This window comes from Artibeus jamaicensis, unplaced genomic scaffold (assembly GCF_021234435.1).
Source record: "Artibeus jamaicensis isolate MK-2021 breed Jamaican fruit bat unplaced genomic scaffold, CSHL_Jam_final contig_465, whole genome shotgun sequence".
Lineage (NCBI taxonomy): Eukaryota > Metazoa > Chordata > Mammalia > Chiroptera > Phyllostomidae > Artibeus > Artibeus jamaicensis.
In genome coordinates, this window is record NW_026521843.1 from 14,095,534 (window position 1) to 14,219,479 (window position 123,946).

The following is a 123,946-nucleotide window of genomic DNA, read 5'->3' on the forward strand; positions in this document are numbered from 1 at the left end:
TGGAGCTCAGCTTGGGCAGCAGCTTGAAAGGCACCGACAGCACACAAGGAGGAACTGAGGTGTCCGGCATCCAGGTGAGAGCTGGGGAACAGCTATCTTCCAGACAGGAAGTCTTCTGAACCCTTCCCCCAGAGCCTGCAGGTGGGTGCCATATCTGAGACTCCATCAACCTAGCTAACACTATTTGCCCCGCCCTGGAGATCCCCTGAGGCTCCATCCCACACAATTTATAAGCCCACTCAAAATGTTAACAGTGGCATTTTCATATGAATGGCTGGCCTTGGCTCGTGCTTCATAACTTCCTGAATCTTATCAAACAAGCAGCAGCCTGCCTCTGTGGGCCCCAATCTCCCCTCCACCCCCCAAACTCTTGCTTAAGTGGCCCCAGGCCCTGGCACTAGCAGCAGCCAGCTTTGGATCACAGTTTGGCTTCACCTGGGAATCTCCAAGCCCAGCACAAGTAGCAGCCATCTGCAGACTGCTTTATAGCTCATTCAGGGTGGACCCAGGCAGAACACAGGGACTGACCTTCGCCTGCACCATAAGGAAACTGCAGAACCTGCACACCCAGTGGACAGCTATAGACTAGGTCAGAGCACCTCCACCCTGCCCCCACACAGCTGATCCTCCACAGGGGACAGAGATGGTGGTCAGTGGTCACAGGCAGTCCTTGCAGCTGACTGGCCTGAGTAAATTTTTCTTATTGACCTGCCAACAGCAACTGAGGCTCAACTACAAGAGGAGGGTGTACTCAGCCCACATGTGGGGCGCACCTCGACTACCCAGCTTGGGTGATATGAGAGGCACGCTGCTGGGCTCTACAGGACACCTACTACATTAGGCCACACTACCAAGATGGGGAGTCACAGCAGCTCTACCTGGTACATAGAACAAACACAGGGAGGCTGCCAAAACTAGGAGACAAAGAAACATGGCCCCAATGAAAGAACCGATCAAAACTCCAGAAAAAGGACTAAAAATGGAGATAAGCAATCAGATGCAGAGTTCAAATTACTGGTTATAAAGATGCTCGAGGAACTTAGTGAGGACCTTAACAACATAAACAAGATCCAGTCAGAAACAAAGAATACACTAATTGAAATGAACAATTTACAGAGAAACAATAGTAGAGTGGATGAAGCCAAGAATCAAATCAATGATTTGGAACATAAGGAAAGGAAAAAACAACCAACCAGAACAGCAAAAAGAAAAAAGAATCCAAAAAAAATGAGGGTATTGTAAGCAGCCTCTAGGACAACTTCAAGCATTCCAACATATGCATTGTAGGGGTGCCAGAACGAGAAGAGCAAGAGCAAGAAATTGGAAATCTATGTGAAAAAATAATGAAAGAAAACTTCCCTAATTTGGTGAAGGAAATAGACATGCAAGTCCAGGAAGCACAAGAAGATGGATGCAAAGTGGTCCACTCGAAGACGTCTTAATTAAAATGCCAAAGTTTTCCCTGGCTGGCGTGGCTCAGTGGTTTGAGTGCTGGCCTGTAAACCAAAAGGTCACCAGTTCAATTCCCAGTCAGTGCACATGCCTGAGTTGCAGGCCAGGTCCGCAGCTGGGGGCATGTGAGAGAAAACCAATCTGTATATCTTTCACACATTGATGTTTCTTTCCTTCTCTTTCTCCTTCCCTTTCTCTCTCTCTCAAAATATACTTATTTAGAAATATACTTATTTATATATAAATACAATTTTTTTAATTCCAAAGGTTAAAGATTAAAGAGAATCTTGAAAGCAGCGAGAGAAAAGCAGTTACTTACAGAGGAGTTCCTGTAAGTCTTGTCAGCTGATTTCTCAAAAGAAACTTTGTGGCTAGAAGGGATTGGCAAGAAGTACTCAAAGTCATGAAAAGCAGGGATCTACTTTTTCTGGGCAAAATTGCTGTACCCAGCAAAGGTACCACTTAAAATCAAAGGGTGGATAAAGAGCTTCCCAGAAAGAAAAAAACTAAAGGAGTTCATCATCACCAAACCATGATTATATGAAATGGTAAAGGACTTATTTAAGAAAAAGAAGATGAAAACTATGAACAATAAAATGGCAATAAATGTGTACCTGTCACAATTGAATCTAAGAAGTAAGCTAAGGAAACAAGAAGAACAGAACCAGAATAATGGATATGGAGAGCATTTTGATAGTTGCCAGGTTGGGGGGTGTGTGGGTGATGGGTGAAGAGGCAAGGGGGTAAGAAGTACTAATAGGTAGTCACAGAACGGCCATGGGGATGTAAAGTGCAGTACAGGAAATGGAATAGCCCATAACTTACACACATGACCCGTGGACATGGACAATGGTGGGGGGAATTGCCTGAGGGAGTGGGGGTGCTGGGTAAAGGGCGGCAAAGGGGAAAATTGGGACAACTGTGACAGCGTTATCAATACAATTAAAATATTATGTAAATGATGAATTCCCAACCCCCAATTAAGGTAACGTGTGTAACCTTATGGATGTGGAATTTGGTGAGGGACTCGACTTAGTATGCTAAAATTGAATCAATAGATCATTCTTTTTTTTCTGAGGAAAGACTAAAACACTTAAGGTAGATGGCCAGCCTGTAGCACAGCAGAGAAAGTCCATAGAGCCAGAGGTCTGCCTTTATCACCCCAAACTTACCTAGAGATGCGAGTGTCATGCCCAAGGACTCTCCTGTTTAGTCTTAGTGGCAAGTCACACCCATGCGGCCCCCTGAGTTTCTTACAGCCGATTGTACGTCACCAAGAAACTTCCCAATTACAGCGTGTTCCCCTTTGTAGGTCAGCCACAGGGACGTGCTGGTCAAAGTCACACACACACACACACACACACACACACATGTGCCCTGTGTATCAGTCGTAGTTTCGTGCTCAAACTAGTTTAGTGTGTTCTCTATGTGTTTTCCTTTCGTGGGCTTGTTAGCCTGAGTCACTTCTCAAAGGCAAGGCTTTTGGAATTCTGGCTGCCAATTGAGGACCAGACTCCGGAGGCTAGTGACCCATCAAGGTAGACGCCACCTCCAGCCTCCCTGCGAACCTCTCACCCCCGTGTTCTTGTCTGCTGCCATCTCTCGAGCTCCTGTCACCACTCTTGAAAAAAACCATACATGAATAAACTTTATTTTTTAATACATCCGTAGTGATTTGTGTTCTTTGTTAGAAAAATTTTTTGAGAGACTACCGACTGAAAATCCCCCACAGCCCTAATCCGCAGAGAGCCTAACTGCTCTGTGTTCTTTCCTCATTTCTCCCGTGTACATTCTGCCTATGTTTCGAATAAAACTGGGACCACCCTCCACGCGCTGCGCTGTGCACCCTGCCTCTATGATGTAGCTTGGGTGTCCGTTTCGGTTAGATTCATCCCCAGTGGCTGCATTGTTCTTCATGCTGTGAAGGCTTGATCAGTTCCTCTATTGACGGATTTTGGGTCATACACAGTTTTAATATTACAAATAACCGCAGTGAGCATACAGATACATGTGTGTCTATTCCTTTCATTTGAAAAATACTTATGGAGCACTCACTGCACGGCAGGGGCTGGGCTAGGCGCTGTGTGGACTCTGCTAAATAAAACTGACATGATTCCTACCCCACAGCGCTGTAGCCTAGACGCTGTCTTTCTAGGCTATTTCTTTTCAGTAGAATCACCCAGTCAATACATTATTTAAACTATTCAAGCTATTAACAGGTATTGGCGATTCTAAAATGTGCCTTTCCAGCAGTGAATGAGTTGTCTTTTTTCCCACAGCTATGTGAAAAGGTTTATTACTCATGCCATTGAGCCCATCTGTGACCAAGCAAGGAAGACCCCCTTCCAGTTGGTTGGAAGATGGCTGGAGAGAGCCGGGAAAGGAGACCAGCTTGGGGCTTCCGTGTGGTTGGGGGTGGGGGCTGGGATGAGGGTACCCAGCGCACCCTGGAAGCTGCTGCCAACGCCAAAGGAGAGAACACAGCTTTTTTTTTTTTTTTTTTAATGCAGCTGCCCAGATGTGGAGCAAAGGGGAAGAATGAGGCTTAAAAGCTTCCAGACAGCAAAAAAAGGAATCAGATTCCTTATCCATCTGGAATGATGGTACCTGAGGACAGCTTTAGGGCCAAGCATCTCACTGATCAACCTTCACGGGTGCTTATGGCACCGACCTCTTGTGCAAGAGCTCATTCCCACTGCTCTCCTCATGGCAGCCTGCTCCCAGCTGTAGGCACGCTCACACTTGTTCCTCTTCTCGCAGACAGTTGGGAGCGCGGGCCAGGGTCTGGCAGAATTCTGGGCCGAACGCTATCTCCGATTCCTAGGCTTCTAAGGGAAGTTGAATGCCTGAGGTTATAGCCAAAGGAGAGAGAAATTTGGCAGAGGGCCCTGAAGCCCCAAAGTAAACACTATCCCCAACCCTATTTCATCCCTCACCTCCAGATATGGGACAAGGATCAGGCAGAGCTATCGGCACTCTTGGCTGCTTCCAGATTTTGGCACTCCCAAATATTTCTACAACTTGCTCACTTGGAATAAATGATTTCTTGAAAAACCTCCCGAACTCTATTTGCCTCACAAAAGGCTTGCCTCTGGCCTCGCAATTGCCTGAGTTGAGGAGGCAGACGGTACCACGCACCAGCTGAGAAAGTGGTCCTTGAGCAGCTGACTTATCCAAGGTCGCAGGTCAGGTCTGGGGCGAGACCTGCATTTTCTCACTACCCCACGGCCCCTTCCCGAGTTTCCCACACAGGCCAATGGAGCAAGGCCCTGCCAAATGTTGCGCAGTTTATTTTTTAAAGCATTTTAATTCTTAGTAAGAACTCTATTTTGTTGACATAGAGACACAGAAAACACCCAGGAAATACTGCGTTTTTAAGGGGCAGTGCTTCCTTGAGTTTAATTGTGCTTCTGAACCCTCACATTCCTCCCCGCCCATACCCCTGGAATTCTGTTCCCCTTTCCTCCTTCCGTAAGGTGGTGATGGGGGGATTGCCCTAGGTTGTAGCCTACGAAGATGGCTACAGAAGACGATAATCCCTTGCTGGGTAAAAATGTGTTGAGAGTATGGGGTTTCACGTTCTAAAGGAGGGGAGTTGCCACATGCACGACGTAGGAGCTAAAAGATGAATGGATGTTGAATAATGGATGGATGCAATATGCTTTAGTCCAAACTTCCCAACGAGACGATAAGCTCAGCGGATCTATTCTTCTGTACCCTCCACGAGGGAAGGGCAATGCCTGTACCCTTAGCATGGCGCTGGGCAATGAGGTGCTCAATGATCTTCGAGGGATATGATTTTGAGGCATTCACATTTGATGACGAACGAAGGGTGAATTAGTCCTCAGGGTCAGTAAGCGATGAACCACAACTCGGTCCAGCTCTTCGGTCTTCCTGTCTGAAGTGACTGGGCCTTCCTGGGGCCTGCAGATAGCACTTCTTAACCGCAGGAGAGAGGAATCAAGCCCCAAACCGGGATGCCAAGTTCGCAATGACGGTGGGCGGGGCCTGAGCTGCGCGCAAGCTCCCAGGTGGGTCAGGTGACTGCTTTTCCCTGGCAACGGTTTGTTGTTGGCAACCCAGCCACCTTCCGGCGGTGGTCTGGGCGGAGCAGGCCCGGGGACGCGCCTGCCATGAATCCCCAGTCGGGACCCCTGGGGGTCTTGGGGGAGAATGAGGAGGAACACTTAACCGCTGAGATTCGCGGGCCCTCGATCCATTCCGAGAACCCTCAGGAGCGGATCCAAGCCCGGCGCCTCCGCATCGCCGCGCGCCTGGAGGCCCGGAGACGGTGAGCGGGGCTGCGCAGCGGGACACCAAGCGCCGGGGTGGGGTGGGGGGTGGTGGTCGAAAGGCAGTGCGGTGCCCGAGGGGGCGCCTGCAGGGGCGACAGCCCTTGTAGTGTAGGGCCGAGTGCCCCACGTGCTCTCACACTTCTTTCTTGTTTCTTAATAAGATAGAAAACATTTCTTCCAGAAGCTTCAATGGGATGTTAAAACATTGAACACGCTAGTAAAGTGAGAGACAGAACACGCTAGTAAACAGAAATCATAATCCCTTCGACACTTTCACGGAAAGCCAGGTGCGCCGGGCACTGTGGGCAGGGCCCTGAAACGCAGGCGACCCATGACCTGCGCTCGGAGACCTGTCTCTCCTTCCCGCCCGCCTCGCCTGCCCACCCTCCACAAGGATTTATCCAGTGGGCCTCAGCTGCCACCTCTGCTGGCCTCAGGGGCTCATCTGCTGGTGTGACACGCACCCTCAGTTGCGAAGTGTCTGAAGCTGATAACCGTATCCCTTTCAGGGTTGCGGCTCCTGTCCGTTCACAGACACAATGGACTGTCACAAGGTGGCACCTGAGAGGCACCTGCGTGACTCCCGGGATTCCTGAACACCCTCACTGTGTCCCAACACTGTTCCGTGTCCTGCTGGCCGAGGTCAGCGGCCCACTAAGACGGTGGCTTCCCTTCTTGTCTGCTGGCCCCTGGACACAAGGGCCTAAAGCGACTCGGCTGTGTCCCACCAAAACTTCAGTTATGGCTACTGGAATGTGAATGTCATATGTTTGTGTCACAAAACTTTCTTCATATTTTTATCTTTCCCCTAAATTAATAGACTTCTTTTGGAGCCGTGTTAGGTTGACAGAAAAATCAAGTGGAAAGTACAGAGTTTTCCCATATATTTTGAACCTCCTGCCTCCACACACACAGAACCTCTCCCGCTGTCAACATCCCCACCAGAGTGGTCCGTTTGTGACAACTGATGAGCCTCACTGACACGTCACTGTCGGTCAAAGCCCGGAGTTTACACTGTGATGTAAACGAGTTTACACGTTTACACCACGAACCCTTGGTGTTCGTGGATTTTGACAACTGTATAATGATGTGTATTCACCATTAGAGTGTTGAACAGAATGGTTTCTCTGCCCTAAAAATCCCCTGTCCTCTGTCTGTTCACCCTGCTCTTTCCTTCTGAAACCATTAAAAAATGTCAAAAGTATTCTTCGTCCTGTTTGTCCAGCCGGCCCCGTTTGTGAAGCCTCCTGATGAGGAGGCTCAGTGGGGTGTTCGGTGGGGTAGCCCGATGGTCCTGCTCTGCTCAGACCACACTGACAGCAATCAGGAGAATGAGCATGGCCCTGTGAGTGTGAGTGCGTGTTGCCAACCTTTCCCATCTTTCCTGGTCTGTAGGAGAGGAATGATGCCTCACAGGTTCGCAATTTTATTTCTCTGGTTATGCAAAGTGGAACATATTTTCAAGCATCTATTTGCCATTTGCATTTCTCCCATGAATCACCTGTTCACATGCTTTGCCAATTTTTCTATCTGGTATTTTTTGTCTTTTGGGGGTATTGAGTTGAAGGAGGCTTTTCTATTTAATAGAGAGCAAAATTTTGTCAGATATCTTTTACCAGTTTACCTCTTGACTTTTAAGAATAAAATTTTAAAATTTTAGGAAGTAAAATCTTTCAATCTTTCCCCCCACCCTGACTTTGGTCTTATTCTCGCTCCTCTATTTACTTCTCGGGTTTTATGGTTGTGTTTTTTTAACATCTAGATTTTTAACCTTGTAGAATGTACTTTTGTATATTGTATGAAAGTACTTTTGTACTTTTTAAAGATAGAATTTAAGTACTAGAGATAATGTCAGTTTCTCTGTTCTTTTCCATCACAGGGAAGCGCTTGGAGAATATTTAGATGGGAAGAAGGAGAGTGAGGAAGATCAAAGCAAGAGCTATAAACAGAAGGAAGAAAGCAGACTGGTATGAACTGAGTAGTAGCAAATGGGTCTCAGCAGTCCTGCGAGACTAGAGGGCGGGATGTGGTGTTCTCATTTAGACTAGAAGAAACTCAGTGGAGATGAGAGCGCAGTGCAGACTTTATCGCCTGTCTCCAGGCAGAACTGAATTTGAATCTTGCCGATTGTGGGAGCTCCCTAGGAGTAGGCCTTTGCGTTATTGTCTCTGGAATTGACGCTGCCTTTTCTTTGCTTGCGTACTTTTTATGGCATTCACTACTCATAGGATACAGTCCATATAATTTAGCCTGACATTCAACACCTTTTGTAGTCTGTTCCCATCTTAACTTTCTAATCTTCTCTCCCATTGTTACCTAGTTTGGGCCTTCCACTTTGGGGAAGCTGATGGACTTGCTTACTCCAATGGTTTTGTTCTTTCTGCTCAGTGCCTTTGATCTTCTTGAATGCCCAGCTCCTCCCCTCTCCTCTTCTTCCCTCTTCACCTCTCCTCTCTGTCTTCAGGTTATCTTCCCATACTTGAAGACCTTCTAGGTCCCAAACCCCTCGTGAGGCCGTCCACACCAGGCTGAACTCCTTTACAGATACTGACCACTTCTTGTGAGTCGAATTCATTGCATTTCGGATAGTCTTCTGCTTTGTATGACTTTGCAAATGTGTTGGCGTGCAATGTCCCCAAAGCAACTGTAAGCTCTGTGAGAGGGAGTCTCTTTGATTCCCTGTGGAGGAGCACCTGGCTTATACTCAGTGACCACCAAAAAGAAAATCATCCCTTGCTCTCCCTTGGCAATGACGGGGCTCCTGGAGTATTTAATAAAGGACTGGGAACAAGAGCTGCTGGAGGAATAAAAATGCCAGTTCAAAACAGTGAGCCAGACCTAGCCAAGTGCTACACTTAATAACTTGAAAAATGAACTGCGTAGATGGTGATACTGTAGGAACCGAGACATGGAAACCTGCTCTCTAAGCAGGCCTGGCCGGGGAAGGTCCTGTAGGGGAAGCGTGGTTTGAGCTGGGTCTTAGAAAAATGGGAGGGGTTTATAAAAGTGGAGAAGAGAGAGAGCTCATTTCTGGCAGAAATTAAAGTGTAATTATTGAGAGGAAAAATATTCAAGCTACTGACATATTATTATAGAGAATAAATATATAGGATAATGAATAACCTATACTGTACTATGTCGAGGATAAGATATTTTATGGTAATGGAGAAAATACTGAGTTGCTGTGCTTTCTCGGCCCAGATCTGCTGCTTATTGTGAAGTGCAGGAGTCACGTCACCTCTTTGTACCGAGGTTTGTTTGTTCCTTTCTTTCTTGATATGAGAGAGAGAGGAAGGGGAAAGGAGAGATAGAGGTAGAGACAGAGATAAGACAGAGAGAGAGACACACACACACAGAGCGAGATTTGCTGCTCTGCTTATTCACACATCCATTCGTTGATTCTTATATGTGCCCTGACTGGGGATTGAACCTGCAACCTTGGTGTTTTGAGATGATGCTCTAACTAACTGAGCTACCTAGCCGGGCCCTAGGTTTCTTCATTTAAAGGGTCAGTGATCTCTGAGCAAAATGATATTATATATAATCTTGAAAAGATAGTATTGATATAATCTTGAAAATACTGATACACACTTCATCATGAGCAGTCTTTGAGTGGCATGTAAAGCCAAAAGGGTAATAATGTTTTCATCAGCAGCTTTTCAAGGTTCCTATCACTTAGGACTGAGGTCTGAAATGCCTTGGCACCAAGAAGAAATGTATACCAAGAGTGCCACCTCCCTCAGTGTCGAGGTATTAAATACCAGTTCTGCCCTAAGACCTGGGCAGCAGGGGCCCCTGCCCTTGGCCCTGCACCTTAGCAATCATTTTTAGAGGTAATTCTTTTTGTTCCCTGTTTTTCTTCCTCTCTTCCAAGTCTATAAAGATATTCTTCCATGTTTCCGTACTGGAAGAATAAATGTTCCCCTGTTTACATTGTGGTCTATAATCTATCTGGAATTGATTCGAGTGTGTGGTATAAAAGCAGGGCTCAAGGTGTTTAAAAATCCAGGTGGATTTTTAATCAGCCCGGCAGCACTTATCAAAAAGATCATCCATTCTTCACAACACTGCAGTGCACCTTAGTTGCAAATCAGATCATAAATGTGTGTTTGTTTCTAAATTCTCTGTTTTGTCCCATTGGTCTGCTTGTCTGTCTTTTTGCCAGTCCCACACTGTCTTAATCACTGTAGCTTATCTGGTAGGTAGGTCCTTCGACTTTGTTGTTCTTCAAGATTGTCTGGGCTCTTTTTGACCCTTTGCATTTACACATACCTGTTAGAATCAGCTTGTTGATTTCCACCAGAAAACCTGCTGGAATTTTACTTAACACTGGGTTGAATCTAGAGAGCAATTTGGGAAAGAAATAATATGTTACCAATATAGAGATTTATAGTCCATGAGTACAAAATATTCCTCCATTTATTTAGGTGTTGTTTAGTTTTGTTCAGCAATGTTTTATACTTTTTATTGAGGTGACACTTATTCATTGTTGATGTAAAGAGTACAATTGATTTTTTTATATTGATTTGATATTCAGCAACCTAGTCAAATTCACTTTTTAACTCAATTCTAGTAGTTTACCTGAAGTTCCTTTCTTACTTTAGTGTTTTTTACATATATAATCATATCATCTTAAGTTTTATCTCTTCCTGTTTAATATTTGTGCCTTTTATTTCTTTTTCTTGCCTTATTGCATTAGACAGGCCCTTCAAGCCCATTAAACAGAAGTGGTAATGATGAGGCACCTGTGTGTTGCTCTGGCTTTCTTCTGAATGCACTCCAGCAAGTGAACTTGCCTCAAGTTCATTTAGAGCCCAAGTTCCCCCTTTAGATCACTCTCAGCGTATCACAGAACCACAAATTCCCTGCCCAAAGGGTTCTGAATGCGCTTTCAAGGCCTACATGAGGCTTTTCCCAAGATCTGTCCTGCTCAGGACAGATGAGTGAGGCCACTGTTGTACTACCTCGAGGCTGGTGGATGACCAAGGGCCACAGATGGAGCTTGGGAGTGCGGTCTGGGAAGTCCATATGCCTGCACACAAAGCCCTGAATGGTGTGGGACAGAGGTGTGGTGGGAAGGTTACGGGGCTCTCCCTTAGCCACCACCTGCTGGGCGGAACTGTGCCATGTGGTCTAAATTCAAACTAGGAGTCTAAATTGTTATGAAGCTGTCAAGGTAGGAGCACAGAACATATTTTATTGACAGTTGATAACACTGAATTATAATTTTTAAATACTTAGATGTATGGTATGTGGACCTCCACTTAAATTCTTCCTTTGGGTCTTAAAAACGTCAGGGGTGTGTTTGTTGGTCTGTTGGTGTCTATAACATTTTCAATTTCACTTTGAGTCTTAAATCCTTGATTCAGAAATTTCTGATGTTTGTTTTGTCTGAGTAAAAAATACAAAATTGATCAAAGCTGCAGGAAAGCCATTACTTCCTTATGCAGGTAAGACTATTCGGTACAAGTGGTAAGGCCGCGAGCATTTTAAAGAGTCTGTGTTGCCCAAGTTACCTGGTTTAGGATCTGTTTTATATTCATGAAAACCGCATCTCAAAATGAAATAGACAAAGTCTCTGACTGAGTCAGTGACTCCTTGGGATAAAGATGTTTATAGGTTCTCGGTTCCAAAATGATTGGAGAGTTGGAGAATGTACAGGCTCCAAAACAGACTGGGAAAACCTTAGGCATAACCGAAGGGTACGTGAACTTTTTGGTGAAATGATGACATGACAAAAATGCCAGGAGCGAGGATACGGAGTGTGGCGTTTATGAGGAGGGATTAGAAGGGCAGAATCCCCAAGTCCATGAAGGGGAGGGCAGAGCAGCCAGCTACGGTTCTCTCCCTTGTAACAGAAGATCCCACGTAACATTAGCTTCAGTAAGATAGAGGCTTATTTTCCTGCCCCACTTACTAACCCAGGGCTGACATGGGGTCTCCTCCATGCCGGACCCTCGCCTCCTTCTGCCCTTCATCTGCTTGTAACTGAATGCAGGTCGGGCTGCCCACTGCTTCGCTGCTTTGAAAGCCAATACTTGAGAGGCAGGTGCCGATGTAAAGGAAAGTGGTTTTATTCTGGTATGGGCGACCTGGAAGATGAGGGACTCTCGTCTCAAAGCCCAACTGAGCATCTCAGGCGTCCTGGCTAATTTATGTAGGGGAACCATGTGAAGAGGGGGCCGCAGGCGTTTCCGCAATGTGCACTTTCTCAGCTCAGCTCTTGGGTGGTTTCGGTGCTGTCTCCAGTGTGCATCGTCATGCAGTTTCGTCCCTCGGTCTGCAGTTCCCTGCTGATACCTGGGAGGAGGACGTGCGGCAGTGTTGTTGCTGGTTCTGCACGAGTCGCTGACACTTGCCCACTTTCTTGTGGTCAGGACCATTCCTTGGTTAATTAAGTAGGAGGTTCAAGTGCTGATGTCTATAAAATACTTATATGGAAACTCTTAGTACATGAATCTTCTATGAGTCTGTTAGTACAGCCTATTCTATAATTACCGCCTGATGAGTACGTTACGTTTCCTTTGGCCACAGTTGGGTGCCCCTCATACTGTGCTCTAGCACCACTTCCAGCCTGGGAGAAGGGGGAGGTAGGGGCCACAGAAGGCGCACTCTTTCCCTTCAAGGCACAGTTCAGAAGTGACACATGCCAGCTCTGCCCCTGTGCGGCTGATCAGCCCACTCTGGCTGCAGGGGAGTTTGGGGTGTGTATCTGTTTTGGGAGGTCAAATGCACAGCTAAAATGAGGGTGTTCAGTTACTAGAAGAAGAGGGGAGATAGTTATGAAAAGACAGTGGTTACTGTCTGCCTCACCCCCCCCCCCCGCCCCCCGGCTGAGAGTTTTGGAAAGGACCCCGGCAGTGTCAGCCTCCTGGAGGTCGACGGGGGGAAGTGTCCCTAGAGCACATGCCAGCCCACTGGCTGGCTGGTCCCTGCTCTGAGAAGAAGCTGAAGTCCACCCAGAACTGCAGAGTGCTGTTAGACTGTGCAGTAGCAACACGTCTCAAATGTCCCGGTGGAAATGGGCTGCTACGTAGATCCATTCTTAAAAGTCTTAAGGTAAAAAAAAAAGAGAGAAGGAGAGAAAGAGAGAATTTAAAAAAGAAAAGGAGCCCTGGCTGGTGTGGCTCAGTGGATGGACTGAGTGCTGGTCTGTGAACCAAAAAGTTGCCGGTTCAGTTCCCAGTGGAGGCACATGCCTGGGTTGTGGGCCAGGTCCCTGGTTGGGGGCGTGTGAGAGGCAACCCATCGATATTCCTCTTGCACCCTGATGTTTCTCTCCCTCTCTTTCCTCCTCCCTTCCAGCCTCTCTAAAAGTAAATAAATAAAGTCCTTAAAAAAAGAAAAAGAAAAAGAAAAGAACAAAAACAAAAAGGAAAAGTCTCCAGATAGCTTTTGATTCGTGCTCGGGTGGATAGAAGAGTTACCAACAGTTGTGACAAGTGTTTCTGACTTTATAAATTCCTTTGAAGTGATAAAGTTATAATTCCTTATGAACGGTTTTATACACTTTCTAAATACATACATTCTTTATAAAGTGCTCTAACGTCGTAAGTTCCTTGCTTTCAGAAATTGGCTAAACTGCTGCTCTGTGGCACCGAGTTGGTGACGAACATCCAGGTGGCCACGGACATCAGAGAGACGCACAGGAGGGTGGAGGAAGAGGAGCTAAGGCGTCAGAGGTGAGGGGCCCCTGCTCTGAAGCCAGGTGGCTGTGTATGTGTCTCCTCTGTGCGCCCCTGAGTTCTCCCCAGTCCTTGGAAAGTGACTTGGTCAAACGTAGTGCAGTCCCACCCCCTTATGAATTGTTCCTCCTTCTTTCCTTCCCTCCCCTCCTCCTCCCTTTCTTAAGTATTTCATTCTGGGTGCCAAGCTGTGTGGGTACAACCCAGAGTGAGCAGAGCCTCTGGTCTTGACGTTGGCAGTCTAGTCAAGATAGACAAGGAAACGTGTCACCATGATGCATGTGAAAATGAAGGTTAGGTGTGAAGAGTTGTGGAAACATATACGGGGAGGCCTTTAATTCTCTCTGGAGGGTTTACAGAGGAAACTCTCCAGGCAGAGTGACATTTGCTTGGGCCGTGAAGGATGGGTAGGATTTGAGGAGTGGGCGTTTTAGGCAGAGGGACCAGCTCATGCAAATCCACGGATCACGTGACATGCTTGGAAACAGCACGGTAGGGAAGGGCGCGTGGGCAGCGGGTTGGGGGACGAGAAGAGATGAGAATAAGAAGGTCTGTTGGGTTGTCCTGAGCTCAGTTTAACAAGAGCGACCAGACCCATAAACATGTCAGTGTTCTGTTCAATGTCGCAGGTATTGAAGAATAGGAGAGACTCCATGGTTGAAGTGTAGAGTGTAGAGCATCGGAGGGACCGTGGGAGCCCCTGGCAGACCTCCAGCTCCAGTCCTCAGTGGGAGGGCTGCGGCTCACCCCTCTGCCCAGCTCTCAGGTTGCCCCTCAGTCTACAGTTCAGTCGGAGGAGAGACCCACTTGACCAGCTTTGCATACACACACTGCAAGTTTAATAACGGTATTTTTAGTTGTTAAACGTAAGTAGCTCCTCTATTGGCAGCTGTATCATCTTTATTAGTATATAATTGGTGACTTTATTCTTGAAACTTCCTACTGACTGGCATGGACTATACCAGGAGCTAAACTGGCTGGTCCTCAGCAGGGCAGCTTGCAAAAGGCCCTGAGTGCCGGGCCAAGAAGTGAGGACTCGTCCCCAGACGCTCAGGGCAAATGGAAGGGTTTAAGAGCAGAGTTACAAGACCAATGTGGATTTTGGAGAGATGACCCCATGGCTGTTTCTCATTTTTTGGAGGAAGAAAATCAGTTGAAATATAACAGGGACTATGTAGCCAAGCTTGGAGGGTGGGAAGGAGAAATGGGATCAGAAGATGATTAGGTTGCAATTCCAGTCTTTCCTTAAGGGAGTGTGCACGCTTTTTGGAGACAGTGTCATGGGAGCGCCCTCTGCTGGAGTAGGGACAGAGTCTCAGGCATATGCCCTATGCCCCGTCCTGAGACCTAAGGCCTTCCCTCAACCCAGGCCCAACGTTGGTGGTCTCCGTCACATAGTTTCTTTGGGATTTCCAAAAAGACCACCCCTATTTCCCATTGTTGATGATGGAGTCTCCCTGTTTGTGCATGCCAATGGACATTTATCATTCATTTGGGAGAGGAACGGCCAGACTCTTGAGGTCATGTTGATAATGGCAGTTCATCATATGAGTAGCACTTGCTAAGTGACGGTTGCACTGAGCATCATCTCATTTGGTCCTGACGACAGCCATGTGGTGGCGGAGGTTCTCACCTTCTCCGTGTCACGGGTGAGAAAAGTGGGGCTCACAAGGTTAAGTGTTGGCTTAGCCAAAAAGTCTGGCTGGTTTTTTCTGTAAAATAAAAGATGCAGTTTTCATTTTCACCAGCAACTTTATTGAATTGGATACGTTGAGTATGTCAGCTTATCTCCCATTATTGGCTTCTAGTGGGTAGAGGCCAGGGCTGCTGCTAAACATCTCCCAATGCATAGACAGCCCCACAGCAAAAAATTATTTGACCAAAATGTCTGTAGTAACCAAAAAACTTTGCAAACCACATTTGACATGTTTGATCAGTCACAGCCCCTTCTCCATACATTGCACAAATCTTTTTTTGTGTTCCAGTTGCATTTTTACCTTTCTTGAAATAATAAAAGCATCAGTGTGCCAAAAATGTTTTGTATCTTCTTCCATCTTCAATATTAAAATGGCTGCAAAAAGTTCACCAGTTTGGATAAGTTTTTAAAAAATACACGCTGACATAATAGCTGTCACAATACAATCCAACAAAATTGTTTTGAATGAAGTTAAAGACCACTAAACACTACCAGAGCCATCCTACAGAAAAAAAGTAAATGAACTTTTTGGCCAACCTAGTAACTTGTCTAAAGTTGAGAATCAGTAATAGCAAAGTCAGGACTTGAACACAAGCTATGTAACTCCAGTGACCAGGTGTTAACTACTGTCACCCTCTTACTCAGAAGCGTGCGACCAATGGACTATTGATGTGTGTGTGTGTGTCTTTACTGTTGATCTGTTTGTTGTGTGCTACTTTGTTTATTTGGGCTCGGTTGCTTTATACTCAAGCATTGTGCTGAAAAGCAGATTTCTCGGAGCCCGGTTTGGTTTTGGGTAGGCGTGTGTGGGCGCAGTGCTTGGGACCCGGCCCTGTATCACGGACTCCGGGGCACCTGCCAGCTCTGTTGGGAGGCAGCATGGGAAGCGGAGCCAGCACGGACTGCATGTTCGTATTTGCAGGCTTGAAAAACTGGAGAATGAAGTCAAGACCAGCCATGACAAGTTCGATGAAATTACTGCCAAGTGGAAGGAGGGCAAAGAGAAGAGAATCCCCCAGGAACTGTGGGAAATGCTCAACACCCAGCAGGAGCACTGTGCTGGGCTGATAGAAGATAAGAACAAGCTTATCAATGAATTACAGCAGGCAAGAGGCCCAGGCCGTTCGTCCCAGCCAGGTGGGGTCCGGCTGGCGGTGGGGGGGCTCTCACTGGGCTGTGGGTCTGCCTTTCCTGAACGGAGAAATGCGGAGGCCTCGCTTCAGGCCTCAGAGTGCTGCGCAACTCCTCGCCATCACCTGCACTTTCTCCCTGTACCGTGTAATTCCTGGTGGTCACAGGTGCGGATGGCGGGGGTCCAGGTGGCAGGCGCTTCTGTCGCAGTGTGTGACCCACCTTTGACACGCTCTCTGCTAGGAGTTAAAAATGAAGGATGACCAGTATGTGAAGGACTTGAAGAAACAATCAGACGACATCAGCCTGTTGCTGGAGCGGATGGAGGAACAAGTGAAGAGTGTGATGAAAACCTTTCGTCAGGAGCTCAACCACATCGAGGTAACAGGTGCAAGACCCGCCTGCTGCCCTGGGAGGCAGGCTGGGGCGGCCCTGCCCGTCCAGGGAGGCGCCCGCCTGTGTCTCCACTCTGGGGTTTCATTAGCTTATTTACTCATTCAGAAAGTATTCATCAAGTGCCTACTCTTGCCGGGCACTGCATGGGGGGCTGGGGTTACGGCCAGGAACAAAACAAGGCTCTCGGTGCAGCCTGTATTCTAGTAGGAGGCAGCCAGACAACAGAGATAAATAGCTGAATATATAATTTCACAGGTGCTTAGAAAGGAAGTAAAGCTGGGTGAGGGTAAGAGGAGTGGAGGAGGGAGATTGGTGCTGCGTAACCATCATTTACTCGATTTACTTATGCTAGTCAGGGATGGGGGGGGAAGGGGCATGCCAAGGAGGATTCAGGAAGCAGTACTTTGAATTTGAATGAAATATCAAGTTGAAATGGAGGCTTAGATCTTTCTAAAATGAGAGAGAGCCAAGGGGGGGGGGCACCTCTCTGTCTGGACTATCATGGACTCATTCCTGCACCCCAGGCCTGCCGCTCAGGAGCTCCACGCTGCCTTTGCTTCGTGGGAGCCCCACCCACGGCACCCAGCACACACCCCTTGTCCCGACTGAATGACACACTGGGTTTGCCCAGCAAGGGCACTGGCTTTGCCCCAGCTCCCAGGCTCGGTCCGTCGGCAGGTTCCCTGTCTCAACCTGTGAGAAGGCTGCAGTCTGTAACACTGACTTCCAGGCAGCTCCCTCCAAGGCCATTTGGGTATGTGACCATTTGGTGACATAGCCATTTGTGTGGTGACATGGCACTTGGCTGTTAGCTTTGGGTTCTCCGATGCCGTGGGACCTGCCTAATCAGAACAGACACAAGAGCCCTTTCCCTTCTTGCTCATAGAAAGCCTTTGAGGTGGAGCGGCAGGAGCTCCTGATCAGTAATAAGAAGAAATGGGAGCGGGCGCTGCAGGCTCACAACGCCAAAGAGGTAGGGTGGGGGTGTCGGGGTGATCCGTGGAGGCGGGGGTGATGTCCGCGGCGACTGGCCACGCGGGCCGTCTTGTGTCTTGCGGAGGATCGCCCTGGCAGACATTCAGGGCTGCTCTTCGCAGTTCATCAGGTGCCCTTGCAGATGGCAGTCGCCCTGCTCATGGCGAGGGCCCTCTGTGCAGCTGGCTCTGGTTTCCATGTCACCTTCTCCCTTGATTCCTGGGCATCTGCTGCAGCCACGGATGCTTGTGGCCCAAGAAAGTGCTGTAAGACACATTTTAAAAGGTGTGAGGTTGTCACTCTATTTCAGGGACATATAGAACAAAGACATAAGAACCAAGATGCAATGGATTTTTTTTAGAAATACAAATATCTGACTGCAGGATCTGTGCTTAATTTTTTTTTTCAGTTGCAGTTGACATACAATATTATGTTAGTTTCAGGTGTGCAACATAGTGATTAAAGCTTTCCATGGCTTACAGAGTGATCACCCTCATAAATCTGGTTATCACCATACATAGTTACTCAAGATTGCTGGCTCTCTTCCCTGTGCTAAACCTTACGTCCCCCCCCGTGCTTGATGATGGTGAGCTCCTCTCGGACATTCCGGAGGAAGGACCCTGTTAAACGATACACAGCCTTGGGGCATGAGGGCTTCCCAGGGCGGACAGACTCTCTCCAGAGTCATGGCTCTCTCAGACCGGTCCCCGTGTCACTCTTGTCAGCCACCTGAAGGAGAGAGACGGGGCAGGGAGGGGGCCCAACTTCCCCTGTCCTCTTGTGCCCTCAGCTGGAGTATCTTACGAACCGGCTCAAGAAGGTGGAGGACTACGAGAGGCAGCTGAGAAAGCAGAGGGTCTGGGATTTCGAAGAGTACAACACGATTAAGATCAAGCTGGAGCAGGACGTGCAGGTAGGGCTTGCTCCTCAGCCAGAGCACATGGAGAGCGCCTGTGCGCGTCTCAGCCTCGGCGTCCACTGCCGACGTTCCAGAGCCGGTCCGTTCAACCGACCTTTACTGATGGTGTTCCTTCTTTAAACGGCCACATCTGCAGGGGCTCAGGTACAAGGTGCCCTGGAGGAGCGCTTTCTTCAGTCAACTGGGGGAGAACTACCAAGATGCCTAAAAGGGTCTGGGCCCCAAGGCACCTGAGGAATTGTTGAGAGAGTTGGCGGAACATGTCCTGAGGGCAAGGCAGCTGCGGCAGCAGGCCAGAACTAGGACTGCCGCCCTCCAGAGGCCCTCTGCCATGTTCCGGGTCCTCAATGCCCAGTTTCTCTAATCCTCACCCTAACATGAAAGGGGGAGATCACTGACAGCATTTCCAGGGCCAGCAAATGGAGGCTCAGAGAGAAGGCTACTCGTCCAGTAAATGGTAAACTTTGGACTCAAACCCAGTTCTGTCCAGCTCTGTAGCCTGTATCTTTGCCATTATTCCAAGCAGCCCTCTGACTGACGATCGGACATCGCTGTGGTGCACATTCTGAATCACCATTAGAAAGAACATTCTAACAGTTAGAACTGTCCAAATAGAAAAATCTATCCCTCAAAACACAGAGTCCTTTGTCTCATCGAGTATTTGAAGGCTGAGTGACTCTGCCTGTCTTCGTGCTGCAGAATCCCCGCAGTGGGAAGGAGGCTAGACTTCGCTGGTTTCGGCAGCTCTCTCCAGGGCTGGGACTCTGTGTCTCGACATCCGTTTAAAAAAGTACATCTGTCATTACATTTAGGTGTGATGCCATTGCCTCTTAATGTTCAAGCTTGGTTTGTTCAGTTCAGTACCCATCTAGAAAAGCATGTTAAATTAAAGCTTTTCCACATAGCCTTTGGTAGAATTTTAGTTCTTCCTCCTCTTGTCATTTTATATAAAGAGGTTAAATTAAATACCCCACTAGACCACGTAGATTCTTACCAGTCCCAGGATTTTCCTTGGCCTTTCTCACATCAGTGTCATGGAAATGAGGGTCACGGACAAAGAACAGCAGGGTCTGCGACAGCGCGGCCCCACTCGCGTGGGCTGCACACACCACACTTGCAATGAAAACGCCTATTGTTAAGCTTTCTGAAGCTATCTTGGTTCTCCGATAATTTATGCAACAAAACTACACACTGTCGGCCTCAGGGAAATGATGGAACTTTGTGTTCTTTTTTTTTTTTTTTTTTTTGCTGTTGTTTTGTTTTCCTTTTGTGGTGAGAGCATTTACTAGAAAATCTACCCTCTTAGCAGAATTGTAAGTCTGCATCATGGCGTGGTTAGCCATAGGCCCCCTGGCGCACTGCGACCTTCCGGACTTCCTCGCCCAGCATAACCGAAACTCTGTGCCCTTTGACCGACGCTTCCCCATTTCCTCCACACCCCCAACCCCTGGCAGCCCTGGTAGCAGATTCTTCTCCTGATTCCATGAGTTTGACCATTTTAGATCCCACGTATGAGATCATGCAGCTCTTTCTGCGTCTGGTTTATTTCTCGTAGCATGACATCCTCCAGGTCCACCCCTGTAGCTGCAAATAGCAGCATTTCCCTTTTTTGAAGGCTGAATAATATTCCACTGGGTGTAGTACCACCTTTTTTATCCAGTAGTTCACTGCTGGGCACTTAGCTGGCTGTTGCGAATAAGTCTGCGATGAAGATCCCGGTTTCAATTCCTTTGCATGTATTCCCAGAGTCGGGACTGCTGGGTCAGATGATGACTCTACTTTTAACTTTTCGGAGGAGCCTCCATATCGTTCCCGTAGTGGCTGCACCGTTTACATTCTCCCCAGGAGTAGGCAGGGCTTCTCTTTCCCCCATGGCCTTGCCAGCACCTGTTGTCCTTTGGTTTTTCATAGCAGCCATCCTAACAGTATGAGGTAGTATCTCATCGTCGTCTTCATTTTTATTTCCCTGATGATTAATGCCGTTGAGCACAGTTTCACATAGCTGTTGGCTATTTGTATGTGTTCGTTGAGAAACATCTATTCAGGTGCTTTGTCCATTTTCTATTCAGGAAATTTACCGTTTTGCTGTTGAGTTGTAGGGGTGGAACCGCATGTTCTTAGTCTAACTTTCAAATGCTTGAACAAAACCAAAAAACTCAGAGACACGGGAGATCGTGGGGGTTTGGTGAGATATGACTAAGGAGGGGCAGCCTGGACGCCTGGCTGTCCTGGCCCCTCCGTCGGGAGGGACTAACGGTGGAGGGTGGCAGGGGGACGGACACTCAGAGCGGGAAAACGTGTTCGTGTGCACGTGTGCGTGCATGTGCGTGTGCCGTGGGCGGCAGCTCCGAGGCGCCTGTGCCTGCCTTTGTCCTGTGAGAGGGCGCAGACAGGATTTGGAATCATTGGACAGAAAAATAGGAGCACGGATGGCGCTGTACTTTGGGGGAATTTTTTAAAGGCCAGATTTGTAGAAAGTAGGAATGTGCAACATAGATGAAGTTTTATTTTGTATAGTAAAAGATGATACAAATAAAGAAATGTAGTTATAGTTCGACCTTCGCTATGTAAAGGACACTGGAAGGAGTCATGTCAACAGTTGGCCGAGTCGACTCTGGGGAGAGAATTATGGGTAGTTTTTCCTCCTATGTCTTCTTTTTCTTTACTGAACTTTCTGTGTTTTCTACAATTAGTAGAAACAATCAGAGAAAGTTTTTTTTTAAGGGTTTTATGTATTTATTTTTTAGAGAAGGGAAGGAGGAAGAGGGAGAGAAACATCCATGTGGGTGCCTCTTGCATGCCCCGCTCTGGGGACCTGCCTACACCGCAGGCATGTGCCCTGAATGGGAATCGAACCGGTGACCCTTTGGTTCATAGGCCATTGCCCAACTACTGAGCCACACCAGCCAGGACCAGGAAAATTTTTTACAAAGAAAACCATATAACTGGTAAAAGTAAATGCAATTTTGACTAAGCAAGTAGAGAAATTGAGAGGCACAGGTGTTGATCATCTCAGTGATCAATACGGTTCTTCACTGCCCACCTGTTAAAGAGCTGATGTTAAAGAACTGATGTTGCAGGCTTCTGCTCTGAAGGAGACGTTCAAATTCTTGTCCCGCAAGGCAGCTTTTCAAGTCCCTGGGAGGGTTAAATAGGAACTGTTGGCGAATTCCTTCAGTTGCAGTTGGGGACTCACCGGATTCCATGGGGGCCATGGAAATGACTCACCCCTGATAAGGTGTCAGTGCCTCTATTCTGCTCTGCTTCACCTCCGGCCGGTTACTCACCTTGAGGATGACGCACAGCGGGTGGTGATAGCTGCCTGCAGTCACTTCCTCTGTTGATTCCTTGGCAAAGGTCTGTGGCCTGGTGGAGGGAGATGGGATGGAGGCTTAAAAGAGCTTATCACCTGCGGCTGCTTTATCACGATCTGACTATGCTTAACTGCACCCTTGTTCCTGCATTTCTACCAGGAGAGGCGGGGCAGGCCTGTCTGTGTCTGCTCTGCCCCCAGCTGGCCCTCTCGGACCTCCTTTCCCCAGCCGTCCCAACGGTCCTTCTGCACGGCCTGCACTGACCACTCCACTCCCCTGCTTAACATCTCCAGTGGCCCTCCTTCGCCTGTAGGATAAAGCGCCCAGTTCCTAGCTTGGTCAGGCCCTGCTGCTCTGCCAGCCTCATTTCTGCTGGGGTTTTCCCAAAGCACCTCTTTCTAGAACTTTCTCCTCTCAGGTGTCCACCCGAGTAACTCCTCCCCATTCTCTGGATCTCGGTTAGCCATGCTGATGCCATCTTTTCAGGGAGGCCTGTCCTGGCCTTGGAAGTGCTCCTCTCATCGGCCCCCTACCACCTTGTGCTTATCCCTCCATTACTTCCTGTCACCAGCGCTCGTCACCTGTCCTTCTCCCAGACAGGGCGGGACTGTGCCTTGTTCACCAGTGTTTTCTCATCGGCACCTAGTCAAGTGTCTGACCTACGGGGTGTGGCAAGAGCAGACTTACAGTTGCGAGTTCATAAGACAGAGTTTATTCTTTTATTTTTAAGATTTTATTTATTTTTGTAGACAGGGAAGGGAGGGAGAAAGAGAGGGAGTGAAACATCAGTGTATGGTTGCCTCTTGTGCACCCCCTACTGGGGACCTGGCCTGCAACCCAGGCATGTGCCCTGACTGGGAATCGAACCAGCAACTTTTTGGTTTGCAGGCTCGCGCTCAGTCCCCTGAGCCATACCAGCCAGGGCCAGAGTTTATTCTTGTATTATTATTTATGCATTATTGTATTCGTTGCCATATGAACAGCTGTAAACCTACGTTCCCCTGCCCTTTATATTCGGCACTCGGTAAATATTTGCCGAATGCACGACTACAGAGTGGAAACCCCAAAAGTAAGGGCGGTTAGGTCTGTCCTCCTTCACAATGGACGCAGTTAAGCACTCACACTGCCAACCAGAAGGTCGGAGTGGGAACATCGCGGGTTTTTGTGGCAATATGAACTTTCATGGTATTTCTAGGGGGGCTGCTTTGACCTCTACGGGGTCTGCAGCGGACTACCAGGGGGAATGAAAGCTCCAACTGACCACCCTGAGGCGTTGGGTATGTTCACTGCAGCTCGCAGCTGAATGATTTGTGTTCTTTCTGGTTGGCCTTTAAGTTGCTTCTCATGACACATTTCCTTAGGATTCAGGGGGGACACTTGTCCTTGTCATTCCTCTGATGGGGCTCCAAAATGTACCATCGGGATCCTCAGGCATAACAAAATTCTCCCGGGGCCAATCAGTATTATCTTCTCAAACTTTAGATTCTTGAGCAACAACTTCAACAAATGAAAGCAACTTACCAGCTAAACCAAGAAAAGTTACAGTACAACTTCCAGGTGCTGAAGAAGAGAGACGAAGAAAGCACGGTGATTAAATCCCAGCAGAAGAGGAAGATCAATCGGTAAGCGAACGTTCTCCGCCCCTTGCTCCTGGGCCCTGCCGTGCTGGAGGTGGGGGTGGGCGTGTGTGCTTCCCTTCTGTAGGAGGGTCCACTGTCGAAGTTATTATTAAAAGTTTTTAAGAAAAGATAGTGCTCTCAACTGGCTGTGCTCTCCCCCACCTCCTCCTAGAAGAGAGCGTACAGCAAAAAAAAAAAAAAAAAAAAAAAGGGCTGGGAATGTGGCGATTGGCAGGTCGGAGGGCAAAGAGGGAGGAGTCAGAAAGTTGGGTGTTGGATGAAGAGGAGGCGAGGTGGGAGAAGGGAGCTTGGTTGGGCGGGGCGGGACACCATCCCCTGCATCCTGTCCTCAGTGGCTCTTCCTCTGGCTTCAAACTTCCAGTCTCCCTCATCTTGAAAAACCCTCCAAGGAGTCCTGCCGCTCCTCTCTGCACACACTACCTCTGTCCTCTCTGGTCTCTGTGGCCATTTTCCGTTGCTTATCGCTTGCCCCCTTGCCCCTCCCCCACATTCATAATTTGACCTATGACCCCTTATTCGGACAAAAACTTCCCCGTGTAGGATACCAATGGTGCCATTCTGGCCAAGCGCTGTGGCTTTCCTGTTTTTATTGAATACTGAATCTCAGACTTTTTTTTGTCAATTTATTCTTAATTGGTTTCCTTGGGGTGCGGGGGTTCTGCCTTTTCCTGCCTGATAAGCTATTCTAGAAAGCATTTTACCCCTTTGACTTTTTAAAAGTTTCATTGCCTTGAACTTCAGTCCCGTGGCTTTGAATCCCACCTGTGTGGAGGACTGCCAGCTGCATAGTCCTAATCCCGGCCTCACCACCTCACTCTGTCTGGAGCTGCCAAGAGACATTTCGACTTGGAGAGTCGCTGTCATTTCCCGTGTACAGTTTCTGCAACCAGCCTTGCCGACCCTCCCAGGTCTCCTGCGCCCACCTCACTCCCCTTGTCTCCGACTTCCGGCCGCGGCTTAGCACTTGACTTTTCGTTGAGCTCCCCCTTGTGGCCGTCCTTTCCTGCCCACTCCTTCCTTGCTACCTTGCTCAGACCTCCAGCACGCAGCTGGAGTTTATCTTTGTTTTATGAGCTTCTATAATTAGGCGGCACAAAGAAACTCCCTTCCTAAAGGACATGGAAAGACACTTTGGAATAGCTACTTAAAAATTTTTTTTTGAAACTTATATGCAGAAAGTCTCCTGCATATGGTTAAGAAAATGAATTAGATTTTTTATCAGAGACTGTGTACACTAACCATCCCATATTCCTAAAGATGGAAATATGAATTATCAATGCTTGTGTTTTAGGGGCCTTCTGATTATCTCAGAATAATGCTTCGGAGGGAAAATTGTATTTTTTAGAATTTTTTAAACCTCAAATACCTCGGCCTTCCACCCACCTGTTTCTGTGTGGGTGGGGCGCTGACATGAGACACCCACCTCTTCAGCGGTTTGAAGTCTGAGGTCCGTTCCCGGGTCTCAAAGCTGCGCCTGCATGCGTATTTCATGGGGCAAGTTCGCACGCGCAGAGCTACCGTCAGCCGGGCGGGGGGAGCTGTGGCCTGCCAGCGTTCACCATGCCGTGGGCCAGGCCACACCTGGCTGTGTGCGGAGCCTTGGACCACTCCCCTCCCCGCAAACGGGGATAAGTCAGGGGCCTCACCTCTGGGCTCCCGGGCACACCCCGTAGGACTCTGCTGCGGCATTTTCCACCCGGGGCTGTATGTCGGCCTTTGTCTCTCACTGGACTGACACCTTCTCACTCATCTTTGTGTTGGAACATGTCTTTGGCATGAAAGAGACCTTTCGTGTTTGATAAGTGAATGAATGACTGAATGAGAGAAGGAGTTATCAGACCTATGATCAGTATTGGCTCTTTGAGAATGGGGGGCTTGTATATCTCGGGCTTGTGGTGTGCAGTGTTAACTGTTTATTCTCCGCCCCACTCCAGAAGGCCGGAGGCTGAGACGGGTGGTTTAAATGCCTGGGGTTGGTCCTGGAGAGGGACACAGACACGTGGTGTGTGGAGGAAGAAGCAGTCACACTCTCGAATAGGAGAGGGCCTCTTGGTGGGCTCGGGCTTCTGCGCTGTTTTAAATGCGTTTAGTTCTGGATGATCCCACAACCTTCCGTCACCCTTCCTTTCCTTGATCACCAAGGGAGCTGTGTTTGGGAGTACACGAACCCTCGTGGGGGCATCTTGTGCCCTTCCACGAGTCTGACCCTGGGCTCTGCAGCACCGAGTAGTCGGCGAAAGGAGCATCACCCCTTCCGTTCAGCGGTGGATCAACTTCCTTTTCCCCTTCCCCCCAGCCTGCACGACACACTCAACAATCTGAGATTGAAATATGCCAAGCAGATAAAGCAGTTTCAGGAGGACAACCAGTCGCTAACCTCCGAATACAAACGTCTTGTGATACAGTACAAGGAGCTGCAGAAATCCATGAGGTATTTCAGGGATGGGGTCCCCGAGTCGAGGTTGCAGGGAAAAAGTTGGTGGTGGCCACAACTTCATTAGACTTCAATATGGGCAGCTTTTCCGGAGCTGGATCAGGGCACAAAAGAGTCCTCTGTGCTGTCTTCCTTGTCCCTTTACTTGCATGTCACCTACCTTTCCTTGAGGCTTATTGGGATGGCCTTCAGTCTGTCAGAAGTGGGGGGCGGGGCCCCGGATTTACTGCAGTTCTGTCTCGGTTCTTGCTCTCCTACTCATTGAAGGGACCCTAGCCAGGCTCTGGGGTCAGCTGACCACACTCAGTAACTCTCCTTCACAGGCATTTTACTCTTATTGATGATGAGAAGTTTCGGGAAATTTGGCTGATGAACGAAGAGGAGGCAAAGGATCTGATAAGCAGAGCCTTTAATATAGACAAGATCATCCACACTCATCATCTGGGGCTCCCCTGGACGGCGCCCGATTTCTGGTTCCTGAAGAACGTGGGGCCTATATCTCAGAAGCAGCAGAAGTCCGCCACACAGATACTAGAGGAAGTGCTCATGCAGACAGGTGACTAGAGCGGAGCCAAAGAGTCTTCGGGCTGCGGGGACCCTCCAAGCACATCAGGGCAACCCCCTCATTTTGCAAATAAGGAAACCGCAGTCTGAAGAAGGGGAAGAGGCCTCAGGGCCAGGAGGGCTGTAGACTGAGTGGTTGACATGGCGTTTGAGTCTCTAATCTTACCCTTTCCTCTGTATTACAAACTGAAAGTTAGATCTAGAAGCTTGATATCAGATTGAGGTCCAATTTATTTTTGCAAGGTACACTGTTGTGTACCTCCCTTGGTACCTCCCTTAGGTACCTCCCTAAGGTCAGATTGTCTCTCTTTTTGTGATGTTGCAACCATTGATAATCATTGTGTAAGATCCATTATCTGCATTAGGGATGGCAAAATGGTGATATTCTAAGTTTTATCATAATGCCATCATTTATTAGCTGGAACACTTCTGAAAGGAGAATATTCATCTCATCAGCTGTTTGTTACTCTGAGATGTGGTTTGTTTAGGAAAAGCAGGATAGCTGCCTATTCTTTCTCTATTTACCAGTTTGCAGAATAAATGGGTTGGGTCTCTAGTATTTTCCAAATTTTTAATACACACACACACACACACACACACACACACACATGTACAATGAACACATGGATTTAAGCAAATTTGATATGTTTGCTTTACTGCAATTATTATTCTTACTGATGCTCAAATGGTCCTGTTTCTGGCTAGCGGGAGTCTCTTCATGTTGCCTTCTGGGTCCCGTAGACACAACCCTGGTCATCTTTGACAGTTTCTGGGCTCTCCAGAATGACCAGAGGTTCCAGGCTGACATTGTACTTTTCCTGCTTCAGGTTTGGAAGCAGCCATTTCTCCAGGGAGACCTGGTTCTTCTCAGTAGGGAGTGGTTTTTGAACCGCAGTCTGGGTACTGGAGTGCTCATTGTTTCAGTTTGCTCACAGTCTCTAGACCTTCCCAGTGGGCAAGCCCAGGGTATAGAATTACGTTCCTTAAAAAATATTCTATTCACTTATTTTCAGAGCGAGGGGAAGGGAGGGAGAAAGAGAGGGAGAGAAACATCAACGTGTGGATGCCTCTCACACATCCCACACCGGGGACCTCGCCCACAACCCAGGCATGTTCCCTGACTGGCAGTCAAACCGGCGACCCTTTGGTCTGCAGGCTGCCACTCAGTCCACTGAGCTACACCAGCCAGGGCAGGGTTATGTTTGACAGACAAATCATGTGTCCGTCCTGATACTTCCTCCTCATCAGGATGACCGGCTTTTCCCTTCCTCTTATCAAAGTCTATCTCCTTTCTTCTAACTTGAAAATCTTGGTGCCCAATGACTCCAGAATAATTCACTCACTGCCTTCTATGACAATACCTTGGAATAGTCCCAGAGTAAAACATCGACCCTGCTGCTGCAAATGATTCCTGAAAAAGAGTTCACACGTCTCCACGGTTCTTTCTGCTCCGAGGGACGCACTAGGGACGCAGAGACAGGGTGCTGTCCTCTGGAGTCACTCGGACTAGTTTCTGTGTGGTCATGTCATCGGCTGAATGTGCATTCAGGTCTTTCTGTTTTACTTTACTTCTGATATTTGGGGCTGCCCTGTACAATTGAACTTTGTTTTATAATTGTGGAAAATAGTCACATTTCACACAAAGTCAGAGGAACAAAACAAGCTATACTCAAAGAAATGTAGCTTTTACCCCCCTCCCCATCCCACCTGTCCTCTAGGGAGCTACTTAAAAGTGTGTGCTTCCTCCTTTCATTGCTTTTAAAAATCATAAACGAGTATTTGACTATATTTATACAGACCGTTTTTGAAGATGAACGAGAGCATATGCTTTTCTCCACCTCGCTGTTTTCACTTACAGTATATTCTGGAGATCAGTCTATAGTAGTGAGAAGAAGCACCCTTTATTGCTTTTTTATTTGGGGCCCTGTCCTATGGCTGTGCCTTCGTTTATTCAGATAGTCCTCTGTGGGTTATTTGGGGTATTTCCAGTTTTTTGTTTGTTCACTTCTGCTATTGCAAACATCGCTGCAGTAAATAGCTCCGTGCACATGCATTTTCCTGGTCTTGCTAGTGAGTTGCAGGGGCAGAACCCTGGGAGGAGGAGGGCAGCATCGAAGGGCGAGCGCCTCCGTAATTCTGTTGGCTGTGGCTCCGTGGGGTGGTACCATTTCATATTTCCACTAGCAATTTGAGGTCTCGCACTTTTGCAAATATTATCTCATTTTACCTCTTGAATAGCTAGTACAACCTGGGTCATACTATGAACACACAATCTAAAATACTTAAAACTGATCCATGTTAATTAAGACAATTTCTGGCTCCTGCCGTCAGCTACCAGCGCTCGCTGATCGCTCCTCTGCGAGGCGGCCACTGCGTCCACCTGTGAGCTGGCCGCAGCGGTTAGAAACCACACAGCAGATGTGGCGGCGGGGGGCTCAGGTGAGAGTGAAGGGGCCACGCTCTCCGCAGCTCCCTCTCCCTGGCCCTGGCTGCATTTTCAGTAAGATGTTTCCAGGTGAAATTGGGAAAAGTGAGGCAGTGTAGGCTGTCCAAGGATGGGGGATTCTCCAGATGCGCTCTCCTTACGACCTGTTTCCCCCCGGAATAGGCTTTCTTCAGCTAAAGAGACTTGAGAGGACCTTAAAGGGGCTTTTTGAAGAGGTTTACTTTTCTCAAGGGAAGACATTTGACTGTTTCTCAAAGTCCACCAGCCCGAGGAATGATCTTTCTTTCTGTCTCTCCCTTCCCTCTACGCCGCGTCTGCAGAAGAGGAGGCGGCGGAGGAGGCCGGCGCAGCACCGGAGTCTTACCTGGACCTGCCAAAGCGGGTTTCAGCGAAAACCACCAGAAAGATCCTGATGCTGCTGTGTGACGAGTCGGTGAGGGGCTGCGGCAGAGGGGCTCCCGGCGGGGGCCTTGCCGGCTTTCTGCTGCTGCTCCTTGTTGTGCTGCTTCTGATGGCTCTGGCTGGGCCAGATGTGGCCTGGAGGCAGGGGGGACCGGCCCTCAGGAGTATTGCAGGTCAGCCAGGCATAGTCCAGGCTGGCCAATGGCTCCCGATAATTGAAAACAAAAAAAGCTCATTCTGCAAGAGAAGGGGCACCTGTGTTGCCTCTGTGAATCCACCTGCCAAACAGCATGGCCACAACCGACATGGCCCTTCTCTGGGACCCTGTTTGAGATTCTTCTGGGTGCATTAGGCTTCTGCTATGTGCACTGCATGTTAGCAAACCCACTAGGCTTAGGGCTGCATCGGAGCTGGTTTGGCTGGAAGTTAGGCTGTCACCAGACGTGATGAGTGTTTATTTAGATTTCATGGTTCTGAGATGGGGAAAGGGGTGGAGCAAGGACCAGCGGCCTCCAGTCCCCTTGGGACCATTGTGACAGTGTCCTTGGCACAAAGTGGGGCTTGGGCCACTGAGGGCAGCTGTGCTGAAGGAGGCGGCCAGCAGGTGTGCCCTCTCTGTTTGCAGGCTCACTGCCAGTGGCCACCTGTCCCCTGCCTGCTTCCAGCTTTTCTGTGTACACAGCTGTGTTCTGAGGATACATGGGGACTGGCCTATGAGTGACGTGACATTTAGAGGGTAGGAAGCTGTGACCGGGTCAGGTGTGGACTGCTGTGGGCAACTCAGGTGTTTACCTGGGGGCTTGTGGACGAGGTGAGGCTGCGCCCTCCTGAGGTTGGGGGACTAAACCCACGAGGAGCCGTGGCTTTGCTCCTGCCAGGGGCTCCAAGGCACCTGAAGGCCTCCCTCGGGGGAGCCTGTGGCCCGGAGTCTCGTCCCTGGGGCTCTGCTCCGAGGAGTTGTCCCCGGAGTCGTCTCCTACAGAGGAGGCTGCAGAGCCGGGACATGCTCCTGAAAGCCGCCTCTGACTGGAGATGTCGTCCCCGTCTCCTCAGGGTTTCCTCATAGAGAGCAAGCTGCTGAGCCTCCTCCTTCCCCTGGAGAAGAACGAATGCTACCTGCTGAGGCTGGACGCCATTTTCTCAGTGAGTCCCACGGGGCTGAGTGGACACGGGGTGGGGGCCTGGTTCTAAGGCAGCCCCCTGTGTCTGCCCTGCGTGGCCCCAGCCCTGGGAGTGGCCGGGTCTCGGCAGCCCATCGCCCCCTTTACGTGCTCTCTACAACAAGTGGGCCTCAGAGCGTTCCGATGTCGCCCATGCCTGGCCCGTCCTCTGCTAGCTTCTCTCTCTCGTGGCCAGCTCTCGGACCACAGATTCTCCCCACACTCCTAAACTCGGATGTGTGCTCGGCCCCCTTTAGCATTCTTGTACCCACCAGGCCTGTGTGACTCTGAGCCCTGATTGTCGATTGTTCTGACACGTGTGACCCCCATTCGCTGCACATGCCCGTGTTGAACGGCCTCTCCTCTGGGCCATGGCAGCCACTGGAGGCAATGAGGGGAGCAAGCCGAGCGTCTCGCTCTGGGGAGCTGAGGGTCCGACCATCCCTGTGGTGCAGGGGCTCCTTGCGTGGTGTTTGAGCGACCATTCTGTTTTTTCCCCCAGGCCCTTGGAATTGAAAATGAGGATGACCTGTATACACTGGTGAACTTCTTCCTCAAATACCAAGCTCATCACCTGCCTTCCAGCCAGGTGAGCTGAAGTGCAATTGAAAAGAGCATTTGAAATCCTCCTGGAAGCCCCCAGAAGGCATTGCTACCACTGAATAGTATTTCTAGAGAAACAGTGAGGGTCTTACAACAGGGATAGCTAAGTTAGTGTCTCCTTTATGTTACTGCGTTTGCTATTTGCAAAGGGGAGAATGGCTGGGGATGAGAGGCTGCTCTGACGCTGAGGCCCGAGGGGTCTTCTCTGGGGCCCGCCCTCAAAGCCAGTCCTCCCAGGTGAGACCCGGCTGCCAAGTTGTCCCTATTTAGTGGGTAAGGATACTCTGCAAAGTGGAGCCCATTTGTACTGCCTATCTTGATTGTAATTGATTATTCTGAGGAAGTCATTGTGGTAAAAACTTGAATTTAAAAGATGTTTTGAACAGTATTGCTAACCCCAACATGAGTGCCCTGGTATGATCCCCAAAAGAATTGGTCGTGTGGACAAAAGCCAGAAGCCATAAAGAAGGAAAAAAGGATATTTTAAAGTAGATTTAAAAAAATTCTGTAGGGCAAAAATCACTATAAATAAAGTTAAGATAGACATGACAGCTGGGAAAAAGTATTTTAAACTCATGACAGTTGGGGACTGATTTCCTTAATATATAAAGATCTGCCATAAACCAATAAGAAAACGATAACTCAATAGAGCAGACAAGGGATCCGAACAAATACCCTCCAGAAGAGGTGATACAAAGAACTTTTAAACATGTAAAAAGATAATGAGGCTTTCTCGTAATAAGAGAAATGCAGACTAAAGCTGCTCAGATTCGTTTTCCCCTGTCTGGTTGGCAAACATCTGCAAGCGTGAGAATGCGCAGTGGTGGCCGAGGTGCGGGAAGCAGGCAGGCTCCCATGTTGCTGGCGGGAGTGGACCTGGCTGCAGCCTCCGTGCAGGGCCATTTGGCAGCAGCAGTTATAAAACTGTATACGTCTTACGCTGCGATTTCTCCCCTGGGACATGGATGTACACATTTGAACTGTGTTTGTTGTAGTTTATTCATTGTGGTGTTGTATGAAGCGGCAGAAGATCGGAGACAACCTAAATTTCCATCATTGAGGACTTGATTAAATAATATAGGGGTACAGCTGTGCAGTGGAATAGTATGCAGCTGTGAAAAAGAACAAAACATTCTTGGTGTATTTATTGGAAAAGACCACTAAGATATATTGGTGTGTGAAAAAGCCGAGGGCAGAATGATGTGTGTTGGACAGTGTCATTTATGTGGAAGCGGGCTGGAAAAGTGTGCGCTTGTACAGACAGGTGCGTCTCTGGAAGGCTGCGTAAAAACTGACGTTTGTCTGGGGAGGCAAAGTGCATGGACTGAGCGGTAAGAGTAGGAGGAAGACTTTTTTAAATTTAGAAGCTAAAATGTATTTTGTATTATCATTCGAAAGGAGGTCTGTGTCACACAGGCCTTGTAACTGCCAGCGCCGTGAGCCCCTGTGAACCCCGCTTTGGAAAGGGACCACGTTCTGGAGTCCCCACATGCCCTGCCCTGGTCCCATCCGCCTTCTTTTCCACCCTTTGTCCTCACTACTCCTCTTCCAGGGTAAATGTCTCCCTCTGATCTTTTCTGTAATTTCTTGTACATTTTTCTCTTTTTCCCTCTTCCTATCCGTTTTTATATGCTCACGCCTGTGTATCTCTGACCCATAGTCACCCCTGCCACCTTCTCCAGATCGGCCCCTGGCACCTGTCCCCCCTGCAGGACCGAGCAAGCCTGGCATCCTCAATGGAGCCAGCCGAGCAGCTAGACCTCCAGGGAGAGGAGAAGCAAAGTCTTGAGGAAGAGGAGGCCCCCTCTTCTCCCAGGCTCATCCACCCCAACGACGTCCTCAAGATTCTGGAGGCCTTTGTCATGAGCCTGAGGAAGCCCAGGTGGGCTGTGGGGCAGAGGGCTTGCCTAAGAACAGGGGGAGCTGGGGAGGGGGAGGGGCCAAGCAGAGGCCAGGGAGGCTGCTGAGCAAGAGCATGGGGGAGTGAGTAAAGGGACACCCGGAGGGAGGGGCTGGAGGAATCAGTGGGCATTAAAATGAAAGAAATGGGGCGTAGAAGTGATTTCATCCATTGCTCATTCATTCAAGGAACACCTGCTGGGGTCTGGTACGTGTAGGCCTGTGGGAATGACACCTCATGAGCAGAACGGTGGTCGAAGCATATACAAGGTGTCACGTTGCTCCGGGGAGGCATGTCAGAGAGGACTTGAGGAGGGGGCGGCTCAGAACTGGGTTGTCCTAGGCGGATAGAGTGGAGGGAAGGGCGTTTCAGGGTGTCACAGCGCAGGGGCAGGCCTGGAGCGTTCAAGAATGGCAGAGGTGTGGCTAGAGTGTCAGGGTCTGGGAAGTGGGGCTGGTGGGTGGGAGAGCCAGGTGGGACCTGGGAGAGCCTTTCCGAAGGTGCCAAGGTCTCGGTCCTCACCCTTTAGTGGCCTGGAGCCAGAAAGGGTCTTAAGCAGTCGGGGGTTGTGCTCAGATTTGGATTTTAGAAAGATCACCTTGGCGACAGGTTGGTACAAGGAGAGCCATGGGAAGATTTGTCGGGGGCGGTGATAGCCTGGGTCAGGGCTGTCCTAGAGGGGGCAGAGAGGCGGTGCCAGATTTTGAGAGCGTTTCTGGATGTCTTAGTGAGAGAAGTAGGCATAGTAATGAGCTTTAAAGCCAGTGAGATAAACCGAGTGAGCGAAAAAGGGTGGATAAACTCCAGTGGTGCTCACAAAAGTGACATTGGCACCAAGAATGGGGAACAGTGATGTGTCCTTTCTGAGACCCTCCTGCAATCTGATAAGCTTGCATAACTAACCGGGAAGGCAACCTGTGGGAAAGCAGGAAGTCTGTGAGGGACAGGACAGGCACTGACTGGCGGGTCCAGGTGGTGCCAGGCAGACTTGATGGTACCAGTGCCCTTGACCCTCAGGGACTCTCGGGCACCAGTGAAGCTGCTGAAGGAAGTGCGAGATAACTCCAAGGACTCCGAGTACTGGAAGGCCCTGGCCACAGTTGTCTCCCAGGCCACGGAGAACCTCTGGGATGGTCTGTACCTGGCCTTGGAGAAATACCAGTGAGTGTGCGTGTGTCATGACCCAGGAGGGACGAGCTGGGCGGGCAGTGGGGAGGCATCCCGCTCCAAGCAGCCACACTTGCTACCTCCCTGTCCATGAACTCTTAGAAGCTTCCTCTGGCAACTCCTGGTGGAGCTGTGCAGCATTGGTGACTGGCCCTCTGGCCCTGCCTTTTCGGTTCTGTTTCCGTGAACCTAGCTCATTCTGGAGGCAGGAGGGCTGCTCTGGAGGCCACGGCTTCCGGGACCCTCTCCCACTTCTAGCCAGAGTAAAAACAGAGATCCTTGCTAGAGGGTGGAGGAAGCCTTGGGTGGCGTCTCACTGATTTTTCTGCCCAAAGCTTCGTCCTGACGCAGAGGGCCAAGCTGCTGGCAGAAAACAGTGCCCTGGAGCAGCAGAACACGGAGCTCCAGGCACTTCTGCAGCGATACCTACACTCCAAGGTGGGTGACGGGGACCCTCCGTGGAGGGCGGGCAGGGGGCCGGGGTAGGTGGGGCAGAGGTGGGGGACACAGGAGCTGATATTAGGAAATGAGGAGCCTCCTCCTTGACCCAAGGCGCTTTGAGACGTGGGTTGCCATGTTGTCCGTGATGTCACGGTTCTGGGCACCAGCCGCTCATTGGGCCACTCTTAGGAGCAGGGCCAGAGCAGGTCCAAGTGACCGCTGGCCAAACCCTTCCAGAGTTGTTTTCTCTTTTGGTCCTAACAATCAGTCTGTGAGGAAGCAAGGGCAGAAATCCCCCCCTTGCAGGGGGAGAATCAAAACCTGGAGATTTCTGTGGCTGGCCCAGAGCACGGCTCTCCCTGCTCTGCCCGCCCAGGCTCTGCCCTGCGATGTGACGTGGGCAGAGGGGGCTCCAACAGGGGCAGCTATTCCCTGGCCCTCACTCATGCCCACTTCAATGATACTGGGCAACTTCCCCATGGCCCGGCAAGGGGAGGAATCTCATGTCTCTGCTCCCTTTGGTTGGTAACACAGTTAGTTACAAGCTCCGATTTGCTGGTGGGGTGTCCTTCACATCATGCTGAGCCTGTGGGCCAGGAGGCTCATGCCACTGGGCTGAGCATAGTTCCTCCTCTGCCATCAGCTGTGTGTGTGAGAGGTGACAGAGGCCACGAGCCCAGGCCCTGGGTTGTGTGGCTCGGTGTGGTGTCAGGCCCCAGGCTGCATCTGAACAGGGGCCGTAGTAAAGCTTGGGTGTCATGTTGACCTCTTGGCCTGTGACAGGATTCAGACATTAGGGGACCACGGTCTACCCTTCTTCCATCAGTGCTACTGTGCACGAGAAGACAGGGAGGACGAAGGGAAGTGCAGGGCTAGACCAGGGGCTGGGACAGCAAGTGAAGAGGGGAAGAGAATTGAAGAGAATGGGTCCGAGTGGAAGGTTAAGAACATACCCAGAGGCTAGAGAGCTGGAGCGGAAGCCAAACGAGCGGCCCTGGAGCCTGTGTTCTGTAGGAGGGCAGGCGTGGGCTTTCCCAGACACCTGGACCCAGGGGGTGGAGGTGCACGCAGAGATGTGCAGGCCTGTGGGACAGTCAACAAGTGCACCTGACCCCCGGAGGGCATGAAGGAGGAGGACCCTGGGGAACAGGTAGTGACCCCACTCCCTCTTTTCCAGATAAACGAGGAACTGCAGATTCCTCCTATTCAGGTTTTCCAGATGCCCACACAACCCAAGCGGCCCTGAGGAGGTGCTGTGTCGGAGTGGGCACTGGCGTTGGTGCTGGCGCGGGGGCTGGGGCATGTCGCCCGGGGAGCTGCGCTCTGCATTGCCCAGAGCTGCCATTGTAAAGTGACAAGGGCAGTGACCTGTATCCTGTAGTCATGATTAAAGTCTTTAAACAGTTGTGGCTGTCTTTTTAAAGAGGGTTGGGTCCAGTGAGACACGGGCCCCTACCCCCACCCCTGGATCAGGAGAGGACTGTGTCCCGGCCTCAGACTGGCAGGCGAACGGGCGCGATGCTGTGAGATGAGGCCAGGCCAGTGGTGTGCAGCTCCCTTGTTGCTTTGGGAGGCAGTCAGTGCCTGTGCACGGAAGCTGGAACTTTGGGGCAGGGTCTTTAGCTTTCAGATTGCCCTTGGGCCTGCAGCAGGACCCTTTCGGAGAGCTTCTGAGGCCCTCGGGTGCACCCTGCTGTGCACTCTGAGCTGTGGTGTGAGGTCCCTCCCATGGGCACCCCAGGCAGGTGGCCCTGAGGCAGGTGGGCTATGAGGCCACCCAGAGGAAACGTCACAGGGGCCAGCTGACACTGAGTTTGCCAACCTCGAGTGCCCACCGGCCCTGTGCCCCACGCCATTCCCCCCACTGGAGCAGATTCGTCAGCTCAGTATTTGATTTCTTTTATTAAGAGAAAAATCACCACTCAAGAAAGGAAAAACAGCCAAGAGAATCCCAGCTCATGCAGGCAGGGGCAGCACTTCAAGTACAAACTCCTGGCTGCACCTGGAGGGACTGGAAGGGCCAGCTGTGCAGGGCGGGGAGCACAGGGGCTGCCTGGGGCGGCAGGGAGGGCGAAGGGGCTCATCCTCACGGCCTCTCAGACTTACGGACAGTAGCCAGGGCAGAGGAAGCTCTGAGAATTGACAAAAACCCACAAGTCACCCACGAGTCCCCGTCTGGGGGCTGCCTGGGCAGGAGGAGGAGCCACGCGGAGGAGCCACTGCTCCCCTGGGGCAGCAGCAGCCACCTGCAGGGTCATTAGGAGAGTCTGGCCTGATTCTGCAGAACAAGGACCAGTGGTGTCACTGTCCCCACAGGGTTGTGTCCGGGGAGGGGAGGGTGATGCTCCTTGTTCATTCATTTTTTTAAAGCCCTGGGCACTGGACCATGATTCTGGGTTAATTTCATTCGAGCTTTAGTTTGTGACTGGAAGGCCTCAGCAGTGAGGCGCAGCCCCCAACTCCTGCCCACATCCCCACCCCCACCCCACAGGCAGGGGCCAGAGGGGTAGGACCGGGCCAGCCGCAGGCTCGGGGAGGAGAGGGCAGGTCCATCACTAGCCCAAGAAGCAGGAGACGGGCTTCTGGGACCTGAGGCCTGAGGGTGGACACGGGGTTCCTCAGGCTCCGCCCAGGGAGTCTGGGAAGTCCACACCAGGGGAGGGGCACACACCCAGGCCCAGGAGAGGAGCTGCGGGGAGGCTGCAGGGATTTCACGCCCCTAAGAGCTTCTTGACCATGTAGCCGGGGAGGCTGTAGAGGAAGAGGCCCAGCATGAGCAGCGCCAGCAGCGCCAGCACAATCTTGATGATGAGCCACTTGTAGCGCGTGCAGATGAGGTACTTGATGGACTTGAGGGGGTTGAGGAACCAGACGAAGGCGGTGTCGGGCCGGCTGGGGGAGGGGGAGGTGCGGTCAGGCAGTGGGCACATCCCACGGCACCCCATTCCCTTTGCCCTTCTGACTGCAAGAGACCCTGTCCATCATGGCCTCAGTCCCCAAGTAGTGAGTGCTGGTGACAGGTCTGAGCCCCTTTCTAAGCACCAGGTGTGCCGCTTACACTCCCATTTGCAGGACCCTCTGGAGTCCCAACCTCCTCCCCGGGCCTAGGCGGCACTTCTTGCCGCTGGGCAGCCCTGAGCCTCCACCTGAACACCCACAGCCGCAGCCCCCAACAGTGCCAATCAGCAGGAAGCGCCTCTGTTTAGCAGCTCACTGTACAGGGTTCTGTGAGACCACGCTTCCCAGCCTCCCCCACTGCTTTCTGCTGAACGTAAACTTTGGCCAGGGATCTGAGGGCTCCGTAGGGCACAGGCCACGTGCACAGGCCTGCTGTCAGGGCGTGACCGCTGCTCTGCCTTCTGCACAGCCCCCCAGCCAAGCAGTGCTTGTCAAGCTTTGCACTGTTTGTGTTACAGGACAACAGGTTCTGCACAATGTCAGGACGTAAAATTGAAGATGCTTTTTCAGATGCCTGCCCTGCTGACTCCAGGAGGATGCGGGTGCACCTGCTAGAGCTGGGCTTGACATAGGTGGGGCCACAGCATGGGGCATGGGCACAGGGCCCCGGGTGTCTGACCCCAGCGAGGACATGCAAGTAGCATCTCACTGAGCCTCAATTTCCTCATTTATGCCATGGGTGAGCAGTGGAGCCAGTGGGTGAAAAGGGGGTGAGACCGGAGGGCGAGGCTCCCAGTGCAGTGACTGGCACTGGGCAGGTGCTCAGCAGATGCTGGCCACTGAGATACTGGAACTGGATGGAGCCACCTCACTGTCCTGCCGGGCGGAGGGGGCTGCGGGTCGGCAGGTGGACACTGCAGGAACTACTTGGGACTTGCTGGCTAAGCCCAGCCAAGCCCTTTCCCCTTCCCTGTCTGCATCTCAGCTTCTTTCTGCCAGAGGTTAGTCTGGCAGGTGTGTTGCTGGGAGAGGAAGCGGTGTAGTTTGAAGAATGCTGGACTGGCAACTTGGAAACCTAGGCTGAGTCCTAGCTCCCCCCTAATTTGCTAGAGGGCCTTGAGCAACTTACTTCACCTCTCGGGCCCAATAAGTAATCATGAAAATAGTCCTTTCCCGTTCTGAAAGCCTATGAAACCATTGGAAGTATTGTCAAGCTTTGTGAAACTTCCTGTGTGTGCACAATTACATGTGTGCATGTGTGCATGTTCGTGTTGTGCATGTGTGCATGTGTGTGTCATGCATGCTGCCAAGCTCTAAGTCCAGAGGAAGAAGGGAGGAGTACCAGACCCAGGAGGATGCCGGCTCAGGCCCCCAGGATCTTCTTGACTAGGTAGCCAGGCACAGAGTAGAGGAAAAGAGCGAGGAGGAGCAGCAGCAGCAGGAGCAGCAGCAGTTTGAGGAGCAGCCAGCGATACGTGTGCCACAGGAAGTAGCGGGCAGACTTGAGAGGGTTCAAGAACCAGATGAAGCTCGTGTCTGGCCGGCTGGAGCAGCAAGAGGAGCAGGAGGAGCACGAGAAAGGATGCAGAGGGTGAAGGCTCAGGGAGTGGCCAGGGGGCTTGGCCAGGAGGGGGCTACCCTGGGCCGAGTGAGTAGTTCTCGGGAAGGGAGAAGAGGGCAGGGGTGCCTGCAGAGTCGGGGCAAGAAGACCAGACGGTTCCAGCCCCTCTTTCCTGCTCCATTGACCCCAGGGACTTGGCAGGGCACTCACTTGGGCTTCTCCAGAGGGTCAGGTTCATTGCGGGCCAGGCCCACTGGATTCTTCTCCGCCTCCTCCGCGGTCAGCAGATGCAGCTCCGCCTCCACCTTGCCCTGCAGAGAGGAAGAGGACTGTCCCAATGTCGGTGCCAGGTGCCCGGCCCCCAGCACTGACTCGGCCCTGGCCATCGCCCGAGCAGAGGGCTGCCCACCGTGAGCTCAAACTCGTCATTCTCGTCGCGGGCCAGGAGAGGCCACCAGCCTTTGACGCGCTTCTGCTTGAAGATGGAAACCAGGGGCACGTCCATCTCCCCTGTGGCCATCTCCATGGTGCACTGCTTGGCCGTCTTTGCGCCCCGCGGGAACCGGTTCAGGTCCAGCTCGATGGCCCCTGTGGTGGCCTCAGAGTCAGAGAGACGGGCAGATTGGAATGACCCCGCCCCACACCCAGGGCAGGCTCTCCCTGTCCCCACCTCCCCCTGCCCTTCCCCCCTGCCCTGACCCCTGTGTTCTGGGCCCCGCCCCCAGCCCCGCCCAGCCCTGCACCCAGGAAGTCGTCGGCGGAGAAGTGGTCCGCGTCCCAGATCTGCAGCGTGAGCCGCGCCGGGATCTTGTACTCAGTCTCGTCCCAGGAGAACATGGACTCCTTTTTGGAGATAACGATCTTCTCCTCGGCAGCCAGGTAGTCGAAGGGGAAGATGTAGCGCCAGTTGAAGTTGCCCTCCCCGGTCAGGGAGTGGTAGTGGACGTCCGTGTCCTGCTTGTCCTCTTGCTGGCCCTTCAGCCACCTGCAGAGAGGCGCCGGAGGCAGACCTGCAGCCACACCCGTGGAGCCTCTCCTCGCCCTGCAGCTCCCTCTGTCCTCGCCCTCCTCTCCTGCCCACCAGGGCCGGCTCACCCTGCCCAGCCCCCACCCCGCCAGGGACCTCTCACCTACCCCCGCACAAAGATGTCACTGGACTTCTCCCCGGTGAAGAAGTCATCGTCCTCCAGGACCACCTCGTCCGTGTTCCACACGATGACCCGTAGCTCATACCTGGGCAGGGGGAGAGGCTGGTTAGCGGTCAGGGTGGGGGTTGCAGGCCGGGATGGGCAGGGGGCTGGAGATGAGATGGCCGAGAGAAGTCCTGGGGACTTGGGGTGAGCACGGAGCCTGGGCAGGTGGGAGCTGAGAGAGTAGAGGGGAAGCCCAGCTGTTGGGTCCCTGGGGTGGCCAGTCGGAATGGCTGTCGGGAGGAGCATGGCTGTGGCCCCAGGGGAAGCCTGGCCGGCTGGAATGCCAGGGCCCAGAGCACAGTGCTGGTGGCCAGGGAGCCTGGCTCCTGGACGGTCGGGGCCTAAAGCATCAGGACCTAGGCCCCATTCCCAGAAGGCCAGACCTCCAGTCCAGTTCTAGCAGAAATTACGTTAAAGCCCAGCAGCCAGCAGGGGACACCCACGGAATCTAGTTTCCTAATGTATGTTCCTGTCCCTGAAGAGGATTTTCCCTTTAGAGTGAAATGAGGTAGTTACATTTCAACCTTTAGAAGTTGGCTCTGGACTGCAGGTCCCCGTGACCCATGGGTTGGGGTGTCCCCTAGTGGTAGACACTGGAACAGCACACTCGTGGCCTCGGAGGGGGAGGCTCTTTCAGACAGAATTGGCTGCAGAACTTGTCCGCCCAGGGCAAAATGGAACTATGGGGCTCCTTGTTCAAAAAAGCATTAAGAATTTCAAGATTATCAGGTTGGAGTAAGGGTGGGGTGCCCCTGAGCATGGGCCCCTGTGCCAATCCATCAGCCCACAAAAGGGGCTCTGATTCCGGCCACGAGGGCATCACTGTTGGCAGTGACTTGATTTTGCCACTTTACAGAAGGGAAACCTGAGGACCAGGGAGGCAAAGTGACTTGACCAGGGTCATCTAGGAGAAGCAGCTGGCTCAGATCCTGGTCCGGTGCTCTTTCCACTCTACCCTCCTCCTGCCCCTCTGGGCGCCCCCTCCTGCACATCTCACTGGCAGGCGCCCCAGGTAAAACCTGGCAGAGCCCGACAGCCTGGGGTGAGGCTGTCGAAGGGTGGAGCCGGCTCCCAGGGGTCTGTGCCCTGTGTGCGGGTGCGTGCCCAGTGCGGGAGCCCATGTTTTGGTGGTAGTCTCCTGGAGGGTGATGGCGCACGGGCTCGAGCCCTCACAGACCTCCCAGTGGGGGTTGTGGCCCCTGCTTTGGCAAAGGTGACCCGCCAAGGGCAGGCCCCACAACTCTCTTGATGGGTAGGTTTGTTCCCATCACAAGGCCACGGGGGGGAAAGCTGATCACCAAAATGACTGGGGCTGCGTGGGGAGCAGTGACGGGTGGGGGCAGGGAGGGGTGGTGCTGGGCCCCAGCAGCTCACTTCTTGGGCTTCCGAGGGGAGATGTCCAGAGGCGTCCCGGGGGCCGGCATGTCCATGGGGAACATGTCCACCCACAGCTCCAGGCGGCCCTGAGGAAGGGGGGCGTGGCAGGTCCCCTCATAGCTCCTCCACTGCTCTCCTCACCCTCCCAGCCTTTGTTCCGACAAGACCCATTTCATCAATTTTCAGCCTTGGATGCCAGGAATTCCTATGACATCATCGACAGCCAATCACAGCTTCTGAGGGAAAAACCCCAGGTCTCCACCCAAGCTGGTGTGGCTTTCGCTCAAGGCAAAGACAGGTGCCACCTGCCTTTGTGAAGGGCCATGCTGGGGAGGTGCACCAGGCTTTGGGAAGGCAGCCAATAGCATGAGGCCCCGTTTTACCCTCTGATCCCAAATACCAAAGAACCTCCAGGAAGTCACCTGCTCGATGCCCGGCTTGTCAGGGTTGAGCAGTGGCCGGGTCTCCACGTGCTCCGGCACCAGGCGGCAGCCCACTCGGGGGATGTCCTCCCAGTGCCGCAGGGCGCACAGCGCCACGTGCTCGTCCGTGGGCCGCCTCTGACCTGTGGGTGCCAGCGCGTCAGCTGCTCGCCCATGCTCAGCAGCACCAGACCACCACTGGCCCACCCATCTCCACTTTACTGCTGGGAAGACTGAGGCACAGAGGGAGAAGGCTTGCCCAAGTTTTCAGCTGCCCCGCGGGGCCCAGAGAGCCTCACGTCCCTGCCTCTTCCTGGGGAACTTGACCAGAGAATCCTCAGGGGGTCTGAGGTCGGGGTGGGGGGCAAGAATCCACCTCCCATCCCAGCACCGGGAAGGTGGGCAGCACGCAGTCCCTGCTCAGGTCCCCCCGGTTCTCGGGGAAGGGCCCTGCGGGCAGAGCAGTGCAGAGAGAGCAGGGCTTGGAGCCACGTGACCTTGGACAAGTTGCTAGACTCTTTGGGCCTCAGTTTCCTCAGCTGCGCAGTGGGGAGATTCTCCCTAGCCCAGGGGGGTGCTGAGAGGAGAGAAGAAGCAGCAAGCAGGTGAGTGCTTTGTAGCTCTGGGGGGCTTGGCAGAGGCTGGGCAGGCAGAGTGGGGGGACTCTGGGCTGATGCGTAGGGGGTCACTAGGCCCAGACCAAGGGCACCCCAGACTATGCCCTGAGGTCCCATCAGAGGGAAGCGGGGGCCCCTCCTTGACCTCCGGCCCCACTGTGGCTGCATCCAGCACCCCATTACCGTTCTCGTCCTCCATCTCAGAGGGCCCCGTGAAGACTCGGTTGAACACCTTCACCCTCCCAGGGGGCCCGAAGTGGGGGCCATCCACTTTGCCCTCCTTGCAGAGGCGGGTCAGGATCTGGCTGGGCTTCATGGGGTCCCTCCAGATATTGTAGCCGTGTCTGTGGGAGGGGGCACAGAGGCATGGTGGGGCTTGGGGAGGGGCGGAGCCATTCCCAGGTGGCAGCTGCTTATAGCCAGTTCCCTTAAGTTGTCTGTTGCCCAACGTCAGCCCATGGGTCCCGTCCCAGGCTCCAGGTTCCACTGAGGCGCTAGGGCTGCAGGAGGCTGATCCCCTCTGCCCTGAGCTCTGGCCCCAGATGACCAGTGTCCCCAGGATGAGTATCCAGTTGCCCCTAGGGTGTCCGCTCCTCTCAAACCTCCAAGACTCCCATGAGGAAACTGATGACCTGAGAGGTTAAGGGATGTAACCAGGGTCACGTAGCCAGTCAGTGACAGAGACTGGCCGGAACCCCAGTGGACTCTTCCCCGGGGCACAGTGCCGCCTCTGTTCCCAGCCCACTTTTCACTTTTCTCTTTTGGCCCTGCCTCCTCTGTCCTGGAACCTGCTGGCGGCTCGCTCCTTGTCCTGGTCTCTGAAGGCCGTGCCCAGAGTGGGCAGGGGTGCAGGCCCGGCCTGGAGCAGACCCTGTAAAATGTCTACCTTCCCAAACCATGTGCTCTGAATCTTATTTTTAGAGTCAAGTCCTGACAGGTGGGCCCAGCCCCGCCCCGCCCCACCCACGCACATGGAGTAGGTCTGGGCGATGCCACAGGTGGCGCGGTGCTTGCTGTAGAAGCGGTTCTCCAGGTCAATCTTGGTTTCCCCGATGAGGTCATCGGTGCCCACCAGGTCCCAGTCATACACGGAGACTGTCAGCATGGATTCCATGGGGAAGGACGCCTCGATGTCAAAGGACCTGGCCGGGTGAGGTTGAGAAAAGGATTGAAGGTGAGGTGGGTTGAGAGGAGAGGGGGTCTGGGCTGGAGAAGTTGCGGGGGCAGCTGGGAGGCCACCTGGAGGCCTTACTTCCCAAAGACAGGGTTGAGCTGCTTGGAGATGTAGTTCTCCTTGTCCCGGATGTCAGTCTTGCCCAGGCGGATGGCGATGTAGGGGTCCGCTTTGCCGTTGATGTCCGCGGGGTGCAGGTCTGTGGCCTGAGATGGGGGAGGGGTGCTCCTGAGCAGGCTCCCCACACCCTCCTCATCGCCAGTGCCCCTGCTCTGCTCCCCGACAGTCCCGAGGGCAAAGGGCAGGAGGCTTGCTGTGTGCCCCGTCTGGGCCTTGGTTTCCTCCTCTCTCGAGGGTGGGGACTAGACTGCACGACCCTCAGGAGCTTCCCCATCAGGCGCTGCCAGTTCGCAGCTGCTGCAGCCCCCCGCCCCGGGGTGGGGGGACTGGGCCACGAGGGGGTCTCACCCGGACCACGTAGACGCGGACCAGCACGTTGATGGGCTCGTTGCTGGGGATGCCCTGGAACATGCCGTAGCTGGGGTCGTAGCCAGCTTCCCGGGACACGTCCTCTGGGAGTGGCACTTTGTACATGCAGAGGGAGCCCTGGGCAAGGCAAGGCACGTCAGGGCACAGGCTTCAGTGAGCACAGGCAGGGGCGGCATCAGAACAACCAACAGTCGCACCTGCTGTGGCAGGGCCTGAACCCTCTGGTGGCTGGATCATGGGGAGGCCTAGGGGTTCTGGAAGGAGTGGCTGGGGCAGCAGTGGAGGGGAATGGAGGCAACTTGGGGAGGCCCCCGGGGCGGATGCTCTTTATCGATGAGCATGGAAGTCTTTTCATATTTCACCAACCAGTACAGCTGACAGTTTCATGTGACTGTCAGCCCTGGGCTCTTGCTGGCATGGGGGTGGGGGGCATAAGGGTACCCTGAGGGCTCAGGTTCAGGGCCTGGGGCTTAGGGGCTGGGCCCTGCTCCTTGCCTGACCTTGAACCGGCCCACAATGCGTTCCTCTTCGCTGGAGCCATCTTCGTCATCCCCTGTCTTGCCCCGAAGCAGGTTGAAGGTGTGCAGCCAGTCCTCGAAGTTGTCGAAATCTGACTCGAGCTCCCTGGGGTACACCTGAGCCAGGCCGAGGCGTTAGGGGGACGCGGCCTGTCCACTGGCCTCCCTCTTGTCCCATTTGCCACCTCCTGTCCCAGACCCTTACTTTGAGCTCATCGATCTTAGATTTCTTCTTCTCAGGGGCTTCGGACCCCTGGCCGGGGCCGGGGCTCTGGGTTCTCCTCTTCTTCTCATCCTTTGCAGCCTTCGCCTTCTCCTTGCCCTTCATCAGCCCCCTCCCACCTGGCCAGGAACAGAAAAGGAGGCCTCGTCCGTTTGGGGCAGACACGGGGGAGCAGGATGGCTGGAGATCCAGCGCCGCTGCCAGTGCATGCACTTGGCCAACGTCACTGGGCCGGTCTCTGTGCACTCATCCGTAAACTGCAGACCGTGCTCCCAGGCAGGCCCGCCTCACACGGCGCAGGTGCCCAGCAAGGTCACGCCAGGAATGTGCGCAAAGACTGCTGTCCTGCCCTGAGGCAGAGCAGGGCGGGGAAGCTGCTCTCTCTCTTCCCTGGCCTCAGCCTGCTTGTCTGAGGTGGAGGTGTTCTTGTAAAGCTTTAGAAAAAAGGTGTCACGGTTGACTATGTTGGGGAAATGTTTTATATTAGAGCTTCCTTTTAGAGGTTTAAAATAGCATTTGTGCATTAAAGACACTGAGAATTCCTGAACCAAAAGACCTATTTTTTGCCTCGCACCGTAGAACCCTCTTTTCTCTCCAGGATACCCATTAACATCGTGCCACAGAGAAGGATTGGGAAGTGCTGGGTAGGATGAGCTCCGAGGGCGTTTCCAGCTCTTCTGTGGCTCTGAATGCCTGTCCACCAGCCTAAGCCTGCTCACTAGTGCCCAGGGACACCTGGGGATATCTGACCTTGGCTGCTGCAGCCATGTGGGTGCACGGGAGTGAGAAAGAGAAGCAGCTGGTGCAGCAGCAGGTGGGGAGCTGGCCACCTGGGGGCAGGGGAGGGAGGGACAGAGATCCAGGGTTTTAGGGCTCACCCTCAGGGTTGTCTGTCTCCTCCTTCTCTTCCAAGTCCATTCCTGAGGTATCTTGCTGTCGAAGTTGCTGCCAAAAGATGAGGCGAGAGGAGGAAGGAAGGTGGGCTTCTTGGGCAGGGGTCAGTGGACCCCCTACTTTGGTCTCAGACCAGGCTTAAATGTGCTAGAAACAGAAAGGCTTCCCGGCTGGGTTACAAACCCACTGTGTTTGGGTGTGCTCTCCTGTTCTGGAGGAGTTTTTCTTGGCATGCATGCAACCCTGGTAAAGGTTACACTTCCCAGCCTCCCTTGCAGCTACGTGTGGCCCTAGGACTAGATTCTGGCTAATATGTGCAACTTCTGGGTTGGGCCAGTCAAGGAAAGGAATGTGACCCTCTTCTTCTCTTTACCCCTTCCTGTGCCATCACTCACTACCCAGAGGACGGTAGCAAGGTGGCAGTATCTTGGTCTTTGACACCATCGAGTCACCATAACAGCTTTTCCCTTGTTCACACCGATCTAACTTGCTGTGGAAGCTTAGCCTGTGCTCTAACATGCATAGTAAACATCACACACGGCTTGGGCCACAGAAAGGGCCTGGGGAGAGCATGTGGCTGGGTCAGCTCAGTTGAGGAAATTGAGGCACACATCTCTCCCGGTCAGCCAGTCAGGAGGGAGTGCTTTGAGCTAGGAAAGCAGTGTGGAGAAGAGATTGATGAAGAAGAGGAAAAATGTGCTTCTGGAACTTGTGGTCTGGCTCAGCCGATGGAACCCATGTGCCCACAACAGGGGAAGAACATGTCATAGCTACAGTGACCAAGATGGGTCAAATAAAACAGCGTGAAGATGAGCAAGTCCTACTGCGAAGCTATTGTTTCCTTTTGGCTTCTGAGCATGTTTCTCCTCTTCCTCAAACATCACCTCCTCTGTGAAGCCTTCTCTGGCCCCAGCAGCGGCTGATTGGCTTTCACTATCACGCTGAACTATGTTTGCTTACATGCCCATTTTGCCCAGCAAACAGAAGGGTCCTCGGGGCAGGTGCGGTGCCTTATCTCGCTCCCAGAGCACCTAGGATGGTGTCTGACTTGTGTATATTCAAGAGATGTTTGTGAACGGAGTGAATGAGGACCAGAAGAAAGCAAGCCAGGGATAGAGACAGGTCCGCCATGCTGGGAAAGACATCCTGGACTAGAACATCAAGGCTATGAGACAAGGCTGTTCCAAGCTCGTGTTAATGGGGTGGAGCAGCCAGCCCAGGTGGGGAGCAGGAAGGGAGTTGGACAGGAGGGCCTGATGCGGAGCTGGGGTCGCCTCCCCGGAGCAGTTCCTCCTCAGCCCCCTAGCCCAGCCCTGAGGCCTCACCTCCTTCATGGTGTCGATGGAGGCGAAGTACTTGGACCACCAATCCAGCATGCTCTCATCTGGCTCATCTTCCTCCGGCTCTTCCGAGTTGCCCTTCTTCTTCTTCTTCTTCTTCTCCTTCTCTTCATCAGCCTGGAGGGTTGGCCAGGTCAAGAGTCCTGCAGACATCGCTGCGCCCTGGCCATTTCCAGGGTCCTGGACAACCAGGGGGTTCCCCATCCATTCTGACCATCTGCTCCCGGGAAGCCCTGGGCCCTGTGAGGCTCTGTGGGGCCATGACTGTCAAAGGGCGGGGCTTTGTCTTGTAGAGGAGGATGCCATGGCTGGAGAGGTCATGACCTGCCCACATGAGCCCCCGGCCAAAGAGGGGTTGGCATGCAGGGGCCCCACTGCCTAAGCAGCTGTCTTGGTCTGCCGCTTTGGGAGGTATGCAGGCATGAGCATCCAGGGGCTGGGGTGGCCCTCTGCCTGTTGCTGCACCCTTTGGACTGACACCCATGCCAGTGTAGGGTCCTCTTTCTCCAGAACCCCCAGACAGTCCCCATACTCACCACATCCACCTTGATGACAGCATCAGAAGTCTGCAAAGGAGAACCAAAGAGACAGGGACAGAATTAGCACCCCCGGAGCCTGCAGCAGAGGCAGCAGCCCAGCCAGAGAGCGTGGGGAGACACTTGCTATGCGCTGTGAGTCCCTGCGTACCCAGGGTCAACTCTGCACTAACGAGAGCACGCTGCCGGTGAGCCCGCAAAAGGTCTGCCTTGCAGACGTTCCCTGAAACCTTACAGGGCGGTGGTTCTCAACCCTGAGGCAGCTGTGGACACCCCAGATGATTTCAGTGGGAGGGTCAGGATTGGGGGGGGGCTGGCCACATTCAGGATTTCAGTGAGGTTGGCTAGACAGAGTCAACTTCAACTCCACTTTTCCTCTCTGACCAGGTCAAGCACCTTAAAAATTAAGTGGATACACACACACAACACACACACCACACATAATTGCATAGCCAAAGAGGATCCTGGTGAAAACACCCTGCCAGAGCCCAGGGCCTGTGGGATGATGGGGAAGCTGAGGTCCTGTCCTCTGTCTTGTTTGCTGAGGGCCTGAAACAAGGGAGCTTCCCAGGAAGAGCTGGCTGTGCTGTCAAATGGTTCTGGCTCTTTCCGCCTCTCATCCATGCACACACTGGCACAGTCTGGGATGGAGCTGTTTGCACACACAGTCAGGGTCAGCCCTGGACACGCTGAAGGAGGTGGCCTGGCTCAGAGGGAGCATCACACGCAGCCACACGCTCCCAGCCAGTGTGGTGCTGGCCATGCCCCACGTGCCTTACCGCGTCCAGCTTCACCATGGTCTCCAGCTTCTTGACAGGCACCTCTGGCTCCATGTTCACCACGACCTCCCCTGTGGGGTGAGAGGAGGGGCCCCCATTGCACAGCACACGGCAGCCCCGGAGGAGTCTTACTGGACAGAGAGATGGACAGACAGGCAGACAGACAGGGAAGAGCAGGAGTGACAGTGAAAGTCAGGGGTGACCAGACGGACCAGAGAGAGGCCTAAAGCTGATTCTCCAGCTTTCAGAGGGGAGGGAGAAGGATGCAGCAGTTGAGGGGAAAACTGTGGGCATCAGGAGAGGGAGAAGGCGAGCGGGAGGAAGGAGGAGCTGCAGCCGAGAGAAGGAGTGGAGGCTGGGCCAGGAGGGAGGCCGGGGGCAGGGTGGGGGTGGGTGGAGGCCAGGCCTCCTCCAAGTACCAGCTGAGGAAGCTATCTGCCCTCAGGCTCTCTAAGGGCATCTCCGGCTCTGGCTCTTTCTGGCTCTAGAGTGAGGGGCAGCCCTGTGCAGGCTTGGCTCCTGGGACAGGACCTTCCCGCTGGCCTCCCCTGTACCCACTCGTGGATGCCCTGGGGTGGCAGACAGGTGGCTGTGTGACTGGGCCGTGAGCTGGAGCCCCTTCCAAGGGCCGGAGGACATAGGCCTGGGCCCTGGGGTGCGGCCTACCAGTGGTGTTCCAGTTGGCGCCCGAGTGGTCTGGGGGCCGGTAGATGAAGCGCCGCAGGGAATTAACAGCGTGGGAGCCCACCAGGGTGTAGCGGCCAAAGGCCCGGCAGTCCACCACGCGGATGTTCAAGGGTGGGTGCAGTAGCTCGTTCTCCGGCAGGTCCTGGGTGTTGCCAACGGAGCCTGAGCTCAGAGAAGGGGCAGAGGCGCCTGACCTGCCCCACCGTGCCAGCTGCCTCCCACTCTGCCAGGCTGTGCCCGGGCCAGCACCCACCACTTCAAACCACTTCACGAGGGTGCTGAAGTTGGGGTTCTTCTTGTAGTTGTGGATCATGGATGACTGTACCCCCTTCCCTGCACACTCAATGTCCACCCTCGGCCGATCCACCTGGGCCAGGTTCACGCGTTTCAGGTCCCGCAGGCCCCAGAACAGCACCTGGGAGGGGGCAGGGGGACGGGAGAGTCCCCTCAGTCAAGGGATCCAGCGGTGGACTGGGCCTCCAGAGAAGGAACCGGGCAGTGGGTCGGGAGGGCCAGGGCAGCTGACAGGGGTGGGTGTTGGGGACGGGCGGCAGGGCTGGGACGGGTCCCAGCACGTGGCAGGGAGGCTCAGTGCAGACTGGGCAGACTGGACTGGTGGGGCTGCGTCTGCTGCCACCTCCGGGTGTGACCTCGGACGAGTCACTTCCCCTCCTTGTCCCTCAGTCTCCTTGTCTGAAAAATGAGGTGGCCTGAGGTTGCTGAAGGCCCCTGGAATCTGATGTCAACAGTGTAATTGATGCTGATGGCCCTCGTTGGAGTCACAGAGTGAGGGGCACAGAAGAGCGAGCACAGCAGGGCCCATGCAGGGCCGGGGTGGGAGGGGCGGGAGGGGCGGGAGGGGAGGGTGGAGCCCTCACGCACCTCGATTCGGTATTTGCTGAGCACGGGCCGGATGCCCATGGGCACAGGCATGATGGGGCCTCGATCCACATCCACCGGGCCGTCGATGGGTGGCAGGTCGGCCTTCCCTGCCGGCCCGATCTGGGGAAGAGGGGTCATAAGGTCACACCCTGCGGAGCCTGGACAGTGGGCTCTCCCTTCCCAGGAGTAAGTTGCCATGTGATCTAGAGAGACAGGGAGGACCCAACACCCCAGGCCCCCAAGAACCACACTCCTGGCTCCAGGCAGACAGGCCCCTCAGCAGGATGGGGAGAGGGCCCGCCCACCTGCAGGAGCTCAAAGGCAGCCAGAAGGTCCCCGGCCGTGGAGTTGCCTCGGTAGATCTGGTAGTACTCGAGCTGGGGCGGGAAGCGGGGCGGGCAGTACGCCTCATCGGCCATCTTCACCACGGGCTTGGCGAAGGTCCGGCCCATGAAGTCGAACTTGCCCTGATGGGACAAATGGCCAAGGTGGCTGCTTGGTGCTTGAGTTGACCGAGCACAGTCATGCCTGGGGTCTTACTCTGTCCTTGTTACAACGTAGTGGGTGAGGGGCAGGTGGGGTTACCCCATCCCACCAGTGGGCAAACCAAGTCTCACCACAGATTCGCTCAAGGCCATGCTGGCAGTGGGGGCCGATTTGGGACTCAGGATTAGTCCTCCCATCTCTAGTCAAGGGTCACTCTAGGACCCCAGTAGCTGAGGACGCTTGTCATAAGTGGCTCCCCAGCTCTGGAGGGACCCTCCAATCTTTCAGCCCCCCCACTCCAGAGCGCTCATGGAGAACTGGGAGGCTGTTACTGACTGGTAGGTGCGGGCAGGAGGCTGAGGGCCCCTTGGGACAGGGGAGGGCTGGGGACAGCAGGACTTGCTGATACATGTCCCGGAGACTTGGGGCCTGAGCTCTCTCTGTCTGTGCAGGGAGGTGGGGACACCCTAACGCATCTTCCCCCGAGACCCCAGAGGCCCACAGTGCGGGGAAGGGTCAGGCTGCAGAGACAGGGCAGGAGGCCCGGTCAGCAGCCCAGGCTCCCGCATTTCCCACAGCGCCTTGGCTGAGGGGGTCTGGGCAGGCGGCCACCAATGCACATGGAGGGCAGTGACGAAGCGGTAGGTCCCGGGTCCCAGGGTCCACCCCTACCATGGTGTCCTGGTCGTAGATTTCAATGACAATGATGGGGGGATCGTCCCGCAACTCATGAGCTTCTCCGTATAGCTCCAGGTTGTCGAACACCAGCATTTGGTCCCAGGTGGGGCACAGGGTCTCATTCAGCACCTGCGGTACGGGGCAGGGCAGGGGAGACAGGTAATAAGTGTGGTGGATGGAAAGATCTCCAATCAGAAGCCACCTGCAGCCACCGTGGCTTCCAGGGGACTCGGGGGGCAGGAGTGTCATGTTCCCTGACCCTTCTAGGAATCTAAAAATGAAGGCCAGTGTGAAGTCTGCTCCTGCCCCCTTTGCCTGCGTCTTCCCGAGTTCACCAGAACCACACCAAAGCCTTCAGCGGGGTGGCCTGGGCGCGCAGCTTGTCTGCAGGGCTTCCCTCTGTCTCTCACAGGCTCACGGGTCCGCAGATGCTCTCAAAGCCAGAGCCACTCCCTCCCCTGCTGACCCTCACCTCTGTGCACTGACTCTGGTTGATGAAGAAGACACGAGCAAAAGGGTCGGAGAGGCCGCTGCTGTCCGCAGCGAAGAGGCTGCGTGCCTGGTACATGTGGGCTCGGAGCTGGAACACCTGCTTCTCTGTGGGGAAGGGCAGGCTGAGGCTTGGGGACGCTGCCCCTACCCCACCCCAGCACCCTCCCAGGGTGAGGGCTGGGAGCCAGGGGTCCCCACTCACTGGTGTAGACCAGGCTGATGGGTGGGAAGGAGTGCAGGCCCAGACCCTGGGCGGCCTTGACCTCCTCGAAGCCGCAGGGCAGGCCGCACAGGAAGTCCTTGCGCTGCTTGCTGAGGCCCAGCCACAGGTAGAGCTCCAGCTTGGCCTGCACCGTCCAGCCCATCGAGCCGAGACCCCGCTTCCCAGGCAGCTGGGGGTGGGGGTGGGGTCAGCACGGAGGACGTGGATGGGGCAGGACCATAATGTCCTCCCCGCCTCCCATTCTCTGCCAGCTCCTTCCTCTCTCAGCACCTGCTCCCTGCGGGCACCACTCCACCAGCTCACACTTGCCAGACCTGGGCTGGGGGCGGCTCCCTCCCCGGGGGGGACTGACCCTTAGAAGGAGCCAGGTGCAAACCCAGGACCCCAGCCCCCACCCCGCAGTACCCCCTCGGTCAGGCCCCCTCTTGGCACCTTGAGGAAGAGTGTCTTGACCTTGGCGCAGTCCTTGCCCAGCTCCTCCTCCACAATGGAGAAGAGCAGGTCTTTGGAGGGCACCCGGGCGTAGGCAATGCGTTTGTTGTTGCTCATCATCCAGATGAAGACGTCGGGGATGCTGTGCTGGGGCTGTGGGAGGGGAGCCATGGGGTGAGGGGGCCGCTTCTTGGCGGGGGCTCCGTGGGCCTCGCTGGCCACCAGGGTCTTTCCCTCAGGGACCAGAGGAAAGACCCCGGGTGCTGGTCTTCCTTCGCCCCCCACCGATGGGGCGGGAAGAATGTACAGTAGGATGAAAGGCTCATTCATCCCTGTCCCCCCGACAGCTGTCGGAGCAGCAGTGGCCTCCTAGGAGGTCCGGCCCAACCCCTTCCTGTGTGCCCCCCCCCTCCTGGTCACTGGGGTTTGGCCTGGGCACCCCTCTATGCACACCGGCAGGGGCACACCTCATCTGCCAGGAAACGCAGCTTCTGCAGGAAGTTCTGGCACAGCCTCAGCTTGTCCCGCACGGTGTGTCGCTTCACCTGAGACCGCAAGGTCTTCGCCTGCTGCCCCATGCTCTCCTGTGAGGGTGAGTGGGGTAAGTGGGGCCACCACACCTGATGGAGGGGGCTGGTCCGGGGGGACTGTGGCCTCAGACATACATCCTCCCTCCTCAGTTTCCCCTTTCACCTCCAGACCTTCCCTCCCTCCCCTGTGGTCCAGCACTGAGGACCCTGTGTCCTCACCAGCTCCCGCATGCATGACTTGAGGCGCTCCCGGTCGAGCCTGGTACGGGACAAGTGACCCTGGTCCTTGTCAGCGAGGGAGAGGAACCGGCTGGGGGTGAGGGGAGCAGGTCTTAGCAGAGCCCACCCTCCAGCTGGAGGCCTGCGGACACCTCCTTGTCTTCCCTATCCCGGCCCCCAGCCTCCCCCCACTGCCCCTCTCCCTCACTGGCAGCCACTGCTAAGCTCCTCCAGGACACCCCGCAGCCGACGCTCGGGGTAGGACTTCTCGGTTTTGATCATCTCCTGCACGTCGTTCAGGCCTTCTTCCTGAGGACCAGGAGTGGGGTGCATGCCGAGTCACAGCCCCTCCCCCAGCCTCCCCAAATGCCACTCCATCCACCAGGGGAAATAAGGTGACCTGGGACCTCCCACTAGTGCCACCCTCCAGCGTCCCACTGTCATCAGGAATCCAATTTCCCAGGTTTTGCTTTTGAAACCCAGGGGCCTTCAGTTCCTAAAGGAAAAAGCCACTTTGGGACTCTGAATCTGGGGTCCTGGTGGACTCACAGGGGTGAGCAGAATCAGGACTAGGTGGGGGAGGTACAGGTCAGAGAGAGAAGGGTACCCCACTGCCTTCAGGGAACCCCAGGACTGGCTGGGCCAGGAATGCCAGACTCCACTCCAGGTAGCCCTCAGTCTCTTGGCCCACTTCGGGGCGGGGGGCAGGGGCAGGGGCAGGGACAGAAACAGAGGTCCTGCTGCGGCCGCTCCAACAGTCCCGCCACCCCATCCCCTGGCCCTTCACAGCAAGCTTCTGGGCAAACAGGCCTGTGAGGTGCAGAGGACTCGCCGCCCCACCCCCAAGGCCTGGGGCTGACCAGCTTGTCTGCAATGTGGTCCATAATGTTGGCATTGTAGAGGCGGCGGCGCTGGTCGGGCCACCAGCTCTTGATGTAGATGCAGGGCTTTTGTTCCAGGTAGGGCAGGTGGAAGTAGTTCCTGGGGCGGGGAGGAGGTGGGCGGTTGAGGACTGGGGTCCCGGGAGGTGGGAGGCAGCAGGCAGGGCCTCCCAGGGCCCTCTCTGCCCCTGCTCACCTGTCAGTGACCTGAGGCCGCATGGGTGGGGTGGAGGAGATCGAGGCCAGGTCCCCACCCTCCTCCGTCTCCTCGTCGCTGGAGTTCTGGATCAGATCCACTTCCTCCTCGTCCCCAGGCTCCTTCCGAGGTCGAGGCCGCTGGGGTCGGGACAGGCCATCAATCTCGTTCCCATAGTTTCCTGGAAGCACGAGGGGACACCTGAGGCCTAGAATCCTTTCTCAGAGGGCCTCAGCTGGCCCTCCAGTCTGGGTGTTGCCTTGGGTTTGTGGGAGGGGAGAGGGAAAGTCAGGGAAGGGGAAGTTCTGGGAGTCAGGTCAGCTCAGTTGTGACAGAACACCCACCAGAGAACGGTCCCCATGTCCTCCATGCCTGCAAAGATCTCGCAGAGAGCTCTGATGACCCGAGCCCAAGGCCCAGCCCAGGACACGGCCCATCTTCCCACTCTCTCCTCTCCAGCCCCACAAGGGCCTCTTTCCCTTCAGCAGGGATGGTTTCTTCCTCCCCTGTGTCCCAAACATAGTCTAGCGTGGTGGATGCAGCTCAGGCCCCCCTCCCCCACGGGCATGTGTGTACCATGAGCACGCACTGTGTGCAGTGTGCACGCTTGGGGACACGTGGAGGAAAGCAGTCAAAGTCTCCCTCCTCCCGGGCAGGGCTCAGCAGTGACCACCCAGAAGCCTCAAGGGCCCGAAGGCCGCTCTGTGAGCCCAGCACTCACCTATGGTGACCTCAAAGGTAATTGGCTTGTCTCCATTTTTCCTGTCAATCATTGAGGCTTCCAGGAAGGCTCCAAATAGAAAGAATTCTTCTATTTTCCCTGTGCAACTCTGTGGGGAAGGTGGTTGAAGGCATCCCTAAACTTTCGTGGGGATGCTGGGACCAGGGTCAGGCCTCCTCCTTACTGGCCTTTTGGGCTGATGGTGGGGACAGGTCACCCAGCTATAGAGCTGGGCAGCCAAGACTCTGAAGGCCTGAAGCCCAAGTCCTTTTGTGCAGGCAGAGCCCAGGCCCAGGCCACCCTGCCGGGAAGGCGGCTGAGCCAGGGGCCCCAGGGGACAGCTCACCTCTGAGACGGGTGTGGCCTGCTCCACCTGCACCTCCGTGGAGCTGGTGAGCTCGGGGTTGGAGGTGTCCAGGATCTCCACAGCCAGGCCCAGCATGAGGCGGGCACGGAAGGACACACCCTCACCCAGGCCCTCGTTCAGGTCCTGGTGCTCGTCCAGCAGCGTGTAGTTGCGTGTGGAGCCGTACATGTTCACCCAGGCTGGGCCCAGCGTGGGCAGGAAGCCTGTGAGCCGGCAGGGAGAGAGGAGTGGCCTGTGTCACACCCCAGGGCCCCCTCGGGTTAGAGGGACCTCTTCTGGGGGCTCCCAGCCTACACCTCCCGATTGCTGAGCTGAAGGCCCCATGCCTTGCTCCGTGAAACATTCGAGGCAGACCAAGGCCTGTGGTGCAGCAGCCTGTGGTTTACAAGGGGCTGACCTCGTGTCTGCCATGTGTGGGCGGGTGCGGGGCACGTGTGTGGGTCACGCTCCCCGCTTCCTTGTGTCTGGAGCTGGGGGCTGCCTACAAGCTGTTTGAAAAACAGACGCTGGCCTCTCCCACACACCTCAGCGTGGCTTCGGGGCCCTTGGCCATGACGTGTAGATACACGTGCGGCCCACTCTAATTACACAGACCCCCCTCCTCATCCCTGAATGCCCTCCCTGCTCAGCGCTCTTCCTCCAGGAAGCCCCCTAATTCCTAGTCCTAACTAACCTCCCCCATCATTGGGATTTGCTGGGTCTTGTGTGTAGCACGGATCCAATTCTGCCTGAAGTGGTTTTTTGTTTGTTTGTTTGGTTTTTATTCTACCTGATTTTTTAAAAAGTTACAGCATTAACAAAACCAAGACATACTTCGGATAACATAAAATTAACCACTTGAAGTGTGCGTTTGAGTGGTTTTAGCATATTCACTATGTCCTGCAACCGTCCCCCAGCTCCAGACCATTTCCACCCCCTGAAAAAGAAATGCCCCACCTGTGAGCGGTCTGCCCCGGTTGCCCCTGCCCCCCTTCCCGGCCACCCCTAAGGCGCTGTCTGTCTCTGTGGAGTCACCCACTCTGCACATCTTACAGACGGAATCACAGGTGTGGGGTCTTGCGTGCCTTCTGCCTCAGGCCTGAGCCTCTGGCAGCACGTGCACCCCGCTGATCGCCCGCGAATGCTGCGAGGACGGGAACGCGCTCCGCCCTCTGTGTCCCTGGCACCCAGCACACTGTCTGGGGCCTAGGAGGGGCCCCTTCCCACCAGTCTACAGGTAGGCGCTATGGCAGCGGTGCACACACATATGCAATGTGTGTATGTACACACGTAATTATTGTTTTCATCTTCGCGATGGGAACGTGGGTACAAAGGTCACACTGCTACCCATGGTCAGAGCTGGGGTTCCGGTCCAGCTCTGCGCAGACCTGAGCTGTGACTTGCCACCTCTCCTTTGCGGTGGGAGCTGCCGTCCAAGGCTTCACCACGCCCAGCGCCTCTCATGCTCGGGTGTGGGGCCGTGGTGGTCGTGCGAGGGCAGCTCTCACTCATTTACTCCTTCTTTTTAGGGCTGCCCCCCAACCCCCCACCACGCGGTCTCCTACTGCTGACCTTTGTCTCCGTCGTTGGAAATCTTGCGTAGGTCAATGAAGTGGGTGCCGATGGCCACGTCGTTGACCTTGTCCGAGTCCCGGATCTGCACCTTCATGCGTTTGCAGAGCGGGGGGAACAGGTCCGTGAAGACGACCTGCTCGTTCCACAGCGGCTCGTAGCTGCTTTTCTGCACCGAAGTCTTGCCCTGGTGGGAGGGAGTGTTAGGTTTGTGTGTGTTTACTCATGTGTGCAGTGTGTGTATGTATGTTTGTGTGTGCATGCATGTAGTGTACATACATATGTATACATGTGCTGTGCGTGTGTACTTGTCTCCTGCACTCTTTTCCCCACCCCAGCCTCTCTGCCTCTCCATCCACTCCATGCTCCCCTCAGCTCTTGGTCTCCAGGACCCAGAGGCCGGAGGCTTCCCCAAGGCTGTGTGCGCTGAGGCACTTCCCAGCCTGGCCTCACCGGCCAGCCCCGCTCAGCCAGAGCTCCCTCATCTCTCTCTCTTCCCTTTACAGGTGAATGTGCCACGGCGATGACAGGCCAGTCTCCTGCTTCTGATTTTGCCACTTGTGTGCCCCAGGCCGTCCACCAATTGGATGCCTGTCACCCCAAGTCCCAGCCCCTGCGCCCGCTACCCCAGTACCTTCTGGCCGGCAAAGAAGACTTGCACGTAGGGGTCAACCAGGTCCTTGTTCTCCCCAATGAAGGCCTTCTTCACGTTGGCCATGAGGCTCGTGTTCATCCGGGGCAGCCCCTCCGCTCGGTAGATCTTCACGTAGAACCGGGCCCACTGGCGTTCGGCGGGCACGCCCTCAGGGAGCAGCAAGTTCCTGCCGTCACATACAGCTAGGGCGGCAGGCCGGGCGCCCCAGCTCCTGCCCTGACGTCTTCATGTCCCTGGGCCTGGGACGACCTCCGCAAAACCCTGCTCTGCCTCAGCCCTTTCTGTCCTCTGAGGAGTCTGGATGCTGAGGCCAGCCCAGGCTGCCCCCTAGCCCTGGCTGAAGTCCTTCCAGGAGGAGCTGGGCTGTCTGGGGGTGGGTGAGAACAGGGTAAGGGGGGTGGAAGGTACCATCTCTGGGCTTGGTCCATCCCAGGGGCTCCCTCTGGGGAAGGAAGGGTTGGGTCAGGCCTCGGGCTGGGGGACGATGGGAGTCTCACCCTTCAATGTCTTCCTCTTCCGTCTCGTTGGCCTTGTGGGGCGTCTTGATGTTGTCTCCCTTGCCCACCACGGCGACGTCACACTTCACGTAGCCTTTCAGCCCAGCAGAGATGTCGTCGGGGTCAGACAGGATGGCCCACTTGTGGTGGAACTGGTGCTCTGCAGTGGGGAGGAGTGGGGACTGCACCCACCACCCTGGGCCTGGGGCGCCGCGCCCTCAGGGCAGGCCGCAGAGCTGCAGAGCAGGGGGCTTTCTTGGCCCCTAGAGGTCAGGCCATCAGGTCCCCTGGACCAGGGGCCCCTGCTCTGCCTGCCTTTGGACCAGGGCCAAGGAGTCAGAAGTCCCTGAGCGGGCAAGGTCTTATTCCCAGGTCTGCAGTGTGACTTTGCTGCCTAATTGGTTTTTCTGCCGACAGCCCCCCTACCCCAACCCCTGCACTCACCTGTGCACAGCGGCCAGACAGCCTTCACGGAGGGCCCTTTCTCTGTCTGTGGGCCGCCCCCGTGTTTGGGGTAAAGACCACAGATGTGGTACAGCTCTCCTGCCCACTCGGCTCATCCCGCTCCATCCCTGTGGTCCTGCTGGGAAAAGCTGCTCACCCCTCCCCCCCGGATGATTCACTTGCTATTCCACACCTTCATGGCTCTGTGGCTGCTGGTCTTTGAGCTTGGAATGCCCTCATCCCTACTATCCCTCTGTCCCTACTCTCCTCCTCCAAGTTCAAACTTCTATTCCTTTTGCTTGAATGTCTCCTCTTCCATGCAGCCTTCCCTGACTTGCTCAGAATTGCTGAGCCTGGACCTTCTGGTGTTCTTGGTGTCCCATACACACACCTCCTATCACACTGTCACTGTGATTATTTATTGTCTCTTTCCCATTTCAAACTGAAAGCCTGCTAAAGACAGGGTAGTGTCACTCCAGTGTGGAGGAAAGGACAATGACAGGGAGAGGCCATGCTAGGGTGGGTCTGCACATCAGGTTTGCGTTGAAGCTGTTTGTGAGCAGCGGGAAGCCATGGCCTTGGTTTTGTGTGGCGCTGAAATCTCCAGGGGCTTAGAACTCTCCTCCTTCCCTCCCCTTCCTTCCCCTTCTACTCTAGCTCAGACCCTGATGAGGCTGCGTGAAGTGCGATGGGACTGTACGCAGAAATCAGCCTGTCTGGGGGTCGGCCAGCCCAGCCGTGCCCTGTGAGAGAGGATGCCGTAGCAGAGTCTGAAGAGGGAGTCCAGCATGGCCAGATGGGGAAGCTGTGTGGTGGGGAGTGGCTGGAGGTCGTCAGCCGACCTGGCAGAGCTCAGGAGGAGGGACCATGTCCTAGGCTGCCCAGAGCTTCGGGGTCTTGTCAGAACAGATGTTTGTGGGAGGGACGTGTGAACAGATAGCTAGGTGGAGGGGCGGGGAGATGCACAGAGGAAGGTAGGTGAATAGATGGATAGATAGATGGATGGGGTCCTGTGTGGACAGATGGGTGGATGGACATATGGATGGATGCGTGAGTCTGTGGATGGGTGAGTGGGTGTGTGGATGTAGGTGTGGATGGACAGATGTGTGCATGGCCAGATGAACTGGGAAGATTTGGCAAGAAAAGAATGAGACTCAGGAGGGACATGAAATTTGCCTTCAAATTTAAAGGCCATTTGAAGAGGGACTGGATTAATTCTTTCCGTCCCTCTAAGGCAAACTTGGGAGCATGGGTGGAGGTTGCAGGGTGACAGACTCTGGTTGGCGTAAAGGATGGGAAGATATGGAACAGGGGGTGGTGGGTGCCCCCTTTGGAGGAGGTCTAAGTGGAGACCAAGTGACCAATCGGGGACGCTGTCTGAGGGTCCTATGCTGGTGAACACCGGACTGATGACCTCCAAGGCCGTTCCAGTCTTACCGCTGTGATCTGTGACATTGCATGGCTGCTGTCAACGGGCCAGAGGTGTAGGACAGCATGAGGCCCTGGGCTACACGTCCCAGCCTGAAACCACTTCCCTGCTTTGGGTCTGGCTCTGCCACCTGCCAGGGAAGGCTGCCTGGGCTGGGGAGGTTGCTAGCAGGCTGGTGGGGTTGGGCTGGGTGGAGTCCCGTTCGGTCCCTCCTTGTCGCCAGCAGAGAGCTGCAATGAGTGAGCGGCTTTCTGTGTTGTACCTGATACTGCAAATGAGGTCCTGTCGGGGTTAGAACAGACTCTGGTTCCCCAGCAATCCCTCTGGCTCCGTGAGATACTGACCTCACCAAGGCTCCCAGCGGCACCCAGGAGTCCTTTGTCCCTGACCGTGTGCTGTCTACCAATGTCCTGAGAAGTCAGGAACCAGGACTCATCAAGCAGTTCAGGCCAAACTGGAGATCATTGGCATGAAGACGTCAGTGCCCCAATCGCAGGGGCCATGTGACTTCTGGCTCCCATAGACGCTACCAGGCTCAGGGACAGACTCAGCGGGAGCAGCTAATTTTGGGGTGGGTGGGTTTCCCCCGTGGAGAAACCAGGTTTTGGCCCAAACAGACCTGGGTTCACATGGAATTTCTCCTACTGACTCGCAGTGTGGCCCTGGGCCAGTGATGTGAACTTCCGAGCCTCAGTCTCCTTACCGTGAAGCGGGAGTGACGTCGCCTGCTCGGGTTCTGGGCGTGAGACCTGCCAGGGCTGTATGCTCGGCCTGGGCCTGCCACTCAGTGGGTGTCCCCTGAGTGGCCCTGGCTTCCTCACGGGACTCTTCTGCCTGGAAGCCCAGAGGCTCCTCACTCTCTTTCTGCGACGTCCTCCCCACAGCCATGCGTGCTCCCTGGGGAAGCCCCGGAGCTGTGGACTGGCCCTCCGCCCTCTCCTGGCAGTGCTGATGGCCCCGAGGGCCACCCTCTCCTGAGGATGACAGCATGCTTGGGGTAGGGGGACGGCACCGGCCTGGCAGCCGCGAGTCCCAGCTTCTGTTCCCAGGCTCTGAGCAAGCCCCTGCATTGCCTTGGGCCTCAGTTTCTCCATCGTCACAGGGAGGCTGGACTAGATGGTTTTAAGTTCTCTTGCAGCTTGAGTGTCCTAAGATTTCGTGATTTTATGTGATTTTACGTGGATGGTCTTGGGTTTTGGACTCAGATTCCCCAGTCTGAGCCTCAGCTATAACATGCACCAGCCGAGTGTCTGTTAGGTCGAACCATAAACAATCACCAATTTGTTCAACCTAATAATTTAGTGGCACCTTTAAGCCACTTACCTTCTCTCGGCTTTATTGATCTCATCTGTACAATGGGAAGACTGCTGATGTCTACCTCACTGTTTGGTGAGGGTCAAACGTGACAGTCTGGGTGACATTGCATTGCCACTGTCAGAAGGCCAAGTGGGGACATTACTGCACCTTGAATGGCGGGCTCACTTCAGAGACGAGGTGGAGCCCAAGACCAGGGTGTGTGCCTATGGTTCCCGAGATGGCCAGGAGTGGGTTTTGGGGACAGTGGGGCTCAGGGGCGGCTCTGGAGTCACACAGCCTGATTTCGCCTCAGACCAGCTGGGTGGCAGGGGAAGCCTGGGCATTTTTCAGAGCCCCAGACCCCTCGACTGTAAAAGGGGTGAAGCCGCAGAGCCCCGCAGGGGGTCGGCCTGCGGCTCTGGGTCTTCCACCGACGCCAGCAGACCGGTGCAGGTGGCCGCCGCCTTGGTGTGGGACGCAGCAGCCCATCACTCCCCACACCTGCAGGCTGCCGTACTCTCGGCCCTGCAGGCGGGGCCCAGGGGCCGCTGGGCGGGAAGCACCGCACGCACCACGCTCCGGGCGGGAGCGTGCGCACCGACGCGGACCGGGCGGCACACCACTCACCAGGCTGGGAGTACACGGTTCCCACGTCCATTTTGAAGGAGCCCACCAGGGTGCCGCTGCGCAGCAGGTTCTTGGAGTGGATCACCTTCCGGGCGGAAGCACCAGGCGGCAGTCAGGCCCGGCGGGGCCGAGGCTCCCACGGGGCCGTGGGGCCGACAGATGGCGGCACCACCTCAGCCTTTCTGGGGACCCAAGCCTCTCGGAGAGGCAGGAAGTGTTTGGCAAGGCAAGGCTGGCTCGCCGAGGCTCGATGTCGGCCTCCCCTGCACTTGCCTGCTTCTGCTGGCTGCCAGGTACAGGTGAGTGGGCCGTCTACTGCACCAAGTCACCCGGCTACAGGGGCGGGAGCGGCGCAAAGCCAGCCTGTGCCCCACTTGCCTAGCCGTGTCTGGGCTTTTTTATGCTTGGTTCGCCCAGAGGGGGGCGCCCTTTCCAAGTTTGCATAAAGGTGCCGAGTGAGCCGATGGCCCTGCCTGCCAGGAGCTGCTCCCCACTCACCGAGATCTTGATGATCTTGTCGAACATGACGTCAGGAGAGACGTGGAAGTCGAAGACGAAGTACTGGAGGGGAGAAGGACCCAGGCTGCTGTCACCTGGTGGGCAGCGGCTGACCGCTGGGGCAGTGCTGGGCCCCTCCCTCCTGGCAGTGCTTGTCTGCACCCCGGCCATTTCCCCTGAATCCCGGAGTTCAGAAGAGCAGCAGTGGCAACCGTTGGTCCTCCCTGGCCCCAGGGAAGGTGGGAGGTGCGGCCCCTCAAAGAAGGGCAAGGCCCCAATCCCTAGGCAGGGCCAGTGCCAACTAGCGTGGGGAGGGGAAGAAAGCAGGAGCAGTGGATGGAACAGCCCTGGGCCCGGTGGCCAGGAGACCGGGGTTCTGGTCCCGGCTGTGCCTCTTTCTAGTTCTGTGGCCTTGAGCAGCACGTTTTCTGAACCTGAGCTGTGGAATGAGGGTAATGGCGCTGCCTCAGTGTCTTGTTGCGACGGGAAGGTCCAGGGTGGTTATGTGAGCTACACAGACATTTGCCGTTAAAGCACAGCGCTCCACTCTGGGAGGATGTGGCCTCATTTCAGAGATGTTAGAAGATGGAGCAGGGCAAGCTTTAGAACAGATGGACTCCGGCCTATGAAGGCCCTGGGTGTCCAGGGATGTGGGTGTGAACTGTCCTGAGCTGGGGGCTGCGGCTCCCAGGTGCAGTGCCCACCTGTTTCTCGTGGCCTCGGGGTGCAGGCACTGGGAGGGAGGGTGGGGGGGCAGTGAGCAGAGGCACCCCTACTTTGGAGACTTGTGGGCAGGGAGAAGGAGAAGAAATGCTGCCAATGTATTTAGGGGAAATGTCACGGAAATCTGCTCCCGCTGCTGGGTAAATGTTCTGGCTTTAGAGACAGACAGGCCGAGCTTTTACTATTGAACCAGTCACTTTCTGTTCTGAGCCCCAGTTTACCCCTCTGTGATGTGGGGAGAAGGATCCAGGGCTGCCATGTTGAACCGCTCCAGGGGCCTCATTCACGGGGGCGGGGAGCTGAGTGTGTGGTTGTGAAGTCGCGGTTTGACAGAGGGTGACCTCTGTCAAACAGGTGAACAGGTGTGCACGTGGTCGGGGCACAACAAACACCCACCGCTGTGCACGGCAGCAACTGGGCCAGGTGTTGCTGGCCGTGGGGGACGGGAGCTCTGGAGAGAGGGGGGAGCTCCAGACACTCAGAGGGCAACCGATGCCTTGCAGCTGGGGTAGATGCCCAAGGAGCGTGTTGGGGGGAAGCAGGCCCAGGGTAGGGCTCCAAGAAGCACAGCATTTCAGCAGTGGGCAGAGCGAGAGGCCAAGAAAGACGGGGAGAGAGGAGCTGGTGAGACAGGAAAAGCAGGAGAGGACCCCTGAGGACCCCAGGGGAAGGACCGGCAGGTGGGTGAGACGAGCTGGGCAGTCAAGGTAGAGGGGGAGACAGAGGATGTCGTGCTCAGGGACAGCAAGGTCCGTGGTGCACTTAAGGACGGGCAGCTTTAGTGCAGTCCTGGGACAGAGACGACTGTGGAGACCGAGGTGTGACTGGAAGTGAGGAAGCGGGGACCACTCATGTAGTTGGGCCGCGAATGGGAGGGAAGAGGTGGTCGCTAGGAGGCAGGTGTGTGGGGTTGAGGAAAGGCGTAGCTAGATGGATGAATGGATAGTTGAATAGTTAGACAGAGACAGACAGACAGTTTCTGTCCCTGAGCATACGTGATTTTCCATAGTTGTGAGAGTAGAACACCTTATAGGCAAAGGAGGAGCCAAAGGAGAAGTAAAGGCAGAGTCGGCGGCATTGAGTGGATGTTACAATGCCAGGTTCACTGGGACGCAGAAGGAGACAGGTCCAGGGCAGAGGGGGGAGGTGGTTTAGGCAGAAGGAAGGTGCCAGTGGCCAGGACCAGATGCAGCCACGGGGAAGGGGTCTTGGCCCGGTCAGATGGTTCTTGGGGGGCAATGGTTGTGGGCCTTCCTTCATACGAAGACAGTTCTGGAGCCAGGCAGGAGGGCCCAGGCCGGGCCAAGTGCCTCAGAGCCATGTCGGCCCTCGGAGAGGGGGCTAATTAAGCTACAACCAGCATTTTGCCCTCTCTGGGCCATCTGTGGTCATAGTCCTTGTGTTTCCTGTGCATGTTTCCCTTTCATAATCACTGAGAAATCTGCTAAGTCACACTGCCTGCTCTCACTGCTCCCAGTTGTGATTACTGAGCCAAAGGAAGGTTCCCCTGCTCTCAGAATTAGCCAGAAGCAGGACACCCGTAGGACCAGGAGAGTATTTTTCAGTGAAGAAGAATGTGGTATAGAAAGACGAGAAAAGGGAAAGTAAGTCTTGCTTTGGGGCTGGAAAGAACCATGGGAAGGTAGTTCAGAGTGGTGGTTCTTAACGAGGGGGGCAGAGGCAGAGACGCCCAGGGGACCGTTGGCAGCATCTGGGAACATTTTCAGCTGCTACAACCAGACAGGGGATTGCTATTGGCATCTAGTGGGTAGAAGCCAGGGATGCTGCTGAACATCTTACAATGCGCAAGAGAGTCCCTTACACCACGCATTGTCTGGTCCAAAATAACCACAGTGCTGAGTTTGAGAAACACTGCTTTAGGGGAAATCGAAATTGCACAAACCTGAGCTACTTAGGTTTGTGAAAAAGGACAAAAATGTGACCAAGAACAAATTTAAGTTTTGTTTGAATGAAATGGATAGTCTCAGTGGAGATAACGATGAAGTTTAGAAAATGGCTCCTAGGCTGGACCTGGGAGATGGAAGCTGTTGATTTTGTGGTCCCCGTGTTGGCGGGCACGGGCCTGGGCCACAGTAGATGATCTGCTGATGTTTGTCCTTCCTTTGGCCGAGTAACCATTCGGCAAGGTGTTAGCAAAGCCTCCAGGGGCACGCGGCCTCTGGGCCGGGTCACAGCGATGCAGGAGTCCAGAGCCTCCAGTGCCCCAGGGAGACAGACATGAAGGACCAACTAGAACTCAGGGACATTACTGTCACAAAGAGAGAAGTGCACTGATCTCGGCCCAAAGAGTGTGGGGAAGGCTGCTCAGTGGCAAGGACATTTGAGTTGGGCCCTGCAGGGTGCGCAGGAGTTTGCTGGGAACCACAAGAGCAGCTATTTCCTTGGGAAAGAGGAAGCAATTTGAATGAAACCCGAGGTGCATGGGCCAGGTGCAAGGTGAGCCCTCGGACGGCCAAGCGTGGCTTTGCCCCTATCGAATAACCACGGAAGGCCACCGCACCCGTCTCCGCATCTGCTAGGGGAATGCAAACCCTTATCTAGGCTGGCGGCTCCTCCAGTCAGGGATGTGCCCTGGCATAAGATGTGTCAGAGATGTGGAACCTGAACTTCCTGGCTCCTGGGCTGGTGGCCACAGTGGGCTGGGGGAGGCGTCCTGAGCACTGAGGTGGGAGACCAGCTGGGAGAACAGGGCCCGTCTGTGTCACACACGAGGCCTGGGTCCTTAGGAAGGGCAGAAGTGTGCTCAGTTTTCTAACTGAAGATGCACAGCCCGGGGACTCCCACAGCTTCCCAGGAGATGGCCTCCCCTTAATGACAGACGGCACCCTCAGCCTCACCACTCAGGACAGACGCCGAGACACTGGACACACATGCCTTACTTGGGCCAGTTTCTCACGGCCTGGAGCCACAGGAAAGCAGACTGGGTGCCCCAACCAGGAAAGAGGGGGCTGGGGACCCCAGGCCAGTGGCTCCCAGGTTAGGCCAATATGTGTTCAGGTATCTGAGGGAGACTTGGGCGCCCGTCACCAAAGCCACTTAGGATGGGTTTCCCCCGGGAGCCCAGAGTGAAGAGGATGTGTCCGGGGCAGCTGTCCTAGGTGGCAGACCGAGTGCTGGGCTGAGACTGGGCAGGCCGGGCCCTTCTCCAGCAACGGCACTCTCCGTAACCTTGGCCCCTGCCCTGTTGAGGCCCCAGTCTCCGCTTCTGTAAGATGGGGAGATTGAACCAGGAGGTCTCTGAGGTGTTTTGATCTTGATGTGGCCTCAATGGCTGCAATGAACAGGAGTGGACACCGGGCTTTTCCCCCCTCCCACCCGAGACTGCAGGCCTGTGCTCTGGAAGGAGCCCCGCAGAGGCCAGGCCGCCCTGGAGGCAGGGGGAGGGCGAGCTCGCAGGACCCGCAAGGTCCGCCGGGCAAGCTCCTTCTCCAGGAGCCTCAATGTCCCCTGGTGTGAATAGGGTTAATGGTGACAACCTCTGACAGTTGGGAGAGTCAGAACAGATAGTATAGCTAACACGTGTAGAAGAGTGCTCACTAATGTCCCCAGGCCACCACAGGCAGGGGCTGGAATGAGGGGACCCTGCCCCAGGGCTCTGGCCTGGGAAGCCACTGGGCCCAGGCCTCACGGGGCGTGCGCTTCACCGCGATAGTTCTGAGGGCTGTGCAGGAGCACGGGGTGCTGTTCCTTTGCAACGGTGGCCCCTGGCCAGACCAGTGTCAGGCTGGGGTCTCCACTGGGGGTTCAGGGGATGTGACGCTGCACATCGACGTTCTAGGGGTTGGAACGGGGTGGGTCAAGGTCACCTCTGCTGGTAGCCCTTCGTGCCCCTTGCCTCCCCGATGGGCCCAGGTGGGGGTAGGGCCCAGCCTCCTGCTACATTTTGGAAGGCCCTTCCCCTGCCCGGACCCATGGGCACTGACCTCATTGTAGTAGGGGCAGTTAGTGGACTCCTTCATGGAGGTGTACTTCTTGTCGTCGCCCACCTCCACGCACACCACGGGGTCCATGTTCAGGCCCACCAGCTGCCGAGCCTCGATGACGGTGATGCTGACCTGCAGGCAGGGGAGCAGGGGGGCCGGAGGGAAAGATGTGTGAGCCCTGGAGCCGGTTCCGCCAGAACAAATCTGCCTGCGGCTAAGGGGTCGGTCTCCCCCGGAGACAGCCTCTGCACGGTGCTCCCTATCGCTTCAGTAGACTCTCCTGAACTTGCATTTTAACAAAATAACCTTTGCGGAGCTAGAATTAGCACTGACTTCAGCACATCCTTCTAATGAAACTACACAGGCTGCTCCACATGCCTCTCACCTTGAAGGTTGAGCCTTTTAATCGCTGGGCTTTGATTTCACTCAGGGGAATTGTCTCCCTTTTCATAAAAAAAAGAATAACCACAACACCATCATCCACTGTATCTGTCAGAATCTTATAAACATTCCAAAGTCCAAGAAAATTCCACGCGTCAAAACCAAAGATGTTTCGAAAAATAGCAACACCAATGCCAATGAGAACATTGCTGGGAGAGTGTGCGCAACTGGAACCTGAACATTTTCCAATTGAAGTAGCACTTGAACCGTGAATGGGAACCTTTCTATTTGGAATTTGAAGGGAGCCATGGGGGATGGAGCTTTGAGGAAGTTCAGTAATCACCATTTCTTCAGGGAGCTATCAAGCAAATAGAGCTAATTAACTTAACTCTGAGAGTTTACTGTGAAGAGAGTAAATGGACACTAGAAGTCCTTCCAGAATATTCTTTGCATAGAGGTTTATAGAGTTTTGACCTCGAAGAAATTCCATATACCAAAGACATATTTTAAAGATCTCATCATTTTTTTCTATAACTAACCCATCCCCTTGCTTCCATTAAAAAAAATAAATAAAGGCTTTTCTGGCCCAGACCTTCTGGCCCCGTTGGCTGGACATTGTCCTGCAAAGTTAAAGGTTGCTGGTTCAATTCCTAGTTGGGGCACATACCTGGAGTGGGTACAGGGGGCAGCTGATCTATGTTTCTCTCTCTCATGGATGTTTCTCTCCCTCTTTCTCCCTCCCTTCCTCTCTGTCTAAAAATAAGTAAATAATATATTTAAAAAAAAGACTTTCTGCAAGTCAAGACCAGGAACTAGACCCAGTGTTGGCACGACAAAGCACTAGAGACACGCCGGGGGGAGGTCAGCCTTTCCAATGCAAGCAGCGGGTTGGTCTTTATGGTTTTCAAACAGAGGCCCGGCCATGACGACAGCCCCTTTTCAGGACCCAAAATGTCCACCTTCCTCCAGTGAGTGGAGCCAATAATGGCAGACGGCCCTGGCTGGAAGCTCTGGAGGCAAGGGGTTGGAGGTGGAGTGAGGAGGAGGGCAGAGGCCTGGATGGGCTAAAGTGGGGAGAGAGGCTCCAGAAGGCGCTCTTTGCTGGCTGAGTGGTGGCCCCACGGGGAGCCCTGAGAGCACTCGACTGAGGTCCCTGCCTGGTGTTGGTGGCAGACTCTCGTGGTGCTATTCCTGAAGCAGCATATGTTTAAGTATTTATGCTCTAGGAATGGCCGTCCTGCTGCTCCTTCCCCAGCTGGGACGGCACAGAGGGGCAGGCGTCGCTTGGACTTGAAATGGAAAACAGAACAAAGCTGAGGGAGGAAATCGGCCACCCTCCCCTCCAGTTCTCTGATGGTCAGCAGAGGGCTTGATTTCTCCTGGGTGAAAGATGAAGAGGCAGCTAGAGCTGCAAAGAGACCAACTGACCAGCTGACCGAGGGGATGCTTTTAGTAATTGGCTACTCCACCCTCTCCTTCCAAGATAAGGGACGTAATCTCTAAGTGGCTTCATGAAAGCCATCTCAGGGAACAATGCTGAATGTAAATCTACACCTGTGTCCTAGGAGAACCCAGGGGCACGGTGCTTTGTGACCTGCTTCTCAGTGATCTGACTGCGCTAGAACATTCGCTGGGAGCCGGCCACAAGAGGTGTGGGCCCTTCAGCACAGCTCTTCTAAAATAATCTTCCCTTCCCACAACTCCTGGAGGCAGAGATGTGACATGACCAGATGTACGTTTTGAGAAGATCCCGGAGGATCAAGTGGAGGAGGCAGTCTGAGGGCGGGAGACCAGAGAAGAACTGGGCACAACACTGTAGTTTTGCAGTATTTGCACAAAGCTAGAGGTGTAGGGAAGATGACAGGCAGGTAAAAAGTGGACAGATGTCTGGAGGTGAAGACGTAGTAGGTCTTGGTGCTGGGAAGGGAGAGCAGGGAATAGACTCAAGACCTTGACCCACCAAGAACATCTCTGCCAAGCTCCAAGCTTTGCTCACTCTGATGGGGAATCTGCATATTCATGGGGAGGAGACTGTGGCTTCTCACGTCTGCAATGTCAGTAGTCAGAGAAGGGTTTGCACATTACAGACCATCTACACAGAAGAAACAAGGGGTATGAGGGTGCCATGGTCCTTTCACTGTTTGGAGCCCTTGGGGTCCTGCCTGGATCTGAATTCAGCTAAGTCCCTTTCCTGTCGCCACATGGCTGTACTTTCTGAGTTCTTTCTAGCTCAGCAAAGCCAAGCTCTCCAGGAGAGTAAAGTTCTTTCTGGTAGGTTTTCTTGCTGGAAGCAAGAATAATTCAACATTTGCATCCTCGACGCTCTCTCTCAAAGTATGCTAAGACTTGCAGTTGAGGTGTGAAGGAACCTGTCAAGGAGAGCTCATGTTACCAGGTTAAATACAACTGTTTTGTTCAATTCACATCATTTACAAAGTCTTTGGAGGGAGAATGTCTGGTGTACTCAGTAAAAGTCTCTGGCAGGAAGTGGTTTGAAAGAGCTTTGGAAAATAAGCAGCAGGTAGTAAGCTGAAGATAACCAGGCACCGGAGGGAGCGGCAGTTCAAAAGGCTAAAAAAGAGATCAATCGTTCTGGTTGGCATGGTTGGACACCCTTGGTTTTGAACCCTGGCTCTAGCTTTGTGTAACTGACCTGGTCAGGCTTCTTATCCCCCTTTGGCCTCCCTGTCTCACCTGTGAAATGTAGTAATACCCGTATTTGGAGGGTTATAAGAATGACATTAACTTAAATGGAAAGTGCATACACAGCTCCTGACATAGTGTCTGCCATAGAGTTAACCTTCAGAAAATACCGTCTCATTAACAGCAACAAGGGCGGCTCTGTTTTCTGTGCCCTCACCTGGCAAGTGGGTGACAATGTGGAGGTAACAGTGTCTGACATGGGGTCTTGGTTCTGTGGAATTTTCCTGTTCTCAGCGCCCAGAGGAGTAAAGCCTGAGCCTGGTCCCTTGGAAAAGCCCTCGAAGTCTTGCTATTCCCTCCTCTAACGAAGGCAGAGAGGTGAGGGAGTGACATCCCCAAACCTGTAAGGAGCTCAGTGGCTTGAGGCTGTGGAAAACCACAGGGGCAGGGCCACTCGATCTTGCCTCGGGCTGTTCTGCAGGTACCTGGGAAGATGGTCAGGGACTGGATGAAAACAACCTGGGGTGAGGACTAAGGGAGACAAGGTGTGTCCAGAGGAAACATGAGCAGATGTGCCTGCTACAGAGAAAGGTGCCACCTGGTCATCACCTGAGTGAGGTGAGGTAGGGCTATCTTCAAAGAAGGAGGTGATGCACAAGGGGCCTGGGAACTGGGCATGAAAGACAAGCTCTCCCCTGGGAGAAGGGAGTCACACAGATTCTGGGGTCTGGTGCTGGTGCCTAGGGCAGGAAGTGTAGCGGTAGGTGGGGTCTCCTGAAGGCTCTGTCCCCTCTGACCAGCCAGCACACTCACGCAGTGCCAGGAATGCCCAGCAGTCTTCTGACCCATAGCTGGGTCTCATTAGTCCCCAAGGGAAGGTCTAAAGCAATGGGTGGTCCCTTGGCCCTTCTTGCTTTCAGTTTATAAATAGGTACTGGGTGCTTCTGGCTTGTATAGGAGCCTCTTGTGAGTTGTGTTAATGCAGTTCAGCCTCTCAGGCTCTGGTCAACTCTGGGAGAAGAGATAAAGTTGACGATTGGTCTTGCAAAGCTGAGCATCAGGTCCCCCACTGGTAGGGCTGTCCTGGTGTTCGGTTACCCTGTGTGGCCCTGTCCCAGCACTGACCAGTCATGCTCACAACTTGCCCTGCCTGTCCTGCAGCCCATTAACAATCTTGCAGCTGCAAATCTCTTCCTGCCCCAGCCATTTTGTGTCCAGTTTTAGAAACATTCAAACAAAAAATTCAGAAAATACAGAGAAGCAAAAAGAAGAAAAAACACCCACACTCTATCTATAGATAGCCAGGATTGACATTACTTATGACATTAAAATAATACAAAGCAACAATTAAAAATACACCGAAAAAACCCCAGCTTTCTTCAGAGGCTCTAATTTTGACGGTTGGAATTTGTTTCGGAGGAGGTTGCTCCTTGGTCCCTCTATGGTTTCTCTAGGGCCCTCTTACTTTAGGAAGTCCGGTGCCAGACACAAACCCTGGGCTGGGGCGGGTTGGCTTTGACCAACGCAAGCAGAGCGGTCAAGCTCCTCTTTGGGTTTGCACCTCTCTGCTCACAACACTTCTCTGCTTGCCTCCAGGAACAGGCTTACTCTGGGCATTTAGATTCGGTTGAGGCTGTCCATGACCCCCGGATCCCAGCCTCTGCAGAGTTCCAAATGCACATCAGGCCAGACCCCCTTCCCTAACCCCCCTAGCGAATGCAGGGCCCGAGGCCTCCAGTTGCCTCACCCACCTGGTAATCCATGGGCCGCCCGGCACTGGGCTCCATCTTGATGTCTGGCTTGGATCTGAGGAGGAGAACGCGCTGTTGGGCCTGGCATAAGGGGGTTGCTGGCAGGAGAGGAGAGGGGCCCTGGCAGTGGTTAGACTTTGGGGGGAGGGAATAGGGACAGAACCCTGGTCTTCAAACACTCCAGGGCTGCCAAACAGAATGGGGATTAGCTGTCCTGGAGGCCCCAACAGAGCCGACGAGCCAATGGCAGAATTAATAGGGAGACAGACATGAGAGCAACAGATTCAGATATGGGTTGGGCGGTTCTGTGACGTCCCTGGGCCTGGAGGTGCTCAGTGACTTGGAAACACGCTCTCACCTGCGCCCCTCTGCCTGTGGGGGCAGAGAGGTAACAGAGACATCCAGGAAAAGAAGAAAGGGCAGAGTTAGGATGAACCCAAATCCTGGACATTCCCGCCTGATGGGGTGGTGGTAACTGGGGGTGCAGGGGGCTGCCCACTCACCGCTTGTTGGAGACGTTGGTGGTGAGAGCTGTGACAGAAGCTAGAGACATACAGTCCGGGTCCATCCCCTCTGCCAGGCGTGTGGCCAGGCGGTCAAAGTCGCCCATCTCCAGCACTGCTGGTTCATCTGGGGAAGAGCAAAGGCAGATTAAGTGGGCCAGGCCATGGGATAGTGACTGTCCTTTCCCCTTTTGCTTTGGTATCTGGGAAGCTAACAGTCAAATTCGAGATTTACCTGGTGGCATTTGCTAATAATGTATGGCCTGTATGTCTACAGTGTTTCCTACCTAATCTTGATCTTTGATTTTAATTCTATCTGGTCTTGCTTTTTAAATTTTAATCGAATGTAACTCTTACTGTACATTACTTACTGAAGCACAGACTGTCCCCATAGAAGAAGGAAGGAAATAGAGAATGCACCCCATGTGCCTCTTGTAACAACAGCGGCCATTGAGTGGCTACTATGAGCCGGCACAATGCTGGGCTATTGGTACACATATCTCTAGTCCTCATAGTCATGCCCTTCCACGCACTAGGAGAATAGTGCATGGAAGGGCATGACTATTCTCATGTCACAGATGGGGAAACTGAGGCTTAGGAAGAAACTTATTCATGGAAAATAGCGGGAGGGATTCAGAACCTAACCCTGTACTGATGTGTATTAACCCACTGAGATGAAGAAAGGACGATGCTAAGAAGCCACCCGAGGATGATTGGTTTGGGCCTCAGCCAGCAGCTCTGTCCTCTCCAGTCTAAGAAGGAGAAGGGCGCAGCTGGAACTGGCATGGGGCACAAGGGACAGAGAGGGCTGCTGGGGCCAGTGGGCCACACAGTGGGTACTGGAGATGGCTGCCAGGAGCCCTGAGGGAGGCATGTGATCAGCAGGACCTGGGCCAGAAAGCTACACCCATCTCCTTTAGCCACTCTATTTTTCCCGTTTTATGCCTGCCCCTTTCCTAGCCTGCTGCTGCAGAGGGACCAGTGCCACAGGCCCCTCCAGCATCCAGGGCCCACCCTGCCTGTCTCCCCAGGGCCTTCCCTGCCGTCCGGTGAGAGGGGAAAAGGGAAGACAGCGAGTCCTGCCGCTGAGCAAGCATTCTCGGGGACTTAGGTTTCCCCCTAGAAATAAGAAATGGACACCTTCCCCCCCAATTTTGTGTTTTGTTATTTCCTCCTCTAATGAAAAACCTCCAGGCTTCTCTATGGAGAGCACAGAGTGGGAGCAGAAGGCAGGAGGAGGCTTTCCTAAACAGGCCCGCTGGGTAGGGGTCTCCGTTCTGCTTTAGACCAGCAGTGATGCCCATTACACACCCCAGCCTCTGGAGGACCACTGTTAAGACCTGGCTCCTCCGCCAGCCAATGGGAGGCCAGGCCCCGCCCAAGTGGCTCCACTGGCCAATCGCAGGAGAGCCTGTTGGGGCGCTGCCTTAAGAGAGGGGGGGTTTGGTCACTGTCAGGTGTGCAGAAATGGCAGGATGGTGGGCAGGGGCACGCGTCCGTACCTTGTCTTTGGGTTTCCTCCTTGTGGAGCCGGTTCTTCCCGAGCTTCATGGCGGAGAACACGCTCCTCCCAGCTCTGTGAGAGGAGCCGCCAGAATAAGGAGGTGGAGGGAGTTGAGGCAAGGAGGAAGACACACAAATACAGAAGAAAAAAACCCGAGAGAACACGTAAGGGAAAGGAGATCCAAGCCCCAGCCTCTCACCTACTGGTACCGAAATAGACTGGGGGCCAAGCTTCCCAAACTGGGAGCCAGGAGGGGGCCATGAGGGGCAGAGGAACCCCACCCCCATTTCCTCCTTCACACCAAGGGAACAGGTCGTGGCCCCAGCGACCAGAGAAGGTGGCCTTCAGCTGGAAAGCACCGTTCAGTTGGAGCCCCTCAGGATCCTGGGCTGATCTGAGCCCCTTCAGTCCAGCCTTAGAGCTCCAAGCTCCACCAGTGCCCCCAACCCCCTCCTCCCTGTCCCTGCACCCCACCACAACTGGGTGGAAAGAAAGCCAGGAGACCCCAGACAAAGCTTCAGAACAGAGGTCAGGAACAGGATTCAGAGGGGCGGAGGCCAAGGAGCTGGGAGATATGGTTGAAACTAGCTGCTGGCTTCTCAGATGGCCCAGCACTCAAAGCCTGCCCTGCCTCTCCCAACCTTTCTGTGCCCTGAGATTCTCCTTGGTCCCCAGTGAAAAGGAAGAGATAGGCTGTTTCCCATCTATCTTTGGCCCCAGTTTTAAAAAGGCCCCTTCCGCCTGTCCTCTCTCACTGGAGAGTCCCCCTTCCACCAGCTCCCAGGAACCTATGGCAGACTCCATAGTTCCTACCTCTTCCTCTGGCTTGGTGTGGCCTTGTGCCCTCAGGAGAAGGCCCTGCAGTCAGGGGGGCTGAGGGAAGGGGTCAGGGGTCCTCACTGTTCCTTCAGTAAGGTCCCTGCAGCCGAGCCTGTAATCCTTGGTGCCAGGAGGGACCAGGAGTAGGATCAGCAGGGGGTAAAGTGCAGTATTCCATTACCCCATTAATGTTGCATTAGCTGGATACCTGACCCTCCACTTCCCATTGTCCCTCCTCCTGGGTGTGGCTCTGTCATCCTGTAGGCCCAAGTTGGGTGAGGTGCGGGTTCCAACCCTGAGCTCATCTGGAGCAGGGCCCACCCATCTTTGGGCCATGCATCCCTCTGCGGAGGCATGACTATGGTTCCCAAGACCCCTGCTCTTTATGCTGGTCCATGTGAGGTTGAGGGAAGCCATTCTGTCCTTGGAGAGATGGCCTAGAAACCTCAGGCCTCTCTCCTCAGGGCTGGAGAGCCACCCTAACCCCCCAAACGTGGCCCTATCCTAGCCCTAGGCCTTTTCTTTACTCTTCATCTTCCAGGCAAGACATGGAGAGGCGTGTGTCTTGTCTCCCAATGAGAGAACAACCAAGAGCCACCCTTTCCAGGTGGGACCAGCTCACAGTTTAGGAAGCACTGGCATGTTCCGATTCCCTAAAAAGGCGTCAGGCGGGTGAGAGAAGGCTGGGGCAACACCGCCCTGTCTGCATTCTCTAGCATCTCGCTTTCTGGAAAGTGATTAAGGGAGGAGTGGGAGGAAAGGTGCTCTCAAACAGGAAAATGGGTGCCTTGGAATTATTTGTAAAAGTTTCTCCCTTCTAAAAAGGGGATATGTCAGATATATAAAATAGCCAACAAAAATTACATAAACTTTCTTGAGCAACTGCTGCAGGCCAATGGCTTTCCAGATGTTTGCTCATTTCCTATTCACAGCAGTCCTGGGAGGGACTAACAATTCTCACTCAACCCATGGAAAACCTGCAGCTCAGAGAGTTGGGGTTGAAGCACAAAGCCTCTGTCTCAGAGGCTCAGCCACATTTCCACCGCATCCTTGATGCTGTGGCACTGCAGGCTCGGTGAGTACCCGCCCCTTCATCCCGATCACTCTGAACTCCGGCGGCAAGCCCCCAGGGCCTGCACCAGTAGGTAGAGGTGTGGGCCATGTGCCAGCACAATGTTCAGATGCAGACGTCATCTTCGAAGAGTGCCATAGGCCGTGCCTGTGTTTACAGAGAAGGGGCTCATTCAAACATAATCTGGGCATGAACACGTTTTGGAAGAACCCACTCTCAATGTTAAATTACTGGTGACATAACACTGAGCAGATCAGTTAACCCGTGAGGAAGAACTGTGTGATGGCGAGAAGGGGACTGTCCTGCTTGGCTTACCCTGAACCATGCAGTGTGATTCCTCCTTGCCTGGCAGCCGTAAAGCGGGGCTGCACTCTGACCCCCAAGACAGGGCCCAGTGCAGGCCCTCACTCTGCCTCCTGTCTCCGTGTTTGGGATTCCTTTCCTCCCAGACGGCCTTGCTCTTTCCTTGATTACCCAGGAGTCTGCTGGAGGACTCCGGGTTTGACTTGGTACACTCACTCCTTGGCCATCCCCTAGCTGTGCCATCCTTAGAGCCCCCAGCCCCACTCCGTGTGTGACCTACACGACGCCATTGCATGCAGCCTGCTCCAGTCGGACCGCTCCCCATCCCATCCCCTCACTGTAATGCACGCCCCACCCCCGCCCTGGAAAGTGCCCTCAGATGGCAGGTCAAAGCCTTGGGTTAGGCAGGAAGCGGGCTCTGCCTGGCGAAGCTGGCTTCTGGGCATCCTGGGATGGGATGTGGCCCTGCAGCCTGAAGCCCAGAACAGGTGCAGGTAGCAGAGAACTGTAGCTTCTTGATGATGGTCCCAAGGACCCACCAAAGCGGAAAAGGGTCTGGGCTTCCCTTGGGCAGCTATGGCCCTTGAAGCCAACACTCACTTTATTCCTTAAAACAAATGTATTTGGAAGCGAAGACTGAGACCTTCAAGCCCACTATACTTACCCAACCAGTCTCTACCAGGCCTGGGATTGATTCAAAGGAGAAGCCCCTCTCCCCGGATCCTGCAGAGTTTGAACCATCTCAGGTGTGTGCCTGAGCACATCCAAAATGATGATCCACCCTTCATGGCAGGTGCAGGGCGTATCGGGTAAATTCACATCGGGGTTCTCACCTGGCGCCCTGTGCCTCCCTGTGTCTCACCTAGGTCCACTCTTCGTCTGGACTGTGGGCACTAGAGCACGGTGTCACGGCTGGCACAGCCCTCTGTCATTTTCGGATCGATGACACTTCTGAAGTTCACTACAGAAGAGCTTTTTATGCCGTCGCAGTGCCAGTTCCTGGAAAGCAGCGTGCTTGCTTCTCTTGGCAAAGGGCAGGGTTATTTTCGAAGTAAATGTTAACTTAATCAGAGAAAATTGAAGATTATCCATTTGTGTTAAAGACAGTTTTTTCTTTTCAGATCTGATTTGTTGATTAGATTACTGGTGGCTGAGGGTTTTGTTTTGGTTTTTTTTTTTTTTAAATAAAATCCTGCATTTGGTCTAGTTGGGTTCTTCAGTTACTAAGATATAATGTGGCGAGAAAGCCAACAACCAACTCAGTGAGAAACTGCTTTGCAACCAGTGGCCCCTTTACTCATGGCTGCACAAAGCAGGAGAAGCAGGGCCGGGCGCCTGGCCTCTGGGACTCTCCAAGGATTCACGATCATATATGGGCTTCCCATTCCTGGATTCTTCCAAGTTGGAATGCTACGCACTTACAGCTTAGACCACAATTTTTCTTCCAGAGAAGAGATTTTAAAGTTAGTTCACTCGTTGTAAACTTTTTTTTTGCATTTTTAGATCCAGCGCTCAGGTCTAGAAGGGTGTCGTGGTGGGTGATGCACCGGGGGTCCTCAGGGAAAGCTTGGTATTCATAACAACTGGGAATTGGCCAAACTAAATGTCCTGAGCTGGGTCCCCCTAGTGCGGTCTGTTATTCTGGAGGTCGTGACTTAGAGGGGCGTGACTGAGAAGGGACAGCTGCCATGGCCGCCCAGGGCTTCTGCCTTTCACTCGCCTTCAGTCAGAACCAGCTCAGTGTCATTAGCTCAGGCCGCAGGGGAAGCGAAATCCTTCAGAACAGAAGCAGAGTCCAGGGGTCTTCTCTGGATCGTCTCAAATTTTCAAACCTTGGGGAAATGTTCTCCAAGTGCTCCTTTGTGGGTTTATTTCTCTTATTGTCCATGCTCCAGTACAGCTAATTTCATAATTGCAGCTTTTACAGTCATCTTTCAAAGTGTGTTGAATTTCACTTAGTTTTGAATGCCTTCCCTCGTCTGGGCGGGACAGCTGACCTTTTGCACAAGACGCTGTCTCCAAGCCGGCCTCTCGGTGTGCGTGCCCTTGCCATACTTATCCCGTTTGCCAGGGGACTCCGCTCCTCAGCTCTCCCTGGAGACCCAGCCCCTTGCAGGGCCCAGGCAAACAGCATCATGGGAACAGGTTTCCCATCTCCCCAAACCAGCCTTCCCCGGGATCTCGAGTCCTCATAAGGAGAAAGAGATTCTTCTCAATGGAAATGGCTCCATTGTCAAGTTCTGTCTACCACAACTTGCACCCGTGTTCACTGGTTCCTCCTCAGGGGAGACAGGAACTGAGAGCTTTACCACACGACGACCCTCCAGGGAGTTAGACCAGCCCCCACACTTTTTCCCCTTCCGGCCAGGTCCTGGGCCTCACTTGGTACACGCACTCCTTGGCCATCCCCGAGCTGCGCCACCCCCAGAGCCCCCAGCCCTACTCCGAGTGTGGCCTGCACTCGCCACTGCGTGCAGCCTGTTCCAGTCGACAGCTCCCCTTGCAACCCTGCCCTGAGGTTCCCCGAAAGTGCGCTCAGGGGGCAGGTCAAAGCCATGTGTTAGGTTAGAAACAAGTTTCGACTTGTTTAATCTCCTCTTAGAAATCCCAGTTTCCTACCCTTTTAATCGTCCTAAAACTCTACACATTAAAATTAGAATAGTAAATGCCAGTTTACTTAATCTCGTGACAAGAGATTAGGATGATGTTCCCACTCACGGTGGGCCTACTGTGTTCCCGGACTGTGAGACAACCCTTAGTCCATCTGCAGTTGGACCAGGGAACAGGCCAGTCTGAATCCTGGAGGACAAGCTGGCCCAGGACAGTCTGGGAGCTGCAAATCAAGAAGGGCCTTAGAGGGCATGGCTGCCCTCAGCCTGGGAGTCCAGGGGACAGAGAGGTCATTCCTGTCTCATAGAGGCCTTTCATGGCTAAGTGTCCATGAGGAACTTAAGTGCCCAACTCTTTGAACTCTTTCCCTAAGAAGGGGAGCTCAGTGTCTGCTATCATCTCCCCATACCCCCCAGGATTCGGCCCCCTAGTGCCCTCTCCAGGCCTGGCACATGCTGGGCCTGAGTCTTCCTCCCTTGCTTGAACCCTGGCATACTCCCCCACCCTTCAGGTCTCTGGGCCTGAGTTCTCCCCACGAGGTGCCATTGCCTTGGCATCAGGCGTTTGCTTGTGCATAACACTCGGGTGGGGACTCGATACGCTTTTGTGGAAACAACGAATAAGGTTGAGTTGCCCAGGATCTTGACACAAGCAGATGCTCCAAGCCCGTGCAGCGTAGGTCCCTTTAGACCCCTATACACACAATCCTTCTGTCCCCGTGACATCCTATGCCAACTCATTTTTGACTTAGGATCACTGTTTTGAGCAAATCTCTCGACATCTCACAGGTTCAGTTTCCTATCTGGAAAATAAAGACCACATTCCTGGCTTTTCAGCTCTCACTGGTACGTCTGGAGAACTGAATTAAATTCAGTGTTCGAAACTCTTTGGGCCTATGGTAGACTCCGGACACAGGTGAAATCCCTGGGTTTGAGGGCCAGCTCTGCCCCTGTTCTGGGGCAAGTCGCTTCCCCTCCCCGGAACTCCGATTTGTCAGCTGTAAGAAAGGGTGTTGGGCCAGAGGCCCCTCCAGCATGCTTAGCCCGAACTGCCACTGACCTTGTGGATTCCCTGGGATGATAGAAAGGTTTTGAGTTGACGTGCATTTCTGGGGATGCCTGTGAGACCCACATCAACCCGCCGTGGCTCCCCCTCTCATCTGGGGTCCCTTCCTCCTCTCGCCTCTCAGACAGCACCTGATCCCTCCCTCCCCCAGGAAGCCTTTCGGGGAATAGGGATGGTGAGGACTACTAGGGGCTGGTCGTTTCTCCTGAGCTTTCTGGGGCTTCCTGATCCGGCTACCACCCTGCAGCCACTCGGTGCCCGGAGTTTGTCCCCCTTGGGCCTCCGGGGCTGTGTGTCCATCTGCCCAGCCCTGCCTCGATTCCTGGGCCTCCACGGATCCCTTGACTTTGGTCACGCCCTCCCACACAGGGACACCTGACTCTCAGTGACGGGAGTCGACAGGGAAGTGGGAGAGGAAGAGAGGCGCTGAAAGGAGGGAGGAGGGATGGAAACCAGAAGGCCCGGCCACCTGCCCGCCCCACCCCGATTCCTCCCTGTCCCTCACCCCCTGGCCCTGCCGTCCCCTGGTGCTGACTCCACCAGGACAGCCCGTGACTCAGCCCTCTGACACGGGCCGCCCCAACATCCGCACCCTGTGGTGGGGATGCTTTGAGCCCCGTGGGCTCCATCCTGGCCTGGGACACCTACTTGTGCTCGCCATCTCTGCCTCCCTTGGTCTTCTCTTTGCCTTTGCTGAGTAGGGAGAAGAAATGAGGAGACAAGGGGACTCGTATGAGAGGGTGTGGACCAGAGACACTGGCAGACTTAGCCCCTGGCCTGCTGACCCCCAGCTCCCAGGGGGCCTCCTTGTCCCAGAGTCCCCTCACTCCCAGCCTCTCAGTTTAGGGCACCTGGGCCTGCAGGGCAGGGTTCTATCAGGTCTGGGAGAGAGGGACCTGGAACCCCGGTGAGGGCAGGGGCCTCCGGTGACAGCTGATTTCCTCCACCCCCAGGGCCTAGAGACCTCTGAACGTGGGTCACAGCTGCCTCAGGGAATTCAGTTAGAGGAGCCTGGCCGCCCTCCAGGTCTGAGCCACCCTACTCCTCCCGGGCCCCTTCCCATGGGCAGGTTCTTGCATGAAGGGTGCCCTGAGGGGCCCTGAGAAGAAAGCCGGGCCAGGCAGGTTCTGGATGTGCAAAAGCCAGTGAGCTATTGCTCCCGGACTCAGAACGGGGAAAGAATGGCACTCCTCTCCCACTTTATGGAGGCTTCCAGAAACCCTTCTGGAATGTTCTCTCAATGCTTCCCTGATGCTGTGGCAATGAGGATAAAGAAAAGAAAGCGAGGAACAGTAAGCAAGTCCTTTCTCTCCTCACACTCTGTCCTGGCACAGCGTTGCCCAGGTGAACCGAACTTCACATTCCAACAGCTCAGGACCCAAAGGCCTGGACAGACGGCGGCTGAAATCCAGCTTTTGTCAGTCACCCTCTCCAGTAGGCTGGCCAGTGGGTCTGTAGCCCTTTCTGAAGGTCTCAAGGTGCCACCACTGGCTGAGACCACTGAGCAGAGGGCAGATAAGGGGTGTGGACTGTCTCGGCAGCCCCACTGCAGCCCTGGGCTGGGGGGGGCCCGGGCGGGTCAGGCGTCGGCCGCCACTGGGACCCACTGAGATCTGTGTGGGGCATGGGCTCCAGGGAGCTTTTGAGAATCGGGGCTGAGTGGGAGATTTGCTGTCCCCCCACTTTAGTCCTAGCAGGGCCGCCTTCCTCTGACTTACTGATCCAGGTTTTGGGGAATTTTGTTTGCTTGTTAGTGTTTTTTAAAGAATTCCGTACCCCTGAAAAGTTCAAAACTCTTTGCAGTAGAGGAGGAGCTGGAACGGGAGCTGCATTACCTGGCAGAGGGCAAGGGTGGGCGGGAGGGTGGAATTGGGGTAGCTGAGGGGTAAAATGGACGCTTTGTCTCTGTCCCCGAGCGGTGGGGGGTTGCTCTGAAATCGCAGACAGGTGTCAGGCTGGCCAGTGCAGGGCTTCTCAGCACCGCCGGCCAGGGCACCTCGGGCACCCGCACCCTGGCGCACAGCACACACCGCCTGGCACTTAGCCCCACACACTCCAGGCCACTGGGCCATCAGAGGGGCTGCACTCGGGCCCACACTCTGAGCGTGGAAAGGCAGAAAAACGGTAAAGGACTCTGTGAGAAAAGGATGCCCTCGTGATTTTACCATGACCACTGCTATGAGGAGGACTGACATCAGCACCAAGGCCCTGTGGGAGAACTCTAACATGCCCTCGTCATACTGAATCCATCCATCTCACAAGGCAGATGTCATTATTGCCCTACTTTCCAAAGGAGGGAGCCGAGGCTCAGCTCGCCCTCAGTCACTCAGCCACAGCAGTGGGGTAGCACTTGACCTCAAGGTGGTCCTTGTTGCTAGGGGACCTCTTCATGCAGCCCTGGACAGCCCTGACTTTTCTCCCAGAGTTCACATTGTGTTTTACTGCCGCGGCCGGGCTGGGGAAGTTCCGTTCTCAGCCAGCATTCTCTCTCTGTGGCCGCTTGGCCTTCCTTAATCTCCCGCCCCAGTGGCTCCATGTGCACCGTTAAAAGCAGCCACAGGGCTGAGAGATTTAGCAAGACGCCTGCTGGGGAAACCTAGAGTTTGCTAGTGCCCAAGTGTTTCATGGTGCCAGGGGGGCCTCAGGGGAGCACTTGGCCCTGGAAGGGGGGTGGAGGGGACCCCAGGTGAAGCAGCTGAGTTTGGAGGAGTCTGCTGGGCACTGCTTCACCCCACATTTCCAACATGGCCCTGGCCCTGGCTCCTCCCAGCTGTTTGGGGGCTATTGCATCCCTGGAATGCAGCCTGGTGAAGGGACAGGAGGGCAGGGGGGGCAGAGGAGCTGGTAAAGCTGCACTCCAGGGGTGAGGCTGGGTGTGTCACCATGCACACACACGCCTATGCACACCCCCGGGCACCGACCTGATGTGATTCTCTGACGGAGCCCCAGCCCCGCACACGTGCCCCGCTGCCCTCCGGCCCCATGCGTAGGAGGAAGGTACGTGGCTCCCGTAAGTCCCCACCAGAGTGAAAGGATGAGCCATAAACAGAACAGGAAAAGTATCTCCCACTGACCCCCCAAGGTGGACTCAGCAGAGAGGAGCCTAGCAAGACCTTCTACATTCACAGGGACACCAGGGAAGGAGAGTTGGGCAGAAAGAGGTGGGACCATGGAGGGCAGGAGGACCCGGAAGGTGGGGAAAATGAGAGGAGACAGAGTGTAGAATACAGGGAATCCATGGGAAAGCCCCAAGTCGCTAGAGGGCAGTTGCGAGATGAACTCCGGGGCTCCTCTCTTTGTCCTTTCTAAGATGTGGCTCCCAGGGCCCGGCAGCAGCAGAGCCCAGAGACCAGCTGTGTGCGCAGCTCTCTGGCCTCACACAGCGGGAGAATGTGTGTGTGTGAGTGTGCACAAACACACATGCACTTGTGTGCGCGCACAAGTGTGCCGAGTCCCTTGTCAGAGATGAAGGTGGATATGTATAGACATACATAAACCAGAGCCCCAGTTTTGTGCTTCTGACAGCAAAGTGCCCATGGGCTCGGCAACTCATCCCTGCTCTGCCATTCTGAGGGCTGGAGAGGAGTGGGGAACCCTGCGATGAGGGACACCCCGCTTGGGGCCAGGGCCACCGTGACGCTCCGGCTGTGGGCCGAGTTTGTTCAAAGAGCCCTCGGTGTAGCGAGGGGTGGCCAGAGCCCAGAGGAAGCTCCGTTCACACCCTGGCCCACTCTGTAGGACCCAGGGAGGGCCTGGCTCAGCACTGGCTGAGCCACAGCTGCCCAGGTGGGTGGCCCTCTTGACTGTCCTGCGCTCCCAGAGGGTGGCTTCCCCCAGGATCCAGAGTATCCCCCAGGATGGCAGAGTTAGAGGCAAGCCAGGATGCTCAACTCCTGTTACTGGCCCAGAGGGGTTAGTGACTTGCCCAGAGTCACTCAGCTAGTCAGTGGCAGTCGGGACAGGACTTAAAGGAACTCAGCTCTCCTGACTCAGAGCCAGTGCCCCTTTTCCTGCAATTGGTGGCCCTTATGTGGCTTCTAGTCCTGGCCCCAGAAAGCCCTTTCTTAGAGCCCACCTGCGGTCTCAGACAGCCCCCTGCCAATCTCTTTCCTACAAGGGACAGGGGATGGGGACCAGATGGTACCTTTTGTGTCAGCATCTCCCCACCAGATTCCTGACCCTCTGATTGTCCAGCTGCCAAGAACCTGTCACCAGCCCTGCCATGGGGCAGCACTTCGCACCCGAGTGACAACCTGTCCCTCCTTCATCCCATTGTCTCCTCTGACAACGTTGTTCTGGGCCTCGTTTTACAGGTGGAGGAGTTGGGAGACGGAATGTGGCTGACAGAGGGCCACAAGGCTAGTGAGAGGCGGAGCAGGGACTCAGACCCGGATCTCCTGAGGCCCATGTACACACTCTTCCCGCCCCCGCCCCCACCATCCTGGAGTCTAAGGAGGGCAGTCCCCCAGCTGGCACTCCACCCCACAGCTGCCTGTACTCAAAGGTCGGGGCATTTGCCACAGGCATGGTTCCTTCGACCTCATTAATATTACTCCCCAGCAGCCCCTGAGGTTTCTTAGGCTCCTGTCTGTGCGTGTGCATGTCTGTAGTTGTGTGTGTGTGTGTTGGGTGGGGGGAGTAGTTCAAGTGCAAAGAAGGAAAACATATTTGTCCAATAAAAGTATAAAATTCCACTAATTTAGAATGTTTTTTCAGAACAGGAACTGAATAAATTTTCTGTGGAAAAGAAAGGGTGGAGGCAGGTTGGAGGGAGACGGTTGCAGTGGGAGGGGCAGCTCCCTCTCTCTGAGCCCACCCCCTCCTCAGAAGCTCCTCCCCTCACCTGCATCTCACACATTCTCCCCAGTGACCTAGGCGCCTATGGACAGATTCACTAGCCCAGATTCTGTCTCTCGTGCTCTGAGAGGAATACAATTGTGTCTCCTTTTTTAAAAAAATACATTTGGAAAGCACAGGCCTGGATACAGCTTCCTGTCACCTGCATTGCAGGATATCTGCAGGTATGAATTCAGGACACTGAGGGTATCAGCAGGTACTCTCAACAGAGGAGAGGCCGGGTCCCAGCCAGGACCTCTGGCTACACTCTGGCAGGAGGCAGCCACCTTGCCTGGGCTTTCACTCAGCCTGGGTGGAGGCCTGGCTGCTGGGGCTGGCCTGGCTCTGCTGGGTCTTGAACAGAGAGATCAGGCCTCCCCGTCAGCTTCTCCCACTCTACGAGGGGGCAGGGACCACGCTGCACCTCCCAGTGACTTCCAGAGTAGGGGGGTTGCTGCAGAAACACTTTCGCCCCCTTATATGTCTTCCCAGTAACTCAACCGTTCTCTTTTGGGCTTAGTCAGGCCTAAAAGGGTCTTTTTGGGGGACCAGGCATCTATCCTGTGTCTTTGGGGACAGTGGGCAGCCAGAGGCCCCAGCCTATTACCTCCGGAAGCTCTTCTCGCCCGGTGTCCGAGAGCTGGGGCGGGAGCCGGGGAGCAGCCCATCTGTCTCCTGGCTGTCCTTCTCTTCCTCTTGAAGGGACTCATCTCCCAGGAAGTCCCCGTCATCCCAGGAGCCCACTGTGCCATCCGAGGCCTGGTACCGGACCTCCACGCACAGGCTGGTCTGCAGGAGAGAGGTGCGTGGTGAGCAGCTCAATGGCAGGAGCGATCGCAGTCCCACCCTCTGCTGCTGCGCAGGGTTGGCAAAGTGCTTGCCCAGCCTTATCTTAGTGGAGGAGGGCCAGCTGCGTGTTATCCTTCCCCCGTCTCCGCCTTTGCAAATGAGAAAACAGGGGCTCGGAAAGACGAACTTCGCAGAGTCAGGTCAACATGTGACAGGCTCTCGCTCTTGGCTCTATTCCTCCCTGCTGCCCAAGGTTAGGGCCCATTCTGGAGGGTGGAACTTGGACTGGGGATGGGCCCTCGAGTCCACTGTGTACATAATCAAGAGCATCATTCGGTGTCCCCAGGAGTCCTAAGCACCAGGGCTGCCTGCAGGGAGGAGGGGTGGCCTGTCTGAAGTCAGATGACCTCCTCCCACCCCTGGGACTCCTTGGAGATGTGGGGACAGGAGCTGAGTGTGTCCTCCCAGAGACAAGCCCCAGCGCTTGACACCCTCCAGAGGAGCAGGATCAGCACTCTTCCACGTTCACCTGACACCCACCCTCCTATCCTGGAAAGGAAGGGCCCTGGGGGTGGCCTGGGATTTCCTCCGGGGGAAAGTGGGCCCCAAACCTGGGCCCAGGCTGTGCACGGGAGAACCCTGATTGGGCTTCTTACTCTGTGTCCTTCGGCTGCGTACCTCCTCTCAGCTCTCGTTTCTCCCCAGTGCACAGGGAGAACCCTAGTTACTCCCTCAACCCGCCTGGGTGCTGGGGGGGCTCCAGGTGTGCTCACACTTCCTTGTTCCTGAGACCCACACGGGCACCCTTCACCCAGTGGGTGGGCCTCCGAATGCCCAGGCTCCAACTCCCCAAGGGAAGCAAAGGGGGCACACATTTTCTGACCGCTCACTGCACCAGGCATCCTACTGACATGATGTGATGTCAACTCACCTGATCTCAACTCTTCAACCCACCCTACCTACCCTCAGGGAGGGTAAGTTGCTTGCTCAAAGTCACACATCTGGGAAGTGTTGGAGCTGGACTGGAGCCCAGCCTGGCTGACTCCAACCCCACGTCCTTCCCACCGAGCCACATAGACAGCATGGTGGGAAAGGGGTGGCCTGGAATCAGAAGTCCTGCATTCCAGGGCTGGCCCTGCTGTTGCTCAGTGGTCTGACCTTGACCAAAGCCCTTTGCCATCCAGAACGTCAGGGTCACCCTCATATAATGGGCAGCAGGTGGCTGAATCCCCGAGTGTGATTCTAGAAACACAAGGCGTGGGCTGGCCGGCCATCTGTCCCTGCCCACTTCCCCATTCTCTCTCTCTCGTCTCACCTCTCACATTCCATTCTCTTCCCCAGGCACCTTGGTTCTTTTCCAAGTCCTCCGTTTCCATGGGTATATAGCTTGCTCTGCACCTTTCCTCTCTTCACTGGGGCGACTGACACCCCCACCCCCTGACTTCAAGGAGCAGCCCCTGTCCTCACCTACCAGTGGAGAGAATGACCTGGCTGGGGCCAAGCAGAGGCCCCAGATACTCTCCTTGTTCCCAGCATGGAAGTGTCTCGACACACAAAGGCACCATGGGAAGTTCTGCCCCACGCTGACACTGCCCAGAGGGGGCTCTCTCCAGTCGAGCTCCCTGGGGCTGCAGTGCTGCCTTCCGAGGCTGTTCTGCTGGCTACGACCTAGGGCTGCCCATTACGGGACCCCGGGGGAGGGACCCTGGCACAGATCCATTTTACACATGGGTAGGCTGGGATCAGGAGATCATGGCCAACAGCAATTTGTATATTAATTGAGCACTTACTATGTGCTTAGCTGTTCTGAGCACTTCCTGTGTATTCTTTTAATCCTCTGAACAATCCTGTGAAGCAGATACTATAATTTTGCTCACTTTGCAGATGACATGTCACCTGCCCAAGTCACACAGTTAGTGAGTGGCCTAACTAAGGTTCATACTCAGCAGCCATGTTTCTCACCACCAAGCCCGTGAGTGGACAGAAACAAACTCCAGGGGCCGGATGCCTCCGATCAGAGCCCGGGGTCTGGGCAGGCAGACTGCTTTCCTTCCGATCTGGGTTAGCACATGTGTTAGGTGCTGACAGGCTGCGCCTCATTGGTGCACGTGTGCTCATTTGGCAGTGCTAGGATGGGACGTGACAAATGGGGTGGAGGTGAGTTGCCTGTCCTCGCAGAATGGGCGGTCTTAGAGAAGAGCCAAGAGCATAGTGAGGACTACACCCTGGAGTGGCCAGCAGAGCTTGGTCTGGCCTTCAGACAACCAGGGACACCACTAATGATTCCCGAGCTGGGTCCACGTGGAGGGAGCCCTCAGTGGAGAAGAAAGGGTGTCCCCAGTCGCCCTTCTCTTGTACTCTAGGAAGGGCTGCTGTGATATCCACCTTGGGACAGCAGACTGGGCCATACCCCAAGGGCTCTGGCCTCAGCCACCAGGCAGAGGGACTCTGGCAGAGTCTGACCTGAGTCACGTCCTCCAGGCTCACTTCTCAATCCAGTAGAAGTGTCCCCCAGACCACTCTATGTGTGTGGGGAGGAGCCCCCACAAGGGGCAAGCCCAGGGACCTGGGGCACACCCACCTTCAGGAGAGCATTGTTGTCATCCATCAGTGTGTCGGTCACCTCCACGTGGTTCTCCTCTACCACCTTCTGCAGCACCATGCGAAAGGTCCCAATAAGCCTGTGAATGGCAGGGGGACATGACGGTTTCAGGTGAAGAGGCCAGAGTGAGCTGACATCCCAAGAGGCTGTGAGTGTCTGGGAAGGAGACGAGAGGGCTGAAGAGAGGGGGGCCTTCCCAGGCTCCAGGCCGGGGCTGTGGGAGGAGGCCTCGGGGCCAGAGCAGCATGTCCAGGAGGGCGCGCAACCCCCAACAACTGCGTGTGGTGCATGTGTGGACCGTGTTTCTGGGGGAGCCCGAGGGCAGTGAGCTCCCAGGGGTCACAGACCAGGAGACAGGGTGGAATGGTTCAGCCTTTTGTCCCTTGGATATGTGGAATCGGGGTTCAGCTGAGCCCCTGAAGAGCAGCTTCCAGATGTCCAGCACAGAGGCTGCTGGAGAAGGAACGGAGGCTCCTGTACACACAAGCCACTCTTCCACTTTCGACCTCCCTGACCATGACAAGTGTCTCTACCCCCACGACACCACTAGCTCATTCGTCCCCTATTTCATCAGTAGTGACGCCTGCACGGCCATTCTGCAAGATCTTCCAGGGTGAGGACCCCTCTGCTTGTGGGACCCCTGTGCTCCCAGGGGAGAGGCAGCCCAGGGCTGTGAGGAGCACAGACTCAGAGTCAGGGGGACTGGGGTTTGAAGCCCAGCTCTGCCACTTACCTGCAAGTTACCCAGCCCTGATTATCTCTGAAGATGAGCTAACAACCCCTACTTCACAGAGCTGTCATTTACAGGACTGACTGAGACCCTCTGTGCCAAATGTGTCACATCCGAGTGCCTAGCACACAGCACTCCAAAGGCAGTCCAAGTGTTGGGGGGGACGGGGGGACGGGACGCAGTGCCCTACACTGTGCGTGTCTCTGGGACAGCGCTTTGTTTTCTGTTTCCGGACTATTTGATACTTCGGGCATACTGGTGACCTCAGTATCTGCTGGCTGAGTTAATGAACAACAGTGGGACCCCCATCAATGCCAGTGGAGTGGACTTGAACTCCATTGCGCCCTGCCGGTGTGAAGGTTTGTGCTCTGGGGGACTCAGAGAGACTTCCTCACAGGGAGACTCCACATGGGGTAGATGAACATGCCATTTCAGGGTGAAGGGACCCAAGCTGAGGGCACCCACAGAGCGTGAGCACTGGACGGGGCTCGGAGTCCTCTGGTGCTGCCCTGGATTTACAGAGGAGACAGGCGAGGCCGACAGAACACAGAATGAGGTGCAGCTCATTAATCGCAGGTCCGGGTGAGGGGAGGCATTGGCCAATTCCCACTTCACAGGCATGGTGTCCATGTGGGAGCAGCCATGCAGGTGACCAGGAAGGGCTTTTCTCTGGAGCTCAGAGTCACACCTGCCAGCTTGCCCTCCCTCCCTGAGGGCAGAACTGTTCATACCATTCTTCTCCTCTGCAGCCTGGCTAGGTTTCTAGGAGCTTCTCAGACCTGGCCCTGCCTTAAGGCTTCTCCCCGGCTCAGGCAGTGCACAGACAGGAGCACCCACCCACCTGAGGATCAGGGGACCCGGAGCCATGGCCCCTGAGACTCCTTTTTGTCCTTCTGAAGTGAGGGAGGAGGGCTCATGGTGTCTGCTCTGTGTGGACACTCTCACAGCAGACGGCGGGCATGAAGGAACGCCCTGGCCTTTCTGCAGCCTCACCTCTTCTGGTCCTAAATCAGGGGTTCAGACATCAGCATGCACAGAATCATCTAGAGAGCCTGCTAGAGCCCCTGCCTGGTTGCTCTGGCAAGTGTTTCATGACTGGCTGGGGAGGGGAAGGGCAGGCCTGACCTGTAGCCTTTGCACCTGCATGGTGTGCGTGGTCCCATGCTCACCCCCAACCCGCCCCGCCCCCAGCCCCAGCCCAGACAATTTCAGGTTTCCCATGTGAGGTCACTGAATCCAGAGTTGGGAGGGACTCGCACCCGGCTCACCCCTGGCCCCACCTCAGGGCATCTGATTCAGAGGTGGGTGGGGCCGATGATGGAGGGGGAGGGTGGCACGCTGAGAATTCCTGTTCTACTGCTGCTCTTTGCTGACTTGAACCCAGGCTGTTTTAGTCCAGCTAGGAGCCGTAAGGCACCTGATGAACTCAGTGACATCCTTCCTCCCAGCAGGTGCCCCAGAGGACAAGCAGAGATGCTGCAATGCTGCAATGCCCCCCCAGGGGGCAGGGTGGAGCTATTCCCCCACAAGTGCTCAGAATAGTCTCTCGTGCCTCCCAGCTTTAACTAAGGTGTTTCACAGGTTTAGACTCCAGAGGGGCCCAAGAGGAGGGCTTGTCCAGCGTTCTGTTAGGAAGGGGTCCCTTAAACACCTTCCTGACACATTCCCCTGCCTGGCGCCCACCCACCGTGGGTTCCCACTGTCCCTCAGCTACTCTGACCGCTAGTCCATTCTGCCACTGCTTTTGTCACACAGGAAGCCCAGGTCCGCCTTCTGGCAACCCCCACCCTCCCTGCCCCTCACGCCCTGACCCAAGCCCTCCCCGTCCACACACAGAGTAGGGGGCCAGCCCTAAAGGGAGGCGTAGAGCGCATGCGCTCTGGAGTCCGACAGAGTGGGGTCCAAGGCGGGGTCCCCCACCTGGCAGCTGTGTGACTTGGGCCAGTCCCCTAAGCTCTCTGAGCCTTGCTTTGTATCCATTTCCCCAAAGGAGGTGATGGCACTCGCTGCGCTGAGCCGCGTGGCGGGGAGGACACCCCAGTGAAACTCCTCTGACACGGCAGACTGGCTGTCCGTCCCTTCCCCCGCCACGGGCAGGGGGCGTGCTGCTGGCGGCTCCAGCAGGGCTGGTCTCCTTTGCGGGATGGGCTTTGGGGGCAGAGGCGCAGCCTCACAGAGCTGGGCCCAGAGGGTGGGCCAGGCGAGGAAATAAGTTTTAACTCTTAACAGGTCCCCCCAACCTCCCTCAAACAAAAATAAAGAATACTAGTCTTTGAAATGGACAGTAGATACTATCTCAGTCTTATGTAAAGTATGAAGAAAGCATTTTATAAACCTTCGCTCTTCCTGCAGGCCAGCAGATGTGCCATCTAAGCAAAGACGGTGCTCGCTGTGAAAACACAGCTTTGAAACACATGCCTTAGTCCCCAGCACTGCTTTCAAAAGAATGGGCCCTTCAGCCCCCTGCTACAGACAGGAAAGGAGCCCTGACTTTGGGGTGCATGCTGACTCCCCAGGCAACCCCTCCCACCCCGGCTGCCCTTTGTCCAGCCTGGCTGTAAACCCAGTGGGGTCTTCCTATCGCCTCTCCTCCTCGGGGTGGGGCAGCTTGGAGCAGCTGCCTGGGAGGGCAGGGCCCGGGAGGTCCGCGTGGAAGAGCCCGCTGTGTGACCCTGGGCAAAGCCCTCTCTGGGCCTCGATTTCCCCCAGCTGTTAGACAAAGGAGCTGGGACCCAACCTTCGGCCCTCTGACAATCTCCCTCATGGACCCACCCAGGTTCCCCACCACAAAGAGGGCATCTCCTAAAGAGCTCACCGCCGCCCAGGGGGCCGGTCTGGTCCCCAGGGAGGATTCCCTGGGGATTAGGCCTCAGGCACACGTCAGCGGCAGACTGACCACAATGGAGCTGCAACCGGGCACCAGGACCTGTCAATAATTCATTGCCTTCCCCCTCGGGAGCTGGTGTCAGATGCCCCCGGTGGCCAGGCCTCCACCGCTGCCCTGGCTCCTGAATTATTCAGGACCCCGGAGACCAGTAGCTGGGTCAGAACATCCCCCCGGGGTCCTAGACAGGCAGGGGGAAGCACAAGACCCTCTGGACCCAACACCTCATCCTCACAGGGAAGTCCAAGGATCCTGACGGAGGACTTTATTCAAAACGGGGCTGAGCCGGGCCCACCAGTGGGCCTCCTGGCCCCGACCAGGACCCTTTCTTCCTTCACCCCTGTTTCTGCCTTCTTTCAGCAACCCCTGGGACCTCTGGGTGAGGGGCCAGTTCTCCAAGCTGCCCTCCACTTCTGGCACGAATCAGCTCCATTTCTCACACCAGCCTCCTTTACCCCTGTTTCCCCGAATGCACCAGTCATGTGACCGGGCTCTCTGCCTGGAGTGCCCTGAACCCTTCGGAAAAGAGCGACCCCCAGACCCTCCCAGCCCGTGCACGCCCTGCCTCCTGACCCCACGGACACGTTTATTTGTTCTCTCGCAGGAAGTCGTCAGGGCTCCTGGCACCGCCCAAGCTGTGGGTATAGCTTCGCTGGTTGGTAAGCCCAGAGCAATTGGTTTTGAACCCAAGACAGGAACTGACTTTTTTCCTTCTGAGCCACCACTCCAGACCATTCACATCATTCTGAATTCTACTTGTCCCCCAGAGAGATGGATGGGACCCTCTGCTGCACCTCTAGTGGTGAGAGTGCTCCCGTGGCAGGTGCACTTCGTCACGGAATGCAGGCTCCACGAGGGCCGGCGCCTCGCTGTCCGCAGCACGTCTCACGCCTGATGCACAGCAGGCGCTTAGTAAACATTTGGGGGATGGACAGATGACTGAATCTCTGTCTCATTTAATTCTCGCAGCTTCCCTCAACGGTAAGTACTTATCCTTTCTCCACGTGAGTGCTTTGAACTCAGGTGCCACCTGCTCAGGGTCACCCAGGAGGTGGCTGAGCTGGCGCCTGAGGTCAGGTTTACCTGACTCCTAAACCTTGGTGCGTAACGGCCTCTGAGCACTGGCGTTGCACAGGTGAGACGCGTTTGCCCTTGAGGCTACAGATGGTCTCCTGGGGGAGACCAGCAGCCATTACATTAGCTCCTCTGCCTGGGCAACTGCTGTCCGGCATGGTACAAGGGGAAGACTTAAAGAAGCGGACAGGAAGCTATGGTGGCGCAGGGGACAGATGGGGTGGACGGGAGGGTGGGGTGTTCTTGACCAGCAGTGGTCAGGAGGCCTGGGGGACGCTGAGGACAACGTGAGGGAGCAGGTAGGGGATCTTTTGAGATCAATCCAGGGCAGGCTAGAAGTGCGACCCCTTTAAAACCCAAAGGAGAGGGCAGCCCCCCACTCCCCCAGCCGACACTTACTTGTTGCTGAAGACTTTGCTGTAGTTGAAGATCTGAATCTCGAGGATCTCATTGTTGTCAATGCTGCTGGCCACTGGCCACTGGAAGGTCTGAGGAGAGAGGGACAGCTGTGGCCTTGGGTGGAAATGACAGGGATGGGTGTGGGGACTGGGAGGAGTCCCTGGTAAGCTGGCCCCTCGCATGGGCCCAGTGCTCCACAGGGGCAAAGTTCACACCTGGACTCTCATTTAACGCCAGCCACCGCCTGAGAGCGTGGGGTCATTGCCCACTCCTCTTTCAGAGGGTTCTCCAGGAGGCCTCTGGTGGCCCGCAGGAGGTCATACGCTACGTGGAAGAACCTAGTGCTGACCAGGACTTTCGACTCAGCCCAGTGCTCCTTCCACGGCCTCACAGCGGCCTCCCAACTCCTGGGGTGCACCCACGAGTGGGGTGGTGCACCAGGGGGGCACTCCAGGGCAACGGCAATGAATGTGATTCGTGACCTTGGTTTTCTCTGTGTCCCATCAACTTCATTCTGACTGACCAAACTCTGCTCAGAGTGGGAAGTGCAGGCTCCCCGCTTCTGGTCAAACCACCCCTCGCACTGGCAATGTTAACTTTGGGGAACAGATTTTAGCCACGTAGTGTTATTAGGGTCGGGCCCAACAGTTCAGAGAGGCTGTGGAGCCACAGGAAGGGTGGACGGGCATCCAAGTTCCCAGTGGTGTCCGCCTGGGCAGTGGACTCACTGGTTTGTCCCCTGAACCTCTCGGGAGACCCACAGAGCACCTCGGGGCCAGGACAGCGGCCACCGAGGAGACTGGTGTGCCACTGTGGGTGCATCAAGTATGCAGTTTATGCTCTGGGGCCAAGCGGGGACTGAGAAGGGCAGTCAGGCTGGAGCTGGCCCCCTAACACCCTACCCAAGGCCGTGTCCAGGGGAAGGGTCCTGAGGTTAGGTGAGGTGGTGGTGCAGGAGTCAGGGTGGGGTGGAGCCAGACCTCCGGGGCCGGCCATCCACACAGCGCGAGGGCACTAAGGGCTCCTGCGGAGCTCGCCCAGACAGCGTCCTGTGAGCCAGCCAGCGGTGGCCGGCCTGCCACAGAGATGGCTCCCAGGGCCGGTTGGAGGTCATCAGACAAGCTGCCACACCATGAGGAGGGGCCACATCCATGGCAGAGAACAAGAACCGGACCCCATCTCCCCTCCCCCAGCTGGAGTGGAGGAGAGGTGGGGGGCCTGAGCCGGCACCCCTGTCCCACTCTGTGCGAAGACCAGGCATGAAGAGGATGAGCAGTCAATCCTTCTGAACTTGACTTTGAATAACTGAAAATGACCAGAAAGCCCTGAGGTCTCCTCAAACTGCCATTGAGAGATGGTTTCAAGGAGGGTTTGACAGAGCAGTGGAAGGCAGTGGATTTTAAATTTTGTTTCATTTTTATACCTCACCAAGTTCACACTGTTCAATAGGCTAGAGATAAATAATAATGACAGTAAGAGTGACGGCAGCTGCCATTTATAGAGAACTTTTTATCCTGCAGGGGTCTGAATGCCTTAGATGCATTAGTTCATTTGGTCTTTACTGCAACCCCAGGGGCTGCTAATGTGTTCTCTGCTGAACAGACAAGGGAACTCAGGCTCAGGGAAATAACAGGGCCTGGAGAACCTAGGGGTTGAGCAGGCCCTGGGGAGGCTTCTGGGAGCCCAGCCTGCAGTCTGCCAGTTCAAAGCCAAGCTTCCTTCTCCCAGACTGGGGGCTGGGGGCTTGGGTGGCATAGGGCCAGTCCAGAAGGTCACTTCCAACGTGGGCAGAAAAATGGCCTTATGTCCCCTCTCTTCAGGACAGACCAAGTCCTAGGGAGGACCCTGATAACCACCCCCTCTCCCTTGCCCCCTGGTTCAGTGGGAGCAGGCAGGGGTGGGAGGAAGAAGCAGCGAGGGGAGCGGCTGGGGCGGGGTGGGGCGAGCTCTGATCAGGCCTCGGACTTCGAGGGGTGAGGGGAGTCTGGTCCGCAGGCCTCATTAAGCCGCTCCTGCTCCTGCTGTCTGGATGCCTCCAGCTCAGCGGAATCTGTGGTTTCTTAATGAAGTTGCTTTTATTGGGCTTCGGGGAAATAACCAAGCTCAGGAAGGGCCAGCTCTTTAGCGCCCTGCTGAGGGAGAGGGTGGGGGGGGAGAGCCACCAAGATATTCCAGTTTCCCTGGGAGGAAGGGGCAAGGGTGTTTGATCGACCCCAGGGTCTGTGGGGTGGATCACACACCCTGGGGATTTGGGCTTTGAAAGGAGAGAAAAATTAGGAGGAAAAGGAGATGACATTAGAGGAAGGGTGTGTTTGAAAAGTGGCATTAATTCGGTGAACACAGGAACAGCGGGAGTCATTTTGAGGAAAAGGGGACCGAGAGGAGAAACCGGCTTGTGATTTCTGTTTGCCCATCACCACCAACATGCCCAGCGACCAAGGCTGCAGTTTAGGGGTCACAAGGGCCCACAGGAATGGAAAGCTGCTCATTGGGAGTCCGTGTGCAGGGTCGGGGAGAAGGGGAGTCTGGGAGGGCTGGTGAGGGGGCGCCTCTGCGAGCCCAGACTGGAGATGAGGCCCAGACCCGCACACGCGGCTGAGAGGGCCCTTTCAGGGAGTTTTCCAGGAAGGAGCCTCACTCAGGAGGCGAGAACACGAGCAGGTAGGTAAATGCTAGAGCAGGGCCAGGATCCGGGTTTTCCCTGCAGATGCCAGGGATTAAGGCCCTTCTCAGAGGTTTCCTGAGGAGAGGAAGGCGAGTCCCATCAGCTTCGTTCACCTCCCACTTCCTCCCCCTTCTGGTTTCTTCCCTCTCCTCACGCTGCAGCCTCCCCTGGTTTCTCCATTTGCTCCTCTGTTATCGTCCCACCCCACCACGTTAATCATTAGTTTCTCTCTGTCTCTCGGTGTCCACCTCTCTGTCTCTCCCTCTGTTTTTCTGTGCCAGGCCGGCAGCTAGCAGAGGCTGTCGAGCCTGGTTGCCCATTGGAATCACTTCCCGACACTTGGAAAAATCCCAAGGCCCAGCCTGCGTTTGAGACCAAGCACCCGGAGACTCTGCGGGGGTCCAGGTGGGGGGTATAGAAGAGCTCCCAGGTGGTTCCATGTGAGGCCAAGTTTGAGGACCTCTGCTCAAGGGAAAGACCTTTCTGATGAAAGCAAGCACCGGCTCCCCTCCTCCCCCACTCTGTCGCACCTGGCCCTCTCCCACTGGGGTTCAGAACAGAAAGGGCTTCGCCACCTGTAACCAGCCTCCTAGGTCAAGGGAAGTGACAAAGACAGGACTCGGGGCCCAGGGTGCTCTTCGCAACTTCTCTTGGCCCTCCTTAGAAGCAGAAATGTGGGCTTTGGTTTGGTTTGAATTTTCCATGGCTGTTTCCTTTATTTCCCCCTCTCCTTTGTCTGAGGGCATCTCAGGCACCCTGGGAGTATGGAGCTGTGACCCAGTTCACCAGCCCTAGGCATGGCCTTGACCTGGCTGGTGCTGGCCAGGGTAGCCAAGTTTGCGTTCTATCAGCCCCTGCAATCTAGGACTCCACGGAAAGGTTTTCCTGATGTAGGTTGGACAATGACCTGGATTATTCTGGGGCTCATCGACTGGCCTGGAACTGACCTACACTGGCAGTGTCCACAATATCCTTAAAGAGACAGTGTTATAGATTTTGGGGGGAAGAAATCTTAGGGTATGTTGCAAAGGTTTAGGGTACCATGGAAAGAGACTGTCTTGGGAATTTACAGACCTAAGACTCAACTTGAGTTCATTCGTTCGCTCAGTAATATTCCCTGAGCTCTGTGTTGGGTGCCAGGACAATTATGAACCACACAGGCACATTCCTGGCTCCATGGAGCTCACAGCCCATGACTTCCAGGTGAAAGCAAAGTGGACAGGTGACACCAGGTCCCCTTGACCCTCCCTCCGGCCACTGGACTGTCTCTCCTCTGGGCTCAGAAGGCCTATTGTCCATCTTTGTTCTCGGTCCCTCTCCCTACTAGACTGAGCCCCTGGAGGGCAGGAATGAACCTTGTCCACTTTGCAGGTGGCCATTGGCTCTGGAATCAGATGCACTCGGGGTCCAGTCCTGATGTGGCTACGTATCACTGGCCCAGGTGGGTTGCACTGAGTTATAATCCCATGTAAAGCTCTCAGCCCACCCTGCCCCATGCTAAACGCCCAGCGAATAGCAGCTGCTTTGCTAACTATTCCTATAAGTACTCTTGCCATTCTGGCCTCTCCTGTGGAGTCTGGGCCACATAGGGCCTGGCTTAGAGCCAAACCGAACTGGCTTGAGGTGGGTCCAGGGTGGCCATTCCCATTTCCCCAGGGCAGGGGCCTCTGCTGGCTGCTGGCCTGCCATGGAGCCCACGCCCCCTCCAGGGTTGTGAGTTAAATGCAGGGTCTCACTCAGGTTGCAGCCTCTGGGAAAGAAGACACCACATCCAGACTCTGCTTCCACCCATTGTTGTCCGGAGCATTGTTCTCCTCCAAAGGCCACGCCCTCCCACTCAGGTTCCTTGCTCAGCCCAGCCTGCCACAGGCCCTCTCGTCCTCGTCTGAGCAGAGGAGGGAGAGCCACTGTTGCATTTTTCAGCCATGCAACAGTTCTGTGAGACAGGCAGAGCGAGGCGTATATCACCACTTTACAGATGGGGACACTGAGGCCCAGAGCAGTTGAGTGGCCAGACCAAGGTCACAGAGTTTATTCATACCTCAGCGAGGATGGCCACCCAGGTCTCCTGACTGCCAGGCCGGGGTGCCTTGCACCTCCCTGAGCTGGTTCTCTAAGGCCCTGGGTGCCGCAGTAAGGATGAGAAAGGGATTTTCTGGGAAGCCAACAGGCCTCTGGAGGTTTTTCAAGGAGCAGCTGAGGTTCCTTTTCCGAGCTTATTCTTGGACCTCTGACAGCGGGTTCCCTCAGGGCCAGTGAGGGAGGTTTAGGGTTTGTCCACTTTGGGCTGGGAGGTGGGCGCAGCCTGGGCACAGTTCTGGGCTCTTTTTGAGAGTCCTGGGTCCTCCCTGAGCAAGGAGCCGGTGGGAGGCTGCCTCCCCTGCTTTGTGGGGTGTGCCCTGCTGTCCAGTGTTAGCCAGGCTGTGAGCCACTTCTCAGAGGGAGAACTGGAGGCGGGGGGTGTGCAGAGACCCCGCCCAGCAAAGCCTTTCAGGGGCAGACAGGGAGTCATTTCCCACTGCTATACCCAGAGGGGGCTGAGAGTCAATCTGAAAGTGACCTCAGAAGCCCGGCTTCACCACTGGCAGCTCTGTCACCCGGGGCAGGATCCGTGTTCTCTGAGCCTGAGTTTCGTCCCCTGCAGGTAGACAGTAGATGGAAGAGGACTTGCTCAGGAAGCAGCACAGTGCAGCTGTTTCTGGAAACTGCTGTTACAACCCTCCCATGGGGCTGTCACAGGTGGTGGGGGCCAGCGATCAGAGGGCCTGAGCACTCCAAGTCATTTAGCGTCCTTGCCCCCATTCCACAAAGTGCCAGTGGGTTCGCCCCTGTGACAACCAGGAACTTTTCTGGCTGCTTGGCTGAGTGGGACTTCCCCCCGTGAGAGCTGCTTTTCCCCGACTCAGGGCTCCTCTCTGATGCCGCCACGTGCTTTTGCTTGTGACCCCCTGGCTGCTGCCCCCTCCCTGGTTTCTCACAGTGACCCAGAGGCTCCCCCATGCCCAAGTGTTTGCACGAATCTTCCTGTGCTGCTGAGCCCGAGTCTCCCTCTGGGGTATGTCTAGCTCCGGGCCTGGCGCACATCAGGGGCTCGGACCACGGTCCCACGAGTGGGGGCGGCACAGACCGACTCTCTACCTGGCCCAGGACAGGCAGCATTGGGAAGGACACGGTGATTAACACTGAATGTCATGTACACCTGTGGCTCAGGTGTCCCAGGGTGCAGTTAATGGAAAGGAGTGGCGGTGCTCTGGAAGGGGCATCAGGTTGCTCACTAGCTGGGGGCCTGGGTGGACATGTCCCCTGGGAGACTTAGTGAGAGGGAGGGAGTTGGGTGCATTCCCTGACCCATAGCGGGCAGGGCCCAGGGAGGCAGGGCTGTGAGAGACTGGGCAGGACAGCCTGCATCTTCACCTGCCCGGCCCCTCTCTCTCGGGGCCCTGATTGAGGAAATTAGGAGAAAATGAGAATGGACAAGTTGTTTAGTGGGGCACGCCTGAGGCCCAGGTGGTGGGTTAGTACCCAGCAGTGGTTCTAGAATCCCTCCTTTTGGTCATCACTTTACAAAGAGACTTCATACCCGTCATCGGCCCCCTTTGACAGGTGTGGGCACTGAGGAACGGAGGTAGAAATTCACACAGCCAGGAAGGGGAGGAGTCCAGAGCAGAACTCTCCCTGGGGGAGGCAGGGCCTGGGCTGTAAAGGCCGGTGGTTGCTCCAGAGCCCAGGAGAGAAGGTCAAGGTTGCTCCCCTGTTCCTGTAGCTCTGGGCCTCTGGACTCGAGTGTGGGATGGGCCCAGGGTGAGGAGGAGACAGAGGTTCTGGGCGGCCCCTCAGGGTGGTGTCTGCTCAGCCAAATGCCAGCCTCAAAGGGAACCGTTTGCCACAGGCCCTCCCAGTCCACACACAGCCAGACGTCAGGGATCAAGCCTCGGAAAGAAGGGGCGAGCTATGGGGGCCACCGCAGAGCGTCTGCTTCGTGCCCAGATAGTGACTTGAGACTGTTGGTTCTCGCCTCAAAGTCAACCCTGGAGAAACTGCAGAAGCAAGAGGGACTGTGGATTCCAGGGAGCAACAAACAAACAAACAAACAGAAAAATAAACCTGAGAAACCCAGGGAGACCGCAGGCGTTCGACTGTGGGGCGGATGGAGCTGCCCCCTTGGGCCAAGTGAGTGGAGGTGGCCATGGAGGACAGGTCAGGGGAGATCTCCGTACCTTCTGATCTTATTTCCCCAAGGCGTCCGCTTGGGGCGATCCTTGCTTGCTCCTTAACTAATAGAATTGCGGCAACAGCCTTGCTGGGAGGAGACTTGATGAACAGGTGCTGACGGACCATCACTCACACCTTCTCTCAGCGAACCCCACAGCTCGTGTGTTTAGAACCTGCAACAGCCTGCTCCTGTCAGCCCCGTGTCTCCTTCAAGGCTCAGAGATGAGACCCCTGCTCCCACCACTGTGACTCTTTCTCTGCTGACTGGGGCTCAGGCCCACCTATCAAGCCCTAGACATGGGCACAGCCAGCCTTTGAAGCTTCCCCAAGACTTGTTACCAGAGTAGCTGATACCAGAGGCGACAGGGCGAAGGAAAGAGGTACTTGGAGAAGACCTCTCTTATAGAAGGAAGTCAACACACGGAACAGGGTGTACCAACTGGAGCAGCATCATTAGAACAAGCAAACCAGAGAAAACTATATTAGCAATGAAACAGGACAAGGAATCATGAAGGAAGAACAAATTAGTAAACTTGGGAGGTCAATCTGAAGAACTCCCTCAGAAGATAGCAGGAAAAGATAGATATGCCAAAAATATAAAAGCTAAGAAATGACAGCTAGAAATAGAAGTACTGACATCTCGTAATAGGAGTTGGCCCAGAAGAGAATGAGGTAAAAACTGAATGGAAGGAATAGTTGGAAAAAATGGAGCCAGCATTTGCTATAATAAATGAAAGATGAAAGGCCCACAGTTTGAAGGGGCTCACAAAATACTGCAAAACTGGAAAGATAAGGAAACACTCAATTAGAAGCATTATAATACAATTTAAGAATATCAAAGATAAAGGAACTACACTTCTTTTTCCCCAGATGGAAAGAAGATGTCACCCATTAAGTTACAAGAATTGGACGGCCATCCCCTTCTCAACAGCAACTCGGAATGATATTTTCGAGGTTGTGAAAGAACTTTGAATCCAGAGTTTTCTATCTAGTAAAACTCGCATTCAAATTTATTTGAATCAGAAGAAATAAGAAAAAAATATTCTCAGATTTACAAAGCTGTAAGTGTGTTACAGAAAGGCCCAAGTTAAAAATGCTTTTGGAGAAAGTACTCAAATAAGAAGGAAAACGATTTCAAGAGATGCTTCAACAGATATGAGAAATAAAGGCGATCAAATATCTTGGTAAAGATTAGTGCTGTCTTAAAAAAAGAGGGGAAAAAAGGCTAAAACAAATAAGAGAAAAAGAAAACACACATTCATAAGTACCTAGAATTAAAATTCTGTTCTAGACAATATCAGCTTGAGGGTGTGGGCTGAGGTGGGAAATCCAAGAGGCGTGAGAGTATTAAAATACTTGTCCTGTCGGGAAATTACTATTGCTGATTTGTTTAAGCTGGCAACAGAGATACGTAATCACAAGTGAGGGTAAGTACCTTGAAAACAAAAATGGAATGTATAACTTTTCAACTAATAGAAGAAAGCACAATCTATTCAATGGAAAGTGGCAGAGTAGAAAAGAGCAAGCAAATAAAAGCACAGCAAATAAAAATACAGAATAAAATGGTCCAAAGCGGGCATGCGTGAGAATATTCACTGCATTTCTGCTGGTGGGGACTGGGAGGCCAACTGGGGTTCCTCACTGGGGGAGTGTGTGGGTGAGTGTGTAGGGCGCCCAACCCGCCCTGGTTCGGCCAGACTGTTCCACTTGTGGCTCTGAAAGACGGTTGGTCCTCGTAGTATGGCCTGGCTGTGTCCCATGGGGCACCGTGCACAGGAAGAAGCAAGAGGTCAGCACAGCAAGAGGGAGGGAACTGAAAGATGGTGCTCGGTGAAACAAAACATTAATAAAACGTGCAACACAATGCCATTTAAGAAAATGTAAATTATATGCTCACCAGACAATAACAGTAATTTTGTAAGAACACACAGGAAACTAACAGATACACATTAAGCACACAGAATGTTGTATGTAGAAGGAAGGAATGTGGGAATAAAAGAGACCACACACATATGTGAATACAGACACACATGGAAGTAAGAGCGGGGCCTTGCAGTGACCCATGAGGTGATGTGCCACGTGCAAGGAGGAAACTTGACCTCTGAGCCTGAGGTCCAAAAGGAAAAGCAATGCTTTCTGGGGAGACCATGCGAGAGGTACCCCAGCTCTTAGAAAGGAGGGAGGCTCCTGTGAGACCGGCTTTGTTGGAAGATGGCCGGGGTTAGCCTGGGCCCCGCACTAACCCAGGGAGTCCCTCTCTCGTCCTGCTGGGCCCTAAGCTCGGGGCTCACTTTCAGACCTTCAGCACCCATGGGCCCTTTCTCCACAGAGAACAAGGGACCAGCCCGGCAACAGATAGTGGGTTGGGCCTGGGCAGCCACTCCTCTGCTCTGCGTGGGGCTCTCGGGTGCAGACATGCCTGATACGGGTCTGGGTGGAGCAGGAGAGGGAGAGTTCTCTCAGGAAGCAAACCAGAGATAAGCAGCTCTGAGCAAGCCCACCCCCCAGGATTTGGGGCAGAGCGCCCCCAGGAAGCAGGGAGGTGTTGGTTCCCCTCTGGGCTTGGGGCTTGAGCTGTGGATGGTTGAGGGTAGGGTCGGGGGGAGGTCCTACCTCATCGAAGTCAGCCACGTCCTCACAGTTCTCCAGGACCCGGGAGTGGAAGGATTGCCCTGGGTGGGGGAAGGAGGAAAAGTGGAGTCAGACCTCCCTGGACAAGAAGCTGAGGTTGGACCCCTCCACCTGGTGGTTGTCATTGCAGCGCTGGGCTCGCAGGGCCCTTGTCATGCACCTTGTCCTGCCCTGTGTCCTGCGCAGCCCTCCCCATCCAGGATGGGCAGGTCCCCAACGCGTCTCATCCTCCTCCCATCCTCTTAGCAGCCCCATGAGGCAGGCGGGTCAAAGGTCATCAGCTGTGTTTTACAAACAGAGCTCCTAAGCATAAGAAGGCACAAGACTGGTCAGAGACAGCCGTGGGAGTGGAACTTCTGCCTCTTTCCTCCACTGTGCTGCCCTCCCTTTCTGGGCCTCTTTCGTGGTCTTCTCAGCTCCGCTCACTTTCCCCGGCCTGCAGCAGCCAGAGCGGAGACCTGACCCTGAGGACAGTGGGCACCCCACCCAGTGGCAGCTCCCTTCTAGGCCCTTGTCTATAGCCAGGTTCGGAGCTCCTGCCCAAGCTAGGCCCCGGGACAGCCAGGTGCATCCAGACCTTCTTCCCTGGAAGCCAGGGGCCTTCACCTTCCTCCACCCTCTCATCCCTTTTTCCTTCAGCCTTAGCAGAGGGGAAAGCTTGGGTGATTTCTCCCATGTACCGCCCCCTCCTTTCCCCACCGGCACAGGGGACAGGGAGGGTGATGTGGACACACAGTTTCCCAGACCCCAGCACCCCCATCCACACACCACCCACCAGGGCAGAAGTTCTAGCCCATGCAGTCGGAAGTGGCCCAGGTTACTGGAAGACCCATAATCAGGAGAGAACGGGGGCAGGGTGGGGGAGGGGTAGGTGATGTGTGGGAGACACCGGCCAGTTCAGGTCACTTTGCAAACATCCAGTGGAGTCTATGCTGTACCAGGCCACATCCTGGGGACTCGGGATAAAGGGACTGATGGAGTGCACAGGACCCCTCACTCGGGGAGCGGACGGTCTAGCAGGGGACAGCAGGACCCCCAAACAGCTCAGCACCATATACTGCGTGCCCCACGATACGCTCTGCACGACTCGGAGAAGTGCTACAGGGACCAAAGACAAACACTGGGTGTGGGGAGGGCGGAGAGGGGCTCTCATTTCCATGAGGAGAAACCCAGAGATGGGGTGAAAATAATAAAAAGGAATTATTAGTTAGGATAAATTTATTATCATCTGTCCAGTGAACACCACAAAAAGTAACATGGGTCATAGAGTCCTGTTTATAAAGAACAGAAAACCCTTCAAACCCAGTTGTTCTATGTGGGAATAGACAAGAGCTCAGAGCACTAGGAGGGGTTATCTCTGGGGCGGGGGGGAGAAGACACTGAAGGCAGCACTCTGACTTCTTGCTGTATACACTTGAACCTGAAATCTTTTTAGCGACCGTGCTTTACTTTCATAACAAAAAGAAAAAACGCTTAAACCTTTACCAGTCTAAACCAGAGGACCATCTCGTTGAAGAGCTGTCTCAAAGGGGAGCTCCATCCTGTTCTGAGGGTTAGTTTGGGTTGTCACTGATGGGCAGGCTGGGGCCCAGGAGAAGACTTGTCAGGGCACGTAGGCTGGTCTCCCACGGGAAATGTGGGAGACCCAGCGTCACCAGCCCCGGGCCCGGGAGGGGTGAAGGTGAGCTCTCTGACCCTCCCCCGTGGTGGGGCCAGGGCAGGAGGGACGAGGCCCAGCCAAGCAGGCTCATTCCTGTTTGACATCAGAAGCAAGTGGATGGTCGGAAAAAGTGTGGGTGTGTGGAGTGGGGGCACGTGAGGAGGGCTGGCATCCCATCCGAGATAACGAGGAAGGAGCTATAAAGCAGAACTACATATCCAGAAAATAGACATGAAGTAGACAGATGGGAAAGAAAGATTCTTTAGCACTAGCCAGGGACAAAGCAAAACAAAACACCTCGAAAGAAAAACCTCAACATCAAACCGAAAGGCAGCCAGGGGAGGAGAGGAAAACAGGAGAGATAATGCTTGAGCTTGTTTAAATTCTTCCCAGAGGTAGCACGCAATACGAACTGAGAATCGGGTGAGCATGTCTGTGCCGGGATCCCCCGAGGACCTGCACTCTGAGTGATTAAAGGACCGGAGGGCCGGGCTGCGAGCTAGGGCCTTCCCGAGTGAAAATTAAGTGGTTCAGATGGTCGGGGGCGGGGGGCAGGGTTCCAACAGGCATGAAGTCACCGGGGCTGCGAGGCTCTCTGCCTGCGTTTGCCTAAAGCCTTGTTGGAGAGGATGCGGAAGGCAGTAAAATTAGTCATTGCAGAATTCCTGCATTTTAGGGCTGTTTCAAAATGCAGTAAAACCTCATTGCCTGAGGCCCTGGAGACTTAAGTGTGGTGGATATTGTCAAGCAGGATGAGTTCGATTTTACTTCTAGGTATTTTTTGGAAAAAAAGGATTTGCTGAAACAAATCAAACCAATCATACAGAAACAGCGTGAAGGCAGTAAGCATGTGTGAAAAGCCGCCTTTTAGGAGGATTTCTACCAACAGGGGCAGGGGTCACCCCAGTGACCCTGCAATACGCATTAGGACAGAGCCAGGGGACCATGGCCATCCCTTCCGGGTTATCAGTGGGGCTCATTGTTCTTTCAAGTTCATTTCCACTTAACATCTACTCTACTCAACGCCAGTCCCGTTGAAATTTCAGCTCTATTGTAAATGGCTTTCTGGAACAAACCACTCAAACTCGCCATAGCCAATAGCCTTTCTTGCCACAGTGAAGGTCAAGGAGAAGGCTGAGAGAAAGAAAATAGCCTGTTCTCGGTGGTGGAGAGGGTGTCGTGAATGGAGGGAGGACACTTGATGGAAGAACTGAACAGGATTCCCCCGCCCCTGTGCAGAGGCAGCTGCTCATGAGATAGCTGAGCCGTTCAATTTGGAATAAACTCCAGCCGTTAAATGCATTGGGAGAACAGATGCTGTGCTCACAGCTTTAGTAAGTGCCATGACTGGGGACACCCAAAAGGAAGGGCTCAGGAGTCCAAAGCTTAATAGAAGTAACTTGTGTGTCATCTGCTATTTTCAAATATTAGACTGCACCCACCCTCTGAAATGAAGGTGAGCTTAGCTCTTGCCTCATATGCAGAGTGGAGTGCTAAGCTTTCACAGAACGTGACTTAGGGGACAAAACATCCTGTCTGCAACAAGCAGCTCCCTCTCCCAGACAGGTTTCCTTGCTAGAGCCGGACCTTGAGCAAAGGCAGGTGTGTGGGGGTCAGGCTACTGGCCTGTGTGCATTCATTCATGCCCGCGTGCAAGAGGGTCGTCCACTCCCACTGTGTCAGCTCTCGGGAGCCGGTGCGGGTTGTGCAGAGAACTCACACACGGATGCTGACTGAAGAAGCATGTTACAATCCAGAAAGGGACTAGGTCAGCCATATAAAAAGCTACCAAATGAGGCAAAATTTGGTACTCGGCATGCGAAAGGTGTAAATGAAGTGAGAACACAGGAAGAGATGGAGTGGCCTCCACCTTGCAGATCATGAAGGTGCTGCAGAGGCGTGGGCATTTTCATGGGGAGACTGTTGGGCCTGGCTCTGCAGAGAGATTGGGCAGAAGGGAGGGGGAATGGGGCATCTGGGAGGGGAGAACAGTGTGAGCAAGATTTGCAAGAGTGGAGCATCGAATGGACTCAAGACAGTGGAGCGGGATGCAGAACAGGTGGGTTCTGATGGGGAAGGGAAAGTGAAAATGGAGCAGCCCACAGAAAGAAGCCACTGGGGCCGGGGTCCTGGGGTCCTGGGGTCCTGAGAGGGCACAGGTGGTGGTGGATTTAATGGAGAAGGGAAGGTCCCAAGGACAAGCTTCAGGGACACTGTGGTCCTGCCCAGGACCTGGTGCTGCGGCCTGTACCAGAGCCTTCCTCTTTCCCCAGTGGAAGCTAGGTATAGAGAGAAACACCCTGCTTGTCGCTCAGACCTGTCACTATGGTTCCTTGTTGCTATTCAAAATCAGCAGAACCTCACTGTCAGCCTTGGCTGGGACTGACTATGTGGAGGGTGGCTCAGCAAGCACCCCATTCCTAGAGGCAATGTTGTGACACCCCCAAATGTGCCTGCCTTCTGCTCCTCCACAGCAGCCAGGAGCGGCGGCCCTGTTGTTTTCTGTCTCCCCAGTTCAGATCAGCCTGTTCCTTCTGAAAGGCCAGCTACTCCCACCAGCCTAGGCAGCAGGGGCCAGGCATCCCCATGTGCATAGAAAAAGCCAGGCCCAGGCAGGTGCGGGGCCAGGCACTGCAGCTCAGGGCGGGAAGTGGGGAGCATGCTGACTACCCTCTGGGTCTAAGAGTCAATGGCTGCAAACTGGAACAATTACCCTGGACCAGCCCACATCCCAGAATCACAGTGAGATCAGCAAGAGGCAGTTTTTGTGCAAGTCTGAGTAAAGCGTCCCTCATAAGCACAAAGGGCCTTGGGATGGGGTGAGGCCCGATGGCCACACTGCTGAGTTCAAACCCCAGCTCTGCCACTTGCTGGTCGTGAGCTCTGGAAGAAGTGAACCTCTCTTTGCCTTAGTTAGCTCACCTAGAAAATGGAGGAGGTGCTGGTGCTGGCACCCTGGCGCACAGTTCATCACCCAGTAAGAAAAGGCTGTTATCCTCCTAATGAGTCCTTTGGATGGTTAAGCTATGTTTTAAATATAAAAATGGTCTCCTCTATTATGAATCACATTTTGTGGTATATTTTTAGTAGTATATAATCAGGAATAATTTTCTTCCTTATCTTACATAATATTTTTTAAGTTTCAGGTTTTTTTAGGTGTGGTTAGCTCTTTTTTTTTAACTACCAGTAGGTAAAATTTGTTTGCTGATCTTAAGTGCAAAACTCAATGAATTTTGATAAATGCACTATACCTGTGTAATTACCAGACAATCAAGATACTATTTTTAGTCAATCAAATCATATCAAATATTGTGATTCCTCCAACTGTCTTTTCTACTTTCCTATTGTTTTGGTGCTTCTAGATCCTTTGAGTGTCCACGTAAATTTTAAAATAATTTTCATTTTCTACAAAACAGTCTGATGTGACTTCTGTTAGGACTGTGTTCAGCCTATAGATCAATTTTTGCAGAACTGACATTTTAACAAGTCTGAGTCCTCCAATCCATCAACATCATATATTTTCTATATATTTGCATTTTTCATCTCTCTCGGCATTTCTTCTTTTCATGTGAAAGTCTTTCATGTCTTTAGTGAAATTTATTGCTAACTGTTTTATGCTACTGTAAGGGTAATTACTTTTTAATTTCTGTTTCCCAACTGGTTGGTTTCTATAGAAAAATGTGTTTTGTATATTAAGCTTATATCCTAAAACTTTGCTAAATCCATTCATTATTGTGGTAGGTTTTATGGAGATTCCTTAGAATTTTCTACATAACCCACTAGGTTGTGTGTGTGTGTGTGTGTGTGTGTGTGTGAAAAGAGGCCATTTGAGTTCTTTCTTTCCGATCTGTGTGAATCTTCCCCCCACCCCCACTGCCTTGTTGCAGTGGCGGGACCTGCGGTACAAGGTCAAATAGAGGTGGTGAGAGCAGACAACCCTGCCTTGCTTGTGTTCCTAATGTTCACGTTTCAGGGTTAAGTTTGTATTAGTTGGACACTTTTGTAGTTGTCCTTTATCAGACTGAGGAAGTTCTTTTCCATTCTTGTTTGCTGAGGCCTCTTATCGTGAACGGGCGTTGGGTTTTGTCAAATACTTTATGGGCATCTACTGGTGGTTTATCTCTCATATGGTGTTAATGTGGTGAAATACTTGGGTTGATTTTCCAGTTTTAAACTAGCCTTGCATTTCTAGGGTAAAACTCACTTGTCATGACAGCCTCTCCCTTTCATATTTTGCTATTCAATGAACTGATATCTTTTTTTTTTAATAAAAGAAGAAAGTTTTTTTTCTTTCTTTTTAGAGAGGGCGTAAGAAAGGGAGAGAAACATCAATGCTGGAGAGATAAATCAATCGGTTGCTTTTCTGAAGCCCCATCTGAGGACCTCGCCCGAAACCCAGGCGTGTGCCCTGACTGGGAATCCAAGCAGCGACCGTTCGGTCCTCGGGCCGGCACTCAGTCCCTGAGCCACACCAGCCAGGGTTCAGTGAACAAACATCTTTTTAAGGATTTTTACGTCTCTGTTCATGAGGGATATCAGGTCTTCCGTTTCTTTTTGTATAAGGTCTTTATCAGGTTTTGGTACCATAAAATGAGTTAGGAAGTGTTCTTCCTTTTCTAGTTTCTGAAAGTTTGTGTGAGGTGAGTATTATTCTCTTCCTTATGTGTTTTCTAGAAATTACCAGCGAGGGTACCTAGGCCTGGAAAGCCGTGTGTGATCATCAACCACCATCATCACTATCGCCACTGTTATTACAGATTTGATTTCTTTATAGATAATTGGGCTCTTCAGAATTTCTATTTCTTTTTGAGTTAGTTTTGGTAAGTTGTTGTTCAAGGGATTTGTCTGTTTCATCTGAGTTGTAGATATTTATTGAGAAAACGTTATTCATAATATTGCCTTATTTTTCTTTTAATTAACGATATCCCTTCTCTCATTTCTGATATTGACAATTTATGTTGTCTTGTTTTTTTTCCTTGCTCAGACTTGCTACATTTTACCTATTCAATTAATTTTTTTAAAGAACCAACTTTTGACTTTGTCAGTTTTCCCCATTATTTGTTTTTTATTTCTTTCCTATTATTCTTCCTGGATTTAATTTTTCAGTTTATATTTATGCGATATAATTCACAAACCAGAAAACTCAACCTTAATTCACCGCGCTCTAATTGCAGAATATTTTCATCGCCCAGAAGAGACCCCAAACTCGTTCCCTCCTCCCGGTCCCTGGCAACCACTAACTACTTTCCATCTCTACGGATTTGTCTGTTCTGGACACTTCACACGATGGCGTCGTAAGATATGTTGTCTTTTGTGTCTCACTTCCTCGGCGTAATGTTTTCAACACTTGGGTTTCATTTGCTCTTCTTCGAGTAGTTTTGTAAGGCAGTTTCTAGGTCATTGGTTTTAGACATTTTTCTTTCCTGCTGTATTTAAAACTATAAATATTGATATGTTGTATTTTGTCATGTAGTTAGAAATATTTTGTAATTTCTCTTCATTTTTTGTCTTTGACTATAGGTTATTTAGAAGGGTATTTTTTATGTCCAAATATTTGGAGCTTCGTAAAATCTCTTGTTGTTATTAATTTCTTATTGGAGTCTAGTGTGGCCAGAGGGCATCCTCTGTAACATGTCAGTCTTTTGAAATGTATTGAGCTTTGTTTAATTGCTTAGCACATGGTCTGCCTTCACGAGTGTTCCATGTGCATTTGAGAAGAATAAGTACTTTTCCGTTCAGAGGCTTAAATGTTCTAGAAATGCCGCTCAGGTCAAGGTGGTTGATGGTGCTGTCAACTCTCCTGTATCCCTAGTGATTTTCTTGCCTGATAGTTTGTGATGGTCTCTTCTAACAACACCTCTGCCCCTATGAAGAACACACACTCAATTTTACAGTGACAGGAAAATGGAGAAATTTAATTCAGAAAGAGTTTTCCAGGAAAGCTGCTATTCTTTAAGTTCTTAAATAGTGTGCTCTCAGAAAATCACCAGCATTTTCAGCCCTTTCCGCCATTCCTCAGCTAGATGGAGGCGCCATCCACCTCTAACCCTTTACTTTCCATGAATCTTATTCAAATATCATTCTACCCCCTCTCATTTGTCTCCACACCCCCCATCCTGTCAGGACAATGCTAGCCACACACTCAGCAACTGCTGGCCGCAGGCGTGCCCATGGCTGGGACAGATGGAGGAGCGTGAGGTCCCAGTGGCCCACAGGCTGTGGAGAGGACCTGTGCCAGGCACTGGGGACATAATGAGGCATGATGGGAGGGTGACTCTTTTCATATACCCAAATGGGGTAAGATAGAACTAGTGTTCAAACTGCAGTCCTGAGTTTATTTTGAGCTTGGGCTTAAAAAAAACCCAAACAATTAGTGAAAACTGACCTCCAACTAAGCCAATGAGCCTTTCTGCTTTGAAAAACGGGAGAGTAGAAACAAAGACTATTGGGCCAGCGTCCAGCGAGTGGAGCAGCTCAGGCAGGAAGCAGATGAGGGCCGAAGGTAGAGGCAAGCAGGTGTTCTTCTCTGCCTCGGGAGACCTTCTGGGACTGTCAGCGAGGGAAAGGGGCGGCTGCCTGCAGCTGCCTGGGCCTGGGCCTCCGCAGGGGCCCGGATGCTAACTGCACAGCTGCACCTGCCACACCTGCAGGCCGTGCTCCTTCCTGTCACTTCCCTTTCGGGTCTGTCCTGGGCCGGGCACTCTGCTGGCCTCGGGGAGCCGGCCGGGTGCCTGCCCTGGAGAAGCCTGCCTGAATGGTAATGACTCCCGGCGTTTTCACCCCATCTCTCTGGCAGACTTTGGGGTATCAACAACAAGTGGGAGTCCAGAGAAGGATCAAGCAAGGCTGTCTTCTGCTACCCCACAAATCTCGGAGTCCATGGGGTCATAATCTACTCTATCCCTGCCTCTCTAGAAGGCTGGCAGCACGAGGAGTCCTGGGATAATTAGCATAATCCTCATCCTCACATTTCCACAGCGATTTACAGTTTGTAAAGTGGTTCACTATTTCACCTTTCTCATTTGACCCCAAGCAGCCCTGTAAGAGCTTCGATCACAGTCAGCTCTCCCAGACTGAGTTCGCTTGACACTCGAACTCCCAAACCACTGGGCTCCGGCCACTTTCCTCACTGTAAGAGCCTCATTTGGGGCTTGCTGGGGGACGTTTTCGCGAGGACGAGCCACCAGCAAAGTCATCCACTTTATACTTCCCGCCCCAGCCTGCTCTTTCTTGCCTGCTCCTGGCTCCGCTGGTGGCCTCACCATCCACCCAAGTGACCGAGTACAAACTCCAGGGGCACCCACGTCTTGTCCTCCCGCTCACTTCCAATTCCCAGAGCCGCTACCCCCTTTCTGAACCCATGTCGGGCCTTCTCTCCAAACTCACAGTCTTGCCCGTTGAGGCACAGCCCTCAGCCCCCACCGCTGCCCCTCTCCCTCCCTGGGCTCTGGTCTGTGGCAGTCCTGACTTCCAGAGTGTTCTTTCCAAAACCTGCCATCCTATTCTCTGGCTAAGAGCTCTGGGACTCCCATCCACTTACAAAGCAACGTTAAACTGCAGTGTGACAGTGAGACCCCCTGTGTTTGGACCCCAGCCCCCCGGAACTGCAGCAAGCACTCCCCAACCCCCAAACACAGCCCCACATCTGTGCTGACATTGACCCCCTGCCCGGGATGGGACCTCTTGGGGATCTTGTCCCTGCTAAGATGCTATTCTCTCGAGGGCCAGCTTTAACACCAGCCTCTTCCCCCTCAGTAAAACCTCCTCCCTGGGCCCTCTGTAACTTCTCCAGCTTCATCTGTTGGCCCCAGGTGGTCAACTTTGAGCACCGAGGCCGTGGCCCGCTCCCACCTCGGGTCACAGGTGCTTTCCTGCCATCTTTCCTAACCTCTGACTCACGTTCTCAGGCAGCTTCTCAGCCTCACACCGCCTTGCACCTGTACCTCCCTTTCCAGAATATTCATCACACTTAGAGACTTATTCAATGACTAGCCTCCCCTTAAGGGCAAGGACTTGTCGGTCTCATTCTCTGTCGTCACCCCACCTCTAGAATCGCATCTGGCACTGAGCTGGCCCTCGATGAATATCATCGGCGGGATGAGTGACAGAGCAGCGAATGGATGAGTCCACACTGGTTTTACAAAACACATTAAAATGGAGCTTTCAGTGAATTGGAAAACAACTTATGACAGTGATGAGACAATTAGAAATTTGATCATCGATTATTTGATAGTATTATGCAAAACTTAATTTTTTAGGAGTAACATAATATGTGGATTTTTGTGTTTTGAGTCTTGGTCTTTTATAACTATGTACTGAATATTTACAGATGAAATGCTATGGTGTTTGGTATTTGCTTTTGAATAATTCAGGGGGGTGGGAGCAGGATGGGGACCAAGGAAACGAGACTGGCCATGAGTCGGTGGTCAAGGCCGTGTGGGGAGGACGCGAGGCCATCAACACTATTCTCTGCTCTTGTACATACCTGAGGTTTTCCGGTATGAAAAGTTAATAATTTTTAAAAATGAATGAGACCAGGGATGGGAGAAGGTGGGAGGAATACAGACTTTGTGTTCCCGGGAATGGTGGATAAGATAAACAAGGCTTTGCAACTCAGGGAAGTGATTTGCAAGTCTGTTTTTGAGCGAGTTTCCAGCAGCCTTTTTGCCAAAGGCCTTTGTAGCAGGAGACAGTACATGGTCATTTCCATATCAAAAGAGCGCCCTGTCTCACAAAGCAGAAGCCTGGAGAATTTTCATCAGTTCTGCCTGCTTTCCCGGGTCAGCATGGGATGGCTCGGGGTGCGAGGGGGACATTCGCCCATGGGGTTCAGGCAGAGAAAGTCCCCTGGGTGGCCAGAGGCCTGCGTGCGCTGGGAAAGGTAGAGCAGGCGGGGTACGACCCTCGGATAAACGGCAAAAGCACAGAGCTGTGTCCACAGCCAGCGGAGGCTGTCCCGAAGGCCCCCTTTCTGCAGCCTTCGGTGGGCCAGCACCCTCCCACATCCTCCCAGAGAGGAGGTGCTGGGACGGCCCGAGTGCACACAGGCCCAGGCACCCCAGGGGCATCTCAGGCCCCGGGGTACTGAGCTGCTCTGCCTCCTTCTCCAGGGATGGGGGACACGTCTTCATCTAGAAGTCACATAAGCATCAAGAGGGAGAGCTCCCCCATTTTAATGGGGGAAGCAGATCTAATCTGGAGTCTGAAATGGTCCTTGCAGCCAGAAGTAAGGGGACCCCTGTCCCCAGTGCCTAGCTGGGGCCCAGCTTCTTCCCAGCACTCAGTCGCCCCTGGCCCCATGCTCCTCTCCCAGCTCATCTCCCTCCACCACGTCCTGCAGCCGCTGCTCCAGACAATCCTGGTGGCTTCCCGTCACTATACTTATCTGAGATTGTCCTCTGGCCTCTGGTCCCCTCAGTCCCTCACCCAGATGGCCTCACCTCCCCACCACAGCCCCTCCTCAGCCCTCCTTCTGCACTGCTCCCTGTGTAAGCAGTTATTCAAGACCCAGCTTAAGTGCGCCCCCCGCCCCATACCTCGCCTCTGCCCCCTAATGAAGCCTTCCCTGGTGCCTGCAGCTGGGACTGAGCCACGGCCCTCTGAGCAGGTTGCAGTGTATGTACGCCCTCCAGGTCTGGAAACGCCTCTTCTCCTCTATCAGGCGTGAGTCCCTGTCTTGCCTTTAAGTCCCGCCCTATACCCCGTACACAGGACTGCTCAGAAAGTGCACCTTCAGTGACAGGGTGGGGCCACATGCGGCCCCTCTTGCTTCGGACCTGTGGGCCAGAGCCAGACTTTGGCTAGAGGATGAGCTCAGCATCTCTCTGGGGTGCTGGAAAGTCCTCTGGGCTGGGAGGCCAGTGGAGGGAGCATGGGCCAGAGTTCTTTTTTTTTTTTTAATTGATTTTATTTATTTATCTTTAGAGGGGAAGGGAAGAGAGAGGGAGAGAAACATAGTGTTATCGCCTACATTGAACCACAAGTCTCGCAGGGGCCAGAGTTCTGATTCTTGTCTCCTAGGGCCTCCTCCAATCCCTAATGCCCCTGGGATAGAAACGATGAGGGGTCACAGGTGGGGAACTGAGCCAGAGAGTGCCAGTGCCAGAGTAGAAGGAGAATTTAAACCCACTAGCGAGTGAATACCCCTAAAACAGAAGCCGTTTGGTGTTCATTTTGGAGAGCAGGCCCTGTGCTCTGCAGGGGCTTGGCAGAATAGCTAAGATCAGATGCCTGAGTTGAAGGTGCTCAGGTGCGAGGGCAGCAGGCAGGGCTGGGGTCTCTCTAAAGCACAAAGTGCCCCGGCTGGTCTGTGGGAGGAGTGTGCACACAGTACTGCAGGGGAGGGGGAGGCTTCACAGGGGAGGTGACGTCGGAGCCTTGAAGGATGAACAAAATTAGTGGAAGTTTTCAAGGTGGAGGGTCAGCGGGGGGTGGGGCTGGGGGGGGGGGGGGCTATACCAGGCAGAGGAAATACGAGGTCTCAAGGCAGGAAGTTCAGTGTGGTGGGAACACAGTGGGGTGGGGTGGGGAGAGGAGGGGACACGGGGTGACAAGGGTGACCTACGTGCAGATCGGACCCGCAGCGCCCGACTCACACACCAAATCCCCAAACTCAGGTTGTCGGCCAGAAAGCCCAGGGACAGAACAGAAAGGGAGACCAGGGGTCTGGCCCACTGAGCCTGTCCCTGGTTTCCTGACAGCCCAGGTACCGCTCAGGTGCGGATGGGGCTGGACACTGGCCAGAAGGCCGGGCTGGAGGCCCCTTCCCACATTGTGTTCCGTGGCTCTGACAGGTGCTGAGGATCATTTCGGGAGCTGACAAAAGGCTGACCCTAAACTAAAACGGCCTCCCTTTTGAGGTCAGGAGGGCTCCTTCCCAGGCAGTTGCATCTGATTCTGGCTACAGGCCCCTCCCTGTGTTTAAAGCAGATCTTTGTCTCGTTTTGTCCATGGGAAGCTGAGGCCCTGAGGCCTCGTGGGCATGCGTGTATGGCCGGGACCCGGGTCCGGGCCTTCTGGTGTCTATCTGACCCTGCAGGACAGGAGCTGTGTTTTCTTCACTCCAGGGTTTTAGGCCTGTCCACAGACATCAGCATGTTCCGTGAATGAATGAATGAATGAATGAATGAATGAATGAATGAACGAACAAGGGCAGGACCAGGTTAAGAGTGGCTGTCAGTGCAGACAGAGCTAAGAGCTAGGCACCAAGCTGGTAGTGAGCACCCAGGGTGGCGTGGCTGGTTGACCTGGGTGGTGGGAAAAAAGGGGTGGCCAGGGACAATGCCGGTGCATGCCCAGTCCCCACAGGACAGTCTGCCCCAAGAACTGGAATGTTCACCTTATGGACACATTGTCCACTTCAGTGTTCTCTCCTCAGACCCCTCTGCTTCCCTGAAGCAGCCTGGCATCATGATGTCCACACTACGGATGAGGAAACTGAGGGTCAGAGAGGCAAAGAAAGTGGCCGAACCCCCTGAGGACCAGGCTTCGGGCCCCGTGTCCAGCGCTTTCTCCAGCAGGACCTCACAGGGCTGCTCCCTAAGCAGCCTGGGTGGCCGAGCACAGAAAGTCAGGCTGCATTTCATGCAGCTCGTTGTGGTCCGCCGGGCACTCGCAACAGGCAGAACCCACTGGGGACTCCCTCGCTCATGACACCAGGAGAACCTCTCACTGCCTGCCACCTTGTCACTTTGCTCGGACACTGGCAGCTGCGGTGCCAGGTGCCTTGGACCATTCTCGAGTGGATTGGTTCCCTCCGCATTATTCTAAGTGTTCGTCTCTGATTGTCTATTGCTGTCAATAGTTCTGGCTACAGCAGGTGAATGGCTGAGGCATCGCTGGCGTTTATAAAGGAATATTTCTGGAAACCTGCTCGCCATCTGCGTATTCTTGCTGCCCAGGCCCTTCCACAGAGCTCTGCTTCTGGCCACCTGCTGCAGACATGGAGCTTGGAAGTGGGTTTCTCCACTAGTGCCCAGGTTGCAGGGAGGCCAATTCCTGTGTGGTTGTTGAGGCTGGAGGGCCAGCCCCACCGCTCAAAGAGAAAGGTGGGCATCGGGTAGACAGGGCACTCAGCCTGGTGGACCAGGGGGAGACAGAGGGGCTTGTAGGGCTGGGGTGAGGCCTTGTGAGCTGGAGCCACCATGCCTCAGCCCATCTGCTAATAAACCCCATGCAGGTCTCTTCACCACCAGCCCGGAACGGGACTGGCTTGTGCGGCTTGGGGCTGCCCTGCCGTAGGTGTAACAACATAGCAACCTGTAGCTAAACGACCAGATACTGCGCTGTCTGCCCTACACATGGACACATTTCACAGATGAAAGGACACACTTGCTTTTTCTGAAGCCAGCTGGGCCGGCAGGTGGCATGCAGAGCGTCCGAGGTGCTGCAGAGAAAGCAGCTGCGGGGATGCTGTGGGAAGCAGCAGGCAGCCCAGCGCCCTCCTACCCCTCCCCATCCCTGGCTGTCCTTGTGCACAAAAGGCTGCAGTGTGGGCTGCCCAGGGCCCCCTGCCCAGTGCCGGCCTGACCGAGAGGGTGATGTGGGCAGGGGCTGCTGGGGGAGGGGCAGGAGGGGTCTGGGAAGGCTACCACGTGGTCTCACCTTTCTCCCCGGGCACAGGTGCTCATGTGTGTGGGGCCTGCCCGATCCTCACTTCCTTCTTTAACCCTGTGATTCTCTCTCCGCTCTTCCCCCACACCCCCATCCTCATCTTCCCATCCCACCCTCAGACCAGTATCTGCGGAGAAAGCCATGCACAGAGAGGAGTACCCTGGCCTTTTGTCAAAGGCTACCTGACATGGCCCTGGCCCAGAGGGCTGGGCTGTGGCCAAGCAGAGGCACAGGTGAATAAAAGGCAGAAGTGAGCCCGGCCTGGCCTTCAGGGGCTGCTCGCTGTCCTGGGACGAAGGCAGCCTCACCTCTGCGGCTCTGCCTGTCTTGCCCACCTCAGTTCCCACAGCCACTCTGGGCTCCGGCCTCGTGGAGCCGGTCTGTTCCCGCACATCGGCTCCCCTCCCAGGCTTAGGCATCCTGTCCCCTCTGCCTGCTGTCTTCGCCTCCTCGCTTTGCTCTCTTCTGTTGGTCCCTCCGGTTTCAGCCGAGGTGTCACCTCCTCCTGGAAGCCTTCCCTGACCACTAACCTGGGTCAGGGTGCTGCTTCTGTACCTTGCATGCTGCACTCGTCCCATGCTTGTTGTGTCACATGACTGTCCTATTTGTCTGCCCCCTGACCCTACCCCACTGGATGTGGGCTCCCTGAGAGCAGGTCATACTCGGCCCCCAGCCTTGGCACGTAGATGACAATATTTGATCGCTGGATGCACGAGTGAGAAGGAAGACAGAAAGAACTGACAGAGGGGAGACGAGGGGGATTCACAGGGGTTCTTCTCGTGGACAGACCTGCAGAATCCCTGTCCTACCGGGGCCCACAGAGCTCCTGGCTACCTGTTTCCTAGGAGCCACACCGGGTCTTCCAGCCTGCAAACCCTACCCCCGCCCTGTGCCCAAGGAAACCAACCTTCTAGAGGGAGAGAAAGAAGAGGAGGCCTGGGAGAGCTCTGCAGGGCCAGGCCCCCCTGCCCTGGGTCCTCCTGAGCCCAGGGGTGGGATCCTCACTTCTGCTTCCCCAGGACCCCCTGCAGTCGGAGGGCTGGGCAGGGCGCCTTGGTTGGCAAGCACAGGAGGAGGCAGACACAGATGAAGACATGGAAACATGGGAGGCACTGATTTTCCGGAAATCACAATGGCCATTCGGGCTAGGGGCAGGGGGCAGGAGAACCCTCTGTGCCCCAGCCCCACCAGAACTTTCCCCATCCATCCTCCCCAGAAGAGCTGAGGTCCTCCTAAGACAGGGGCTCCCCTACCTCGGAAAGTCACTTTGGCGATCCTGTCTCCCCTGCCCCGAAGCTCCGAGACCGTCTTGAGGTGGACGAGCAGGGCCATGCTGGTGTGGAGAGTCCGGGGGGCACTGCCAGGCGGGAGCAGCCGGAGAAGAGCGAGCCCGGAGCCGGGGAGCGTGGCTCACACGCCTCCCTCCGCTCTGCCGCTGCCTCCTCCCTCCCAGCCCCCTCCGATGCTGCCCACAGAGACCAAGGCAACCGAGCAGAGCTGCTCCTTCCAGCGACTCCACTCACGGAGACTCACAGCCCTGCCAGCCCCCGCCCCTCCAAGTTGTCAGCCCAGCGTGTATCTCTGTGTGTGTGTGCACCCAGCGTGCAGCCTGGGAATGCAGACGGGGTCGGAATTCATTATTCAGCAGCTGCCTGCTCCCAGATAAAGCCCTGTCCAGCTTCGGGTGTCTTCTCTTAGTTCCTGGAGCACAGCTTCCTGCCATGCTCTGAGAAGGGCTCTGCCTTCCCTGTTAGGCAAGCTCTTCTGCCACCAGGAGTGGGCATGGATGTGAAAGGGGTGGGCATGGCTGGGGGAAGAAGGAACTTCATGATCTGCATGCACAGGGAGCTGGGAGGCTGCACCTGTGTTTCAGGGTGACCCTTGCCACCTCCCCCACCATCAAGTTGGCCACCAGGGCCACCGGTGCCCATGAGGCTCATGGAGCCTGAGGGGTCAGTTCTGGCTTCTATGAGTGGGTCAAATTGTACCACATAGAAATCTTAATCCAGGGCTCCCCAGTGGAAAATCAGTATCTACCAGACGACATCCAGTCCTGAACCCTTGGCCCCGGGATCGTTGGACCTAGCGGGTGGAGGTGCTGCTGGACCCAGGCTAAGCTGGTTGCAGATGTCCAACTATGAAGACTTCAGAAGCTTGTGCTCTATGAAGGGCAATGCTAAGGTCTAGGGCACTGACCCACTGACTGAGCCCCGTCCTGGGGGCCTGGGGATGCAGATACTGGGGCTGGTGAGATGGGCCGGAGCAGATGCTGGGGGTGGGGGGAGAATTTCCAAGAACCAAAGAAGAACTGCCCCCTCCTTTCTTCCAGCAATTTGCCCAAGGAAGGGCTCATGGGGAAAGGGGCCCTGGGGACTGGGGTCCTGGAAACTGGAACCTTTGCAGGGCCAGCTGCACCCTTGTTCTTTAGCGTTTTCTCTGCACAAAATGCTGCCAGCCTACCCTGCCTTCTCACCAGGACTCACTCAACTGGCACCCACTCCTGGAAATGCCTCCGGGTCTGCATCCGTATCCAGGCTTCACCAGGGTCCCTGTGCAGCCTCTGCCCCTCTCACCTGACCCCTTAATCGGGCTGCTTCGTTATCCTCTCTCCACTGACTGGGAGACCCTGGGCCCTGCATCATTTACCCCCAGGGCCTGGCATAGTATCCGGTGTACAGCAGGATGCCCAGTGAATGTTGGCAAGATAAGAGAGCTATCAATGTGGTGATTTATGTGGAACAAGTTCAAGATTAAAAGAGAGAAATATTAAATTTTCACAGCATGCTAACAAGCTGATTACTCCCTCTGAATTCTATAGTCCAGTCCTGTAGGATGCCACAAGAACTTCCTTCCCTCCTTCTAGATGCTTCTTTGCTACTTTGCCTTGTTATTCTTTTTCTATTTATATTCTATTTTCTTCTCTCTCACTTCTTCCTCATTTCCTGCTCTCCTTTTTCACTTTTACCTGTGTTGAATCAAAGAATATTTTAGTATATTGCATTTACCAAATACAAATGAATGTCTAAAAATTTTTTTAAAGAGATAAATTTAATATCCTCTAAAATTTTTTATTTTTAATCATATTTTATTGATTATGCTATTACAGTTGTCCTGATTTTTCCCCCTGTACACAGCGCTCCCTCAGACAACCCCGCACCATCATTCCTGTCCCTGGGTCATGTGTATAAGTTCTTTGGGTACCTCACTTCCCACACTGCACTTTACATCCCCATGGCTATTCTATAACTATCTATTTGTACTTCTTAATCCCCTCACCTCTTCACTCATTCCCCCCCACACCCTCTCCTACCAGGCAACCATGAAACCACTCTTGGTATCCATGATTCTGTTTCTGTTCTTCTTGTCTGCTTAGTTTGTTTATTAGATTCAATTGTTGATAGGTAAGTATTTATTGCCATTTTATTGATCATAGTTTGGATTTTCTTCTTTTTCTTAAATAAGTCCCCTTAACATTTCATTTAATAATGGTTTGGTGATGATGAACTCCTTTAGTTTTTTCTTGTCTGGAAAGCTCTTTATCTACTCTCTGATGCTAAATGAAAGCTTTGCTGGGTGGAGGAATCTTGGCTGTAAGCCTCTGCTTTTCATGACTTTGCATATTCTTTGCCAATCCCTTCTAGCCTACAAAGTTTCTTTTGAGAAAGCAGCTAAGAGTCTTATGGGAACTCCTCTGCAGGTAACTTCTTTCCTCTTGCTGCTTTTAAGAGTCTCTCTTTCTCTTTAACCTTTGGCATTTTAATTATGATGTGTCTTGGAGTGGGCCTGTTTGCATCTATCATAATTGGGAATCTGTTCTTTTTGGACTTGCATGTTTATTTCCTTCACCAAATTAGGGACGTTTTCTCTCATTATTTTTTCAAATACATTTCCAATTTCTTGCTCTTTCTCTTATCCTTCTGGCACTCCTATGGTGCAAATGTTGGACTTCTTGACGTTGTCCCAGAGGCTGATTGTGTTATACTCATTTGGGGGGGATTCTTTTCTCTTCTTGTTTGTTTTTTGCTTCCTTATGTTCCGTGTCACTGATTTGATTCTAGGCTTTATCCACTCTGTTGTTGTTTCCCTATAAATTGTTCTTTATTTCAGTTAGTGTATCCTTCATTTCTGACTGGATATTTTTATATTGTTGAGGTCCTTACTACATTCCTTGAGCATCTTTATAACCAGTGTTCCGAACTCTGCACCTGATAGATTGCTTATCCCCATTTCATTTAGTTCTTTTTTGGGAGTTTTGATTGGTTCTTTCATTTGGGCCATGTTTCTTTGTCTCCTCATTTTGGCAGCCTCCCTGTGTTTGTTTCTATGTACCAGGTGGAGCTGCTTTGACTCCCTGTCTTGGTAGTGTGGCCTAATGTAGTAGGTGTCCTATAGGGGCCAGGGGCACAACCTCCCCTATCACCCAAGCTGGGTACTCTAGGGTGTGCCCCTCATGTAGGCTGAGTATACCCTTCTCTTGTAGTTGACCCTGGGTTGCTGTTGGCAGATCAATGGGAGGGATTTACCCAAGACAGTCAGGTGCAAGGATTGGTTGTGATCATATACTACCAACCTCTGCCCTCTGTGGAGGATCAGCTGTGCAGGGACAGGGTGGTGGTGTTCTGACATGGTCTGTAGCTGTCTACTGGGTGCACTGGCCCTGGGGTTTCCGAGGTGGTGCAGACCAAGGTCAGCCCCCACCTGTGTTTTGCCCAGGGCCACCCTACCTGAGTTATAAAGTGATCTGAGGTGTTTGCTATTTGTGCTGGGCTTGGAGATTCCCAGGCAAAGCCAGTCTGTGAATCTAGGCTGCCTGCTGTTAGTGCTGGGCCTGGGACTCACTTAGGCCTGCTGTTTCTTGTTTGATAGGATTTAGAAAGTTGTGAGGTATGAGCCAAAACCAGCCATTCATATGCAAAAGAAGCTTGGGTGGGTCGATAAGTTGGGTGGGGCAGAGTCTCTGATGATCTCCCAGGCAGGTCAACCAGTGTTAGTCAGGTTAATGGAGTCTCAGATTTGGTACCAGCTTGCCGGCTCTGTGGGGGCAGAATTTAGAAAAGGGAAGATGACCTCTGCTTACTTGGATGCCAGACACTCCAGTTTCTCCCTGTAAACCACTGGTGCCCTTCAAGCAGCCACCCTGGTGCTGGAGCTCAGAGGGAGTGAGTCTGAGTAGGTGAGTCTGTGTGTGGGCTCTTTAAGAGGAACTGCTTGGGGCTCCAGCACTTTCTTCCACTGACTCAACCCCTGCTGGTTTTTGCAGCCAGCAGTTGTGGGACTTAACTTCTGGCACTGGAACCTTGGGCTGGAGGGTCTGGTGTGGGGCTGGTACTCCTCCTTCCAGAGATATTTCTCCCAAATTTTATCCACCACCTGTGGGCGAGGGACCAGCCCATTCCACGGCCGTGCCCCTCCTACCAGTCTGGATGGATGTGGTTTCTTTAATTCCATAGTCAGACTTGCATTCCATTTGATTTCTGATGATTCTGAGTGATGGTTGTTCTATATTTTAGTTGTAATTTTGATGTGGTTGTGCAAAGAGGTGAGCCATGTCTGCCTACACTGCCATCCGGACCCGAAGTCAATATCTCTTTTTTAAAAAAACTAAATTGACTGGGTGGCACTTCATAGAAAAAAAAATCTGTCTCCTCCCTAATCTCTCTGGGGTTTCTTTCTTGAAAGGGGTGAGTCTCATGAGGTCGCCAATGCACCTGTGAATCTCTGGGGAAAAAGCCCATGAACTTGCCCTGGGCAAGGCAACAAGCTTCGCTGAACCTCAGTTTCCGTATGCACAAAGTTGTTCCACCTGCCAGTCCCACCTTGCCAACACGGAGCATCCTTCAGCTGAGCCAGCTGACCCTTCTGAAATCTGAGCCAGCTCCCACTTTTAATTTCCATTCTCCCATTACCCATTTTGGTAACTCAATATACAATTTATTCAACAAACATGTTCCGAACCCCTTCTAGTACCAGGCCCTGGGGATTCAGGGATGAATATGATACAGCACTGGACCTCAAGTGCAAGAGACAGATGGCCTAGAACACAGACAAGCAGACACAGGTGTGATGTGTCCTTGAGCAGAGTGAGCTCAGGAGCCATGAATGGGGGAGAAGAGTACACACTTGACCTTGTTCTGGGCTGGAGTTGGGGAGGGGGTCATTAGAAACCCCTTCCTGGAGTATGGCACCCCTGAACTGAGGGTTGTCCTTTTACGACTTTTGTAAATATTTTCTTACTGTGGCCCAGGCTCTGCGAGGAGAATTTAGAAATACCCGGTTATGACGGAGCTGTGAAGGCTGGGTGAGGACTCCTCCCACCTCGTCTGCAGTCATTCATTCCCTTTCAGTTTCCTCTCCTTCCCCGACCTGTTCTCCTGCTTCTCGCACCTCATGGAAGCCTGTGGCTCCCCCCAGTTCCATTGTTATCTGCCAGAGGAAGCCTTCAGAGAATCCCGGCTGCTCCAGGGGCCTGTGAGCTCCTTAGTGCCTGTGGTCTTCATCAGCTGCCATTTAGAGTCACGCTGTGAAGAGAGCACTGCTCATCTGGCAGATGAAATGAGGCTGTGAAGGACAAGGGTAAACTGCAGAGCGTTCTGACTGATACCAGGACTCTGCTGGGGTTGCTGGGAAAGCAGGTCTGGGTCCGAGTCCCAAACAGCGTCATGCTCTGGAGACTGCCACCCTTCCGTCACCCCGTCTGCGTTAAAGACCCAAGGCTTCTCCCTCCCCCGCCAAAGAACCCAGGGCTGGTGTGAGGGTCACCAGAGAAATGCGAATGGGGGGCGCCGAACAGTTACGGGAGAGCGGCATTATTACAAAAGAACACTCGGGGACCTTCCGAAGGTTTGCTCTCCGGGCCAACACGCCCTGCCTGTAGATTTGAGCTGGGACAAATGTCAGTCACAAATCCCGATGTTGTCATCATTTGCTTTTTGCCCCTACAAACTATTAGTTTGAAGGGCAAGATGAGATGGGAGGTCCCAGGGAGAGAGGAGCGATTAATGAAAGAACCCCCCTGGTGAACTGGAGCATGGTGGGCAGCCCTGGGGAAAAATGACTCTAGCAGGGTGGGGGTGGGGGGGCCTGGGGGCACTCGACCCCCAGA

At 54.1% G+C, this 123,946-nt stretch overlaps 2 protein-coding genes across 8 annotated transcripts; one reads left to right on the forward strand and one right to left on the reverse strand.

The window, feature by feature from the left end:
- Window positions 1-5,537: 5,537 nt before the first annotated feature.
- Window positions 5,538-36,025, forward strand: DRC1 (dynein regulatory complex subunit 1). 3 transcript variants are annotated; one of them, XM_037146776.2, is made up of 17 exons: window positions 5,538-5,743; window positions 7,627-7,714; window positions 13,317-13,429; window positions 16,051-16,234; window positions 16,503-16,640; window positions 17,542-17,628; window positions 18,421-18,543; window positions 23,346-23,485; window positions 25,800-25,934; window positions 26,261-26,493; window positions 29,268-29,380; window positions 30,403-30,492; window positions 31,012-31,098; window positions 32,795-32,994; window positions 34,030-34,173; window positions 34,515-34,617; window positions 35,798-36,025. In XM_037146776.2, exons 1-17 carry the CDS (start codon window positions 5,586-5,588, stop codon window positions 35,864-35,866), a joined length of 2,205 nt encoding a protein of 734 aa, XP_037002671.2. In that variant the 5' UTR covers window positions 5,538-5,585; the 3' UTR covers window positions 35,867-36,025. The 3 variants fall into 3 exon arrangements, with proteins under 3 accessions (XP_037002671.2, XP_053523021.1, XP_053523022.1); XM_053667046.1 differs by having other exon boundaries at window positions 32,825-32,994; XM_053667047.1 differs by lacking the exon at window positions 17,542-17,628.
- Window positions 36,026-37,331: 1,306 nt separating this feature from the next.
- On the reverse strand, window positions 37,332-118,176 carry OTOF (otoferlin). Of its 5 annotated transcripts, none has more exons than XM_037146774.2 (47): window positions 118,098-118,176; window positions 102,555-102,613; window positions 93,065-93,153; window positions 87,957-88,056; window positions 85,194-85,375; window positions 80,399-80,443; window positions 73,880-73,953; window positions 72,378-72,504; window positions 71,875-71,929; window positions 67,100-67,231; window positions 62,433-62,495; window positions 61,935-62,019; window positions 58,139-58,298; window positions 57,621-57,807; window positions 56,987-57,173; window positions 55,415-55,638; window positions 55,069-55,177; window positions 54,348-54,528; window positions 54,131-54,251; window positions 53,479-53,579; window positions 53,271-53,361; window positions 52,989-53,105; window positions 52,522-52,674; window positions 52,069-52,258; window positions 51,847-51,971; window positions 51,369-51,503; window positions 50,516-50,677; window positions 50,211-50,330; window positions 49,582-49,743; window positions 49,308-49,470; window positions 48,642-48,712; window positions 47,863-47,892; window positions 47,312-47,443; window positions 45,971-46,037; window positions 45,075-45,211; window positions 44,852-44,986; window positions 44,331-44,468; window positions 43,941-44,068; window positions 43,660-43,830; window positions 42,872-43,032; window positions 42,072-42,214; window positions 41,647-41,735; window positions 40,214-40,312; window positions 39,823-40,064; window positions 39,489-39,667; window positions 39,290-39,390; window positions 37,332-37,512 (listed from the first exon to the last, which is right to left on the reverse strand). In XM_037146774.2, exons 1-47 carry the CDS (start codon window positions 118,174-118,176, stop codon window positions 37,332-37,334), a joined length of 5,982 nt encoding a protein of 1,993 aa, XP_037002669.2. The 5 variants fall into 5 exon arrangements, with proteins under 5 accessions (XP_037002669.2, XP_037002668.2, XP_053522984.1 ...); XM_053667009.1 differs by lacking the exon at window positions 37,332-37,512 and adding an exon at window positions 38,882-39,062; XM_037146773.2 differs by lacking the exon at window positions 80,399-80,443 and having other exon boundaries at window positions 48,642-48,772.
- Window positions 118,177-123,946: the final 5,770 nt, after the last annotated feature.

Coding starts and splice junctions, on each gene's coding strand:
- DRC1 (XM_037146776.2), top strand. CDS start 5,586: ATGAATCCCCAGTCGGGACCCCTGGGGGTCTTGGGGGAGAATGAGGAG. Junction 16,235..16,502: donor TTATCAATGAATTACAGCAG/GCAAGAGGCCCA, acceptor GCTCTCTGCTAG/GAGTTAAAAATGAAGGATGA. Junction 25,935..26,260: donor GAGCTGCAGAAATCCATGAG/GTATTTCAGGGA, acceptor TCTCCTTCACAG/GCATTTTACTCTTATTGATG.
- OTOF (XM_037146773.2), bottom strand. CDS start 118,176: ATGGCCCTGCTCGTCCACCTCAAGACGGTCTCGGAGCTTCGGGGCAGG. Junction 51,972..52,068: donor CATCAGCCTGGTCTACACCA/GTGAGTGGGGAC, acceptor CCTTCCCCACAG/AGAAGCAGGTGTTCCAGCTC. Junction 46,038..47,311: donor CCATCGACACCATGAAGGAG/GTGAGGCCTCAG, acceptor ATCTTTTGGCAG/CAACTTCGACAGCAAGATAC.